Source organism: Aedes albopictus, chromosome 2 (assembly GCF_035046485.1).
Source record: "Aedes albopictus strain Foshan chromosome 2, AalbF5, whole genome shotgun sequence".
Classification (NCBI taxonomy): domain Eukaryota; kingdom Metazoa; phylum Arthropoda; class Insecta; order Diptera; family Culicidae; genus Aedes; species Aedes albopictus.
In genome coordinates this window covers 499,431,754-499,533,311 of record NC_085137.1, presented here as the reverse complement: position 1 = coordinate 499,533,311, position 101,558 = coordinate 499,431,754, and the positions used below count along the sequence as shown (strand labels likewise).

Here is a 101,558-nt window from a genome sequence, read left to right as displayed (position 1 = left end):
TTAAATATTCTTATGCACAATATTGGTTCTGAGTAGCATTCCCTCTTTTTATGCAGGGCATAAAAAAGGTGCATAAATTAAGGACAAACGTCTGTAAAACACGCTTTAACAATGCATTGCGACTTTAGACGCACAAATCTCACGAAGCAAGCTTCAAATAACAGTGCATTTTATTATTCTGTTCTTGCTCACTTGTAATAAGCTTAAAATAAGCTGCTTTTGTTTACGAGGAGATTTGTGCTTTCGAAATCGTGAGTAAGTGCCATAGTCGGCCATTATGGCGGCCATTTTTGGATTCAAACGAGTCTGTCCTTAAAAGAGCATAAAAAATAACATGCATAAAAAGAGGTTTTAGTGTACCATGTTGTCGAAGCGTTAAACAAGCCAGAAAGTTTAAACCAAGGGCAAAACCTGTCTAAAACTCCCAAATCATAGGATCAAAATTTGCAATTAGGATGTTCTTTAAGGAAATAACTAACTTTGTACTTAGGGGAAGGTGGGGTAATATGCACCCCTCTAAGCAAACGTGGCCCTATAACTAAGATTAAGATGATTTTATGGGTGACTTGCGGTCTGAAAATGAGTACACTTATTCGACCAAGAGACGCCAACTTTTGGTTCACGTGATATCAATTTTACCGAATCAAATAAACAATTTAAAAAAGTGTTACGTTTAGGGTGCTGAAAAACTGTTGGGGGCAAAACGCACCTTGAGGTGGGGTAATACGACCTAATGGAATACCAGGCGGCTCCATCTTACTATTTACGGCAGCAAATGGAAAGTGCAGGAGGCGGATGGTAGTTAATAGATTGATCCCATATAATCAGCACGCAATTGCTTAAATTGCGTGCGCTTCAAATTAGACAATCTTTCCAAATGTGGCAAATCATCGTTTTCCACGCTTTTCATGCGAATATTCTTTGCATTCTTGGGCTTATGCGGCTCAATTTTACGCCTAGTTTGCATGCATTGGATAGAACTTCACTTATATAATGAAATAGCGTGAGGGCGTTTTGCTCCGGGGGGTGATCACCCCAGGTTACCCTACTTTTTTGTCATTGAGAACAATGCAGTTGTTATGCTATTGAAAATGTCCTTGATTTGTTCTTATAACGATTAAATCAGTTGTTATCGAGCTATTTTTAGGTAAAGTTAATTATGATTTGTGTTCTTTTAGCTCTTATTCCCAACAACCCAATAACATTTTTTTTCAACTCAACTATTCAATTTTAATGACAACATATGATTTTCCTTTGTTATTTTCTTCTGCCCGGGATTCCAAGCGAAAGGCGTCAAAAAAAAAATCAACAATATTAATCACATTCCTACATCAGCAGACCACATTCTAGGAATTCGTAGTGGCTGCCCTATAGACTTGTGGGCAACATACACCTTGCCCCGGTACAAGTGAACTTTTACAAAGCGATCACAAATTGGACATGATCAGTTCTATCTTTAACTCAATTCAATTTCTTTTTTATGGAAGCCCTTGTCAGCAGTATAATCCATAAGCTTGCCTTATGGCGAACAACTGCCAGCGTGTTGCAACGCACCCGTCACGGCGGTCATAAGGTAAGTGTACGTTATTGGGCAATATAACAATTTTAATAAGAATAAGAACGGCCAGAACATCTCAATGTTGGATCGGCTCTTCTGAAAAGCTAAGCGAGAAACATTTTTTTTTATGTAAACATTCACTGCACAATTAATTAGAGGGAAAATCTTTGGTAATGCGAGGTATACACTTCAAACGGAATCGCTCAAATAATTTTCGTTCAGTGCATTATTTATCCGTGACCGGAATGATCAAGAAATTTAACACAGCAAGCCCCATTTGATTTGACGTTTCGTTTCAGCTCCGTACTAGGATCCGGAATAAAGCGACACTTTATTATTTCTTGAGCGATTCCTTGCCTGAATTTCCCTCGCATCGAGATAGGCCAAGAAATTTCTTGCGATCTGCGTATCACCCGTAAGAAATAAATAATAGTTCGTGAATCTGTCTGCAAAAGTCCCATAGAAACTGGTGCATTCACCCTATCTTTAATGCTTCCGCTTGGTATATGCGCTCTCAAACTGTCCTCGTGCGCGTTCAATAGCAAAGCATCATATCTTATGCGTGATAACGGAGAAGGTAGTCACCTATCAGAACAAAAAAAAAGTGTATCTCCATATACTTAGCTTTAATATTCTGAGCAAAGTATAACACATTATATTTTTAAGGCTTGTTCTTGTTTTGAAAATAACGACAATATGAATACTATTCCTTTTTAGTTGCGTATAAGTGGGAGAGGTTAAAGGGGTACAAGAAAAATAAAAAAAAAACAGAGTAACTATTAGAAATACAAATAAAATGTGTAAAGCTTGAATCTATAATTATCTGGACAAAGAAAAAAAACGATTTAAACTTAGTAATGGATCAGTAAAAATGATGACATTTTGAAAATCTTACCGTTTATTATTCTATCCACAATCCATAAAAATAAATATTATAATTTTAATTGTAGCTCAAAAGTAATAAAGATGCGTTAAAGTCATGAAGTCAAATTTTATTATTCCGTGCTGTACTGATTTTGATGAAATTTTGATAAACAAATGAACAGTTTCTTCCAAAATTTCATCAGTCGATCAACTCGTTTTAAAATTGTCAGTGTTAAAGATAACTGTGTCCTACCAATTAGTTGATTTTTTTATACGAAATAGTTGTACATAATAGCTGCAAATTTCCATCTACTAACTTTGCATTAGGAATATTGGGCAATTTGCATTATCGATTCACCATTTTGTATCTATGCTTACTTTTAAAAAGGATCTTAGCATTATTTTTTGAAAATTTTTATTATATGTTGAACAAATGAACATATGAAAAAATGATCACAGCTTTCTTTTACTTGTCTTACCATTCATAAATTATTAAATGCTTTCAAATTTTTGTATTGCGATATTTTATTCATATTTTTTAGAGTTTTTGACCCACCAGTATGATTGCATTACCGCTCGCGCCAAAGGAAAAAGAACTTTTTCCTCTCATATAACAGACAAGCAATCGAATATGCGCTTCATACATCGCATCGAAGCCGATCGCCGTTCATTATCAATCGAAATGAGTATAATTGCCAAGAAAGTTCATTCAATACACAAACAAAGGACAATATGTGTTATCAATTACACTCACATTAATTTTCCGGAATTAGTAAATTCTGTACCCAATCGGCAGCGAGATGGAAACGGCACGGTGTTGTCTATATAAAGACGATTAAAAGACGGGCTGCCGTTGCAATTTCTCCTCCACAGCCAGGCACCGTACGATCAACAGACCACCGAGAGATCAACGAGAGCGTGCCAACAGTGTGGCAGGAAACTTTAAACCAGGCGGACCTGAATTAGTGTTCTAGCTAGGAGTGCGAGAAGTGATTCGACGGTTATTAGTAAGATGTGAGTGATTCTTTGTCTGATTATTCGAATGATTCGATGAATTCGAAGAAAAAGAAAGTGTGATAGTGAGTGAACTGTGCATCTCTTACTGATTTGAATTAGGTCACAGGTAGTGTCCTAATAATTTCGAATGTGAAACCATATCATATTATATAACGTACAGGAGGTGGTCAAAATGTTTGGGATAGGCAACATTTTTTTTCTCTCACAAAAAGTTCAAAATCTCCGAAACTAGAGAATCGAATTTAATGAAATTTCGAGCATTTATTACCAATATTTTGATACTTGATACGACTTTCAAACAGTATTTACTCACAATAAATAAAGTTATACCGGTTTGACGTTTTCACCCATATAGAGGAAAATGAGTCAAATTCACAACACCAAACAAAAAATATTAAATGTGTTCTTCCTTTTATCTAAATAGGCTCTGTGGGAATCTCAAAGGTACCCCAAAATAGCGGTTCCGGAACTACCTATCCGGACAGTAAACTTTCTATCCGAACCGACCTAAAACCACAAATTTCTCCCTCTTCCGTTTCTCACTGACTGACTCACCGTCTCAATAACACTCTAATATTCGAACACTCAAAATACATAACTGCTAACCCAGTATCAAGATGTATACACCTTGCCTACCAGGTATGTCTACCTGCAAGGTACCACATCTCCCTTTTTCTATAAAATGTTTTTTTTTAGAATCTGCAATTTTAAGCTCCTTTGAACTTGTTTGTAATTTGTTAGTTAATAATCCTAGCGCAATGTAGCGTTGTATACTGGGAGTCTTCTTTTATAACTTGTCAGTTTGCAATCCATATCATGTGGCAGGCACGATAATTCTGTTTCGAATTCTGTATGCCCAAAGAAGTCATGAATATTGTCATTAGGAATAGATCTTGGATCGACCGGGGATCGAACCCGTCTTCTTCAGCATGGTCTCGCTGAATACCCGCGTTTTCACCGCATTGGCAATATTGACAGCCTCTAATTTTCTCGATTTTTTTTCGTATTAGAATTTTTATTCTCTTATCTGACAGGCTTTATTTACCATAATCTTCTCCATATCTGCCTCCAGATTATTTTCTCTATTTACACATTCGGACACTCGGTCTCAACTTCCGGAACTGTGTTACATTCCCCTCAATATATTTCTTCTGTGAATCATATTGAATCTTCTACTATCGATTACAACTGCACCACTACTGGTTTTTTTTCTGGTACTTTTCTGATGATTAGCTAGACCAGTTACGATTCATCTTTTCATCTTTATTATTTTTCTTATTTACATTTGAACATATGTTACAATCAGTTTTCGTCCATATAACGCAAATCATCGGTTCATTGTCCAAATTCTCAGCAAGTCTTCTAAACTTTAACAATGTTTCTGTTAATGAGAATATATCTTTCATTCACATAGCTTTTATTCACATCATTTCCAAGTATTCCGGGAAGAGTACCTTCTAATCCTTCCAAAAATTATTTTGATGTTTCTAAATAAATTCTATCAGATCTTGTCAAAAAGATATCCGTCACCTTAACCTTTTTTTTCTTGACTTCCTTTTACTTTCACAAACAATCTTTCGCAGTGCAAATTTCATATTGCAAATAGATTCGTTGTTGCTTTATGTTTTTTCTTTCTGTATTTATTAACGAGAATTTCAACTCGGGGCTAGTTCATATTGGAACCCACGCTTTATTCCCTTCCGAAGGAAGAACTCACATTTTGAGAGTTGGTTAAGAGTGAGAATCGATCCCAGGTCCTCAGAGTGATAATCACGTGCTCTAACCATCACACCAGGTTCGCTCCAGCTGATTCACATTTATAATCAATCATATCAAGTGATTCGTTAATCAATTCCACACCTCCAATTCTACCTCCTCCAAGGAATATTTTATTCCTATAAACTTTGCTATGAATTTTCTAGCCACCTATTAATTCGCCGTAACAAGTATGTTTTCTCAGAAAATCATTCTCTGGTAAAAACCATTTTGTACCCATTTGCATGTCCAGCAAATTAATTCCTCGCAGCGCGGTGGCACAAACACCAATCTACTGGTTCAAAAACAAAATATCCGTTTCATTTGCCGGGAACAGTTGCATTACATGAAACTTGTGCATACGCGCAACACCACTAAAACAGAAACCAATATATGTTGATCTTATTTTCCATGCACACCAGCTTTGTTTATGATGACAGGTTACCTCTTTCAAAACTTCCCGACTAGTGGTGCTCTTCCAGAGCAGTTTTGTGCCGTACTTCTTTGCACCATATACTTTTTATCTGTTTTTTTTTTTTTTTTTGAAACCATCATTCTTTTCTTGAAACGCTCTCCGAGAGCAACCCTGGGTTTCACACCAGCCCTTTCCGGTCTCCAGGACCAAGATCTTGTTTTTCATCCGCTCTCCGGGAGCATTTCTGTGCTTTGCACCGGCCTTTCCCATACGGTCTCCAGGACAAACATTTCGCTCTCCGGGAGCAGTGATATGCATTGCATCATCATCATTTCGGTCTCCGGGACCACTGCACATTTCTCTAAAATGCACAAGCCGCATCAGCTATCAAAACTCTTCATTGTTTACCGCCGCAACTGCCGTTTCCCATCGTCTTCGTATTAAAACTCTCAAACAAAAAATACGGAAATCAGCACTGTGCTTTTACCCATCAAAATATTCGAACTTTCACTATTGAGACATCTTTCGCTTTTCCTTCACGACCATTTCAAGGTTCAAAAGCAAGCCACTGGCTTATTCGACCTGACCTAACCTGTCCAGTTAATTTCCCAGCCGCCAAACGATGTTGATTCCGACGCCGATAAAGGTGCTCATCGCAATCTCTTTCTCTTCATCAATTCAATCGCCAATCCTCGTCGCCACTGTGGGAATCTCAAAGGTACCCCAAAATAGCGGTTCCGGAACTACCTATCCGGACAGTAAACTTTCTATCCGAACCGACCTAAAACCACAAATTTCTCCCTCTTCCGTTTCTCACTGACTGACTCACCGTCTCAATAACACTCTAATATTCGAACACTCAAAATATATAACTGCTTACCCAGTATCAAGATGTATACACCTTGCCTACCAGGTATGTCTACCTGCAAGGTACCACAGGCTCTAATTTATCTGTTGGCACATCGGCCAGGGATATTTCCTACGTTGTGGTTGAATAAATGAAACGACAGTTATCTATCCGCGCATAACTTGCGAACGGAACGTCCGATTTTGGTCGTCTTAGTTTTGTTCTTTTAGTTGTCACCCAAGGAAAGTTTATGAGGCCTAAAACATGGACAAATTGAGAGTTTTCGAAAATCGATTTTCTATATCTCACCTCTTTCACCGGGGACTTGGGCTTGGCTAGAAACTTGAAACGTCAAAAAACGCAGTAGGCAAGACAAAGTTTGCCGGGTACAGCTAGTTTCCCATAAAATCGTGGCGGAAGCATACTTGCAACTGTTTATTTGATTACCAATTGTGTGTGATATGTATTACAATCAATGTGTGGTTCTCGGTGAGCTTGATTTTTTTTATGCACTCTATGAAAAGTTACAGTTTGTTGAACTTTTTTGTGAGATAAAAAATGTTGCCTATCCGAAACATTTTGGACACCTCCTGTATACCAAAACTTTTATTCGTTCTGCAAGTTTTATGACACATTTACGAACATGATGAATCACATGTAACTTTTATTTGCATTTTCATTAAGTTTTAGTTAATGTCTGATATCTGTTAAATCTGTTAGTTACATTAATTAAACCAGTGGTGTTCATCCTGCGACCCTCCAAGCCTTAAGATGCGGTCCGCGGAGTACTTTCAGACGAATCGAAATTTTTGAAAGATTATTTGAAATAACTCGTTGAATTTATTAAAAAATCAAACAAAAAAATGCTGATCAATTTTCACAGTGTTGAACACAAATTAAATGATAAATAAACAAAAAGAAGCGCAGTCAATGCAACGCTGAGCAAATTGTTCACATTTCGCCTTTCCCAAGAACATAAAAACACAAAGCACGAAGTTTTTGACAAAATTCTCAACAAATTTCAACTTGGTTGCCAATATTGTTTAATTCTCACTGTTTGTTTAAATTTCTATTATAAAACTCACACATTTTTCGAAACAAAACTCAGGCGAGATCCATAAAGCGTCTCCTGTGCCCTTTAGGAAAAATTTTTGGATACATTTTTGGAGAAACTCCAGGAAACATTATTGGAGAAAATTTTTTAGCAACTTTAAGCGAAATATATGGAGAAACTCAAATCATCCTGGAGAAAATAAACCTGAAGAAACTCAATGGGGAAGTTGTGGCGATACTGCATGGAGCATCTCCTAGAAAAATGTTCTGGTGCCGCTCTAACAGAAATTTCTTAAACAACTTTAAAATAAATTCATCGAGCAACAAAAACAGAATTTTCAGGAGTAACTACAAACAAGATTCCAGGACCTGCATCAAGACACAAAAGATGCCTAGAACGCCTGAGGAAAATTTGAACAATAAATTTGAAGCAACTTTAGAAGATAATGTTGAAGAAACTTCCGGAAACAATTGTTAAAAATCTAATTTTTGAAGAAATTTAATGATGAAGTATTTCATCAACTTTGGAAGAGACTTATGGAAAGAATTTACTAAAATCTTCAAGAAACTCCTGAAAAATTTTCGGAAAAATCCGTAAGCTATTCTAAGAGAAATTCTTGGAAACGATTAATGAGGAATTCCTTAAGTAACATCAGGGCAGTTCCAAAGGCAAATCTAAGAGGAGTTCTTGGAGGTGTTCCAAAAGAATTCTAGAAAAACTAAAAGAAACTTCAAGAAATTTCTCGAAAACCTTCTGGAGCAACTCCACAAGAAATTTCTAGGGGCAACTTCTAAATTGTTTGTTTGAATTTCAATTTGAAACTCAAACGTTTTTCTCAACCAAACTTATGAATCCAAATTGAACAGTTCAGATTTTTAATAAATATGCTTTAGAATTGTCCTTTTTGTTGTTTTTGTGCATCGATGTTTTATGCGACCCGCAGGTCGATCCCGAATTGCAGATTTGGCCCGCGGTATCCTCCAGCCTGAGCACCACTGAATTAAACACTTAATACAGGGGATAGCCAAAATGTTTGGGATAGGCACCTTTTTTTCTCCCACAAAAAAATTCAACGTGCTGTAACTTTTCATATAGTGCATCAAAAAATCTCAAATTTTGACTGTTTGTCAACCTATTATATGTGCATCATTGGTACAAATTTGGGCTCGATTGGTTAATCTTTCGCAAAGTTAGAATCGTTCGGGTAAAACACTATTTTTTAGACAACTCATTTTTGAGCTGTCATATCTCGGAAACCAGTGAACCGAATTGAATGAAATTTTGAACGTACACTAACAATATGTATATGCTTCACAAACTATTAAAACATAGGTACTATTTAAACGTTGAAAAAAGTTATCAAGGATTGACACTTTTGGCTTTTTCTCGAAAAAATGTTTTTTTTTTAAATCAATGTCAATAAATTTGAAAGTTGATATCCAAAGATTTTCCGCTTCTGTTCTCAAGTTATCTCTAATCAGATATATTAGAGCCTATTTAGATTGAAGAGAGAACACATTTAGTAATTTTTGTGTGGTATTGTAAATTTGACTTATTTTCCTCTATATGGGAAAAAATTTCAACCCGGTATAACTTAATTTGCGGTGAGAAAATATTACATTTTATAACGTCGTATTAAGTATCAGTATATTATTGATAAACGTTAAAAAATTCATTCAATTCGGTTCACTGGTTTCCGAGATATGACAGTTCAAAAATTAGTTGTCTGTATAATAGTGTTTTACCCGAACGTTTCTTACTTCGCGAAAAATTAATCAATCGAGCCCAAATTTGTACCAATGATGCACATATAATAGGTTGATAAACAGTCAAAATTTGAGATTTTTTTATGCACTCTATGAAAAGTTACAGCATGTTGAATTTTTTTGTGGGAGAAAAAAAGTTGCCTATCCCAAACATTTTGGCCATCCCCTGTATGTTAGGTTCAGATAAAAATTGAGACATTTCCAAGTGGGTAAAAGAATGGGCACAAATGGATTCTATACTGGGATCCGTTAAGCTTGAAATCTACAGTGTCATTTATAGACACTATAGGGATATGGCTGAATTCCGGTACACAATTTCTTCGAAGAGAAACTGAAAATATTATTGATACTTTTTACTATATGAAACAATTGTACAAACCTCTAGGCAACGTTTAACGCACAGGTTCTTTTAAGTATGAACTTAGCATGATTGATACAGTGATGATTCAAAGGACCACCAATGTGTGCGGGTCACATACACGGTATTAGGAACAATGCTATGTTTTACCATTTTGATTTTAACAATAGCTTAAACATTTGGAATTCAAAATTATATTTATTATACATAATACACACAATAAGCAATACTATAGCGTTTGAAAAATCAAGAAACACGGATAATTTATTTTTACAGGGCTCTTTGAATTGAAGAGCATCCTTAATGTCACGGTATTAGGGCATGGCACGGTAATAGCATTTGCATAATCTGCTGGGATTTGTGAAGCTTTTGAAATCTGAAATGACATTTAGAGACACTATAGGGATATTTCAGGTCAGCTAAACTACCTTCGAATCCAGAAATTGAAGTCTACACTAGTGACAGTGGCCATATCTGTTATACTGTTATCCCATAAGAATCATGTTATGTGTTTTCGCTTAAAATAATAGCATTGCATAATCTGCTGGGACTATAGCTATATTCCAGGTCAGCCAAACTACCTAGGAGTTTAGAACTTCAGATCACATAACTTCAGGTCTACATTCGTAACAGCAGCCATATCGGCTATACTGAGTAACGTTGCATATTTAACCATAGGTATTGGACCAATCTGAAGTCTACTTGATATTATTATAAACTTTTGGGACATTCAGGGTTGTCCAAACTGTCCTATAAGTCCTTCAAGTCTACAAGAATAACTTTATGCGATTTCACCATAAATAATAGCATTGCATAATGCTGGGCTCCGTGAGGCTCTTGAAATCTCAAATGTCGTTTAGAGAAGGTGGTAATTCTCCTCAAAATCAAAAGAGTTTTGCAACATGCTCTAGAGCGGTGTTTTGCTTCTGCCTCGCGAACCCCAAACAGAGGCAATAACAATTGAGCGAGGAAGAGGGGAACGAAAATAGAGCCCATGATGATTTCGGATAAAAGAGTGCGATTTTTGCCTCGAGAGTCTTTCTTCGTATGGGAGTGGAACTCGCGAGAGCTTTTTTTTTAGTGTGAGTTGACGTGAGAAACACAACAAGCAATTATGAGTGTTGGACGAACTCCTCGCTGCGCGACAAGCTCGCACTCGGTGCTGTTGAGGATTTGAGTTGTGATTTCTGAGTCCTCACAAAATCGCCGAAATCGGTTCCTCATTTTCTCGCGAGAGAGTTTCTGTCAAGCCTGGTTTAGAGACACTATAAGAATATTCCAGGTCACCCAAACTACCTAATATACTGAGTAATGTTGCATAATCAACAGCGGTTACTGGATACCAACTCGAAATCTATTGTATAATATTATGAACCTTGGAACGTGAAGGGTTGTCTAAACTGTCCTGAAGTTTAGCTCTTGACAATAACAGTAGTTATTCTCACAATGAATTGTAACATTATCCATCCAAATGCTGTAAACCCACTGACTGGTATTTCATGATGGATAGTTTTGAAATATTCCAGATCAACCAAACTACTTCGGAGATCACAGAGACAAGTCTAAACTTGTGATAATTGGCTTCTTTAACGGTGTTGAGATAATTTAATATTCTAAATCTGCATGTCAAAATGAGCTGAAATCCAAATTTTCATGAATTTTGGAGCCCGGGAACCTATTCAAAAATCAATTTGAAGTTTGTATGGGAGCGATTTCTCGCATCACCCCTCGTCGCAGTTTGTACTGGGCGGAGCTGTCAAGCAGTTGCCCAGCTGTCAAAAGGTGATTTCAAAAAATATCTTTGAAATTGATTTAAGGTACCAAAATAAAGTTCTAAAAATCTGGAAAAAATCATAGTGGCTCAGAAAAAGGTGCTCTTTCGTATGAAATCCAAAAATCAATACATTTTTCAAAATTTAAAAACCCAATTGCCAGTATGTTAAGTAGTGTTACATCCACTGTATTTATCAAAGTAGTTCGAGAAACTATAATCGTTGTTATATATTTTTGGGATATTATGGGACATCCTTACTTATAGAGCTTCGTTGATAAAAACAACCCCTGTAATATGCGAAAATTTCGTTTTAGATATTAACGTTACACAATCAAATAGGATCCATGAACCTCTAAACTCTCAAGGGTCACTTCATGATCCCGAGCAGAGGAGAATATCAAATAAATAATTTCGAAATCACATAACCTGTTATTATATCTTGCTTTGTTATTATTTAATTATCAAGGCATAGCTTTTCCATAACATATTTTGTTGGACAATCTCATTTTGTTATAATCAAGCTTTTGATATACATTCACTCAATTACAAGTACAAGTTTTGTTGTTGTTGTACTATTGATCAACTTATCAACAATAGCACAACAGTAACAAGTTTTGAAATCAAAGCAACAATTCGATAATAATTACCTGTCCTTTTGTTTTGTTCCATTTTTGTATACAGTTAGGACGGAAATTTCTGAATGAATCTTCTGAAAATTCCTTAAATAATATTCGGAAAACACTTGGAAGTTCTGGAAGAGCCCATCGATACCCTGGAGAAGTCTTCAAAAGAACTCATGGCTCAATCTTCTTAGAAATTCCAAAAGTAATTTTTCTGAGCAACTATTAGAATTCTTGGCAAAATCTTTTGAAAAACTCCTGCCACCTTTATTATTAACTGGAGAATTCTTCGGAAAAAAACTTATGGAGAAATTCTCAAAGAAATTTTCAAAGAAACCTTAAGATGAAATTCGGGACAAATAAACACGGGAAATTCTGAAGAAATCCTTGAAGGGATTCATAATTCTGTAGGAATTTCTAGAGTCTTCGAAAATCTGTGAATGATTTCGTGGAAGAACTTTCGGAGAAATTTTCGGAATATTTTTTTACATTCTCTTAGAATGAATTAAAAACTGAATATAGTATTTTCCGATTATTTAAAGTAGGGTCCGGGACCATTAGGGCAGGAGCACCAATTTTGGGCACTTGCTGCTATAACTCAGTCAATTTCAATCCAATTGACTTGAATTTTTGAACACGGCTACATACTGTGCCTATCTGATCGTGTCTCAAAAATCAAGTCAATCGGTTCAAAATTGACTGAGTTACAGCCCAAAATAGGTGCTCCTGCATAAATGGTCCTATTGTTACTCATGTTATTGGTGGGTTTGTAAGACAAAGTTAATAATTTTATATAATAAGTATCATAATTTACTTAGTTATGATTTTGATATCATAACAAATTTTGCTTTCCGATTATCATCAATAACAAATTAATATCAAAATTTGTTATTAAAATATTTTCCAAATTCACTGTTATTAAGTTGTTATTGAAACTAACAAAACAAGTTATTAAAATGGTTTTCCAAGAACATTTTTTTGTTATGATATTTGTTATTTTGCCGCTTATGACAGACAAGTTTATAACATAATATGTTATGTTAATAACTTAAAAATAATCGATTCTATTATTCAGTTATTTCACCTAAATAACACAGCTCCTTATGCTGTTGTTATTCCCTTCTGCTCGGGATAGATTTGATATAATTTATTTTTAACTTTATATCTATACACTTGCAGCAATGCTTACACTAAAAAATGATACATAATGACCCATATTTACTTATATTCGTCAAAGACTAGAAAGCATTGTATTATATCTTGAAACATTTAAGGTTGTTCAAAATTTTATGAAACTCATTTTTTTTTTTCATCTGCATTCGTTGTAGCCATTATTTGTGCTATAAAAAATTACGTTGCCTAGTCTAACTCATCCAGACCGTGAACTTCTGTGAAATTCAGAGCCATTTCAAAATAACGTTGAGCTATTTCAGGATTAGTAAACTTCACTACAACTAAGAACTTCCAACTAAGGTGAAGATATAACGAAGCCACATCTCGAGCCCAAATCTGAAGGCAAATGTGGGACGTGGCCGAGGATTAGGACTGCAGCCATGAACCGAGTGTTGTGGTGAACAATTGTTGATTCAGTTTTATTATAAAGACTGGACTAGAAAAAAAATGAGACACAATGAATAATGTATAACTTTTGATTGCGTGCACAATAACTGGTTTTTTGACCAGGAATAGTTCATTATGTGTAGCTAATACCATAAAAATTTCATCAAAATCGCTTGAGTGTTGGCGGAGATATCGTCGAAACAAGAGACTTACCATTTGAGAACCTTGGGCGAACAAACACTTTAAAAAATACCACTTTTACCTAAAACTGTAGAGTCAAATAAAACTGAACCGATTTGAATGGAAATTTTGCTGTACAAAAAGTATGTATGTAGGAGTATTGTGTCATAATTTCATTCAATTTGATCTAACCGTTTAAAAGTTTTAGCCATATATGTAGCACTATGTTGCAATCAGCAGATGCGGTTTTTGGTACAGTGGCATTCAAACTGCTCTAACTTTTAGAATGTTCAACCAAAATGGCTGAAATTTCACTGAAAACATTTTAACACAACATTTTTGCACTGTCAAAGTATCATAAAAATCGGGACAATGTTGCCAGTTATACAGTCAAAATAGTGCACACTGATTTTAAAATGTAAAAAAGTGCCCAAAATTTGAAAAACCCCGTTTTTTGTTTGAATTGTTATACAAAAGTACTCAACCGACTATGATGAAATTTTCACCACTTATTATGTCTTACTTGGAGAACTTACTGTCAAATTTTTAGACGTTTTGATGGGCTAATAGCAAAGTTATAGTCTCAAAAATTTTCAAAATGGGTGCCCAAAATTTCTAAAATCACATTTTGTTGTATCGACAATATTTGCGCCAATGCTGAACCGATTTTGATGAAATTTTTGGGGTATCAACTACATATTATGTGCTATTCCTGATTAAAAATCAGCTATTTTTGTGAACGTAATCAAAAGTTATACATTATTTTGTGTGTCTCATTTTTTCGAGTCCAGTCTTTAATTGAAGCAAAGCTGTTTAAGTGATAAAAACCCAGTAAATGAGGTATATGATGTTTTTCATCAATTTTTCATCCCATACAAACGAAGTCATCCAATTTTTTTCTGATATATTGTTATTTTTCTAATCATCGTAGAAATAATCTTAACCCTTATGTGGCCGACAGGGTACCTGGGTACCCAGCACCCATTTAAAATACACGGTGTAGAAAAAAGCAAAAAGTTTGTCGGACACATAACGGTTAAACAAGTTTCTGAAGGCTTGAAGTCTGAAGAATTTTTTGATATGCTCAGCTCAAAATTGTCACTTACACATCTGGGCCCCTCAATTGTTATTAACGCTAAATAAATGAAGGTACAATCATTACGGTTGGTAATGGTGTGTACCTCAAAACAACAAAAACACATATTATTACGGCTGCAGGCTCCATTGCATGTTGCAGGACAGCGTATACGATTCTAAATATCCCGAATCTATGTCATAGTCTGATTGTATTCTGTGAGCTCCAATACGTATAATAGATAGAACATAACTTTTTATAACCAAAACAGAAACTTCAATTGCTGTAGATGCTAGATTTTAAACATCATAATATTTTAGATGACTCCAGCCGATCTGATGATGTCCATTGAACATTCAGAAGACTTATTGGACATAATAGATTACATATCGTAGCTTTGTATGATGAAAAAAGTTACTGTTACACCCGTAGGATTTAAACTCAAGAACAAACTGGATGACATATGATATCCCGACTGATCTGATACTGTCTCTTGAGCTTTCAGAAGAATTACTTTTGGGGGGACAAAATTAACCCTTATGTGGCCGACAGGGTACCCGGGTACCCAGCGCCCATTTAAAAAGCACGGAGTAGAAAAAAGCAAAAAATTTGTCGGACACATAACGGTTAAAGGTTGTTTGTAAATATTTTGGTTTTGCCCTGAAGATGAGTGTATAAACACTCGAAACGTTGGATATAATTGAGAAAGTTAGAAGCAAAACCGTTTAAGTGACAAAAACTCACTTTCGAGAAAATGAGGTTTAAATTGTATCACCAATTTGGCATACCATACAGAATGTATGGAGTTTCAAAATTGACCCAATTTTCTCCGATTTATTGAAATTTTTCTAATCATCGTAAAAATAATCTTAAAAACTTTCCTTAAAGCTTGAAATCTGAAGAAGCTCCTGATATCCTTAAGCTCAAAATCGATAAAATGCCCCCCCTCAAAATCGATAAAATACCCCCCTTTGCATCTGGGATTCTAGGACCTTCACTTCATACACGATGGTAAAATATTTTTTCGAAGTCGTAGAAGATTGTTTCGATTTCCTGTGATATTCCTTGCATATTGAGCATACTAATGTTCCATGACCTGAACCAACCTTCTTGGATTTTATGTTATTCCGTTTCCTTTTTGTTAAATAAGCTATTTTCTTTTTTGAGTTATACTGATGTGGACATATTTATAGTCAATCTGCTAAAATTCAATCTGAGATTACATTCCTCCAATTCCAATTTTATAAAAAAAACTCGAGGATTTTTAGATGATAGAAAAGTTTTAAAAGTGAATTTCGCCGAAATATCTAAATGGATTCCAAGATATTCGGTTCATGTCTGGAAAAAATCCCCGCTAATATAAAAAAAAATCATGAAAAGAATTTTTTTGGAGTATTGTACTGATTTTTTATTGAAAAACCATGCTTATAGTCCGTGTGGGATATACACTATTTATCTAACCTATACCTATTTTATTTTCTCATCAGTTAAGCCTCAGGTCATAAAAACCGTTCAAACAGTTTCAAAATTGTTACACTTTAGCTGATAAAGCGATTTTAGTAGAAAAGGCCTGAAAATAGGGACTTAATATTGAAAGTGTAGAATTAGCGTTTAAGTTAAAATACACATAAATACAAACAAAAAAAGGGACTTAATAGTTCCGATTCGAAAATAATGACCGATGCGAAGTTTTTTTTTTTTTAATTTGCATTTTCTTAAATTTAACAGCATTCAGCCAAACATGGCCATCAAGAGAGTAGCAGTATTACTCTTTGCTTATTTAGGTAAGAGAACCTGGTGTATTTTAACCGTTGATTATGATATAAAAACTCATCGGATACAACACTTCTCTAGCAATCGCTGTGGCCGACGACACCAACAAGATCGACGTGGACAGCCTGCGGCAGCATCTCCCGGCAAATTTGCAGAATCTCTCGGTTCCCACCCTGGACGAAATCGAGAATGCCGTCAAGGACAAGTGCATCAAAGCGGGCGGCTCGGACGAATCCTACGAGCAGGCCAAACAGGGCGCCCAGGATCTGTTCAACTGCGTGCAAGGTCTGGTCGACATCGACCAGTTCAAGAAGGAGGTCGAGGAGGCTAAGCCGACCGGTGATTTGGACACGGTTTTCAACAAGTACTGCCGCAAGCGTAACACTCTGCTGGAGTGTATGAACACTTTTTCGAATGCCATCGATCCGTGTCTGGAGGAAGACGAGAAGCGCCACAAGGGACACGGAATGGATGTGTTCAAGAACTTGCTGAACTTCGTGTGCCATAAGGATGGAGACCAGATTGCTCGTGAGTGACTGGCTGAATGCTTATGTTTCTAAATTTGTTTGAATCAAAGGTGTAACCTATTTGTAGTGTTCATTGCCGAAAAGGGACCCGAATGTTTCCTGGAGCAGAAGGACGATTTGATCAAGTGCGTGAACAGCACTTTCTCCGGATATCTGAAGGACGTCGATACCTCTAGCCACGTTATCCCGAAGCTGGTCATCGGACCAAAGCAGTGCGAGTAATTATGACTGACACGGACCAAATTTGTCAACATAGATTGTAATGCTGTTTTTTTTCTTCTTTTTATAAAATTGCAGAGATTTCAGCCGTCTGCAAGACTGTTTGGTGCAAGAATTGGAGCAGTGCGAAGAGTCTACTCCAGCCAATTTGGTGGAATCGCTGTTCAGATTCGTTCGAAAGGGTTCGCCATGTGATCCAAAGGTAAAATTCTGGAGCATTTTTATATATAAGAAACAATTAGCATATCACTATTTATGGTTTTGCAGAATAAACAAGGATAGACTGAAATTACTGACTCAGATTGTCAACAATCACACGCACAGCTACTAAGCAGGTTTGTTTCGAAAACTAAATTTTTAAAATTTGGTAATCATTGTACAATAAATGTCAACTTCCACAATAGTTTATATCTTTATTGGTCAAATATCACATTTCAGGAAACTCCTTCTGCAATTGAAATGTGCAATTGGAGATCGTATTTAGCTGCTCCTTACAAAAGATCTAGTGAAAGCTTGATGTTAAGCTAAGAAATAACATTTCTTCATATAAGTTCCCCTTCGATACGATACTTTCCAGAATATAGGATCATGCATACCTAGCACTTCCTATGGTGTTCTGTTCGTTCAAGTCATTCGATTATATTTAGAACGAACACTTTTGCCCGGCATTCTTCAAACATACCCTGCCCACAGTATCCTTCCAGTTTTGATCACCTTCAGGAGTTTGGTTCGCCGTAAAATGCAGGGAGCTCGTGGTTCCTCCTTCACCGCCACACATTGTTCTCTCAACGAATAGCGTCCTTAGAACGCGTCATTCGAACACATCGAATGCTTGCAGATCCTCCTCGAGCATTGTCTATGTCTCGTGTTCATATAAAACATTATCGACATGGTACATTTGGTGCGGGAGTGGATCTTTTTTGGTCGCAGCTCGTAGCTTCTTCTGCAGTAGGCATCACCAAAAAAGCCATGATTTTCTATAGCTCTGTGCGGCTTATATTGTCGTATGCCGCTTTAAAATCGATGAACAAGAGATACGGCATTTCTGGCGGATTTACAATACGGCGAAGATCTGATCCGTTGTCGACCGGCTAGATAACTTCCCACGAACCCATTCGTTTTAGGTGACAGACAGCGGAAGACGATCTGGGATAGCACTGTGTAACCGGTATTTAAAATGGTGATAGCTCTGAAGATCTCACATTTCAAAAGGTCGCCTTTCTTGTGGATGGGGCAGATCACCACTCCGGTAGTTGTTCCGTTTCCCAGATCCTGATCAGTGTTAGCAGATGACCAACTTTTCTGAACTCATCTTAATAAGTTCAGTTGCTTAACCCTTTAGCGATGAAAATGATCATAACAAACGTGTTCCACACCAGCGCGGTTGCGGCAACACAGGTAAAAAATCCGGCTCCAATGGGTTAATATACTATCCTTACTAGCTGCTTTGTTAGTTTAGAGCTGATGAATTGCATTCCCTAACTTCCCTGAGCGTAGAAGTTGGATCCTTTTCGTCCTCTGTTGCACTAACGTTGTCGTTTTCTCCGTTGCATTCGTCCACCATGCCTGCATTCTCCACGCCATTCAGGTGCTCATCGAAGTGCTGCTTTCACCTTTCGATCACCTCACGTCCATTCTCCATTCGTCCTGTCCGGGGTATTAACATTTGTTTAACTGACAGCATTTTAACGAAACAATAATGCTGTAAGAAGACTGTGAAGAATAGGGCACTGCATACGACGGTTGCCAGATAAGTTGTTTTAATTCTTTGGCGTTTCGTGGCTTTGTTGTCAGATTCCATCGGAGTTGTTAAGCGTTCCAAGGGAAATGCTGATGAGAGACATTGCGCTGGGATTCTGGAGGAACTATTAGTTGTATTACAGCGCGAACTATGGTTGGATACTTATGATAAATTCTGCAATATTGGAGTTCGGACTACGGTGGGAGCAATTCTGCTGGGACTCTATCGGTTACCTTATGGAGTTTTAGAAGAAATAGTAGGACAAAGCTTTACGAGGAATTTGATGGAAATTTAATAAAGATCCACGAAGGATTCTTTGTGATGAATCTTTTGGCATTCCGTACGAAGGTTTTTCTTTGGGGTTTCGCAGAAAGTCCTCTTGAAATTCTTCCAGATGTTTCACCAAAAAATCCACCAGGAGGAGTTTGCCAGGGATTCTCATAAAATGTCACAGAAATTTTCATTAGAAGTTCTACAAAAAATCCCTCCATGAGTTCCTTCTAATGTTTTTTTTCCAGGATTTATTTGTTTGGAATCTTCTAGAAGTTCAGGGTTTTCTCTGGAGGTGTTCATTTATTCGGAAATTCCCGCAGGAACTCCTTCCGGAATCATTCCAAGAGTTCCTTCTAGAATTTCTACAGGAATTCATTCTTAGATTCGTCCTGGAGTTCTTCCAGTGACTCCTCCAGGAGTTCTTTCTAAAATAAAAGTTTTTGAGATTCCTCTCGGTTTTCTCTAGGCGTTTATTATGATAATCCTCAAAGAATTCCTTTTGGGATTTCTCCAGGAATGGTTTATTGGGAAATCCTTCCTCCAGCAACTTCTTCCGGGATTCCTCCTTCTAAGTCTCCTCTAGGATTAATTTTATGGGTTCCTCTCATAGTTCCTTCTGGCATTTCTCCAGGATTACACCAGGAGTGGCATCAGGGACCTCTCCAGAAATTTCACCCGGGGTATCTTTCGGGAATTTTCCAAAACGACCTTTCCAGAATTTCTTCAAGACTTTCAGACTCCTGGAAAATAAGTTAAGGTTTTTCCAGGAGTACCTTCTAAGATTTGTCTAATAATGTATCCAGGATATCTTTCAGGGGTTCCTCCAAGAACTTCTTCTGGGATTCCTGCAGGATTTTCTGTTGGAATTCTTGCAGATTACATATTCTGGAATTCATTTTGGAAGTTTCATAAATTTTGCTCATGGATATACTCCAGAAGTTTTTTTTTTATTATTCTTTATGGAAGTAAAGACTTGCTCTTGAGCTCCTTATGAAAGTCCTCCAACAACTCCAGCAGTTTTGTAGGGAATTTTTACGCGAGCGATTTCTGAGATTCTTTCAATAATTTCTTCCCAGAAAAAAAAAACATCTGGAGAAATTCCAAAAGGTACTGCAGAAGTCTTAAAAGAAACACGTGAAGGAATCCCTGAAAGAACTTCTAGAATAATTTCATATGAATCTTCTGGGGGAATCTCGGAAGGAATTTCTGTAGAATTCCAGGAACGAATCTCTGAAGGAATCCCGTATGAAGTTACTCCTGGAAGAATCCCAGATGGAAATTCTGAACAAATCCTAAATAAATTCCTGGTAGATTCTCTGAGGGAACTTCCTTAGGTGTCCCAGAAACTCATGGAGCAATCCTGAATTAATTACTAGAGAGATCATGGAAAGAATTTCGGGAGGAATCCCAAGCAGAAATTCTGAGGGAATCTCAGAGCAATTCTCGTAGAGATCTCGGAACAAATTCCTGGAATTTAGAAACATTTTCTAATAAAATGGTAAATGGCTGTTTTTTTTAACTAGAAATAGTGTATTATGTATAGCTAATACCATACAAATTTAATCACAATCGGTTGAATATTGGTGGAGATATCATTGAAACAAGAATCTTGCCATTTGAGAAGCTTGAGCAAACGAACGTTTTAAAAAATAACATTTTTTCACCGTTTTAGCATCCCTACATCCGTCTTACGATAGATAAGTTTATTTCAGCTTGGCTGTACTCATCAATGCCTGGATAATATCGATCGTCTTCACCGTCAATAGCTACTTTTTCCAAGATCTCTTCGGTTATCGTAAGAACGATGTCGTCAGCGATATATCTAACGCGATGGCTCTAACCTATCTCTGACCCTGATTTTTTTTTATTTATTTGATTCTTTCTTTGTAACCATAAGACTTAATGTCTTTTTTAATTGTTACATGTTGTTACATATTGTAGAAAGGTGTATCGTTTGATTAGAAGTCCAAATTAAAAATTCAAAATTTTTAACTGATTACTATATCCAAAATCTTACAATTAAACTAATCGTTGAAGTGCTCCATACATTTCCTCTTAAAAGCTAAATAGGTATTCAAAAGGGTTATTTCATTGGGTAGTGAATTCCAATAGGAAATGCCTCTCACGAAAAAGGAATTACCGTATAACGAAGTGTTATGACGTGGGATTGCATATTTTTTGGCCCGTGAACTTCGTAGTTTAAACAAAAACAAGCAACATCTTGGCAACATCTTAACGGTGCGAATTTGTCGAAAGGACATCCTAGCAACCGATGTTGAAGATGAGAAACACTGGCATATCTATCTAAGCTAAAAACAAACCGAATAGGGTAGCGCACCCAGAAATCGCCTAGTTTATACGGGAGTTTGTCTTCCGCAGCTTAAAAACCATACTTCTAGGACAAGTCAACTACATTTTTTTCGGTAAATATGTAAAAACGCATGTGTTCTTGCTATTACGGGACAAAAATTTAAAAATAATGTCGTGAAATCTTTAAAAAATGGTTTAACTAAAAACGACTTCAAGGTCCCCAATTTCGACCTCCCTGATCCTATTTTCGCCCACCATTGGAACCAGTTTTCGCCCACTTTAAAAACTTATTGTTTTAACATTCTTTATCTGTTTTGGTGCTTAAGATAATGTAATTTATCTGCAGATGAACTAAAACATTAATGTATGACGTCAAAATTATGTATCTATTGTGTTGCCAGTTAAAAAAATACACCACAAATAGCCGGCCATGGGTTCCCACATGATAGAATTACTTATATTTCCGTTAATTTCCCATCTTTTGTTTATATCAGTTTTGGTCTTATTTGATCCAAAAATGAATCGGTGCAGCATTTTTTTTTTTCAAAAATAAGACACAATCGAGTACTACATCAGAAGTAGTCTGAATTTTGAGTTGTAGCATTCTCCATTTATTGCCTCTTACACAACACAGTGACCTGGTTTAATATTATTTGGCCGAATGTCATTTAACCAAACGCCATTTGGCCAAAAGGGTAATTTGGCCGAATACCTTTTGGCCGAAAGGGGAATGATGAAATTGATTGATAATGTCACTGTTTTCACTATCAATAACTCTAAAGAACAGAAAAGAAGGAAAAATCTGACAAAAATATTTACAATTTCAGCGCCTACTAATCCCTTAAATTGCAAAACTAAAGCCTTCAGTACACGCTTTACCAAGTGTGCTTTTCCGCACGCATGAACCAACATCGAAGTAAACGCTTGACACTTCCAATGTTTTGTCAATGTTGCGACCGTTTTTGGCCTGCTGGGTTATGCGTGCGGAAAATTTTGCACACTTGGCAAAGCGTGTACTGAAGGCTTAAGAAGAATGATCCAAAGGAGGAAATATTTCTGATCATCATATTGGACACATTTTACGCGTTACGATTTGAGCGAGAATCAAACTTTTGTTTCAGAAATTGTTAAGTTGTTAAATACATGATAACCAGCGCATCAAGCGATCAGATTTGAATACAAGCTTCAATTTATGCTTTCTTATTAGTATTTGGGTCTTTTTACTTCAGACAAAACAAAGAAACACATGGTAGCGGGACTCTATCGCAAAAAATAACAAATTTTGGATGAACGCCAAGAATTTTGCTACCTTCTCGAAACAGTTTACATTACAAACGAGTTTGCATCTACATATAGCTCAACAATACTTGGGTACTATAACATATTGCCACTACCTCATATGGTTTGCCTAAATTGTAATTTATGGTCGTCAGCATATGATTTTACATTGTTCAACAATAAACATCATGAGAAAAACTAACCTTATCAGTAAGAATAAACTTAATGTTTGGACTTTATGTCAATTGGTATTTTTCTATGCGGGATTGCTGAACAATATATTCCTTCCCCTCTTAGATGTTTATCCATTCCACCTTCTTATCAAAATCCCTACCAGATATACAAACGATTTTATACTAGAAATAAAGCAAGTTTAGGCCTTCTCACCGCTTGTATAAAAATAACAGCTTTTCGGTAAAATTCGCCCAAGAGGGTCGAAAACTGGCTCAGCGGGTATGAGAAGTACAGTATATGAAGATTCGCCCAGGGCGAATTATGGATCAGCGTCTTAATTCGAGTACCGGTTTTCGCCATCTGATTTAAATGGAATTTCGCGAAGTTAATCACAACATTTCCGTTTAAAAGAGCTTTTGAAATATAATTAAATCGATATTCAACATTATAAACGAAAATATATCGATAAACACTTTCAATATATACATTTATGCCTATTTTCATGTATGGCATTTCTAGTGATATAACATATGCTGAGGGCTTGGTCAAGCATGGTTTGTCTAAGCAAACGATTTACGAATCAATTTCAGGTGCGGTAGTTCGGCAGCAGCAAAGCTTCGCGCGCTCGCTTTGCTAGATTTTTGCGATTTGTTTTTCTTCTCTGCGGGGCTCCGACGACGGGACGCCAAGCAGTCAGTAGTGTGCGGTAGTTCGGCAGCAGCAAAGTTTCGCGCGCTCGCTTTGCTAGATTTTTGCGATTTTTTTTCCTCTTCCCTCTGCGGGGCTCCGACGACGGGACGCCAAGCAGTCAGTAGTGTGCGGTAGTTCGGCAGCAGCAAAGCTTCGCGCGCTCGCTTTGCTAGATTTTTGCGATTTGTTTTTCTTCTCTGCGGGGCACCGACGACGGGACGCCAAGCAGTCAGTAGTGTCAGTGTGCGGTAGTTCGGCAGCAGCAAAGTTTCGCGCGCTCGCTTTGCTAGATTTTTGCGATTTGTTTTTCTTCTCTGCGGGGCACCGACGACGGGAAGCCAAGCAGTCAGTAGTGTCAGTGTGCGGTAGTTCGGCAGCAGCAAAGCTTCGCGCGCTAGCTTTGCTAGATTTTTGCGATTTGTTTTTTTTTTTTCTCTTCTCTCTGCGGGGCTCCGACGACGGGACGAGTGTGCGCGCGCCGTGGTTGAGTCGGTTCCGAATTTTTCGCTTCCCTTCGGCGCTAGTTTCCAATACACTTTTAGTTGATAATAAATATTTTCTTTCATTTTTGCATTGACACAAAAGAGTGAAAAATGTTAGTTCGGGTTCGCCGGTCGAGAAAAAATCCGGGCGCCGACAAGTGAGTCGCGTTCAGTGTATTTCTGTGTGGAATAGACAGGTTTCTGCTCCCTAGTGGAGTGGAGACGCGCGATAGAATTTTCTTTTTGGCTAGTTCTTGCGTCGAAAAGTGGTCGGTTGTTAACGGCGGTTTGTGTATATTGATCCATTGTCAAATCATATCACCAACCATAGGTGACTCCCGGACTGACAATGTACCTTACCCTACTAACAAAAAATTCCTTCCTGAGACAAACGTGGAGATGCAGCAATTCGCGGTCTTTTTAACAACGTTTGTCTTACTAACATTCCCTTCCATCCTCGATGACCGTAAGGACGTGGCCGGCGCCGTTATTGACCTTATTAAAGTTGAGAGCTCTCGACCTGTGTACATTGAGAATAGTAAGCTAGTCCCAAGCCCTATTCATTGGTTCCTTGTGCAATTTCGATTGCTCTGGTCAATCACGGAGTAGCAACTACGAATTGTGCGGTCATCTATGCTCATGCTCATGCTCATGCAAACGATTTACGAATCAATTTCAGAATGTACTGCTACAATTTTAGGTTTTTGATTAAGAATAATGTAAAACTATTTATCGTCATTCGAATTAATCATTCAAAAACAGATTTAATGTATTTAAAATAAAAAAGATCCAGTATGTGGGCGAAAACTGGGGTGTGGGCGATTTCTGGGTGCGCTACCCTACAAGCATTGAGAGCTATTCGCAATCTGGATTCGGCAAACGCTGAAGATTCACATAAAAGAAAATCACAGGCTATGAAATGGGGAAGAATCAGACTTTTAAAGAGCTTGAGCTTAATTTCAACACTTAAGAAAGAAGAAAACGCATAGTGTTCGCAAAGACGCATAAACTTTATCGCACTGCCTAAAAATATATTTATCGAATTTAAAACTGGAGTGAATCGTAATTCCCAAGCAATTTGCTTCTTCCACAAATTCGATTTCAGTGTTATTCAATTTAAGTACTGGTTTAAGTATATTGTTAGAATGTGAATGGCTCAAAAACACTGCACAGGTTTTACTAGCATTTAACAAATTTGTCTCGTAGACCAGGACTGTGGCAAGGGGCCTCACGTTGTGCAATCCGGTAGCAATGGTCTCCAAGCTGGTGCTGTTTAATGCGTCCATGTAGGAAATTGATAATGTTGTTCTGAAATAATGAGTAGATGATTTGCTTCGGTGTCCCGAAACATGTGCTCGTTGTTAGGGGCAACGAGAAGAAACGGTCATAGTAGTCGGGGACCTACTTGGAAAGCAGAATTGACTGAGACGTGGTGATATAAAGACGCTGTTTCAGAGCGCACGTAATTGAAGAATTAGATTTTCCGTTCATCATCTGATCGTGGTTTATTGAATCCAGGATTGAATCTTACTTTGGATTCGTGCTAGACCCTACAACCTGGCGACGAGGATAAACTTAGGTAAGCTTAAAAAAAAAGCAAAGTTGAAGCTGAAAAGCGAAAAAAATGCCTGGGCTGGGAGAGTCCACTGAAAGAAGTTGCTTAAATGCGTTGTAATAACTGAAAATGTTCAGTAAACCCCGGACTGGGAGGGTCCACTTTGAGGAAATGCTGGACCGGGAGGGTCCACTATGAGAAGTTGCTTAAATGCGTTGTAAAAGTTCCGGGCTGGGAGAGGAGAGTCCACTGTGGTAATTCGCTTAAATGCGGTGTAATTACTGAAGGAATTCAGTAAAACCCGGACCGGGAGGGTCCACTATGTGAGAAAATGCTTAAATGCGATGCCATACCCAAAAGAGGCAGTACAACCCGGACCGGGAGGGTCCACTAAAGTTGAAAAAAATGCATGCTGGCAGCGCCTGGGCTGGGAGAGTCCACTTACTTGGAGGCTAGAAGAAAACGGACCGGGAGGATCCACTGATTTGCTGCATGTTGGCGGAGCCTAAACTGGGAGAGTTTACCTAACATAATTGTTGCATTGAATTATGTTGCATTTGAAGCATAATTGCAAGCATAATTGTCCAGAACTGGAAGAGTTAAAAAAAAATGGAAGTAGAAGAAAACGTTTGTTTGCAAGTGTCTTGTTTTGAAAATTGAAGTGGTAAAGCATGTTGCCTAGGATACCATTGTACTACATGCCTACTGTGATGGAATTTAAAGCTCATATTCAAATGGGATCTAATGCGCTGTAGGTATTTATGAGTGATTCCGGATTATGCAGACTGTAATTGGTTGGCAATGTTAAGTTAGTCAGCACTCGTGGATTGTTGTTCGCGATTCGCGCAAATGGGAAACATTTGAATTTTAATTATTATAGCATCCAAGGGCTATATGCTGGCGATATAGCATAAGCAGCTGCCATCCCCACTCGATCTCTGTCAGTAACAGGACTAACAGAACGAAGAAGAAAAAGAAGAAGAAGAAGGGCTATATGCGATCTTCACAACATATGAGTTCTAGAATGAGCTGAAACAATCATCCATATCAGCCAGCTTACAGAAAAGTGGTTAGATGACAGAGCTGAACGTTATACCGCAGAGTTCTACTTACAGCTTTAACATCGGACGCTGGACTGAAGTATGACAATTTCATTCGAAAAAAAAAACTGCTACATACATGAAAGAAGGCAATTCGAGGAACACAGTGATTAGAACGAAAGTGGAAATGGAATGAATAAAGAAAACAATAAAAGGTTACATATAAAATATAAATACAGATTTTCTCAACGAGGAGTGCATTGTAACGCGAATAGAAAGGAGTATCGGATGAATTAGGGCAGCAGTGTAGAAACAATGTTAGTTACCTCAAACTAGCAACATGGGCGAACCAGAGCAACAGTATAAAGAAGTTTGTTGAATAGGGTAGACTCGCGGAGAAAATGACCAATGCTACAAAACTGTAGATAGGTCGCACTTGAAATAAAGAACAAACAATCAGAAAGAGATTTTGTAACGAAGCGTTTTACAATAAATACTTTATTTTACACTTATGGAATAAAAAAGCAAAAGGAGGATTGTAGGAAATTGATAATGTTGTTCTGAAATAATGAGTAGATGATTTGCTTCGGTGTCCCGAAACATGTGCTCGTTGTTAGGGGCAACGAGAAGAAACGGTCATAGTAGTCGGGGACCTACTTGGAAAGCAGAATTGACTGAGACGTGGTGATATAAAGACGCTGTTTCAGAGCGCACGTAATTGAAGAATTAGATTTTCCGTTCATCATCTGATCGTGGTTTATTGAATCCAGGATTGAATCTTACTTTGGATTCGTGCTAGACCCTACAGTCCATCACATCTATGGCTACTACGGCGCAATACCGATTATCCCTTCTCTTCTGCATCGATGCTTTATCCAATGTCGACTTCTTTTTCTGGAACCCGAACTGTCTATTAGATAGTCCGCTCTCGCTTCCCATACACTTCATCAAGCTATTCAGGATGATCTTCTCCAAGAGTTTGCCAAGTGTGTCCAGTCGATGTCGACAGTATATTGGATCACCTGGGGCTTTGCCTGCTTTGGCAGCTTCTGAATCTTCCAGCAAGGATCAATCTTCCCTCCGTGACAATTTTGCAACACTTTCCTGAACATGTCCGGAAACGCCAAGAGTAAGCAGTTTTCGATGTATTTGTGTGTCAGAGTTTGCCTAAAATGTATATTCTCACGTTTAGGCCCTTTAAATTTATCGTTTAATGCTGGAGTCTGAACTGAACCCTGGGACCATCGAAAAGCTTTAGGGATCATTACGGCAAGATCGAGGTCAGTCACGGAAATGGTCATCATAGAGACGAAAACAATTTTAATTTTTCAAATACTTTGTATTACGGTTCATACATTACGCTAGTATCGTGTTAGTATTATCATAGTCGATATCATTCTAATTTATACCGCATTGATTAAAATTATCGTACAATATCCTGCACAATTTTCACATGACATACAATCATTCCATAAAAGGGGACACGCCCCTCATACCATACTTCCCAACTCGAAAACCACAATTCATGTCTACATGGTTACTCAACATTGAATACATACCTACTTCTAGTACTGACTTAAGAATTAGCGCGGGGTTGAAACGATTAAAAACTATACAGTAAAACAAGAGTGGAAGAAAAATTCGACTCATTTTTTATACAAACAAAAAGCTACACAGTATGTAGGTACCCGGAACAAATTTCCCACAAACGAAACGATCGCGAGTAATTAATGTACAAATCTAACTGATTTTATTTCCGATCTCAGCAGGAATGGAACCGATACGATAGCATACCGCACAAAAACCCAATTGTCAACCGTAATCGTTGTTAAGTTTGTCTACTACTAAATTTCAAATCAGTCATAACATTTCAAAGGATCGTAAGGGCTGCACCGCCCTCGCGATAGAAAAGATACGTGCGTAAACTGGCATATGAATGTGTATGGTGGTAGTGTTTGTGTACCGTATTATAACTGTTCATGCAAATCTGTTTTGGTAGTCATTCAATAAACCTACTGATAGGAGAAAAGGATGAAAAACGACGACCCGGCGGTTCACCTATTTGCACCGGTTTTCGCGAACATTCAGCAAATCCTACTTATGAATAACTACTAGGTGTGTAATTGGGATTCCTAAAACGACTTGCGGATAGCTGGTGGTAAATGCGTTGCTTACAATGCTGTTCGGGGGCAGCGTGCGGTTGTTGTATAGGGAGAGATTGATAATAAATAATAGTGCGTACGGCAAAATTCTTAACACTGCTGATTCATGTCAATACGTTCATGTATGATCGTAGATAAAATGCTTTTAGGATAAAACACTCATTGCTAGTTTGGCTATATCGGTAGTTTATGTCTGCTGTTGATCATTTAGGAATAGTGTTTGACTTGTTTGTTGCAACTACTTTGAAGCAAAGCCGATATTATTATTATTCCTGTTCCTGAATGTTTTAGTTAATTTTTAACAGTCGACAATTAGCGTATTATCCATCATTCTATTTTTTTTTTATTAAATGTTATTCATTTATTTATTGTGCTTAGTTACAGCACAAGTCCTATGTTGGCTTTTTGCGTATAAATATCTATGCAAAAAAATAAACAGCATTAAATAAATTTTACATATATTGAATATCAACAAAAATAGATTGCACTGTTTTAGATAGGGAAGAGTTTCATTTTATGTTCAATGTATCAACGAAATTCATAGAAGTCATCACAAGACAGCACAAATTAATAGATTAGAAAAAGAATGTAGCCAAAATTATAATGAAGATTACAGTTTTGTTGACTTGAAATACTTGCCGATGAGTGTTCCTCGTGTTACTCCAACAAAGATGTTTTTGCTGTGTAAATCTTAACAAAATTGGCGATAGATTGCAAAAGTAAACAAAAAGGATCGCCGTAATTTCACATTTACAGTAGTGACGTATCGACCTCGAAAAATTGAAAGTAGGTCGATACAAATTAAATAGGGCAACTCACGTATTTTCTGCAGTTTTGTTCTCTTCGCCATGGAGTTTTTTTTAACCTGTTGATCTCAAAGTTGGCCTCAAATCCTTCCCAACCAAGCTGAGTTATATGCCCAAATTTCAGGCGATTCGGCCCACAAAAATCCCCCATGACGAAGAGAACAAACCTGCCGATAATACCCTTTGTCACCCTAGATTAAACACAAGCACGGTTGAATTGGCTGAATACTTGATTTGTACAAATAAGTTTTGTTTTAACCACGCAATCCACAATCATGACCAGGCAGAGAAAACTATCTTTTTTCTGATAGTGGTGGTGGGTTGAGTGGAAAGTAAGAAATACGATCCACAGCATTTGAAGAAGGTATTGTTTAAAAAAAACAGTTACACCATTTTGAAATGTTGGTGACCAATTGTAGGAAGTTTATCAGGGTCATCATGTAGTGGAGGAACTTACACTGCCATGAACCGCAAGTTAGTCCCATCTGCACTTTAACAGAAATTTTGTTGAAAACTTTCGCACAAAATCATGCTTACCACCCGTATCAAGTATTTCAAGTCAAAAACATAAAACCTGTACGACTCACTATCGAAAAAGAACTAATAATTCCACATACCTCGAATCCTTCAAAAGCGATACATCAAAGTCTTTCTACAGTTTGTTGCAACTATCGCAAGTTTTTTTTTTCTAACCGGATTTGTTCAGTGTTTGTGAGTTACACTGAAATGATTTATGTATTTAGTAGGTTGCCTAAATGTGGTTGTCACTGGAGCGCAAATTCTATTACCAATCGCAGCTGCTGCTTATCAAACCTTCTTTGTCACTACTGTTTAGCGTTGGAAAACTTTCTTTTCATAATGATGTAGTTTCTTTTTTCAAATGCATTTTTTTTATTTTCTGTTATCTTTTCTAAGTATAGGAACATGTGGTTTATTCACGATAGAATATATTAAAAAATCTAGGAAAATAAAAATATTTTGCTTGAAAAATGTTTTACAAAAAAAAATAGAGAGCATTCTACACATTTAGCTGTATATCCACATGCATTTCATGTTTTACTTAGTAAACATTTGCCTTTTGGCTCTTCATCATAACTTAAAGGAACAGGAAGCATCCAAAGCAGTTTGCTTTTCGCGGAAAAACAAAAAAAAAATATAGGAGCCATGCAAAAAGCAATATCAACAGACGTGACCTCCTAATTTTTTAATATCATCGCAAGAAATAAGCCGGAAGGCCTTCAAAGCCTACAAAGTTCGGCCGTGCGATGATACCTAACACCTAACAGTAGATTCTATGTACTTTACAACGGTCGCCATATCGTATATGCCAGCACGCGCAGCTTACTGCCACTGTCCGACGCCAGGTTGACTAGGATACGGGGGATAGTTGTAGTTGGAAGGTGGCGGCGGCGGTGGATACGAATGATACTGGGAATCACCGGACGAGTACGGAGCACCCGGGGCCGCCGCCGGATAGTAAGGATACGCCGGGGGAGGGTAGTAGCCCTGGGATTGATAGCCGGGCGTCTGATAGGGATACTGATAGGGATTGGCGCCGTTATCCGGGATGTAAGTGGGAGGGCTTTCAAAACTACCGGTAGCGGTTCCAGCGGCATTGCCTATTGGAGCAGCACTTTCCGGACGATGGAAGGCGGATCCATTGGAGCTTACCGCTTGGGTGGTAGCCGGAGCACTGCTCGGAGCAGTGCTGTTATAAGAGGAGTATGGAGCGAAAGTGGAAGGACTGGCCGAAGATTGTTGGTAGCTTGCGTCAGTTGGGCTGACCGTTGCCGCCGGGGAGGCCTGATAGTTTTGATGGTGGTGCTGGTTCGGCTGATGTGCCGTAGCTACTGCTGGTGGCTGCTGCGGAGGCGCGTAACCGTGGGATGAAGATCCACGGGAATGACTTCTTACCTGGTTGGGCTGAGCCGTTGTCGATTGCTGCTGTTGCTGCTGGTGATAGTAACTAGATGAATCGGTTGACACCGTTGATGAGGACATTACAGTGTTGGCGGTCGACACCGAAGCTGGTGGCGATTGGTAATAGTTTGAACGATTCACAGATGTATTTGTGCTGTTACTTGATGTGTACGATGAGCCTGGACAAACACACATAGAAAAAGGACGCATTTGAGTTTTCTTCCACAGAATAGAATAACATTAGAAGCGTTTAATGTTAAATGGCAGGCATGTTTCTTCAAAACACTAAGGTATTTAAAAATCAGGGATGGTAGAGATTCTGATGAATTTAATCGTATTCGGCTATTTCTGTTAGGTACATTTCATCTAATTGAAGCTGAACTGAAATCTAGAACTTTCAAACTTTGCCACAAAACAATTTTTAACAGATTTGATGAATTTATTGGGGAATTTCATACAGTATTCCAGATACTGTACACATACATACATTCATACAGTATTCCAGAAGTGGATCTATGAAAGAGATTCTATACATAGGACAGTACTTTAGAAGTGTATATCTTGACAAGTTTTGGGCTGCATAATGATAAGTCGAAAACCTGGAAGGAGCGTCCAACATAGATCTAGTCCTCACCACGAGTCCCTACCTCATGCTTCCAGGGGCTAGTCGATGACAAAGACCGATAGCTAAGAGTTGTGTGCTTAACTGGTAATGCAGCTTGGACACTATTGTCCTTCTCACTTCTAGATTGAGAAGGTTAGCGTCGCGAGTGACGACTAAGGAGGTTCGGCTCCTGTTCTGGCAGCCAGCGGCTGAATATCAAATACTGTTTCACGCCACCCCTTATAGTTGGCACCACCCCGGGTGGGGCTGTTCATAAGCCACGTAGACCAAATTTTGGCCATCTCAGACACCCCCCTCCTGCCTCGTAGACCTTTGTCCATACAAAAATTTCGAAATTTGTATGAAGCGTAGACGTTGGCCAGACACCCCCCCCCCCCCTCCCTCCAAAAAGTCTACGTGGTTTATGAATGGCCCCGGTAAAGTCCAACAACAAAATTATAGCAAACCGAAAACATGATTTGTAATTGTAAATTGTAATAATTATAGCAAATCGAAAACATGATTTGTAATAATTTGTAATTTGTAAACAACAAATAGATACCAAATTTTGATATTCACCCTCATTCTTGTTTTCGATCGAATCCACTTTCGAACGAAAATCGTTCGCATTCCCGTTTACGCCAGCAAAATCAAATGGCCTACTAATTCGGTCGAATCAAAAACGTTCGAAAGTGGATATTATTATTATTTATTTATTTTTAACTAAAAATTTGGAAGAGGGAAAAACCCCTTTGAGCGATTTCCAATTCGAAAGTGGATACGTCCGTAAACAAGAATGAGGGTGATTAGTTTATTTTAATTTAATTTGATTCCAAATTTTGTTTTCGGTTTGCTGTAATTTTAAACTATTACAAACATTAAATGTTAGATAAGTTTTAAAATTTTAAGTAAACTATGTATAGCAATTCTATGAATATATGATTAGTGCAATTACATTATTGCATTTCTGTTTTATAATAACCTATTTTTCATAATTCATTTTCCTGCATTGACAACAAAAAACAGTTATCAATTTGCTATCATCGATAGCAGGAATTGTTTTCAACTTGCTGTCACAGGAACATTTTTCTGCTCTCACTTTTGATGTTTATCCGTTAAAACGACCATAACGACAACAACCTGAGTAGGTAATCAAAACTTGCATCAGAGCATCAATAGTTATTTATGTAACGAGTTGCAAAAAGTTGATTTTTTCAGCACGAGTCGTACATTTATACAACGATCGTGCAAGCCTCGAGGCTTGCCGAGTTGGATAAATACGAAGAGTGCTGAAAAAATCTAGTTTAGCAACGAGTTCCATACAAAATTTTATGCAATGATTTTTTCATAATGCAACCCATTTGAGTTGCATAATGTTCATAATGCAACTCAAATGAGTTGCATTATGAACATTATACAACTTTTTTTTCATTATACAACTCATTTCAGTTGCATAATGAGCCAGTTCGGAAAAAATGGCCATTATGATACCAAAATGAGTTATATAAAATGTAAATTATAATACTGAATTGCATAAAATTAGTTTTCAATTTGCTGTCAGACTTTGCTCGGGTCCCCCGCGGCAATAGGTAGCGCGAACCCGCTAATAAGTAGCATGCTGAACTTTTCAATCACCACAAGAAAATGAAGAAAAAAGAAAAAGGAACAATTCTTCCGGCAACCGAGGCGACAACCAAATAAGAATTATGATTGGAAACTCGGGCCATGGCATACCAGGACTTTTAATGACACCGAAAGAGTCTTTTGGCTCGTGAACTGCAGGCGGTTGAAGTGAGCTTGACTGCTATTCAGGAGATGCGGTTTGGGGCCGTCCATAAACCACGTGGTCGTGTTGGCGGGGGGGGCAAAGACTGGCAAAGACCACGGTCCATACAAATTTAATTTTTTTTTGTATGAACGAAAGACCACGCGGGGGCGGGGTGTTCGGAATCCATGAATTCAGGCTAGTGAATCCATGAATTCAGGCTAGTGAATCCCGTAACCAACACTTGCATCAAGTAGAACGCCTACCATATCGGGATGGTGGCGATCGGGAAGCATATGAAGCGGGTTGTAAGGTGGAATTTCGTTTGTCGTTTGTTACCGCGGCATTGCATCTTGTCAATCATACCGTGGGTACACAGTCATGGATCACTTTGTGGTATTTTTGACCTTCAAATTTCAATGAAAAACAAAAGAAAACAAAAACTACGACTTGGCAAGCACCGTTGGCTATGTTTTGATTCGAACTTTTGATTACCGGGTCATTTGAAGTATAATGGCAAGTCATTTTCATATAAAAAAGGAATATTTTTCTCTTTACCGAAAACTCTATTATGGATCAGCTCCAAAGAGTTCCTCATATTATGGATCAATTTATGCCATATTATGGATCAGTGCGACATTACACAAAATTACAGCTCTAATGTTCAATTAGAGTTTGTTAGGCTAAACTACGTAGTGTATTGATTATTTTATTGATGGAATACCCGGAAACATTAAAAAGTTTCGAATCCATATACCGTGAATGCTCCATTCACCGGTCGTTTCATACGATTTATATTCAAATCGTATGAAACGAGCGGTGAATGGCGACCTCACGGTACTTCGCAAGAGATGCGCCACTACACTCAAAATAATCCAAACGTCATTGCCACGTGAAGAATCACGTAAATCGCTAGAAATGAACTTTTTCTTAAATTCACCTGATAAAGGTAACAGTTACCGGCCGCTAAATAAGAATAAACTGCAGCTCCGATCATTTTTACTGTGGTTGACCTATCTCACCTACGTGAAAATCGCGTGCATGCTTCAATTCATTCTGATCGACTTCATTCCATGATTCATTCTGTGTTGTGATAAAGTTTAAAGATGGCTGCCATTCAAAACAAACTTTAGTGGAGCGAAGTTTTACAAAACTTATTTGATAATTTGGAAGGTAGGTTGGATATTTTTTCTGTTTAAGGTTGAAGGATTCGTCATTGATATAATCGTCATCTTGAAAATTTGAAAGCAGTTTTCTCGTCCAAAACTGAACATTTAGAAGTAAAAATGTATTCACTGTATTGTGGGTGGAGAATGGAGTATAGTGAATATATTTTCAAAGGAAAATTTCCAGTTTTAAACGAGAAAACGGCTTTTCAATTTTTAATGATGACGATTATATCAATGACGAATCCTTCAACCATAATCTATTCTTTATAATCCTTTTCCTTCACAGAGCATGACTTTTTACAAATACTTAATCGCAAAATGGGTATGTGAGTTCAAAATGTCACGGAGAAAAATCTAACATGAACACTTTTTTGTTCGTTTAGAACTAAAGGTAAATACCGGACTGGACACAGAAAATTTAATGGTTTTCTTTGGTACATCGAGGTCTTGAAATTAGTCTATGGTAGAATGCTGTGCATCGAAAATGTTCTAACTGTGTCCAATATTCCGTTAATACAGAGACTATCGCTGACGACTACCTCGATGAAGGCTTTTGTCTCCTCCTGTTGCCATTTGCGATCCTGCTTCCTCCTGCAGCGATGGAACTACGCCGTAAATCAAGAGCGTTCATGAGCGCATAACTATTCGACTATATATTTCGACCATATTAATAGCTTTCCTTTAGTTCAGCAATAAAAGTTTACACCCGTCTTGTTAATTTTATAGTAATTTATTTTATTATGTTGATAAAATACAATAGCTCTAGGGAAGGGATTCGTAAAGGGTATTCCACTAGAATACCAGTTAGATCTCATAAAATCACTTGGTGAATGTCATTGAAAAATCACGTAGCTCTGACGTTGTTATCCGGTGGACTGAGTGAATTGAAAGGAGTTCATTAATTCATTTTGTTACCTAGGTTCACGTAGGTGCTACGTGAAAAGTACGATGGAAAAAATTCACGTATGTTTTCACGTAGCAATGACGTTTGGATTGTTTTCAGTGTAGGTTTCAGTGATGCTCTCCATCTTAAGTGTTAAATACTATTACCATTATTTGTTTCCAGACACCTGGTTTCCAAGGTTACATATTTTGCCTTTCTCGTACACCAAGGTGTACTGCCCATAACCGCATAATTGTAACATTTGCATATTTTGCTGTTATTGACTTAATATCGGGGATCATCATCAAATTACAAATACTTTCGACTACCTCAATAAAATTTTGAAGTTTGTTCTAGGATTTGTGAAATAAACACCAAGTCGTTTTGTCTCATTGACCATCATTAACCGATGTGACCGCATAACAGTCACACTGGGAAAATAGACTGGTTTTAATGCGTGTCATCAATCATACTTAAGTTCGATTTATTTTCTGACAATAGGTCCAGTATACAAGAAGTGCTGTAGAAGATCTTACTGCTAAACAATTGATTACGAATTAATAAAAAATGTTTACAGTTTCGGTTCATTCCCATACTATTAAAATTTGCAACTTTGGGTCCCATTTTCTCCAATGCCTACTTCTGTCGAATGTTACTGTTATGCGGTTATGGGCAGTGTACCGAAAGGCTATATGTTCACTCCAAAAATGAAATCTTGATAGAACCCCCGGAGGGCCAAGCCTTATATACCAATCGACTCAGCTCGACGAGTTGAGATGATGTCTGTGTGTGTGTGTATGTACAGGGGATAGACAAAATGATCGGGACAGGCAAAATTTTCACCTTTCAAAAATTTTTCGAAAAGTGCATCGAATATTCTCAAATTTATACTGTAAGTTCATCAACTAGTTGTGTATCAGTGGTCCAAATTTGAAAAAGATCGGGCTATTCTCCACGAAGTTATAAAGATTCTTGAAAAAGGTAAAATTATCCAATAGCCAACTTTAAGCTGTTATATCTCCGAATTCAATTAACTGATTTCAATTAATTTTTGACCATTCATGACTTATATAATGAACTCTTAAAAACGTTTGACTTAACTTGAAATTTCTAACAAGAGAAAAAGTTATAGCGATTTCATTTATTTCACGATTTTTTAGTAAATTGATCTATTTTTAATATGCATCCCATTACTTTCTCAATTTATTGTCGGCTATGTTGTTACTTTCCTTCAAAACACATTTGTATATAAGTCATTTAGAGGGAATTTGAATGAACTATAATTTGCATCTTGAATTTTGAACCGATGTTGAAGTTTTGGATAATTTGGTGTTTTATTTGAAAAATAATCTAACCGTTATAATTTTCTTTCGTGTTAAGAATTTTAATTTAAGTCAAAAGTTTTTCATAGCTCATTATGTAAGTCATAATTGGACAAAATTTCATTTCATTCGGTTCATTGAATTCGGAGATATAACAGCTCAAAGTTGGCTATCGGATAAATACACCTTTTTCTTAGAATCTTTATAATATCGTGCACAATAGCCCGATCTGTTCCAAAATTGGACCACTACTACACAACAAAATGATCAACTTGAGAACATTTGATGCACTTTCGAAAAGTTACAGCTACTTGAAAATTTTTTGAGAGGTGAAAATTTTGCCTGTCCCGATCATTTTGTCTATCCCCTGTATGTATGTGTGTGTGCGTGGTATTACACTCTAAATAATTTTCACGTCCGATTTACGTGAAATATCACGTAGCTCATCCTTATTCTGAAAACCTCAAAAGTTACGTGACATTGGTAACCTTCACTCGATAACCATGTCATATCCACCTCATTTTCACGTAAATCGTTCTAATGCGTTTGTGTTAGTGTACTTCCGACTTGGAAGTCTCCGCGAAACGAAAGTTACGTGAATTTCCGGTGTGAAAAAAAAATCAATATGGCGCGGAGAAGTAAGTTGGTGCAAAAACTCCTTACGAATTACGAAAAAGTTGCTGGAAGTATTAAAAGGTAATTTGGTTACTAAAGGCAATAGGCAGTTATGAGTAGTGACTTTACAATTTTCAACAATTTCAGAAGCTGAACGGTGACGGAGGACAAGTTTGGCGAGTATTTAGAAGCTGGAATACGAAGATTTTGAGTCACAATCCTTGGGTTTGGTTGAAATCATCTAATCTTGGAGAATCATAAATAAAATAAACTGTTGTAATACAGTTGTGAATGCAGATTTATTAATTTAAGGTGAATATATAACGAAGCCACACTTCAAATTTTCAAAAGCACAAATCTGAAGAACCGAGGGTTGGTTTGCGTTGAAAAGTTGATCGATTGGTCACCACCAGCGGTTCACCAATCGATCAACTTTTCAACTCAATCCGTATTTTGGTTCCTCAGATTTGTGCTCTTAAAAATTTGAGGTGTGGCTTTGTTATATATTCACCTTAAATTTAAAAAAATTGATGAAGGTATTTTTTTATTTAATTGTTACATATGTGTACCGGGTTGTAGCGTATTTGAGGAGACAAGAGTTTTTAAATCCTTATGCAATGCAATAATATTTTTACGGTAGGGTGAAATCTGCGCCTTTTTCATTGCATTTTGTGATGATTTTAAAACTTTTGCCTCTTCAAATACATTGCAAGCTGGTGCGGCTGCTCTATTTCCATTAAAAAATCATGTATAAATTACGTGAAATTCATTTAGAACTAATCATAGTTTCACGTAAATTTATCTAAGATTCCAGTAGCTCTCACCCACATTTAACGTAAACGATGCGTAAAATTCATGTCAAATTTACATAAATCATCACGTCGATTACCGAATCTCAAATGTGCCCAGCTACCTGAAATTCCGGCGAAGGCTACGTGAAAAATATGGTGGACGAAAACTACCTATCTTTTCACGCAAATCGGACGTGAAAATTCGTCAGAGTGTAGACCTCTTCATGAAAAATAAAATTTCTGGAATTCAACCAGTCACCCCCACATCTGAATTCTAATGCTGAAACAAACTTCTGGTCAAATTTTCAGCAAAATTGGTGAAGATTTCGAGGTGCCTCAAGTCAAAAATGTGTTTTGGTCATTTTTTACCTTTAAAAAATGCCCATGAAGGCTAGAAGCCATATAAAATATCGCGGCCGCCAGTAAATGAAAGATTTTCCTGTTCCTTACCACTTTTGTGAACATTATGTGCTGATCGGAGAATGTTTTGATTATATTCTTTCGATTTTCAGTCATGCAAGTACCCTAAAACGTTTCATTTTTCAACAGTTTTTGTTCTACGAAATTCAAACACACAACTTTTATGAAAAGTTCCAAATCATTAAATGATTACCCACATTTTTCTGAACAATATTGCCATACATCATTTCATTTTCTTATCCGATCTACGAAAAAAATCATAAAAATCGAAAAGTAGCTTTCCTGAGTTTTTTGATATCTGGGGTTGACGCAACTGTTGGCAGACAAAATAATCAAACATAGTAGCTTTGCTTTTTCTTGATGATTGCGATGATTGATCATTGATTCAAGTGACAGGTAGGCACAAGCAAACATTGCTTTAACAAAAGTGACGTATAATGTGTCACAGTAGAATGTGAGGATTGGCGCAGATGGTAAGGCTATGGACTGGCAAACCAATGGTTCAGAGTTTGAGTATCGTCATTTTTATCGTATTTTTATCATCATGCTGAAAATATCAACCTGCACTTAAAATGCAAAATAAACTAATCAATTTATTATTTCAATCTACCTTGCCTTGTAATCTTTTTCAATCGATGGTTGGTGTAGGAAAAACGCATGCATGTACGCAACACTCCAACAGAACTTTTATGTTTGCGTAGTTGAAAATCGAACACGCTAACTAATTTATTTCTCAATCCGTAATTCGGCCCTTACTGGGTAGCTGGGTAGCGGATCACATCCTCACATCTACTGCCAATCCTCACACTCTACTGTGACACATTATACGTCACTTTTGTTAAAGCAATGTTTGCTTGTGCCTACCTGTCACTTGAATCAATGATCAATCATCACAATCATCAAGAAAAAGCAAAGCTACTATGTTTGAATATTCTGTCTGCCAACAGTTGCGTCAACCCCAGATATCAAAAAACTCAGGAAAGCTACTTTTCGATTTTTATGATTTTTTTCGTAGATCGGATAAGAAAATGAAATGATGTATGGCAATATTGTTCAGAAAAATGTGGGTAATCATTTAATGATTTGGAACTTTTCATAAAAGTTGTGTGTTTGAATTTCGTAGAACAAAAACTGTTGAAAAATGAAACGTTTTAGGGTACTTGCATGACTGAAAATCGAAAGAATATAATCAAAACATTCTCCGATCAGCACATAATGTTCACAAAAGTTGTAAGGAATAGAAAAATCTTTCATTTACTGGCGGCCGCGATATTTTATATGGCTCCTAGCCTTCATGGGCATTTTTTAAAGGTAAAAAATGACCAAAAAACACATTTTTGACTTGAGGCACCTCGAAATCTTCACCAATTTAGCTGAAAATTTGACCAGAAGATTGTTTCAGCATTAAAATTAAGATGTGGGGTGACTGGCTGAATTCGAGAAATTTCATCTATATATATATAAAAATGCAGTGGCATACGTGGGACCGCGCATAACTTGCGAACGGAAGGTCCGATTTTTGTCGTCTTAGTTTTGTTCTGTTAGTTTTCACCCAAGGAAGGTTTATGAAACAAAAAAAACATGGGAAAAATGAGAGTTTTTTGAAAATCGATCTTCCATACATTTTGACCGGGGACTTGGTCTTGGCTAGAAACTTCAAACGTCAAAAAACGCAGTAGGCAAGACAAAGTTTGCCGGGTACAGCTAGTTTTTTATGAAGAGGTCTAGTGCCCAGGACTGAAAGTGACTATATAAATTCTCAAAAAATAGATAATTAGCCGACCTATAAAACTTCAAAGCTTCAAACGATGAATTGTTTATAAACTGAAGAATATGACATGCCTGCCAAAAAAGGAACATGAGACTATGACAAAAAGCGACAATGATAAAAATGTCAAACAGAGAACAATGATCCCACTCACCACCGTAGGACGATGACACGGGCGGGCCTGCGTACGGTGCTTGCTGGGGGTTCATCGCCGAACCGTGCCCATCATACAGGCCCGAAGCTAGAGGAGCCCCAGCTGGCATCGCTGATTGTTGCTGCTGGTGCTGCGAATACTGATCGTAGTAGCCTGTGCTTCCTCCACCGGTGCTGTTCGAAACGGGAGGATAACCGGCCGCAAAGGACCCGGCTGCGGAAGCCGCATTTGGCTGTTGTTGTTGCTGGGGTACCGGAGTGGGGGTACCACTGAGCGAGCTGCTGTTGCTGTTCTGGCTGTGATTCATCACAGCAGGCGACGGCGACGGGGATGACGATGCCGAGGAACATGACACCGGAAGATAGGGTGACGGATTGTTGCGCTTGTTGAGGGCTTTCTTGGCGGCGTTGTAGTCATTCTTGGGCTGCTTGGGGGGCTTCTTGGGGGCGGCGGATTTCTTTCCGGTGGGAGTTGCCTTCGGCTGATAGTCCATGAAATTGTCAGTGGGTGTGGGCGAACGGGTAATGTTGCTGAGAGACGTTTGGAACTCGCTCTGGTTTTGGTTATTGATGATGGCCGAGGTTGTTTTCTCCAGGAAGTTGAGGCTCGATTCGTATTGAGAAGGAGGTGGAGGAGGAGGAGCAGCATGAGATTGCTGGCTATAGTAGGCGGAAGGGTTGCCACTGGTGTATGGATTCCAAGTAGGCGGCTGCGCTGATTGTTGTTGATGTTGCTTGGGAGATCCACCGTAGGATGATGAATGCATATGCTGAGGCTGATGCAAAATAGGACTTTTGTTGGTGGCAGTGGAGGGGGAGTTTGGCACACCGTAGGAGTTCTGCTGGTGAGGCTGTGAGGGGTAGCTGGATGAGTGTGGATAGTGTTGCTGCTGCTGTTGAGGACTAGTTGTTGCTGTTTGTTGGGCAGGTTGGGGCTGATTAGGTGGCCCTTGACGACCCATTGCTGGGTATGCTTGGGAAGGATCGGAAACTGCTGCTGGCGATGCCGGAATCTGTGGCGATGGAACATCACTGCCACTACTTGTTTGAGAATCCATTGATACATGGGCCTGACCAGCAGGAGCAGTATTGGTGGCTTGTTTTGCAGTGCTTGATTTGCCTGCAGCAGTTTCTGGAGCTTTTCCTGCCTTATGCCTATAATTTTTTAATGAAGATTGTGGAACTTTCGATTTTCTCTCGACGAGATTCGGCTTATACACGACCTTTTCTCGCAACGGAGGAATCTCGTCTTCGATTGTTACTGTCGCTGGTGGTGTTTGCTGGCGTTTTTGCTTAGGAACATCACCTGGTTGGAATTTTTTGCCATGGCCTTCTTGTGCTTGTGGAGCCAACGAGTAAGCCGACTGTATCATAGGGAATTTTGAGCCTTTATCTTTAGAAGGTCCTGACGAAGCGTTTGTATAAGCCGCAACATTCAAAAGAGATACTGTGCCACCTTTACCACCCACCAAACCGTCTCGAATTTCACCTTCTTCCAGTTCATCACTCTTCAGTTCACAATCCAAAATATCCTCCTTCTCTGGATAATCATCCATGTTCAATCCATCCTTATCGTCTGGATCGAGTGGAACTATGCTGGAATCGGATTTATCCTCATCATCCGAGTTGGAGGGAATACTATGCGAGTTGCCCCCGTCCTTCGAAGCAGGGGAAGTCTTCGTGGCAGTCGATGCGGCACCGGGCTTTCGTCCACCACCCGCCGCAGCGTTAGCACCACCCTTTCCAGCATCCTTACCTTGCCCGACTTTGAAGGCAGTTCTTATAGCAATGATCTTTCCCGTTTCCAACTGCATATAAATCCCTTTGGGTGACTTCAAAACCATCACTTTCTGTCCAGCCTTCAACACGATATTGGATTTGTCCGCTGAACTGGTTGGTATTACCACATCTGAAAATTTAAACGAAACATTGTAATATAAAAATCTTTTATCCTACTGTACTGAACACCGCCAACTCACCAATAGGAAGAGTCATTTCCTGGGCTGTCATGCCCTGCCGTTGCCAAACTTCGGCCGGTATCCATCTAGTCTGTCTACCGCCACCAACCGAGTTCTTCCCGGCACCATCTGCCTGCATTGGTCGAACCTGAGGTGAATTGAAGTTTCATATGTAGAAAAACGTACTTCATATAAATCAGAATGAATAATATACATACCGAAGCAACAGGACGATGAATGATCGAGCCATCCGGAGTTCGGATAGCTCTGTAAGTCGTTCCCATTGATGTGTACGAATAACTGGGCTTGGTGGCCGCTTGTTTTTCTAATTCGTACCCTCGCTGAGCTTGCCTTTTCTCCGCCGAAGACAACTTCTTCTCCTTGCGATCAATCAGCAAACTTTCGTGAGCAAACGGTGACTTTGTAAGCTTCTTGGAATAAAGTTCCAACAGATTCTGCATTACCACGTCGATAAATTTATCCTTATCTTCGCTAAAGTCCTTCACTTCGCCATCTTCGCCGTCGTCGTAGCACAAACTGGTCACCTCTTTCATCGACAGATGCGCATCCGGATTGCACTCGTCCACGATGCGATCACTCATGCCCTGTTTGTTGATCTGCCGATCGTAGATCTTCTTCTCCAAACAATTGTCCACCACCAGACGATACACGAAGCACGGTTTCTTCTGACCGTAGCGGTACACGCGGCACACGGCTTGCGTGTCGTGACAGGGATTCCAACTGGCGTCGAAAACGACCACCCGATTCGCACCGACCAGGTTGATACCCAGCGAACCAGCGCGGGTCGACACCAGGAACAAGTGGATGTTCGGGTTCGAGTTGAACTCATTGATCAACTTTTCACGTTCTTGTGCAGTTGTTGAACCATCCAATCCTGGCGGAAGGAAGACATACAATGAGAAGAAATAATCATTATTATTGGAGACAAGAACTATCCAGATTACTATATTCATGGAAATGAAAATCGCTCAAGGGGGCTTTTCCCTCTTTCTAAATGTTGAATTAAAAATGAATAATAATAATAATAATAATAATAATAATAATAATAATAATAATAATAATAATAATAATAATACTATATTTATGGGTTGATACCACTGTAGCTAACCAGAGAATTGTATACTGAGAAAACATACGGGTATGTTTCCCGTATGTATTTTCAGTATACAATTCTCTGGTAAATACGGCTGCAAGGCTTCATAAAGTCCTTTCGAAAGACCATTCAAATGGTCTTGGAAGTCTTAAAAAGGAAGATGGCAGTTTTACTGTTGATTCTTCTGAAACATTGGAAGTAATGATGAGAACTCACTTCCCAGGATCGATTCCTTATTCGGATGAAGAACAGGACTTGGATAAGGCAAGACATGCGTGGTCGACCAATGCCTATCAAAAAGCTTGTGAAATCTTCACACCGTCGAGGGTCGAATGGGGATTGAGTTCTTTTCAACCTTTCAAATCTGCCGGGAAAGATGGAATTTTCCCAGCTTTACTTCAACATGGAAAAGAGGCGATTTGTCCGCTATTAGAGTACGGTGGGGCAAAAGTTCGACCTTAGTTGAAAATTCAACCTATTTCAAAAAATCGAAGCAGATAAAAATATATAAATAGCGTGTGGTGATTCTACCATCCATGAGCTAAAATTTTGCTGAACAAAGTTACGCCGAATGTCTTTTCAATTTTGAGTTACAACACTTTTTGTATGTGTAGAGTAAAGTGGGGCAAAAGTTCGAGTGGGGCAAGAGTTTCTTTTGAAGTTTTCGAGCTCAATTCAAATTATTTCTTTCGGGTGTCAAGATTGTTCGAACCCTTTTTGAAAAACAGTCTTTCACCCCAAAAATTATGAAAATTGATCAATATTTCGAAAAGTTATGACAAAATGTTGGTTTTTGATCAAAAAATTGTAACATGCGATGGTCCTTCCAACGCATGGAATGGAATTGTAATGATATCGAATGCGATATTTTATTTTGGGGCGTAACTAGGTATATTTTGGAGATGCTTTAGCATGTATAACTTTTTGCAAAATAGGTTTGGAAATCATATTTTACACATAGTGGGGCAAAAGTTCGAATTGTGGGGCAAAAGTTCGAGTCATGTGGCAACTTTAGGTATAAACCTAAAATTCTGCAAAATGTACATATTATCTCTAAGAGTGATGGAATTAGTGAGAAAATTCGATTAAAGTTGAAAAAAATGTTGTTTTGTCTGAATTTGGCGGAAAACTACTAATTTTTGGTGCTGTAAATTTAACCCTGATTTGGGTAAAATCCAGGTCGAATTTTAAAGTGTATTCCAGTTCTAACATCAAATATTAAGTGGTTTCAGGTATTCCTATTACCAAAGTGTCAAAATAGTGTGCTACGGTTAGCGCAATTCCACAAACACTAGATTCGAACTTTTGCCCCAGTGGTGGGGCAAGAGTTCGAATAAAACCCAAACATACAAAAAGTGTTGTAGCTCAAAATTGAAAAGACATTTGGCGTAACTTTGTTCAGCAAAATTTTAGCTCATGGATGGTAGAATCAAGACACGGTATTTATTTATTTTTATCTGCTTCGATTTTTTGAAATAGGTTGAGTTTTCAACTAAGGTCGAACTTTTGCCCCACCTTACTCTATGTTTTATTCGAACTCTTGCCCCACCACTGGGGCAAAAGTTCGAATCTAGTGTTTGTGGAATTTCGCTAACCGTAGCACACTATTTTGACACTTTGGTAATAGGAATACCTGAAACTACTTAATATTTGATGTTAGAACTGGAAAACACTTCAAAATTCGATTTGGATTTTACCCAAATCAGGGTTAAATTTACTACACCAAAAATTAGTAATTTTCCGCCAAATTCAGATAGGGTGGGGCGGGGCAAGATGGGTCGCGGGGCAAGATGGGTCAGTGTCGTTTTCGGGCGCATTACTCATTTTTTGATTATGGTAATAATTTTGTTAGATGACCAGCATGAATATACAAAAGATTGGGGCATTGATTGAAAAATTATTCACTCTCATTGGAAATAAAAAATAAAATGGTTTTTAGCCATTTTTCTTATGCGATACATTCCATATAATCTCCATATAAACAGCCGCGGGGCAAGATGGGTCACCTTCAATTTTGAACGTATTTTTGGAGCATTGAAAAGTTATTTATTTTTTATTACAAGACTATCTCATAAATGACTTCAATCAAGCGGAATGAACGCTCAAAATTATAACATAAAATTAGGATAATTTTTTAGTGAAAACATCGATTTTCAAGTCGTTTTAGGACCACTCTAATCGTAAAGTTTTTTATATTTCAAATAAATTTATAAAATGTTTACTAGTAGCTCTTGTTTGCTCAGTATGGATATGGAGCATATATGAATGCGGAACAAATCTTATATTTTGACGTTTTTCGTTGAGAAAATGTGAATTACTTAAAAGGTGACCCATCTTGCCCCGCACTTTTTTCACGACGCAAAATCGATCACTTTTTAAAACTGCTTGTTTAACATCATATTTTGTATTTATTGAACTTTTTTTCGATTCTTAGCATAGCTAACTAGTGTATTAAAGAGAAGCAGGCGAATACAAACCAATACGATTCGTATTACAAAGTTATGGTGATCCATCCTTAGGTGACCCATCTTGCCCCGCCACACCCTAAAACAACTTTTTTTTTTCAACTTTTATCGAATTTTCTCACTAATTCCATCACTCTTAGAGATAATATGTACATTTTGCAGAATTTTAGGTTTATACCTAAAGTTTCCATATGACTCGAACTTTTGCCCCACTATGTGTAAAATACGATTTCCAAATCTTTTTTGCAAAAAGTTATACATGCTAGAGCATCTTCAATATATACCTAGTTACGCCCCAAAATAAAATATCGAATTCGATTTCATTAAAATTTCATTCCATGCGTTGGAAGGGCCATCGCATGTTACAATTTTTTGATCAAAAACCAACATTTTGTCATAACTTCTCGAAATATTGATCAATTTTCATAATTTTTGGAGTGAAAGACTCTTTTTCAAAAAGGGTTCGAACAACCTTGACACCCGAAAGAAATAATTTGAATTGAGCTCAATAACTTCAAAAGAAACTCTTGCCCCACTTGAACTTTTGCCCCACTTTACTCTAACCGAAATATTCAGAGCCAGTATTACGTTAACTCACATACCTAAGGCGTGGCGGAAGGTTCGTGTTGTTTTTATCCCAAAAGCTGGCAAACGGAAAAAAACAACTCCAAAAGCCGTCAGACCCATAAGCCTTTCTTGTGTTCTGTTAAAGACCATGGAGAAAATAGTGGATGACTTTGTCAAGTCTAGCAGCTTAATAGAAATGCCTCTAAGCAAATTTCAATTTGCTTATCAAACAGGCAAATCTACTATAACAGCGCTACAGTCGCTAGTCAGCAAAACTGAGAAATCGTTTCAAGCCAAGGAAATAGCCGTGGTTGCTTTTCTTGACATTGAAGGAGCATTCGATAACGCATCCTACAGCTCAATGCGTTCTGCAATGGAAGCAAGGGGCTTGGATAAATGCATTATTGAATGGATAATATCGATGCTTAGAGATCGAGAGATCTCTTCCGTTCTTGGAGGTGCGCAACTATCAGTAAGATCTGTGAAGGGCTGTCCTCAAGGAGGAGTACTATCGCCCTTATTGTGGTCTTTGGTAGTGGACGAACTCCTTAAAAAACTCATCAATCAAGGCTTTGAGGTTATTGGATACGCAGATGATGTAGCTATTCTGATACGTGGAAAATATGACGACACGATATCTAGCCGGCTACAATCTGCGTTGAATGTTACCATCAAATGGTGCCGAGAGGAGGGATTAAACGTAAACCCTTCAAAAACTCTAATTGTACCTTTTACTAGAAGGTTATAAAATCTTACTGAACATTCTTTATATGGAGTTTAAATTCAGTTCTCAGAAGAAGTTAAACATCTTGGGGTAACTTTGGACAAAAGACTGAATTGGAATTCTCATTTAAACAATGTTTTAACCAAGGGTACCAATGTCCTTTGGGTCTGCAGCAAAGCCTTAGGAAAAACCTGGGGTCTTAGACCTAACATGATTCACTGGATATATGCCGCAACAGTCCGGCCTAAGATTACTTATGCTTCACTTGTTTGGTGGCCCCAAAACAAATGAGGTAACCTGTCAAAAGAAGCTAAGTAAGCTACAAAGACTTGCTTGTATATCTATGACAGGAGCAATGAAAAGCACTCCATCAGTTGCTATGGATGCCCTTCTTAATTTACTGCCATTGCATCAATTTGTTAAACTACAAGCGGCAAAAAGTGCCCTGCAGTTTATACATTACAATAAAGCTCTAGACGGGGATCTTGCTGGACATTTGAGGATCATCAAAGACATCAAATTACCCAGGTAACCAATAAGCAGTTAAAATTGCATTTATTTAGCACTATATGCGCCTTTACTGCAGGTAATTAAATGCTAATATGCCGTTTATGCGCCATAAGTGCTAATTAAATGCAGGTTTTGGCCCAATATACGGCTGATTAAATGCTTATCTTCCTATCCCCAAAAAATCGAACATAAACAAAAATATTTTGCCCTGCGCATTTCAGTCGCTTCATATTCTTCCCTTTCTATTTTTAGTCACACTCTCCTGTGCGACTTTGAGGCTTTTGATTATTTTTGCAGTTGTTTTTTGCTGTTCCCGCTGAAATTGGGATTCGATCCCACAATCCTCTGGCTGATGATGATCCTGAACCGCGCTACAGGATGAGCTATAAACGATCAGATAATGTGCGTTGATTTTTTGATCTATTGAAAGGATTCGGTGTGGTACGGTGTGGAAGTTATTTTTCTGTGCCCGGACAGCTTCTCGGACAAGTGCTGATAATCAAACCATCCACAGAATACACGATGGCATAATTGGTTTCTTATTCCATGGGATTTATTTGGAAAACATTTGTTCTCTCATTGGTTTGCTTCGTTGCTACCAGTAAATGATAGGACATCTGAATGGGATCCTACAGTCGTGGTACATGAATTAAAAAGTTGAAATGTGTAACAGTTTTAACATCGCCCATCTTTCTTAGCAGTTTTATGGCAATAAAGTAGCAGTTAGGATGCTTATTAACCAAAAAATATCGCGCATTTGAAATGCTACACAACAGCTGTTAGATTTTAAGCAACATTTGAAATGCTAATACAGAGCAATTCAGCAGTAGAACTGCTATGAAACAGCAGCCAGCAGATATAATGCAGTTTTATAGCTGAAATACAGCTTATTTAAATGCTTATTGGACATAAAAACAGTCGAAGATTGGATGATAACGAAGACCAACTATGATGTTCCCTTCAAAGTGGTAAAACCATGTCGCTATGTTTGGGATGCTGGTGGGCCAAGTTTACGTCCAGGTTCTATTGTATTTTATACTGATGGATCCAAGATGGGAGAAAATACTGGAGCTGGTGTTTTTGGCCCCGGTATCAGTAAGGCTATACCAATGTGATGCAGTCCCACTGTATTTCAAGCGGAAGTTCAAGCCATTCTAGAGTGTGCCAACATTTGTCTGAAAAGAAATTATAGGTTTGCCAAGATATGTATTTTTTCGGACAGTCAGGCGGCTCTAAATGCGCCAAAAGCTTTCACGTGTCAATCAAAGCTAGTGTGGGAATGCATTATTTCTCTGAAGCAATTGGCCAGTAGGAACGAGGTAACTTTATACTGGGTGCCCGGTCATTGTGGAATTCTGGGAAATGAAAACGCCGACAATTTAGCTAGACAGGGTGCGGCATCTAGCTTTGTAGGCCCTGAACCTTTCTGTGGAGTTCCTGAGCGTGCTCTTCGGATGAAACTAAAAACTTGGGAAATGTCCACGGTAGAATCTAATTGGAATGCCACGGATACATCCCAGCAAGCAAAAAGGTAATTACTGGTCTGATGACTGGCCACTAGGTTGTCCCAAAATTTGCACATAGTCGAAAAGCTTGGGGGCTCACCCTGCAAATGATAGCTAAGGGTGTTAGAAACAAACTTTTGTATGGCGGCAACTTTCAGAAATGACGTTTAGAGGTCGCCCCGGCGAAATTTTTGAAAAATGGCCATTTTTCGTAATAAATTTCATACAAATATTTTTTACCGTACAAAAATTGTCAATACTCACTATGTTTATAATTTTTACAGCTTGATATGGATCCAAACTACTTAGGAAAAATAATTAACGACATGTTTTGCAGGTAACTTTTTGATACTGAATTTTTGAATTTACTGAAATTTGTCATTTTTTGATATACTGTGTATTTTACCCATCATAAAAAGTATCTGAACATTATGCCAATTTAAAACAATTTCCATAAAAAGATAGGAAATTTTATGAGGAAAAACTTTGCCGAAGACAGCATAGCGTTTTTTCTATCCGTTTCAGAGTTATTCACGATTTACTATTTGGTGAAATTTTGATTTTTAGGTATTTTTAAGAAAAATCACATAAGAACTTCCCAAAAACACATACAAAGTAAAAAATCACGTATACTCAACAAGTTTTTCTCTTCATTGTGTTTAGGAATTATGGTGGCATCATTTATTGAATTTCTGTTTCCGTTGACAAATCCATTTTCTTTGATAAAGAAAGGCACCTACTAGCGAGAAACTTTATCATTAGGTACCATTTTGAGATGCCTCAGTAGGCCATGGCATTTTCAACGGTTATGTACTGACAATAGTCCATTTAACGAGCCAATTTTATGAATGAATTTTGACAGGAGGTAGCGTCCAATAACCCGTGAAAATCATAACAAAATCAACATTGTTGTCACATCGTAAAATGGCTCATGGTTTATACGAGCATAATACACAATCAAACGCACGGCATATTTTCTATATCATTCCGAAGGTGATACATTCCTCAAAATATGCCGTTTTGGTTTTCAATGATGTTGTTTGAATCGTTCAAAGACATGAATAAAACGTTCTAGTAGTCCCTATCATTTTGATCAACACATAGGACGATAAAAATGACGCCACTTGTTTACGTCCAAAACTGTTGTTTGCCAATAATAGCCTACCTTATCTTATTGTATGCCGTGTATGTGTTATGGTAAACAAATTGTTCTAAAGTGCCCCACACAATGCATACGTTTGCGTGTGCGAGACAGTAGTTTGACACATTTCCCATGGGAAAACTGTAAAAAAACGCATACCTCGACGGAACGGACGCTATATGTTCCAGGCATAACCTTGGATAACATTACGTTAACTCACTGGTTCATTTTATCCCACCCGTTTCAATTTGCCTCGGTATATCTTATTTTCGGTGTTGATAAGATAGTTCAAGTCAGTAAATGTAAAAAAAAACATGCTCTGCGTTTTAGAATGTCTTGAATTGGAACTTAGTATCTAAAAATTGGTATTCTTACGTAAGATGTTCGTAATCGCGATTTGAATTTGGTATGGATCAACGTATTCGCCTTTATTCACTTTGCCACTGTTTCCTGGGCTGTTTCACTGGTCCAGGACTCATACGTCTTCGTGTAGAAAAATAATTGAGAATATCGACAGGAAAGTAAGGTAAACGCGAAAATATGACTCAACATTTTGTGGAGAATATCTTTAAAAATCAATAGGCAGTACGTAACTTGTCAAGAGAACTAGCTTTTTAAGAAATCTTTGCTAGTTAATTTCTATATGAAGGGATTGAATAACAAAAAAAAACAATTAATTATGTCACCATAATTCCATAACACAATCAAGGCAAAAACTTGTTACGTGATTTTTTACTTTGTATGTGTTTCTGGGAAGTTCTTATGTGACATTTTTAGAAAAATTCCCAAAAATTCAATTTTCACTAAATAGTAAATTGTGAATAACTCTAAAACGGATAGAAAAAACGCCATGCTGTCTTCGGCAAAGTTTTTCCTCATAAAATTTCCTATCTTTTTATGGAAATTGTTTTAAATTAGCATAATGTTCAGATACTTTTTATGATGGGTAAAATGCACAGTATATCAAAAAATGACAAATTTTAGTAAATTCAAAAATTCAGTATCAAAAAGTTACCTGCAAAACATGTCGTTAATTATTTTTCCCAAGTAGTTTGGATCCATATCAAGCTGTAAAAAATATAAAAATAGTGAGTACTGCCAATTTTTGTACGGTAAAAAATATTTGTATGAAATTTATTACGAAAAATGGCCATTTTTCAAAAATCTCGCCGGGGCGACCTCTAAACGCCATTTCTGAAAGTTGCCGTCATACAAAAGTTTGTTTCTAACACCCTTAGCTATCATTTGCAGGGTGAGCCCCCAAGCTTTTTGACCATGTGCAATTTTGGGACAACCTACTGGCCACTGCCCGAGTAAATATCATCTAAGTAAGATTGAAAAATCCAATCCTCCGAATGTTGTTTCTGTCAAACGGAAAACGAAATTGCCGAGCATTTACTCTGCAACGGCGGAGTGCTGTACCATCACAGATTGGCGATATTTGGTAAAGGGTTTCTAGAGCCCTTGGAAATTTGGAGAAGTAATCCCAACAGGGTAATAAACTTTATAAAACGAGTTGTGCCTAGTTGGGATCAGGTGTTACATCAACCATTGTCCATCGCAGCTCAATTGTGACAGGATACTTGACTAGCACCAAATTAAATAAGGGTCATACCACAATATTCCTAAATAATGGACGCAGTGGTTGAAAGGCTCTACAGATGAGGAAAAAAAACATACGGATTCAGCAACACGAACGGTATTCGATTGTTGTTCTACAACTAAATCCTAAGAAATAAATGTCTTGGAAAAGTAATTTCAAGGAAAAGAAGACTCTCAAACTGAAGTGAATACTTAACAATTGCTATTGCAAATAAACGCAGGGCTAGATTCATTTAGCAATGCGGTGCACCTAACAAAGTTGGTTTGATAAATAATTTATTATTTTCAACATAGCAGCTGTTTACATCACAATGTAGGCACAGCATTTCTTTCGTTGGGAAGATCCAGAACGCAATTCCAGATAATCAAATCCACCCAATTCTGCTATTCTGCTATTCTGCTATTTTTGCTATTATCAACGCATCCCCTGGCTTTCGCCCATCTGCGTTGTCTTTTCACTAGGCAATACGTCTACCAATTGATGTTTATGGGCTTGCCGGACCAAGTCATGTAGCTAAGCCAAACACCCCACCTACAACTGTTGGGTAGGCACCATTGTCCCGCCCACTGGTCTTTTACAGCTAGTTGTAGGTGCATGTGTGCGTGTAAGTATTGGTGTATGTGTGTTAGTGTTGGTGTATTGTAGGCGCCAACTCGTTCTAATCCACTCTGATTACTAACAGCCTATTGAACCATCACCCTCAAATCTGGCAATCTATGAAATAGAATGAGTTGAGCGCCTGGAATAATAGTCAGTTAATCAAACAAGGAATATTAGTATTAAAGTGAAGATACAATGAAGCAACGCCCCGAACCTCGAGAGCACAAACCCCAAGAACCAAATGACAGGCTGCGTGAACAGTCGATCGTCTGGCCACCACCAGTGAATAACCAATTGAGCAAACCCTTCAGCTCAAACCGCCACCAGCTCTCTCGACCTGCGCCCAACAAATCCGAGGCACAGCCCAGCCATAGCTTCACCTTAAAACCAAAATCTAGATTGCAGAGCACAATACTTCCCAAGTAACCACGCAGCTCGGGCCGCAGATCACGCACAACACGTCACAAATGAGACTAACACTACCCCGCCCGTACAACCGAAACCGATCTAGGGTAGAGAAGGGTCTCTTTCCACTCCAACCCGGACTCAACTGCACCAACAGGGTAGCGCACCTCACACACACTGCACTCATGCATCCATCACGACCCGAGCCGCACGGTCACCTGGGTTGCTTCTATCTGCATGACCTCACCCAACCCGTAACGCAGAGTTTAAATCCCTCTCTTGCATTACAAAGCAGTCCCTCTTCTCAAAGTTTGTGCGTGGTATAAATGAGATTATAAAGCTGAAGAAATCGTCACCAACACAACCGCCAACAATGAGCACTCAATGGTGTCGGCAGAATCAATGACGACCCCCTCAGTCCCAAACCCAATTATCCTACACTACCCAAGTAACCACAATGTTGAAGCCGTATGCACTGCACGTACGAAGTACATACAGACCTACCCGCACCGCCTAAACAAACCACCTAGGCCGAACACAAGCGAAAAGCGGTGCCACCACTGTTGAACCACGACTATACCAGTAGGTATAATCGCAATTAAGCAATCGTAGATCCATTCCCCGCTCGTACTCAGCCCTAACGATCGATAGCCATGCTTGTCGATATATGCACCCCACACACGCAACCCCCACAACCCAACAGTATGGTCACTTGAGTATCCCTGGGATTTTGATTACATGATGGTCAGGGATCACAGCCATCAAAACGTTCCACACTTTGCCAGGGCTTGCGACCTGTAACCATGATGATTTCCACTATGGGAAACCATGATGGCTAGCGGTGTTCAGATAATCAAATCCACCCAATATGTTGAAAAATCTACCCATCACCTTATCAACATATTTATACTCACGGTAATAGCTCGCATTCTTGGCCCAGTTGTTCTCCGTTCCGGGAATCTTATTCCGCTGCAGGAACCGCTCGATCAAATTCAGCGTCAGCAAACTCTGGCTGAACACCAACATCCGGTCGCCCAGTTTGATGCTCTCCTCCAGAATATAAAAGAAGATCTCCATTTTCGGAGAGCTCTCCAACAGATCCGGAACGTATCCCTTCATAAGCTCGAAAGCCCACTCGTAGGGAATCTCGTCCTTGTCCTTGTCTTTATCCTTATCTTTGTCCTTGTCTTTATCCTTTGTCCCCTTGCCATCTTTACCGCTATCCTTCGCTTCCTTTGCCTTAAACTCATCCTCTATCTTGAGCAACTCATCCGTCAACTTTTCTTCGTCAATCTCCCCCTTTGTTTCACCAGTACTCTTCTCTTCATCACTGCTTTCCTTCTTCTCTTGTTTTACAGTTTCTTCAGTTTCCTTTTTCACTTCTCCCTCCACTGGTTCCGTTTTCACCCCATCTTCAGTCTTAATTTCTTGCTTCACATCAACAACAGGTTTTTCATCCCCCTTGTCTGCAATTCCATTCCCCTCCGGAGATTCTTGTTTGATTTCGGTTTTTATTTCTTCTTTTATTTCCGCCACTAGAGCTGCTGGCGGTGGTTTGACGTCCTCTTCCACCTTGGTGATGATCTTCGTGTCCATGTCGACTATTTCGGTGGGTTTTTCGATCTTCACCTCGACCGGTTTGACCGGATCCTTGAGGTCTTCCAACGACGGCTGATCGGCGTACTGGGCATTGGCTTGTTGCTGGGTTAGAAGGGGATCCATCGGTGGTGGTGGTGGTGGGACCACTTCTTGAGGATTGGGTGGATAGGTTGTTTGGTTGGGATCTGGCATCGGTGGAGCTGCAGGTTGATTGGGATCCCATTTCTGCTCGTACTGGTTGTATTGCTGTTGGTTTTGATCCATATAGCCATATTGATTGGTATTGCCGTAGTAACCATTGTTGTAGGAATTGTTCTGAGGAGCTTGCTGCGGTTGCTGTTGCTGGTAGTAATTATTGTTGCCCCAATAGTTGTTCTGGTAATTGTTGCCATTGTTGTAGTTGTTCTGATAGTTTTGATCATAATTGTAATTGTAGCCCTGGTTGTAGTTATAATCGTTACGGCCATAATAGTTGTTGCCATAATTACTGTTATTGTAGGGATCATTGGATCCGTATTGGTTATTATAGTTATTGTACGCGTTTGGATCTTGATTGTAGTTGCCCTGATTGTAGTTGTACGGGGCAGCTGGTGGAGGAGCTTGTTGATTATAATTTTGGTTTTGATAGCCCGGATACATTCCTTGCTGTTGAGGACCTGGTGGTTGCTGATGAGGATAATTGTTTTGAGGTGGATATTCCTGTTTGACAGCTGTTGCATCCATTGGAATCGTAGCCGGTGGTTGTTGAGGAAGTTCTGCTGGAGCGTTAGGATCCTTATTTAGCGTACTGGGACTGACGGTGGCAGCGGGAACCAGTTTACCGTCTTTACCAACGGCTTGTTGATTTTTAAGAGCTTGCTGTTGCTTCTTAGTTGTCCTAGGTTTACGGGGTGTTCCGTCTTTTTTCAAAGCAAGCGGTTTTGGAGGCTTCGGAGCCGCTGGTTTCTTTCCGGGTTTCTTTTTCTCCTTCTTTTCTTCTGGCTTCTTTTCCACCACAGGTGCTGGTTTCGGCGGCGGCGGCGGACGTTCTGGCTTAGGAGATACTAACGGATTTGCCCCTTTGCTAGGTGGAGGCGGTTCAGCTTCCTCGATTTCCAAATCCAGATCTCTCTCACTTTGCTTTAAAAAGTTGTACAGCACGTCAGGATGGTTCCAAATCTTACAGCAAACGGCAAATGCTTTCAGTGGGTTTGGAACGGCCTTGGTTCGTACAACCTCGTTCATGAAGATCGTGTACAGCTTTCGCTGGAATTCAGTCATTCGAATCAACAACACGAATTCCTCCTTCTGTGGAAGCGAAGTTTGAAGAACTGCATGGGATCGTCTCTGGACAAAACCCAAAAGCAGTGAATGCAATACATGAGCTCTGTATCGCATCAGTTTAATATCCTGGGGAGTGGAATCAATACACTGCCCGTTTTGAATGGGTCGTTCAAACATATTGCTGAATTCCGTTTTCGTTCCGAGATAGTTGGGACGAACGAAATCCACCATGCACCAGTACTCCAGTAGATTGTTTTGCAAGGGATACCCGGTCAGAACAATCCTTCGTTTGGATTTTATCTGTTTCAGCGCTACCGAAATGCCAGCGTGAGAATTTTTGATCCGGTGACCTTCGTCGCACACCACCAAATCCGGGCCTGGCTTGACCAGCGCTTCGTGGATTTCGTCGAACATATTCTTCTGATCTTCCGTTGATTCCTTCTCTTCCTCCACCGGTGCCGAATCGTTCTTCTTTTTCTTCTTCTTTTTGGTCATTTTCTTCTGACTCAACAATCGGTACATTTCGTAACCAATCAGCAAAACTCCTCCACATTTGGCCCACTCCAGGACGACCTTGGCCCTTGATTTGAGCGTTTTATGAGAATCGTTCAGAATGAAGATCTTGAAGTTCCGCGGTCGCACCTCTCCATGGTTATTCAAAGGACTTTTCTCCGCATCTTCCGGCAGCCAAGTATTGAACTCGTTTAACCAGTTCTGCAACGTATTGATCGGCATTATAATGAGCACCGTTTTTGAGTTGGTGTGCCTTAAAAATATATCACAGAAGCAAACCAGCTGAAGGGTCTTCCCAAGTCCCATCGAATGGGCCAGGATACAACCGAACCCAGTGCTGGTATCATACCGTTCGATCGATTCGATAATATTATCGAACAGGAACCGAACTCCACCAATCTGATGCGGTTTAATGATCCGGGCAATCTGCGGTGCAAGGAAAATGTCCTCTTCGCTTTCGGTATGGCCTACATTAATCACCACTCGCCCCTTGTCATCCGGAACGTTGTACGAATCGTTGACATGCATCCCACTGTTCTGAGGATCGTCATCCGAATCGTCTTCCGGTTCTTCATCGTCATCCGATAGCACAATGCAATCGTCATCCGAAGAGCTATCGATTGTGACCACTTCCTTCTTCTCCGGAGCTGGTATATATTCCGCTTCACTGTCTTCCTCCTCGTCATCTTCATCGTCCATATCTTCATCGCTGTCCATCATATCGTCGAAAGTCCTCACCGGAAACGATGGAATCTGCGCCGATAGAGAACTGGATGACGATCCAGTAGCAGCTCCCGATGATTTAGCTACCGGAGCAATACTCACCGATGGAGTCAAATTACCCTGAACCGGACGAGCTTTTGGCGGCCTTCCTCTGGTTTCGAAAGGATTTTTCACGTATCCCATCTTAACCGACGTGGACGTTCCCGGTTGTTCTCGGGTCTTCAGGATGGAAGCATGCCCCTGCAGGAACTGCATCACTTTCTGTTCGGTCTTGTTGGTTTGCCGTTCGAGCGCAAGCTGACGCTGAACTTCCCGGATGATCCGCTGCTGTTCCTGCACTCGGGCCAAACGTTCCAATTCCTGGCGCTGGGCGGCCAACGTCGAAGCATCCAGCTGATTGTCGTCCATCACCTCCTTGATGTTCTTCCGCATGTTGGTCACTTTTCGCATGGCGGCATCCTTCTTGGTGATCTCCAGCGAAATCTCCTCCGTGCATTCCAGCTCCTTGACCTTGCTGGCATTGGATGCGTCCGATTTGGACACCGGTTTAACGCTGATTTCGCCCATCTCCTTCAGTTTCTCGGAGATGTCAAAATCCATTTGCTGCTGCTCCTGCTTTTCGGATGGCGAGGATGATGTCGAAGCGGCTGGTTCCTCGGGCTCTTCCGGCTTCGATGGAATCGCCAGTGGATCGGTTTCCTCTTCCGGTTCTGGTTCCTCACTTTTGGGGTCATCCTTCGGAGGTTCGTCCGGCGTTGGTTGCTTATCCTCGGTTGGAGGAGGATCAGGCGGCTGTTCCGTTGGAGCAGGTTCCGATGGAGTGCTAGGAGTCTCTGCTAATGGCGATGGTTCTGTTTTGCTGGGTTTTTCTTCCAATAGATTTGATATTTGGAAGGATGATTTACTGGTTTCGGTAGGGGGTGGTGGTACGGGAGATGGTTCCGGTATGCTGCTGGCAGTCTCGGTCACGGAAAGCGGTCGATTTTCCTTCGTTTCTGCTTCCAACTCCTGCTTGGATTTTTTGATCAACACATTGTCCAGTATTTCAATCTTGCGCTTGGGAGGAATACCGGAAGAACCGCAGTCTGTGACGTCGTGTCCAATGGAGGAACTGGAAGGACCGATAAGCATGTTCTTGTCGTCCCGGATCGGTGTGACGGATTCCATTTTCGCGGAGCCTGGTTTTTCAGGAGACTTCTGAGCTGTTATGACCGCCGATGATCCGCCCAACAGAGATGGGGCGGTCGGATGTGGAATAGTGCCTTGCGAGGTGTGCCCGGAATATCCGGGATAAGTGGAGGATGGAGGTCCTCCTGGTGGAATCATTCCTGTTGGCTGTGGATAAGCTGAAGAGCCTTGATGATGATAGGAGTGACCCCCGTAGGGACTTTGATGATGATACGGATGTTGATACGAATGGTAGGGAGCGTGCATGGAATACGGATCGTAGTGTCGAGCTGCCGCTGCGTGATGATAATACGGATCTTTGGCGTGATGGTCCATCATTCCCGGCGGTGGCGGGGGACCACCATAACCATAGTGTTGATAGCCGGATGGGTGCATCGGTGGCATCCCGGGAGGAGGCCCAACTCCAGCACTGCCGTCCGGTTTCATGTCCCCACCGGGGACGGGCGGTGGATGATTGCCGTTGGCACTATCCATTGTTGGAATACTGCAGCAGATTAATGTACTAATGGAGAATCCATTGCCGCTGTTACAGTGGTTGGCAGGAAAATCTGAAAACAGAACGAATGAAAATAGAATTAACGTTTGTTTCAATTTCGATTGAGGAACGCGCTAGTTGCACGCGGTTCAAGCAGATCTGCGATCCCTACATGTTCGAGGAAACTGAAGGAACATCACCAAAGTCCGAGGAAGATTGTGCTCTACTGCTCGGCGTTCAAGTTAACAGCAAGGTATTAAAATAGGTACTTAAACGATGTGTACTTTGCGCTCGAAGGACCAAATGCAATATCTAACCTCTAACGCAGCTCAATTATGATAGGATTCTTTTTAGCACCGATAATGGGGGCAAAGATCATTCTTAATTAAACTTTATTTGAGGCTTTTTGTTTCCATTGTTTGCCATGTTTGATCGGAAAATACTTGACATATCAATATTACATATTATAAAGAAATTTTCTATAGTTTTTAGTAACTTGATGTTTCTACTACAGATTACTAATTGCAAGTCCGGAAATGCTCTTTCACTGACGATCTCCGTCCAAAAGATCCGTCTCCAATTCCCGGTAGATATTGCAGTCGAAGAAAGATGTTCATGTGAAGCTCGGGCCTCTTCACAAGGACAAGTATCATCCTCAACGATGTTATTCCGCTTGAGATGTGATAGTAATCTGGAGTGATTGCTTATCAGTTTTGATAGTAATACGATTTCCCTCCGCGAGAAACCCTGGTCCTTGAACCAAGCTTGTGTGAAAACAGTGGGAATTGTGCTGTGACAAAAGCTGTCTTTAGTGCCCACATTCCACGCTGATTGCCACAAGTTGATAGATCTTATGCACGTTGGGTATGCAATGCCCAAACAAGTGAATCGGTAGTAATCTAGCCCACCCGATTGACATGCTTCTTTCGCTGCAACGTCCACAGCTACGTTTAATTCGATATTTTGATGAGAAGGTACCCGAATAAACATAATATTTGACCCTTTTTCCTCAATGGCCATTACTAGCTTTTTGAGTTCAAACCACACCGCAGAATGGTAGGAAGTGATTTCAATTCAAAGATATCGGTGCACTCTAAAGAATTTTCACGTTCCATTTACGTGAAATATCACGTAGCTCATCCTTAATCACAAAATCTCAAAAGCTACCTGACGTTAGTAACTATCACCCGATAAACACGGAGTATTCACCGCCCTGTTTGGTCAAATCCACCTAGTTTTCACGTAAATCGTTTGAATGCGTTTGTGTTAGTAAACTTCTGACTTGGAAGTTTCCGCGAAACGAAAGTTACGCGAATCTCAGGTGTGCAAAATAAAAACAATATGGCGTTGAAAATAAGTTGGTGTAGGAACCACGCCGTTTCAGAGCAAGTTGCTGCGAATATTGAACGGTAATTTAATTGTTTAAGGTAATAGATGATTAATTATAAACAGTGTTGACTTTTTTATTTTCCTTAGTTTCAGAAGCAGGTGTTAGGGGCTGTTAGCCTCCTGATGGTGACGGAAAACTATAGTTCAGCGAGCATTTGGAACACCTGGATTACAAAGATTTTGAGTCAAAACTTCTGCATTTGTTTGGAATTATCCAATCTTGGAGAGTACGAAACGTATGTACGTGTAGATGGTTTTAATTATTATGTTTGTGAATGCAGATTGAATAACTCTGAATAAAAGACTGATAAGGAATTTTCTTAAATTGTTACATATATGTAGCAGCTTGTAGCGTATTTGAGGAGTCAAGAGCTTTTACATCCCTAAAAAATGCAATGATGTATTTTTTCATTGCATTTTGTAAGTATTAAAAATCTCTTGCCTCTTCAAATGCGTTGCAAGCTGGTACTGCTGCTTTATTTTTATACAAAAATCATGAATAAATTACGTGAAATTTACCTAGAACTAATCTTGTTTTCACGTAAAAGTAACCTGAAATTCCAGTAGCACTCACACACATTTCACGTAATCGGTACGTAAAATAAATGTCAAGTTTACCTGTCTTATCACGTCGATTAGCAAAGCTCAAATTTATCCAGCTACCTGCCATTCCGGTGAAGATTACGTGAAAAATATGGTGGACGAAAACTACCTATCTTTTCACGTAAATCGGACGTGAAAATTCTTCAGAGTGTGGGTACGACATAATCGGCCCTGGATCTAGCTGCAACAATTAGTACGGCTTTCCGAAGCGCCAGTAGGGGTAGGCGGGGCAATATGGACACCCGGGGCAGAATGGACACCCTCAATATTTTGAAATATGCGAACTTTTTTGAACTTTTGATGAATGGAGAATAAAGTCCATTTGTCTAAAACGTAGTTTCAGGAAAGAAACATTCGAAATTAAAATTATACTTGATTTTAAACGAAAAAATTGCGTCCTCCATTTTTTGTGCATGGAAATTATAATTTTCACACCATCTTAAATAAGATTTAGTGATTAATTTATTGCAGGTCGATTAAAACCTGATATTTCTAGAACACATGCAAGTAGTTTTGCTGTATCTACATGCTTAACATATTTCTATTTTCTTCTTTATTATATCAAAAATCAAGTTTGGAAATATCTTCTGCTGCCGGGGCAAAATGAACACTCACCTTTTTGAAAGAAGCGGCAAGGGAAAAATATAACTTAAATCACAAACCAACCAAACTCTTCGATTTCAGTATATTTTCGGTTAAATGTTCACTATAGTAGACATAGGGTGAAACAATTTGGTCAAAAAACGACAGCAGTGAAAAATAGTTGTTCTAGGCACAGCTGTACATGCCGACAATAACGAAGCTTTATCCAAACCGCCTGAATTTAAATTAACTGAACAAAAATGAACTACTTCGGCGTATTATTCATCCATAATAGTTGTTTTGTAATGAAATGACTTTATAGGTGTAAATAATGTACGAAATTCGTAAAAGTCTCATGGTGTCCATATTGCCCCATGGGGGTGTCCATTCTGCCCCGTATGCTTGAAGACGGTCATGAAAAACTACCATTTTTCATAACATTTTTTGAAGTGGATAAATCATTTTTCTTCGTGAGCATTCTTATGCAATAGATGCTAAATAGACTTTAAAAGGATACATGTATTAAAAAACTAAACTTTTTTGACATCTTGCCAGGTAAGGTTGGCAAAAACCTTAGGGTGTCCATATTGCCCCGCCTACCCCTATCTCTGCGTGAAATACTGAAATCTGATTCTGAAGCTAAATTTGACTCACTGGATGGCCAACTTCGTTTACTACCGCAAATCATCTGTAGCAAGCTTTGCATTCCATTCAGGATGATGACATCTTTTTCGGGTGCTCCGTAGAAAAAAATGACCTCGTACTTAAAGACAGGTCACGCATGATTTATAGATGGTCAGAAGTGCTCCAGGATCTATGCATGAATTGACCCGCACAGTGTTTGAGCTTGAGGTAGTAGTCTACTAGTAGAAGTGTTTTCTGCCAGTGTAATGTTGGTGTTAAGCGTAGACCCAACAGTTTAATTGATGTGCTGTATTCCAAAACTTGATCTTCGTAATTGAACGTACCATCAGGGTACCAGATTCCGCTCATCTAAGGCCTGTTTCGCAGAAAAACATCATCTGTTGAATCACTGTTAAGCCAATTTGTAATGTTTTTCCAATTTATGTTAGTTCAATCTAAGTACAATCAGATACAAATCAAGACTTATGTAGAACTTTTCATAAAAGTATGATTTTATTACATTTGGTGTGAGACCAAAGTGGTCCTAATTCCGCTCATGAACAAATTTATACCATATTTTGAATAGACTTTTGCGGTAAAGTGCATTATTTTTGCAACTCTATGTTTTAACAATTATTTTTTCTGTTCCGTTGGAGTGTATAATAGGGGTTAAACACACTGTGTACTAATATCGGCACATTTTACGATTTTGACGTATTTTTTTGCGTGAGCGGTTATTGGAACACATGAAATTACCTACAGCTTTTTTGGGCCCAATAGCCGCTCAAAAAATTTCATTGTTTTGTTTTTAAACTTTATGTTATCCGGTAAATATTGCATAAAATGGCTTTGCTCTCGTCTAATTTATATTGTCCAAGAATATCAGCACCGAAAATAGTGTATTTATGCGTGTAAATTTGATTTTTGCAACAGTGAGCGGCTATTGGGTCATGAGCGGCTACTGGTACACTGACGGTAATTGAAGCACATTTTTCATCGTCCTTTTTGCAAAAACAATCGCTGCACACTTGGTTAGGGATACTTGTAGACCTAGCTTGTGAATTTTATGAACCATCTCGTCGATTGCCTCTTGGGATTTGATCACACCATTTATTACATTTGAACCACGTACAGCAATTGTAATATCATCTGCAGAACACATTCGGAAAACGGCAGCGTAAGGTGCTTTGAAAAGTTCGTGGATTAGGAGAATAAAGCACAATGGGCTTAAGAGAGATCCCTGTGGCAACCCTTTTCATGTCGTACGAACGATTTTAGTCGTGCCGCCCCTCGTTCTTTAACCTTTTTGAGACGGATGGGTCACATTAGTCCAACCGGGAAAACTGGCCTTTACAAACGTGGTCTAGAGAGCGTCCATAGTACCCTTCCCTTTCCGAAAACCGCAAATTTTACCAGGAAAAAGTTTGTGATGCTCAATCACCAGAGAACAGACATCCAAGTCCAGTTTCAAAACTGTGTAAGGAATTTAACAGTCTTTTGAAATTGCAACACAAGTGGCAACATCGTGGTGTTGCTGCTATCGCAATGTTTCCACGCTGTTGTCGGTGGTGAGTATCTAGATATACGCAGGGTAAATCGGTGTAATTTGGCCACCTTAAGCAAAAATCTATTGAAGATGCAGAAAACAACGATATATCTCTCGCACATCGTTTGGTCAGAATGTTTCTAATAATACTATATGGTATGTGGGGGCAAGATGGGTCAGGGGGCAAGATGGGTCAGTACCGTTTTCAACCGTACTATATATTTTTTGAATCTTTCAATAATTTTCCCAGATGAACGAAGTGGATACACAAAAAAGTGATATAGGGTATCGCGCCACTTGGGCGGTGGCTTCTATATTCGTCTGTTTTCCACTATAACTCAGTCAATTTTGAATCAATTGACTTGAAATGTTGTACACGGGTAGATACTAGATCTCACCACATTCCAAAGGTTGTGTCAATTGGTTCAAATTTGACTGAGTTATAGTGGAAAACAGACGAATATAGAAGCCACCGCCCAAGTGGCGCGATTCCATATTGTTTTGAAAATTTTTTACGTTCCTTGCACAGAAAAAAATAAAATATTTTTTCGTTATACTACTTATGCTATACATTCCATATAACTACGTGTATTGTGTAGACGGGGCAAGATGGGTCACCCTAATTTTTCGGTATGTTTGCATAGTTTTTGAAAATGTTTTATTCTTCATTGAAAGGCTATTCTGTGACCTACAGTGTATCAAACATTTGTCCGTACAGCAATTTTTTGGTCTAAATTATTTTTCATTTAAATGATTATAACTTTTTTATACGTCAATCAAAGACGCTGAAATTTTGACCAATTATAACCCATATATTAAAGATCCATTGATAAAATTTTGAGCGAGATCGAATAAGTTTTCTGAAAATTATAGAACTTTTAGTAAAACTTATAAAATTTTTGAATACATTTTTAAAATATTATATCTCAATATGTACTTGATGAAACTTTTTCAATATTTTTCGCGTTACAGCTTATACCTAAGGCTTTCATATGCAGCTTCGTTTAATGTTTTATATTCACTACAAAAAATATGAAAAATCTGTATATGTTCAGAGTGTCATTTGGAAATTTGTCATATTTTGATCAATAAAATTGCCAAGTGTTTTCAACTTTTTTAAACTCTCTTAATGATATATTTTTATACAGGACCTACTAAACTACATATGAAGAGTAGGTCCTATGGATTTTTCGTTCAGTTAATGCACTTTTATTGGTGGAAAACGTTTGGCAGATTATATGTGCAAAATATGGTAAATTTTAAAATATCGTCAACTACATACGCACATTTTTCATATTTTTTGTAGTGAATATAAAACCCCAAACATGGCTGCCTATTTAAGCCTTAGCTTTAAGATGTAATACAAAAAAAAATGAAAAAAATTCATCGAGTACATATTGAGATATAATGTTTTAAAAATGTGTTCAGAAATCTTATAAGTTTTACTAAAAGTTCTATAACTTTCAGAAAACTTATTCGATCTTGCTCAAAATTTTACTAATGGAGCTTTAATATATGATTCATAATTGGTCAAAATTTCAGCGTTTCTGATTGACGCATAAAAAAGTTATTAACATTTGAATGAAACATGATTTTGACAAAAAATTTGCTGTACGGACAATTGTTTGATACACTGTACATTATCGAAGCAATTAGAGCACTGAGAGTTTGTGAAACTATTTTTGAAATTTTCCTACAAAAAATATAGGTTTTCAAAGTCCGTTCATGGCTACCTGAACAAAAATCTTCTAGTCCTGAGAATAAACTACCGATATGTTTCAACACTTTTTTTATGTAATCTTTACGTCTGTGAAGCTTAGATGTATAGAGAAAAAATAGAAGATATAGTATTTTTTGTTGGAGAAAAATCGAGTTTTCTGATAGCTGACCCATCTTGCCCCCGTAAAAATGAGGTGGGGCAAGATGGGTCATGTTTTGAAAATTGCTTGTCAAGAAGCAGGTTTCAAACTTTATGACCTTTCTATACTTTTATATCATAGCTGACTAGTGTATCTGAGAGTCGTGGTGGAATACAGAGAAATGCGATTTATATTCAGACAGTTATAGGGGTCCATTTCTTAGGTGACCCATCCTGCCCCCACTTACCATACTAGTTGCATAAAAATATAATAGTCTAATCGCATTTAAATGCCAAAAAATGATTTTGAACCGTCGGGGTACTATGAGCACCCTATTTTCGATTAAGAATTTATATCGCCTAATGCAATACAAACTTAATATGCTTCGCTTGATATTGAATCATATAGTATCAACTTGAAGTATACAGAAAACAAGCTAATTTGAAAGTTATTTAAGGTATTTAAACAAGAGAAGTCTTATGAGGTGTTTTTGTTCAGCCCTCGTCGGGGTAATTTGACCAACAATTTTAAATTTTATTTTTCTAATTTACTATGAGACTAAATTACTTCGTTCTAATGTTTCAATCGCTCCAATATCAGGCGAGTATTGGAGCTCCTTGGTGGATTTTCAAAAATTATTAGATTTTAGGTTATTTTCCAGTGGTGCTCAAAATGCCCCATTGACCAAATTACCCCGACTACCCCTACTCACCACTGACTGTGGCAACTTGCCGAATAGGTGACGCTAGTGTCGTCAACGCTTAAAAAATGAATCTTTATACAACTTTCAAGAAACTTTTCTATAAGCTTAGATATCTGTTCTCTGTGGCTCAATATACCACTCAACTTTGTATTTTACCATATGTTCATAGCTTTTCCGTAGGCATGACGCCAGTGCTATTGGGCGGAACGAATTGGCCTCTGATGGGAGTTTTCCAGGTTTTAAAACCTAAACTTTTTTTAATGTTTTTTTCAAAGCATCAGGAATTACACCACAAGCAAAAATGGCGTTAAATATTTTGACTAATAATCGCTTGGCTATGGCTGGTAATCTTTGGATAATTGAGTAGGAAATACTATCGACGCCCGGCGCAGTATCTTTTCCCTTCTGAATCACCGCTTCTAGATCTAACGTTGTAAAGCATACTCTATGATTATACAAACGAAAATGATGATAAAAAATATGTATGTTGACAAAAGTGCCGAAAAGTGCTACTTTTAAGCACAAGTGTCAAAAAGTAGTACTTTTCGGCACTTTTGTTTTTGTGAAAAAAGTAGGCCGTTTTATCGTTCTTTTGCTAAACGAAAAGTTGACGTTTTCCTAACGTAATGGCAAAAAATATATTAAGCTGCTGTTCCTCGCGTAATTGCTGATTGTCACTCCTTGCGAGTCCTTTAACGCTCTAATGGATACCTGGGGTCCGTTGGACCCCAGAGCCACTTTGAAGTGGTTGCAAAAAAGTTTGAATTGACATATCGGCCCCATTTTTACAGTACCTTCAAACAACACCGAGATGAGTTATTTGTGCAGAAAAACCGATAGTTTCATGGCGTACTATGGATTTTTTTAAGTTGAACCAGGCGATTTTGTACCCCTGGGGTCTATTGGACCTCACAGCACGAATGATTGTATATTTTGATCGTGACTTCCTAGAATAATGCTGTCTTCGTCAAAATTGTTCAATAGACCATGGGTAATCTTATGATAAATAAACTGGATGGAAATTAGCTCAGTAGATAACGCTAGTGTGTATTAAAAAACTAATTAAAATATATATTTAGCTCGAATGTTTTTATATTCTGAATGTATAGCACAGCACATCTTCGGCAAAAGTGTTAATTGTTAATGAATACATATTTGAGGTTGATGTCTTCGACGAAATTATCCATATAAATGCTGTTATTCAACTTCAATAATCTCTGATTTGAAATTGATATAGAGATCCTTTCAATGATTTCTCACAAGGTGCCTCAAGGACTTCATCAAGGAAATGGACACTTGGAACTCATCCGCATTTTTTTTTCGGAAATTCGTCCCGGGCTTTATCCAGGAATTTTTCCAAATATTTCTCTTGGGATTTCTCCATGAGTTTGTCCCGGGATTCCCTCTGAATTTTCTCCCGAGACTCCTTAAGAAAGTCATCCCTGGATTTCTCCAGGCATGCTCCGAGATTCCTCCGGAAATTCCTTCCGGGATTCAATTAGGAATTTGTACCAGTATTGCTCCGGGATTTCTCCAAGAATTCTTTCCAGAGCTCTTCCAGGAACCTCCCACGATCCCTACAGGAATTCCTCTTGGGATGTCTTCAGGAATTCCCTCTAGGATTCCTCTAGAAATTCCTCCTGAGATTCCTTTGGAAATCCCTCCTGGGATTCCTTTGGTAATCCCCCCTAGGATTTCTGTTTTGGAATTCCTCCTAGAATTCCTTTTGGAATCCCTCCTAGGATTCCTCTCGGAATTCATCTAGTTATTTTTCCTGGGATTCTTCTTGGAATTTCTCTTGAGATGCCTCCTGGTATTCTTCTAGAAATTCATCCTGGGATTACTCAAGGATTTTCTCCTGACATTCCCCTAGGAATTCTTACAGGAATCCCTTGGGATTGCTCTAACACTTCATCCCTGAATTCCTCCAGGAGTTTATTCCGGATTCCCTCGGGAATTCCTCCCAGGATTCCTTCAAGAATTCCTCCCGGGACTCTTCCAGGAATTCCTCCCGGGGTTCCTCTAAACTGTACATGACAATTATTGCGCGCAAACCCCAAAATTTTATTCCCACCTTTGGGTTTCCGCGCCGAAGACCCAGCGCCAGATTCGGCGACAAAGAAAACTGACAGCAGTCGCCGGACAGTTGGCAATCCTGATATTTGACGGCGGCCGCCCGGTAGTCATGGGAGTGGATTGTTGTCACGCAAATAGATCTTTTCGCTGAAAATGCATGTGTATTGAGTTATTGTTGACAGATTTTCTGCAGTGTTAGTGTGAAATTCAGCGGTTTTCTGTATCGCGTAAGCCTTCGCTGGAAGAAAACGTCATGTTCTTCAGCGAAGCAAGGAAAATTTTTAGTGAAAAAAGCAATACATTACTCAAGTATGTATCCGCAAGTCTGTCAATTTTATAGTATCTATATTTTTTTATACCCATGTCCTGCCAAAAACATTGTCGTAGACTCTTTCTTAATAAATATAAGTATGAGATGTTAATTTCATCAATGCTATGTCTGTTTGTTTCTGGTGTCTCTTTGGGTTCATTAAGGTTGAAGGATTCGTCATTGACATAATCGTCAACTTTGAAAATTCGAGAGCAGTTTTCTCGTTCAGGGCTTAAATTTCCGCAATAAAAATGTATTCACTGCATTACGGACGCAGAAAGGATCACAGTGAATACATTTTCAGTACAAGCATTCAAGTTTTGAGCGAGAAAACTGCTTTAGAATTTTCGATGGTGACGGTTATGTTAATGATGAATCCTTCAACCTAAAAAAAAAATACGTAACGCAAAATTTGACAATTTTTTGAAACTTCTCTCTACTCCACGTGACAACTTTTTTATGATAAATTTTGATTTTATTTATAAAGCGTAACACAGCGCTTGACTTCCTCACTACCCCTAGCGTTACGTAATATTTGAACGAACCCTTTTGAGCTGCCGGACATATATGTCTATCCATTTACAAAAGTGCGATTTATTATTTTGTTATGTGCGTCTTGTTCGCTTGCTTTGGTACGATTCATCCTATTAATTTTGGGCATTGAGGAATGCTCTCTAGCGCAACTTAGCGGAAATTTTTCGAGCTAAGTTGTTCATCACTAGATAGGCCGCCCTTGACTTACCTAACATCTTTGCTGAAAACATCAACCTTTTAAAAAGTAAGGATCACAAGATACGCGAGAATATATGTTGGGGTCCAATGGGCCCCAGGTTCCCAAAACGGACCTTTTTTTAAGGTATCCTTTTGAGAGTTAAATTTGCTGACAAGCTTCCTCATAGAACTGACTGATGTTTGAGAATCGAGGCTGTCCCAAAACTGTTTCCAGGATTCCCTTTTCTTCGCCTTCACTAACCGTTTGAGTATGATTTCTGCTTCCGAATATTCGCAATATTTCTGATATTCCAGGATACGTCGCCAGACCTTGAATTTCGACCTGAGTCATGGAGGGTCTCGCTCAGCTCATCGTCCCAAAAGAGTTGGGGTATTTTACGAATCCCAGCAGCATCCACTAACGCCTTCCACATAACGTCGTTCGTTCGTATGTTGTATGTTCGTATGTTGTGTCAATCCCTATACGGCCTATACTGCGTTTCCGACACTCAAGCTGAACTTTTTCCAATCCATTCGCCTGTAGTTGATTGGAAGAACTACTCGACTTGTACGAGTCAAGTACAAAACACTGAACACTACCTTACAGTTGAGGTCGAAATACGTATCTGTCAAAGGATGCAAATTCTTAGTGGAATTAAAAGGAACAGTTCTTAGGCCGATTATCTTTTTACTGTCAAACTTTAGTATTTATTGGGATAGATTCCAAAATATGACTTTTTTTTTCAAGTCTGAAAGGCTAACCACCGAAGATCAATACCAAAGCCTTATTGGAGGTTTGCTGTATCTAGCTGTAAATACAAGACCGGATATTGCAATCGACGCTTCGATCCTCGGAAGAAGAGTAAGTCAACCAACTACCGCTGACTGGGTTGAAGCGAAACGAGTATTACGCTATTTGAAATCTACTAGTGACCATCGACTACAACTGGGAAACGCATCTCAAGATCTGGAAGTTTATGCTAATGCTAACTAGGAAGGTAACGTTAAGGACCGTAAGTCAAATTCCGGATACATGTTTCGATACGGCAATGGATTAATCATGTGGTGCGCCAGAAAGTAGTCTTGTGTTGCTCTATCATCAACAGAAGCGGAGTACATTTTCCTTGCTGAAAGCAGCCAAGACCTGATATGGATTCAACGACTGCTGAACGATTTTGGAGAAGCAGTGAAGCACCCTATTCAAGTTTTTGAAGACAATCAAAGCTGTATCAAGATGTTGACCAGCAATGGAGAAAAACGATCGAAGCACATAGACACCAAGTTTCACTTCGTCAAACATCTTGCTGAACGCAACGAAATCAACTATGATAGCAGATGTGCTTACAAAACCTTTGAAAAGAGTAAGATTCGAGATACTACGAAAGAATATTGGAATCCTACCTGCAACCGATGAGGAGGAGTGATGGAGTTACAATCGTAGCACCTCAATGTTGCTGTTACCATGCATCGTTTACAGTAGCAACGTAGCAACTATTGATATCAGCATAATAATGTAAAATTTGTTTAATAAGGGTCATTCTCAATTGTTCTCTCAACCCGAGCAGAGGTCTTTTCCTCAAGCTAAATATATCTATCAAAATTTGGCCTAATTGGGTTCTAGATTTAGTCCAGAAATGTCATGTTTGAAATTTTTTGAACGTTTGCTCTAGCAGAAATTTCTCTTAAACTCTTTGCGCCATCCCTAAACCAAACATCAACCGGAATAGCCCATTTTTGCACAGCTCACTTATTTCGACTAGTAGATCACTTTTCACTTGAAAAATCATATCCCGGAGATTTTTTTTTTTTCAATTAGCCCCACCCTACCCCAGAGTTTCGCTGGTAGTCCTTACGGAAGATTTGGGAGTCGGTAATGTCAAAGTTGATCGAAGTGCCGAGATGTGTCTATGATAAGCACACCACAGAAGAATAAAGAGTGAGTGTTAATGAGATGTATGTACAATACATGCTTTTTTACTGCTTGCTTTCCTAACCTGTAGAATTTGCAGGGACACGATCTGAGCAGGGGTGAGGGGCAAAGATTGAAAGACTAACAAAACAAATATCAATGTTAAGTAGATTTAGAAATGAAAGTAACCGATGTACATAATAAGGATTCATCTAAGGGGACATCAACCACAAACTTCACAAACTTGGGAAAAAGATTCGACTAATTGAAAATTACATTCAACCCAGTCGTATCCTCTGTCCCTTCTCAACCCTTCCACCCTCTTCCATAGAACCCCTTAAAACGCCAAAGAGCCACACTATGTACCAACCCGGAGTGACGTGCTTCCTGTGCTGCACAATCAACATCTGCAGCAGCCAGCCAGCCAGCAGTAGGTAGATACACATATATGTGAAATATTTCATCCATGCGCATTTCCATTCGCATTAGGATGTGGAGCTGACTGGATGAAATAAAATGTTATCAGCACACAGTTGTTGCCGTGTCTCCAGTAGAACAGGATGCTGGCTCATGCCCCCCCATATCTGGTTCCACCCTTTATGTATGGAAAAAAAACGGACAACACCGAAAAGAGTACAACGCTTGTGATGCAATTTTGGAACCCTTTGATGGGGTTGCAATAAATTTAAACCAACAACCCACGATGGGAGGAGGGAGACAAACCCAGGGACCTCAGGTGGTCACAGATGGGTGGTGGTGGTGGTTGTGGGGGTTGGTCGTGGTAATCGAATTCCGAGTGCAGAATGAAACAAAAGGACCACATCGAGCAATTCAATACTCCCACCCATCCCATGATGATGGGAGCCGATTGTCCTGCGGTGCTCCCAACTTCAATGACTTCAATGAGAGAATAAACTGATTTGCAGCAGTTGTTGTTGCTGCTGTTGTTATTATTATTGATGACGACACCGAACGATGATTATGCGAGGAGACTGAGGTTGGTCGTGGTGGTGATGACGCCGATGATGATAAGTGTTTGCATATTTAATACATAAAATCCCAGCAGAGTGGGGGGTTTCGAAATGCGACTCTCTAACGAGAGGATGATGCTGGAGTCGAAACATTACCGGGAGGAGATTATGATGAGCAGACTGAAAATATCATTTGTTTGAGGGAAATCGTATTAAAAATTGATTTGATGTTGCAAAATGTGGCAGTCATTTAGTAGTTCAATGAACTTGATTGTTTTTAAGGCAAAATGCAACTATTACAGGCACCTACGAGCATGCTGAAATTCTGCTTGGACCGATTTGCTAGATACCTACTTCGCCACCTCTGAAGATGGTACAGAACAATACAATAATTATTGTGTTTGGCGACATAACTCCCAACTATTCCAGTTTTTTTTGTTCTGAGTGGCTGCCCAGATGTCAATCTGAAGCCTTACCCAACACTTCGATACCGGAATAGCTGGCTCAGGACCAATGAAGTCATATGATGCTCCAGTGCCAGCTAACTCATCAGCCAATTCATATCCAGCTATGGGAGAATGACCAGGTACCCATATAAGTTAAAGTTGGGACTTGAAGAGAACGCTCCAGACATCACCATTAAGCACATCCTTTGGTGATTGAGACATTCAAAGGACAACATTGGCCACAAGACATTTATAGGGCAATATAGGTCGAACAACAGTTGTGTAGATCCATTTGATGTACTTGGGTTTTAGACCCAAAGGTACGCCGGCATTGCCCGAAGGCCATACAAGCTTTGTTCTTGATTCTGAACTCAATATGAGGTGTCCAGGAAAGCTTGGAATCAAGAATAACTCCAACGTGCTTTACCTGTTCAGTCACATCGATTTCAGAATCGAAGAGACGCAAAGGTCGAACGCTATTACGGGTTCGCCTTTCCGTGAAAAGAACTAGATGTTTTACTCGGATCAACCGAATGGCCATACTGGCGACACTACCCGAATAAAAAATACAGTAGAAAAACCGAACGTTGTATTGTAACAGTACTATTTAAAACCATATTTTTACAATAGACACCACTGTAAAAATAAAAATACAAAAACAATAAAATGTAATGTAGAACCCAATACAGTATATTGTAAATAAGATTTTTACAATATACTATACGGGTGGTTAAGTATCGTAACAATATAAAAAAATATTTTTCTCCATATATATTTTTTTGCAAAACCATACATTATATTGTAAATGAATTGTTATAAATACTGATACGTGGGTTTTAATAAACCGTACATTGTATGGTACACATATGGTTTCAAACAATAAAATGTACAGTAAATATATTGTTTTCAATTGTAGTTTCACTACTGGTTATACATTTAATTAAATGGTTTTGGAATGCTTCTCTTTTGTTATGTTGTATTGGTTTACATTACATAAACCATATAATGTTATATTATCTTGTCATTTTCCTCCTGTTAATGGCATCTTAGGCTTACTAGCATTATGAGAATGCGCTTTGGGAATTCTCCAGAGCGTTTTGGATAACCCTTCATATTGGATCGCCCACGTCTAAGTCTGAGTCGAGGTCTGAGTAGTCTCTGATTGCATTAAGGTGAAGATATGACAAAGCCACAGCCCGAATTTTCAAGAGCACAAATCTGAAGAACCACGTGTCGGTTTGCGCTGAAAAGTTGATCGATTGGTCACCCGCTGGTGATGACCAATCGATCAACTTTTCAGAGCAAACCGTCCAATGGTTCTTCAGATTTGTGCTTTTGAAAATTTTGCCTGTGGCTTCGTCATATATTCACCTTAACAGTTGAAGCTTTGGCTCCCATGCCCCACCAGCCAGATAACTGGGTTTCGCAAACTAAGCATTATTTGTGGCAACACTTTGAGCGGCATGATGGAACTATGCCGAGCGCGCTAAGTATTATTAGACCACTAAAATGTAGTTGCATGAAGTGGGTGACGAGGTACATAAGTATCATTACAGCGTGCTTAACCGTTTTTGCAATATTGAGGCTCCAGTTTGACCAAAGTTTGAAATACACGGGGAAATACATAACAACTCATGAGAAAACTGTCAAGTTCGATTCAAGTATAAGTTAGGTTAAAAAGCGAACCCACAGACGAACCTATATTAGAATTTCTTTCAGTATTCAGTCCAGTCCATATGTTAAAGATGGCTCTACGATAAAGTACGTCAATCGTATTCCTCTCATCGCACTCTACATACCTAGTCCACCATATCTCTTGAATCTACAGTTCTTAAGAGATCTGGTTTACTACTTATTTAAACATTTTATTGACTTTAAATTAATGATGATGATTAACCTGGGCTTGTTAGGGGAATATCCAAGTAAAAAAAAATCGCGTTAAGTACTGTTCCTTTGATTCTTAGTGGAATTCAAAGGAAAAATACTTAACGCGATTTTCTTTTTACTTTTAAATTGATGTTTCAACTTATTCACTTTTTTCTTTCCTTTCCTTTGCATAAAAAAGTCACAAACATCAACAAAACAAAGCACGGAAAAAATCTAAAACTGAATAAATAATTAATAATGCACGGAAAAATAATGTTGCGAAAAAGTGAATGGTTCAAACGTAAGAAAAACAGTATAATATATTGTTACATAAAAATCGAATGTAAATGTATAGTAGCTACAATGTGCGAAGCTTTTAGTGAACCATTTCATTACAATATACATTATTGTAGCTGGTACACTGTATGGTGCACGAATGGTTTTCACCAAACACCCTATGGTTAGTTTTTATCCGGGTAACCCTCAACTACCGGAAGAGCGCTTTGCATCTGGTCAAAATAGGTACAGATGCACATACCAACTAACAATGTTTGGTAGTCGTCGGTCAAACCATAAGTAGGAAAACCGCTATTATTGAGTTGCCTCAATAGCGTATCTATACTACGAGATTCCACAAAAGCGGTGTCAAGACTCCCTCTTGGGGTCATCCATAAACAATCAATGTCCTAAATTGCTGCTTGACGCAATGTCGAGAAGACGAATTTCGCCCCAAATCGTATTCGGAGTTTGGCACGGTAAACGCTGGGTATGCTGCGCAATTCAGATCCCATTGTGATCCACTAGCCTCTGCCCAGCAACTCCTATCCCTACCTCCACGCGGTACCGGCCGGAAACTATGAGCAACCTTAGGGAAGATCGGGTAACCAACCCCGGTGGGAACTTTGGTCGTAGGCTGACAGGGAAGGGGGGGTTTGCTTCAGCAAACCTGAGCGTCTGTTCTCCAGGAGGAGCGGCTCACAACAGCGTCTGATCCCCATATGTTAGGGGCGGCTGATCTACGTCCGAGTGCCAGGGAAGGACTCTAAGCTCAACTGTGCACTATGGTCCTCCGGAAAGTAGGGGGTTGGTGTCAGGCCCTACGAGCCAGCCGTAAAAAACCATTGTAACGGAAAATCAGCAACAGAATAATACGAACCGAGACCAACGGCAACGACCCCAGCGAACAAAAAGGACTTGCGATTGGAAACTCGGTACGTGGAACTGCCGATCTCTCAACTTCATTGGGAGCACCCGCATACTCGCCGATCTACTGAAGGACCGCGGGTTCGGCATCGTAGCGCTGCAGGAGGTGTGTTGGACAGGATCCATGGTGCGAACGTTTAGAGGTAATCATACCATCTACCAGAGTTGCGGCAACACACGCGAGCTGGGAACAGCTTTCATCGTGATGGGTGATATGCAGAGGCGCGTGATCGGTTGGTGGCCGATCGACGAAAGAATGTGCAGGTTGAGGATCAAGGGCCGATTCTTCAACTTCAGCATAATAAACGTGCACAGCCCACACTCCGGAAGTACTGATGATGACAAGGACGCATTTTACGCGCAGCTCGAACGCGAGTACGACCGCTGCCCAAGCCACGACGTCAAGATCATCATAGGTGATTTGAACGCTCAGGTAGGCTAGGAGGAGGAATTCAGACCGACGATTGGTAAGTTTAGCGCCCACCAGCAAACGAACGAAAACGGCCTACGACTCATTGATTTCGCCGCCTCCAAAAATATGGCCATACGTAGCACCTTTTTCCAACACAGCCTCCCTTATCGTTACACCTGGAGATCACCACAGCAGACGGAATCTCAAATGGATCACGTTCTGATTGACGGACGGCACTTCTCCGACATTATCGACGTCAGGACCTATCGTGGCGCCAACATCGACTCCGACCACTATCTGGTGATGGTCAAACTGCGCCCAAAACTCTCCGTCATCAACAATGTACGGTACCGGCGACCGCCACGGTACAACCTAGAGCGACTGAAGCAACCGGATGTCGCCTCAGCATACGCGCAGAATCTCGAAGCCGCGTTGCCAGACGAGGGCAGGCTCGATGAGGCCCCTCTAGAGGACTGCTGGAGTACAGTGAAAGCAGCCATCAACGACGCAGCCGAGAGCACCATCGGGTACGTGGAACGGAATCGACAGAACGAATGGTTCGACGAAGAATGCAGAACGGTTTTGGAGGAGAAGAACGCAGCGAGGGCGGTAATGCTGCAGCAAGGGACTCGACAGAACGTGGAACGTTACAAACAGAAGCGGAAACAGCAGACCCGCCTCTTTCGGGAGAAAAAGCGCCGCCTGGAAGAAGCGGAGTGTGAAGAAATGGAACTGCTGTGCCGTTCCCAAGAAACACGGAAGTTCTATCAGAAGCTCAACGCATCCCGCAACGGCTTCGTGCCGCGAGCCGAAATATGCAGGGATAAAGACGGAGGCCTCTTGACGGACGGACGTGAGGTGATCGAAAGGTGGAAGCAGCACTTCGATCAGCACCTGAACGGCGTGGAGAACGTAGGCACGGGAGCCCACGGCAACGGAAGGAACGACGACACCAGTGCAGCGGAGGACGGAAATGAACCAACTCCCACGCTGAGGGAAGTTAAGGATGCCATTCACCAGCTCAAAACCAACAAAGCAGCTGGTAAGGATGGTATCGCAGCTGAACTCATCAAGATGGGCCCAGAAAAGTTGGCCACCTGTCTGCATCGGCTGATAGTCAGGATCTGGGAAACCGAACAGCTACCGGAGGAGTGGAAGGAAGGGGTGATCTGCCCCATACACAAGAAAGGCGACCATTTGGAATGTGAGAACTTCAGGGCGATTACTATTTTGAATGCTGCCTACAAAGTGCTATCCCAGATCATCTTCCGTCGTCTGTCACCTAAAACAAATGAGTTCGTGGGAAGTTACCAAGCCGGTTTCATCAACGGCCGGTCGACAACAGACCAGATCTTTACCGTACGGCAAATCCTCCAGAAATGCCGTGAATACCAGATCCCAACGCATCACCTGTTCATCGACTTCAAAGCGGCATACGACAGTATCGACCGCGCAGAGCTATGGAGAATCATGGACGAAAACGGCTTTCCTGGGAAGCTGACTAGACTGATTAAAGCAACGATGGACGGTGTGCAAAACTGCGTAAGGGTTTCGGGTGAACTATCCAGTTCATTCGAATCTCGCCGGGGACTGCGACAAGGTGACGGACTCTCATGTCTACTCTTCAACATCGCGCTGGAAGGTGTGATGCGACGAGCCGGGCTCAACAGCCGGGGAACGATTTTCACAAAATCCGGTCAATTTGTGTGCTTTGCGGACGACATGGACATTATCGCTAGAACATTTGGAACGGTGGCAGAACTGTACACCCGCCTGAAACGCGAAGCAGCAAAGGTCGAACTGGTGGTGAATGCCTCAAAAACAAAGTACATGCTGGTAGGCGGAACCGAACACGACCGGATCCGTCTGGGTAGTAATGTTACGATAGACGGGGATACTTTCGAGGTGGTGGAGGAATTCGTCTACCTCGGATCCTCACTGACGGCTGACAACAACGTGAGCTGTGAAATTCGGAGGCGCATCATCAGCGGAAGTCGGGCCTACTACGGGCTCCAGAAGAAACTGCGGTCGAAAAAGATTCACCCACGCACCAAATGCACCATGTACAAAACGCTAATAAGACCGGTGATCCTCTACGGGCACGAGACATGGACCATGCTCGAGGAGGACCTACAAGCACTCGGAGTTTTCGAGCGACGCGTGCTAAGAACGATCTTTGGCGGCGTGCAGGAGAACGGTGTGTGACGGAGAAGGATGAACCACGAGCTCGCTGCACTTTACGGCGAACCCAACATCCAGAAGGTGGCCAAAGCTGGAAGGATACGGTGGGCAGGGCATGTTGCAAGAATGCCGGACAACAACCCTGCAAAGCTGGTGTTTGCAACGGATCCGGTTGGCACAAGAAGGCGTGGAGCGCAGAGAGCACGATGGGCGGACCAGGTGGAGCGTGACTTGGCGAGCATTGGGCGCGACCGAGGATGGAGAGCGGCAGCCACAAACCGAGTATTGTGGCGTACTATTGTTGATTATGTCTTGTCTTAATGATGTTGAACAAATAAATGTATGTATGTACGTATTCGGAGTTGGCAGCACCCTCTCAGATTACAACGAAACTTTCTGGGTATGTACACCAAGACTAGATAAGCCACTTTGCATACTTAGTTTCTTCAAAATTTATCTGGACTGACTTTTGAAAAGGGCTAAACTTTTTTTATGCATATTTTAAAAATGTTTTTAATCAAAAAATGACTACTCCTACAAAAAAGTGTTGTATGGGTGATTATCACAAAATAAGTCAAATTTTAAGAAAAAAATACTAAAAAAAATCCAAAATGAGCCCTACACTGAAAAAAATCATTTCTAAAAATTCAAAGTTGATTAAAAAAAAACACCATTTTTGATTTTGATGAAATTTTGTCTCAAGACAGGTAATTATGTTCCCTACCAACCGTCCATACATCACAAGATGGGCACTTTTAAGGAAAAACAGTTTTTCTAACAAAAACTTTTTCATGTCCAAATTATTATTTTTTCAGTGTCTTTTTTAAAAACAAACTAAACCAGTGAAGGTTATCTAGTAATCTCAAAATGCAATGAAACTAATTGTGTCATATGCGACAATGCAATGCACCCATATTCACGCAGCAGCACTCTAGAAGTACGAAACAATATACAATTAGAACACGCATTTCGTACGTGCTGCTGTAATTTCTACCCGAACGTTTCTACCCCATGTTCTTACCTATTATTAGGTAAGGCTATTTATTAGATTCGAACTACCTAATCGAAAAAAAAAAACAAATCAAGAGTTGTACCTAAAGCAAATATGAACAAAACAAGAAAATGAACCGGTATCATTCAACGTGTTACTTCTCTTTGGTTATTAAAGGCAGTTCTGAAAAGTAATGGATCAATCGTATAAATCAAAATTCAACAAATTCAAGTGCAGTGCAAAAATAAACAATCCAAAGTGCAACCGTCATAATCTACGGGGCATGTCATTAAGATTGATAGATAAAATTCATTCCATGGGATATACACATGAAATCGACGAATCGATGAGTATTTGTGAGTCATGTCGTGGATTGATAAGTCACAACAGAAGCCCGAATACGAAAAAACGCCGATCGGATGGAAACGACGAAACTATGCAACCATCATTTAGTGGGCAGCAACATCATGATGTTCCAGAACCAGAACCGTCAACGAGTGGTCAACAAATCGAACATGAGCTGGGTAAGTAAGCCTTCAACGTGTTAGCTTCTTTTATATAACTCATTTTGCAGCTCGTTGCAAAACTACATTTTTCAGTATTCTTCGTATTTATCCAACCCGGCAAGCCTCGTTGGATAAATGTACTACTTGTGCGAAAAAAAATCATTTTTGCAATTCGTTGCATAAATAACTATCATTAACTTTCCACTGCATTCATTATTATATTGTTAACCTTAACTTTTATTTTACAGATATGGTACCATCTATTCCATCATTGGAGTCAATTCCGTCAACAGATCAACTACAGGGTCCCCATAATATTGAGAAGTTTAATACCATTGCTGAAACATTGAGTTTATCGCCAATCTCATCTAGAAACATGAGAAGTATGGAATATCGCATAAACAAATCATTGCAGATTACGAAAGCAGTTCGAAAAAATATCTTCGGAAGAGATTCAACGGATGTTGGCAAAGTGGAGGCGTATGACGAGATAATAAACTTGTAAATGTTAGCTTCATTATCATATCGGAAGTAATGGCTCACGATACAGTTGCGGTCCAGTTGTTCATCTAAAAAATGATAGATTTTATGAAACAATTAACGAACTTTTCTAAAATTTATTTTATGTCTGATGGGGCAGCATCACAATACAAAAATAAGAAGAACTTTGCTAGTCTATGTAGATTCCAGTCAAAGCATGCATTAAGAGCAGAATGGCATTTTTTTGCAACGTCCCACGGTAAAGGTCCATGTGATGCTATTGGTGGCACTCTCAAGCGAATGGCAAAGAGAGCAAGTCTTGCTCGAGATTATGGAAATACCATAACAACTCCACGAGAGTTATATAACTGGTCAGTTGTACAGACAGATAAAAATATAACTAAATTAAATTTCTGTTACGTATCCACTGAACAGTACATTAAAATGTCAGAAGATCTCGAAGTGTTGGAACGTTTCGGACGTTTTCGGAGGGTTTTGTAGCACACCGTTTTTGTGGTTAAGTGAGCTCAAAAATTGGTCTCCTAGTTGGAATTCTCGATGTTGGCAATAGGATGACGGACTGAATTCATGAATTAAAGGATCTTACAAAATACTTTTTACTCTGCCTTTTTCGTGTAATGCAAAGAATGGTGTTGAGAATGATTAGCAGGAATTTTGGCAACTGACATCTATCAGCGTCTGACAGAACTTTGACGGAAGAAAGCACGAGGTTGTGCGCTATCGGATACCAGTGGCGTAGGGTTGCCCCCAACATCCCCCGACCCGTAATGCACGTCCATCCCTTCCGGTGGTCCTGCGTTACCCTCAGCTTCTTCGTTGTCCGCGGCCTTGACACGTAGAATGGCAACCTTAGTTACCGGTCGCCGTAGCACTCCTCCGCTGGTTTGCACTAGGACCTGTCTGCACCGTCCATCCCGTCCTTTGATTGTGGAAAGAATCCGCCCACGCAGCCATCCGTTTCGGATCGACGGGTCAACGATGATTGCCAGGTCTCCGATCTCCGGCTCCTTGGAGTCTTCATACCATTTGGTACGGCCAGCTATAGTGGGAAGGTATTCCCGCACCCATCGATTCCAAAACTGGTTCACCAGGTTCGTGGTCAGTCTCCAGTTAGTCCTGAGGGACTCCGGGCGATCTGGAATAACCTCCGGCGGGTGAGTCACTCCCTGCGAGCTCAGCAGCAAGAAATGGTTCGGCGTTAGAGCTGCTTCCGATTCTGCGTCCAATGGCACACAGGTCAGGGGTCTAGAGTTGACTATTCCTTCCGCCTCAATCATCAAAGTCAGAAGAGTCTCGTCGTCCGGGTTTCTGGTAGTCGTTAGGGCCGCAAAGGCAATCTTGATGGACCTGACAAGCCTCTCCCATGAACCCCCCATGTGAGGGGCCGATGGCGGGTTGAATACCCACTTGGTGGCAGCGTTGGTGAAGACGGCGGATAGTTGTTGATTCATCTCTTGTATCTGCTGTTTAAGGTCATGACTCGCACCCAGGAAGTTGGTGCCATTGTCGCTTCTGATCTCCAGGGGCGCGCCTCTTCGTACTACGAACCGTCGTATTGCCATCTTACACGCCTCCGTAGTCAAGGAATGCACTACCTCTAGGTGGACAGCCCGGATGGTGAGGCATGTAAAGAGCGCCACCCACCGCTTGACCAGAGAGCGCCCGACCTTGACCTGAATGGGACCGAAGTAATCCAACCCCACAAAACTGAAGGGCCGAATGTACGGACTAAGGCGCGCCTTCGGTAGGGGAGCCTCACGCGGACACACAGGCTTGGCTCTGGACACCTTACACTGCATGCAGTTTTTTGACAAGCTTTTCACCAGCGCACGTAGGCACGGGACGTGGAACCGCTGACGAACTTCGTTGATCACCGTCTCGTTATTTGCGTGAAGATAGTGTCGATGATACCTTTCCACGACTAGATTGGTTAGCCGATGTCTTTTTGGGAGGATTATCGGGAATCTGGTGTCGAACGGTACGAAGATCGCACCGGCAATTCTCGTGTCCATTCGAGCTACACCGCACTCATCAACGAACGGCGACAGCTTGTAGATCGGGCTGGCTCGGCTAAGCTTCATCTTCTGCCCTTCTTTCGCCTTCTGTAGTTGGAACATCTCTTCTGGGAACTCCGCATGTTGCACCAGCCTCCAGATGACATTCTCAGCTTTATTGAGTTCCTCTTGGGTGATATGCAGGCTCTGCAGTGGCAGCTTCATCACCTTCCGCCGACAGTTGTCTGCGAAGCGGATGATATAGGCAACAGTCCGATTAAGCCTTTCGAATTTGGAAAAGCGGCTCCAGTCGACGGTTTCGTTGTGTTCCGTTGAACGATGGACATGACATGATCTAATTTCGATGATGGTTGCTTCGGGTTCGGCCTGACGTGGCCAACATTCCTCAGGTTTCCACAAGAAATCTGGCCCTTTCAACCAACGACTGTCGGGTTTCAAGTTTGGTCCACTGCCCCACTTTGTGCCATCGTCTGCGACGTTGACCTTCGATGGCACGTACCGCCACTCCGCGGGATTAGATTTCGAGAGGATTTCCCCTATCCTACAGGCGACGAATTGTCGGTAGCGCCGGTGGTCGGAATGGATCCAGGACAGCACGGTTTTTGAATCGGTCCAGAACACTCGTTGCGATATCGGCAGACTGTGACTGTTGCAGAGGGTCTTCATTAGCCTACAGCCTATCAAGGCAGCCTGGAGCTCCAACCTTGGGATCGAAAGCGCTTTTATCGGTGCTACCTTCGCTTTCCCGCCGACGAGCGCACAATGGTATTCTCCCTGAATGGTCGCCCTGAAGTAGGCCACACATGCGTATGCAGTCTCGCTACCGTCGACGAAAATATGGAGCTGCAAGTCTTCAATGCTGGACGCTGCCACGCCCGGGAAGTAGGCGCGTGGGATTCGAATCTCCTCGAGCTCCTTGAACTTCGACGTCCATAGTCGCCAACGCTCCAAGATGGGCTCTTCTACCATATCGTCCCAACCGGCTTTGGTTCGCCAGATGTCCTGAATAATAACACGACCATGGATGAGGAAATGCGAAAGGAGTCCCAGCGGGTCGAACTGGCTCATCACGCAGCGCAAGATTCCTCGCTTGGTGGGAGTAACGGTCGCCAAGTCGACTTCGTTGGAGAATACGAAGACATCCTCAGTTGCCTTCCACTGCATGCCCAGCACACGCTCTATTTGTGAACCGCTTTCGCTGACTATCTTCATCGAACCGGCGTCGGTTTCCCCGATCCGTTGGAGAACTGTGGATGAATTCGAGAGCCAGTTGCGAATGATGAACCCGCCTTGCCGATGCACCAGCTTGACTTCATCTATGACCTGGCACGCTTCTTCCTCGCTGTCAAAACTCTGCAGGTAATCGTCGACGTAGTGCCGACGCACGATCGCCTCCGCCGCCCTTGGGTAGTTCTCTGAGTGCTCGATTGCGTTCAAGTTTTTCACATATTGCGCCGAGCATGGGGAGCTGGTGGAGCCAAATGTCGCCACGTCGATGACGAAGATCCGGGGAGAGTTTCCGATTTCACCGGGCCAGAGAAAAAGCTGGCTATATCGATCTTCTCGCCGTATTTTAAGTTGGTGGAACATCTCCATAATATCGCCCACCACGGCGATTCTCCGTTCTCGAAATCCGCAAAGAACGTCGGGAAGAGGTTGCACCAAATCCGGCCCTTTCAGCAACATGCTGTTTAGCGAGACACCGTCCACCACTGCTGCTGCATCCCACACAATTCTAATCTTGTTCGGCTTCTTCGGATTCCTTACTATTCCAACCGGGAGGTACCACAGCTTTCTCTGGTCGACAGCTGCCAACTCTTCCCTCGTGGCCTGGTGAATGTACCCCTTCTGTTGGTACTCCGTGATCTGGCGCTGAACACACTCGAACAATACAGGATCCGCGTTGAAGCGCCTTTCCAGGCACCGTAACCGTCTCGCCGCCATTGCGTAACTATCTGGAAACTCTACGTAGTCGTAACGCCAAAGTAGCCCGGTCTCGAATCCGCCTTCAACTCGCCTGGTTGTCTTTTCGAGCAGTGCCCTCGCCCGTTTGTCCTCGTCGGACTCAGGACTCTGATCCACCGAGACGCCCACGTTTTCCACCGTGAAATACTTCTTGACTAGCTCGTGCAAACTATCGTCAGCACCACACCCACAAATATGCAAATTGCAACTCGCAAAGCTTGATCCGTTTGGCATCGATCCGTAGATTGCCCATCCAAGGCGAGACTTCGCCGCTATTGGTTCTCCTACGCGACCTTCTCGTATTTGTTGGGTGGCGGTGATATGGGTATTCTTTGCTCCGATGAGTATTCCTGGGGTTGTGGATTCGAAGTCCGTAACTGGCAGATTTCGCAGGTGGTCGAACCGATCAGCCAGTTCTTTGTAGCGCAATGTTTGGGCCGGTAGCGCTAGGGATTCCACAGTCCGGACGTCCTTCAACGAATATCGTTTGCCTCCTCCGATACCAGAAATCTCCACCTCCACTTGACGCGAACCTTCCTCTTCGCGGCTGATATTACTCGTCCAAGTTAGGCAGAGACGCATCTCCGCTCCTTCGGCCTGAAGAGAATCGGCTAGGCTCTTTTCCAAGAGCGTGACGGACGAACCCTCGTCGATAAAGGCTAATGTTTCCACACTACGTCCCTTGCAGAAAAGCCGCACTGGCAGCATGCGGAATAGCGTGGAACTTTGGGTGTGATGAGTGTTTACACCTTCGGTAGGACTTTTCCGTGGCACCTCGCCTCCTTGTGGCGCCGGCTTTGCTGCGGCCGGAGAATTTCCCGACTCGGAGTGCAGGAGCGGATGATGACGCATTTGGCAGCCTTGCACGTCACAACGAGCCGCGGACCGACATGGCTTCCTGCCATGCTTTCCGAGGCAGATCCGGCAGAGAAAATGGCTCTGGACCACTTTCCAACGGTCATCGGGATCCATCTTCTTGAAGACCTTGCACTCCTTCACTCGATGATCTGGATCCCCACAGGCAAGACAGGTGATTGAGGAAACCACCTTCGTCGGCTCCACTTTTGGTTTCTCAGATGACGTAGCATGTGCGTTCACGAAACCTTTCGGCTTCTCTTCCTTCTTCAGCTTTGCACTCTTCGGATCCAACGTTAGGGTGACTTCAGCGGCTGCTGACACAAGATTGGCCATGTATCGGCTGAAAACCCGGAGGTCAACCATCGCAAATTGCCGCTTGAATGCTACCCACTCGAGCTTCAAGTTCGCTGGAAGCTTATCCACGAGCTCCTGAAGTAACACTGGATTTGAGAGGTGTAGAATTTGTCCAGCCGCCTCCAGATGTTCGCAGAAGTTCTGCACTGCCATCCCGAAGGCTACAACTGTGCACAAATTGTCCGCTTTCGGTGCCGGAACCTCTCGTACCTTCTGGAGCAACGCGTAGATTATTTGTTCCGGGCGCCCATACAGCATCTGCAACGTCTGAATCACTTGCGGCACCGATGAAGGCAGTAGTAAACGGCTGCGAACCGCCTCCAAGGCCCCACCTTTCAGGCATCGTTGAAGTCGGCCAAGATTTTCTACGTTGCTGTATCCGCACGCTTCCGTGGAGGTGTTAAAGGCACTAATGAACATTGGCCACTCTTCTGAATTACCACTGAACGACGGGAGATCTTTAGGCATAACGTGCCGCGCGGCGAGTTGTCGAGCGGTCGGAGTCGAGTTGTCGACATTCGCGGCGGGAATGGTTTGAGCACCGAAAGACGCTTGCGAGATGTATGGGTTGTTTTGAGGAAGATTCGTTGGGAGGGGGTGAGGAGTGTAGGAATTAGGTGCGTTTATTGAACCCAAATGGAGATTACCTAGCCCTACACTAGCATATTGCGGATAAGCTACCTGCCCTACTGGTACGTAATTACTTATGCTATTCGTTACCTGACACGGTTGGCTTACGTATCCCGATTGCATCGGGTGGCTTCCTAGCTGTTCCACCGAGCTGATGGATGGTGGCAAACACTGGGTGGAGCTGGTGAGACCCGCCATAGGGTTGACCCAATTCGCATTAGTGATCGGCGTCGACGATCCCGGACGGTTCGCTCCTCCTCCAGGTTGGAAATCACGCATAAAACTGGTAGCTTGTCCCGCCGCATACGCACTCGCAGGTAGGGGGGCTCGGTTAGCTTGTGAAGCCAGCGCGTTGGAAGGTGGTTGGGAAATTGACCCTGATTCGCTCCCGAAGACAGACGTGCTAGTCGGTAGGCATGTCCGCACAACCTGCGGTGTTGGTCTTGTTCCCCCAGCCGAGGGTTGCTGCAGCCTTGTCCCAGAAATCGTCGGGACCGTCACCGTACTCGCCGGAGCAGAGAATTGCTGATTCTGGCTGACAGCGACCTGGTCCAACCGACTCATCCAGTCTCCAAGACCACTGGATTCCGCTTCAACGCTGGTTTCTTCACACCTCCCGTTCACTATGTCGTACCTTGCCTTCCAAACCTCCTTCTCCAACTGTAGCTTCCGCTGCTCGAGCTGGGCCGCCTGCTGTAGTTCGATCTCCCTAAGCAAGACGGCCTTTCGCTCTTCTAGCAGTTTGAGGTTAAGCCGGGCAATCTCACTCATCGATCCTGCGCCCTGAGGTGAGCCGTTTGATTGCTGCTGCTCGCTACGGGTTAGTCCACTGGGTTCTCCGGCGGCGCCACATGATGTTGACTTGGCGACACAATCCGAGCACTTCCAGTGGTCCTCCTTCTTCCCGTCGTCGAATCCCACACATCCGAAATGCGACCACTTGAGGCAGCCTTCGCATTGCACCATATCGTCTATGTTGTTGGGCAATTCACACACCTGGCAATCGAAACAGTCGGTCTCCGGCATCCTAATTGGCCTGTTCCGATGTGATTCGCAACAATTTTTGAGTTTGTTGGAACGTTTCGGACGTTTTCGGAGGGTTTTGTAGCACACCGTTTTTGTGGTTAAGTGAGCTCAAAAATTGGTCTCCTAGTTGGAATTCTCGATGTTGGCAATAGGATGACGGACTGAATTCATGAATTAAAGGATCTTACAAAATACTTTTTACTCTGCCTTTTTCGTGTAATGCAAAGAATGGTGTTGAGAATGATTAGCAGGAATTTTGGCAACTGACATCTATCAGCGTCTGACAGAACTTTGACGGAAGAAAGCACGAGGTTGTGCGCTATCGGATACCAGTGGCGTAGGGTTGCCCCCAACACGAAGAAATATATAATAACGCCAAAACAATACCAGGCACTCAGAAATTCCATAGTTTTTTGCCTATTCCTGGCGACAAAGTAAAGGCAAACAGGTATTCTAATTCAGAAGATGAACCAAAAATATTTAGTATGATCGGAAAAAATAGAAAAGAACATGTTTGAAATTGGCTCTAAGACACACATATATATTTGAAAAAATCATAATTATAAATAATTGTATATTTAAAAGTGCACTTCAATACATATTGCGATCAAACATTACATTTCCTAAGAAAATACATTTGTAATATTGCGAAGTTTTTATGTATAGGAAAACCCTTCCAAATGATTGAATAAATAACACAAAATCTCCTAGAAAATTGAGTTTCATTGGATTCTGGGATTGTTATGGCCTTCACTGGTTTTATTGTTGATAACAAAATACACTGAAAAAAAATCATTCGAACAAGAAAAAGTTGTTGTTAGAAAAACTTTTTTTCCTTAAAAGTGCCCATCTTGTGATGTGTGGACGGTTGGTAAGGAACATAATTACCTGTCTTGAGACAAAATTTCATCAAAATCAAAAAAGGTGTTTTTTTTAAATCAACTTTGAATTTTTAGAAATGATTTTTTTCAGTGTAGGGCTCATTTTGGATTTTTTTCAGTATTTTTTTCTTAAAATTTGACTTATTTTGTGATAATCACCCATACAACACTTTTTTGTAGGAGTAGTCATTTTTTGATTAAAAACATTTTTAAAAAATCCATAAAAAAAGTTTAGCCCTTTTCAAAAGTCAGTCGAGAAAAAAAATAGAAAAATGAGTATGCAAAGTGGCTTATCTGGGCAAGGTCTACACACCAAGAAAGTTTCGTTGTAATCTGAGAGGGTGCTGCCTACATTTGTTCGAGTTGGCGCGAAATCCGTCATATGTTTCATGAAATTGTGAATGAAATAATCCAAGATTGCCTTGATGATCGCGACGTTTAATCAGGATAATTAATTAGCAGTTTACGCTGTTAAGTGAATCCCCTTATTATAAACTTTATTAATCTTATTTTTTTTTGTATTTCATAATTTGCTGTTCCCACTTCAACTAAACCCTTGTAATCAATCGAAATGCCGAACATCCAACCAAAGCAAAAATGCACATAGAAGTTGCTGCGGAACGCAAAAAAAGAACAAAAACGCCAGCGGAAAGCTAGCAATTTCTGCTGCTGCTGCTGCACCACTACTACCAATAATGGCAGAGCTGGGCCCCAGAGAGCACAGCCACAGCCAGAAGTAGATACGGGGAATAATACTAAACAAATAAAGGTGAAACATTGAATGCAATGCACATATAATAATGCAAACCAAGCAGGCGGAGGAATGATTTGCTCCGCTTGAAAGACTTTCTCTCCACACTGCACACAAGAACTATAAGTAGGCTTGGAAAAATCAATTTAGGTATATTTAATTCTGCGTTTACTACGATGAAGCATGATGACTGAGAAACGAGTGATTTTCACTAAAACTGGAAGAGGAAGATTGCAAAACAAATATTGCATAAAGAAAGAGATTCACTACGTCTATTCTGAATCAGAACAAACATTAATTAAATATTCAACAACTAGCAATGACAAAGTGAACTTATTGATTATTTTTTGCCACATTTGGAAAAGTTTCCCTGAATACTTTGAGTGCCTCATAAACCCTAATTCTGCTGCCGGGGGTGTCCTGCTGCCCCGGTGGAAGAGAGGCAGCCCCGGCAGAAAATTGAGCCAACTCCCCATTTTGGTGGCTGGCACTCGAGAGGACGAGCGCAAAAGTTGCCATCTTGCCATACAATGCTCGTGTGCCGCCGCCATCGTCGTCGGCAGGGTCCAAATTCCCGGGAAGTGCCGATATCAGCAAATTTCACCTCCATCAACTCACCCGCACAAATCCGGGCACAGCCTGCGGCCCCAGCAGCTACGCACCACCGATGAGCATTTTTCGCAGAACGCCAATAATAATCGCCAAGCAATCGACCGTGAACGGGGAGGGCCGATAGGAAAAAAATACAAGCAAGATCAAAAATCGATGCTTTTACCTCAAATCGGACCAGGTCCGGGTCGAAAAACGGCTCGATTCAATCAAACACTTCACTGTAACACTTTTCCGCACTTTATTCACCGTTTAAAACATGATTCTTCACCAATTCAGTCACTTTTCACTCGAATTTCAGTCCAAATTTTCAGGCAGCCATTAAAAAGAACGGCGTTTAGTCTTTTTACTTATTCTGCTTTTGCCTGCGACCGAGACCGAGAGCTCTGCTGCTGCTGCTGCTGGCTCGGCTGCCTGCTTCTTCACTCTTTCCTTCTCCTCTTCTGCTGGGGGAGGTGATTCTTCTCACCGCCGCCGCCGCACACACCGAGGACCGTACGGGACCGCCGCGGATCGGAGCACACCACAAAACAGTCAGTCAGCCGAACGCGAAGAACACACACTGAACTTGGTGTGTTGTAAGAAAACTTTACTGCTCTGCTCTGCTGCTGGTTGCAAGTTTGTTGTTGTTTTTGCTGTTTTTGCTGCTCGGCGGCTTGCGTGCGTTTCGATTTCGCGTGCACTCACACCAACACAGACGCTCCGAAAAGTCAAAACATTTTTTTTTGTTTGTTTGACAGAGTTGTCAACACAAAAATAGGTCTGTGCATTCTGGAGGGATAGGATAGCGGTATTCGGAGCAATTTGCGAATAGGGCGAATTTCAGTAATGCCTAGTTTACATTGTTCAACTGAAACGATCATTTCACTTGCTAACTTCTCAAAAATGTTCAATCCAATGAATGGTGTGTTTAGACTGAGCAAATGACTTGAGTGTTCACTTGAATGCATTTCAGTTGAAGCAAGTGTTTACATTGTTCAACTCGTGCGGAGCGTAAGCAAACTGAATTGAATTCATTTCACTGACTTGAATTCAGCTCAGATGAATCGCGGGTTTAGACGGGGCAAGTGAGACGATTTCGGTCGACTTGCATGAAAAAGTTCAACATGTTCAACTTTCGTTCAAGTCAAGTCAGTTGCTCAAGTGAGATGAATGGTGGTGTTTACACGTTCAATTCGCATTCAAGTGGGCTTTTTCCATTGACTTGAATCAAGTCACTTGTGTGGTGCCCATCCACCGAATTTTGTGTCACGTCCGCGTTTTGGTGCCCATCAGCAAAATTCACCGGAACGTCCACGTTGCGGTGTCCATCGGCCGAATTTTCTTGCGCGTCCACAGATCTGGCTGGCTTGGGGTACTCCCGTCGTTCCATCCCAAACACTAAAATTTGCACCCGTCCGTGGCAAGCGTCGTCAACTGAATGCCGAATCGTACCACAGATCTCCGTCATGCACCCGATCCCGATCGTTCAAAGAGGGATCGGAGAGTTTACTCACCTACACTCTCACATTCTCGACTGCCGACAAGAGCGAAAGAGACGGAGGAAACGCACATGATCGCACACACATGCGCGGCTGTACCCGTTCCTCTCATTAAAGACCGTTTGCTTCTCACTCAGCTCGCACACTCCGGTTGCATGATGCCGAACCCGACAATTATGAAGAAATTCTCCCACTCTCTCGCGTGATTCTTCGTAGGCTGTTCGGTTCGGTTTTTGTTCTGTTTTTTTCTAACTTCCGCCTTGATCGGTTGGCAGAAACCCCTGGAGCTGAAAATGCTCCAACTATCACGGAAAAGTAAATCGCGCTGAAACTGAACTGTGAGGATGGTATGCACTTTACCAATTTATTTCAATTTTTCATAATAAGGCAATCAATACAACGTTATTTATTTTGTTTTGTTTCATTCATTTTCTTTTTTTTTAATTCATTTTATTTGGGCTCACGGTATTTCCCACATTCCATCCCGTCTCTACTCTCAACAGTAAATATTATACACAAAACGGTCATCAAGCTTCGCCGGTTTCCGCAGAGTATCGCGTTGTCGTAAAACTCTTGTAGTTGTGTCATCGGTTCTTCCAGTGTTCGCTGGAGAGTGGCTTGCACCCTCCTCAAGGGCGGGCTGGGTTTCACCTGTAATCTCTTCGAGGCTTGTGTGATGATTCAATGGGGCTCTCCTCACATCCTGAACGTTTCTGGTATATTGAACGTTCCCACTGTTGACCAGAACAACTTTAGCTCCCTGCCTTGCTATTACAGTAAAACGTTCCGATGAGAATGTTGGATCTACCTTCGATTTCTTTTGTTGAGCCATCAATACCGTGTCACCGATGCGAATATCAGATTCTTTGGCCCCATGTGCTAAGTCTGCATACCCGGATAAAAAATGACCATTCATTACATGGTAAATATTATTAACATATGACTGGTTTTATTGTTCACAATAAAACTCATAGTAGATATATTGTTACTTTTTACAATAGAAATCAAGCCCATATAGTTCGTACAATAAGTGAACATTAGCTTTATTAGTGACTAATTGATTCGATTGTTTTTCAATAGTTCTATAATCATTTAAAGTTATTATCAGTAAACATTAATTTAATTGGTTTTTATATAGTTGCAAAGTTGCCTGCAAAGTTCTCATGGACCTTTTATTAAAAAAGAGTTTATTTCTCAATTACACTTAAAAACAATTAGTAACAAATAAATAACAATAAATATTATTGTTGCTTGGATCAGGTTTGTATAATCAAATACAAAATCACTTGACATATTTTTTTTAAGTTTTCGCGTTTTTGTTTTAAATTTGAGTACAGTAGATGTTTCGGTTATCGAATGTTATTCGCTGAAACTTCAACGACTGACAGACGTCAAGCCGTGTTGGCAGAGGAAGCTCTCAATGAATAACTGAAGAAGTACTTATAAAAAACTAGCTGAAAAGCAGGTTTTAGCCAAGTGAGGACGTTAAGACGAGAAAAAGATGAACAATGATTTTACTAATGTTTTCCAATAAATTAAAGGAAACTAGTAAACAGTAAACTACCATTGATAACAATACAAATACAATTTGTGTAATGGGGTCAATTGAACCGATGTTAAAATAAACATGCAATAATATTTGTTGTTATGTAAACAGATTTCGCCTTTGAAAAACCAAAGAATTCATATTTCTTGGTAAAATTTTTCTTCAGCATTTACAGATACTAATGGCCACATGAATTGTGAACGATTTATGGTATGGATCATACGACCTGAGGTCTGACTTGTGATATTTGGCAGTTATTTGAAAAGATTGATGATAGATCTCATCAACAGCTGCCAAGCAACACATACCAGACAGACATCAGAGTGTTTGACACTTATCATAAAATGTGCATATCATTCTGGCGGCCGTTAGTGCTCGTAAATGCTGGATATAAATGTTAGCGGGAAATTTAAATTCTATGGATTTTCAAAAGCGAAAACTGCTTACAAATAACAACAAATATTATTGTATTTTTATTGTAACAACGATTCATTTGACGCCATTCAATTAATTGTATTTGTATTGTAAAAACAATAAAAAATCATTAAGATATATTGTTTTCTTTTGAAAATTGCCCTAAAAATGTCTCATTAAAACACAATACATTCTATTGTTTTTCGCGAAAAAGTGTATGAAAATTTTCTCAAAATTTTATGGTTAAGATACATAACGACCACCATTTTTTATTGTAAAAGTGCCATTTACCATTCGCCGAATGGTATAGAACAATAGGGGTGATGGTGAGTGTACCGTGTAAATTACAATACGTTTGATGGTGAATATTTTTCGAAAAAATGGTGTTGTAACAATAAAATTTATCGTATTTTTATGATATTTTTTATCAGGGTACTGCTTGCTCAGAAACTTGGCTTCACAGTCTCGCTCCCTTACATCCAATCGATCCAATTGCTTTGTTTCCGACCCGCTCCACAGGCTAGGGAAGGTGCCTCGATACCTCCACCCGACCAACAGCTCAAAAGGCGTAACGCCTAGCCGAGAATGAGGAATCAATGTATTATGTTTGTGGACGTAAAGTTGTAATGCTTCTCGCCAGTTTACGCCGTCCAATTTTGCGGAAGCTACCGCCTTGATCAGACCCTGGTTCTGCCGTTCGACTATTCCATTTGTCTGCGGACAGAGAGGTATCGATTTTCGGATTTTCACTCCTCTCTCCTCCCAAAACTCAATGAAAACCGAGCTTTGGAACGGCGGCCCATTATCGCTTTGGATAATCGTTGGGAAACCCCAAGTCCGGAAAGTTTGGCAAAGTGCTCTGTTGGTGTTGTTCGCATCGGTGTGGCCCATCTCGATTACTGACAAATATCGAGAATAAGTGTCAACAACCACCAAAAATGTGCCCACTCCAGTCCCAGGAATGGAAAGAAAATCAATCTGGATGATCTCCCAGGGGCCTTCCGGAAGCTCTCTACTGGACAACGGTAGAGGTGGGTTTTTACGAGCCAGTACTGCACAAGTTTCGCAACTTTTCACAAACTGTACTACATCCTGTGACATGCCTGGCCACCAAAAGAATCTGCGCATGATTCTTTTCATTGCGACCTCGCCAACATGACCCCCGTGAGCCGAATTCATAGCCTTATTTCGCAAAGCTTTCGGAAGAACCGTACTTTCGCTCTTAAATATGAGATCTCCCAAGATGTGTAGCTCTTTCTTGTGGGCCTCAAATTTTTGCAAATGTTTCGGCCACCAGTTCTTTTTTACTGCTTCCTTCACATTCATCAGCTCATCGTCTTGTCCAGAGAATTGTTCGATTTCATCCCATGTGATTTCCATACACCCGGAATCTAACGTGTACAGAAAGTTGTTAGAGTCTTCCTCCTCAAAGGGAATGGGATTCTGAGTATCCTGGATCAATCTAAACGATAAACGGTATATTATATTACCCTAACCCCTGTTCTATGTGTCACTGAATGGTTACTAACCTTGAAAGGGCGTCCGCCACATTTTGCTCTCCAGGTACTCTCTTGATCTCGAAATCGTATGGCTGGAGTCTCAACGCCCATGATTCAGCCCGGGAGACCGCTCTTTTACCCAACCGATGTTGCGAACTGAATATAAATTCATTGGCCTCCGAATCTGTACGGATGACGAAGAAGCGACCTAAGAGATAGTACGAAAAACGCTCTACCGCCCACACAACGGCTAACGCTTCCTTTTGCGTTTGTGGGTAGCGTTTCTCGGGCGCAGTTAATGCTTTTGACGCGCATGCAATAATCCTTGGGGTGCCCTCAGAGTTGTGTTGCACTACTACTGCTCCCAGTCCCGTTGGAGAGGCATCTACAAATAGCTCAACATCGTCCGTGACACTGTAGTATCCAAGTTTCGTAATGTCGTTTAACGCATCATTCCGCAAAAAGTTAAACTCCCGTTCCTCTTCCGAAGTCCAATAAAAGTATACTGAGTTAGCCAGTTTTCGTAGGTTCTCTGTCTTATCCGCACGATTTCGAATGAACTTGTCTGTGAATGTTACGAGGCCCAAGAAGCTTTTAACCTCGGAACAGGTTGTTGGTTTCCTGAAATTCTTTATGGCGTCTATTTTATCGCCTTCTACCATCCATCCATCTGGGGTCAAGATGAAGCCCACAAACTTCACTGTTTGGCTCCCGTAAACGCACTTCGAATCGTTGAGTTGGACGTTGTGGCTCTGGAAACGGGCTAGTACTTCTGCGAGATTGGCATCGTGTTCCTCTTTCGTCTTCCCGTGAACTAAAACATCATCCAAATAGTTGACTACCCCCTTGCAACCACCCAGGATGTTCTTCTCCAAAACTTCCTGGAATATGTCAGGGGCATTACATAATCCGAAGGGAAGTCGAATGCACCGGTATACTCCAAATTCCGTGTAGAAATTTGTCAAATGGCGCGACTGTTGATCCAATTCGACATGATAAAACGCGTTCGACAAATCAATTGTCGAAAACCAACGAGCGCCATCCAATTCCGCAAGGATCTTTTCTAGGGTAGGCATTACAAATGGTGTTCGGTAAATGTACTGATTTGGACCTCTGAGGTCAATAACCAGTCTGAAGTCTTCGCCACCCTTTGGGACAACAAGCACCGATGAGCAAAAGGACTTGTCCATTTCGTCAGACACGGGCTCAATAATATCTGCTGCCATCAATTGGTTTAATCTCTGTTGCACCATCGGTTTTATCGCTAACGGAATGTTGGTGAATATATTGCGGCAAGGGGCCACGTCCTTGTTGTAGTTGATCCTTACTGGTGGTATATTGAACTTCGGGAACGGAGTGCTACCAGAAACGGACAATATGTCCGCTGAATGTAATCTTGCATCGACCCAAGAAACGCTTTTGTCTTCGTTGAACGTTACTGGGACTTTCATTCCAAGCATCAGCACGCAATATCGAGTAGCTGTCGGCCTACTCAACAACGAACGCCGTTCGTCTACCACATAAAACTTTTCCATCAGTATCGGTCGATCGTCCGAAATGAAAAGATGTGCTTCGAAAGTAGCAATAACCGCAATTTCACCTGCTGTGGCATATGCGCGGAGGGATCTATCTGCTTGATTTTTAAGGTTATATACGGAGCTGCTGTAATCTGTCTTGCTCATTAGCTTTTGAAATAACGTATTTGTGAATGTATTCACATGTGCGCCCGAATCAATTAAAAATTCACACTGCATTCCTGCAACCGTGGCTGCTATTATTCCTTCGTCCTTCAAAACAGTCATAGGAGACACCTCTTGAGCCAGTTTTGCGATCTCAACCTGTGATGGAATAAACACTAATTAACAGTGAACGCATAGATCTTTCTTCGAATACTGATGCTATTGATTTCCAATAATACCGTTGACGACTAACTTATTTCAGACCTTGTTTACATGGAATAACTTTTAATTAAATAAAAGATGCTATAAATTTATTGTTTGAATTCATTTTATTCAATAAATGAAAGCATATCAAATTATTTTGATAGATTAAACAATGAAACGAAATCAATCATGAAACAAATTAAACGACAACGCCTATGAATGCTGTCACAGGTATAAAAATCAAATATCGGTATACATTATCATTAATTTCCGGGTACATCACTTACATTCTCCGGTTTTGGTTCCACATCCATCTCTTCGACTGCTGCTACCTTCTTGATGCTCGCTTCTGGTATTTCCGATTTGAACTCGTTCATCACAGCCGGTCTGAATGGAGCCCTGCAAACTCTTTGAAAATGACCAACTTTGCTGCAGTTTCGACAGATCTTGTCAATGGCTGGACATTCCGAAGGCAAGTGGTACACGTTTCCACATCTCCAGCATCGTTCTCCGCGGTCATAGTTTGTTCCTCGATGCCCGGGCGTGTCACGACGGGTGTTGCGTTGACTAGCGAATTCTCCGAAACGTGATTTGCCCCGAGAATTGAAAGCAGGCGCCGACTGATACGGGTGGAAACGACCACGGGCTGCTTGGTTCCTGGGATAATCTGCTCTTATCGGTGCAATGACTGCCGGCTCTGACTGAATGTGTTTTTGCCTGTAGTACTCCTCGTTTAGTCGAATGGTTTCGATCTCGCGAACTTTATCGGCCAAGTCAGTGATTGAACCCCCTTTGTTCAGGATTCGTAGCGCTGCTGTCCGTACATCACGATTTCGTGCCTGTCCTGCGACTGTTCCGGTGATTTCTTCGAACTCTTTTCCTGTACTGAATTCACATAGCCGTGCGGTTGCTGCAACGCGATTGACGAACTGCAGATCAGACTCATCTGGTTTCTGGGACATTAGCGCAAGTTTTCTCCTCTGCAACATAATGTCTGACCCCGAACCGAAGTAGGCTTTCAAACGGTGCATTGCATTGGCAAACGGCTGTGTTTCTGCAGAGGGAGCATCCTCGGTGGAGCTTGTGTTCTTGAATACCCCAAGTAGTCGGGGCCCGGCCTTGATTTTGAACAGGGTGAATCTGGTTTCTTCATCTTGAATCCCTGCCAACTTCATCGAGTCGATCAACAGGTCCTTCCACATCTCAAAAGAGTGTCTGTTGATGTCATCGTCGTCCGCCAGTGGAACACACTCCGGGACGTTCAGCGAGGACACTGAAAGCTGGGTCACCGATGACATGAAACGAGTTTCTTCGGCGTTCGTCACCGTTGCTGCTCGACGAGTACTACATGGTCTTGGCGCTCCATCGAAGTCAACGCTGCTCTCCTCGACAACACATCGACTATTGTTCAAAATGTCCGCACGTGCTTTCAAAGCCTCCTTTTCCGCACGTTCTCGTGCCAGCGCCTCCTCCAAAGCTAACATACGAGCCTTAGATTCCTCCAGCTCCTTACTTAATGCTTTGAACTTGTCGGTTTTCGATGATTTGTCCGTCGTCTTAGACGCCTTAGCGACTTTAACTTTCTTCTTCTTTGACGTTGGCTCGCTGAAACAATCAAATAAAAAATTTCTCTTAGTATCTTATGTACAAAGCGTAAGAATTGTGCATCTATATGTCCAATTTTAAAACCACATCTAACCAATTTTTCTCTATGCAGTACAAATTATTCCATTCTATTCACTAAGACTGTGTCTTCTGGAACTTTCTTTCATTATCGATCACATCAATTTTCTCTTAGCGTTACTTTTAGTATCCAAGAATTATGCATTATACAGTGGAATGCAAGATGATTGCAATACAAACATAGAATAAAATTCATTTTTCAACAATATCCACGCGATCGTACATCACTTCCAAATCCATACTATGGATACCAATAAAAAGCCCCGTCTCGTTTTATCAAACATCACTTCTTGTTTCTGGCACACGCGTTCTCTAAAAGCTTTAATTTCTACGCTGATTTGAGACCCCATATAATCTTTCTCTTGGCGTCCAGTCTGAACAATAATTTACGTTGAGCCATTTTTATTTAACCCGAAACCATTTGTTTTCACATTTTTTCCACCTTTGAACACTGTAAATTCAGATATGTTAAAATCATTGTTCTTTTTCTCATGCCGCTCATTTATTTTTGAACTTTTTTTTTCAAATTTCGACAAAACTACTTTTTTACCCTTCCGTCAAAAAAAAGCAAATATATATATTTGAAACACAGCGCTTTTCCGTCCTTCCGTCGGAAAGCACTCAATAGTCTCGTTATTCCAGTTCCGCCCTTCCGTCGGAATGGTTGCTATGCTTTGCGTATTAAGTCTTGATAATTTTAAAATTTTACTACCACGTTTCCATCTGATCGACTTTCCACTGACATTTGCCCCACCATCTATTCCATATTTTTCATCCCGACGTATTTCCGCCCTTCCGTCGGAAAGCATTCAATAGTTCAGCCACCCTTATGTCACTCCTCCGTTGGAACACGTTCGCAATTTACATAATCCATTTCCAACTTCCATAGTGTGTCCCTTCCACGATTCCGCTTGACTCCAGCAAATTTCATCCATTCGACACCTTTTGTTTCCCCTCGCGGCCATTTTTAGCTACAAATGCCGGTTGCACCATCACTGCACTAACCGCTTACACCGTATTCTTCACATAATCACCCAACAGTTTTTCCCTGCTACTTACCGCATGGGAGCGTTTGCTGCGCCATTGTGGTGCCCATCCACCGAATTTTGTGTCACGTCCGCGTTTTGGTGCCCATTAGCAAAATTCACCGGAACGTCCACGTTGCGGTGTCCATCGGCCGAATTTTCTTGCGCGTCCACAGATCTGGCTGGCTTGGGGTACTCCCGTCGTTCCATCCCAAACACTAAAATTTGCACCCGTCCGTGGCAAGCGTCGTCAACTGAATGCCGAATCGTACCACAGATCTCCGTCATGCACCCGATCCCGATCGTTCAAAGAGGGATCGGAGAGTTTACTCACCTACACTCTCACATTCTCGACTGCCGACAAGAGCGAAAGAGACGGAGGAAACGCACATGATCGCACACACATGCGCGGCTGTACCCGTTCCTCTCATTAAAGACCGTTTGCTTCTCACTCAGCTCGCACACTCCGGTTGCATGATGCCGAACCCGACAATTATGAAGAAATTCTCCCACTCTCTCGCGTGATTCTTCGTAGGCTGTTCGGTTCGGTTTTTGTTCTGTTTTTTTCTAACTTCCGCCTTGATCGGTTGGCAGAAACCCCTGGAGCTGAAAATGCTCCAACTATCACGGAAAAGTAAATCGCGCTGAAACTGAACTGTGAGGATGGTATGCACTTTACCAATTTATTTCAATTTTTCATAATAAGGCAATCAATACAACGTTATTTATTTTGTTTTGTTTCATTCATTTTCTTTTTTTTTAATTCATTCTATTTGGGCTCACGGTATTTCCCACAACTTGCACTGTCTAAACCAGGCATAAGTCCATAGTCTTATAGGGCACTGCATTGTTTTGATATTGGATGGGATTTTGACGTTTCTTGGCCGTGTTGTTTACAAAATTTCTGTAAGAGTGAAAGAGAAGGAAGGAGAGAATTTCATGCAGTGATTTTATAGAGGTCTTGTAAGTCCATATTGTATCGAAGATGGCTACACTCAGCGAAAAAACTAACGAAATTCATCAAAATATCTTATGAATTTTTGCCACGATCGCAATAAGCAGTTGCGAAGATATTATGTTTCCAGCTCAAAACCGAATTAGCGACATTTTTTCTTTTACTTCCGCTGCTTTTGCCTTGCATTAAACACAATGTCGGAAGTGGGGCGCTGTATTGTACACCTGGTATCCTATACAGCGCCCCACTTCCGACATAGTGTATAACGCAAGGCAAAAGCAGCGGAAGTAAAAGAAAAAATGTCGCTAATTCGGTTTTGAACTGGAAACACAATATGACAGTTCAAACGGCAGTCACCGTACAAAGTTTCTGCCTATTTCTACCAGGAATCGGTCAAGAAATTTCTTGAATGATTCCTTTCGAACGCGAAACTGGGCTTAAAGGGCTGTTTGCAGATCTGAAGGAATTTATATTTTAAGATAGGCCGAGGCCTATCTTGATGCATAGGAAATTCCTTGCCTGAATCGCCCAAGAAATCCTTTTTCTTCGATAGCAGTACGCAGTCAATGAGGTACATATACAGGTGGCGCAGATAAACATTGCAAACCACTAGTTGTTGTGTGGGCGCGAACGAGCACCCAATGCTAAGTGTGACAAGAGCTGAATGAGAGCTCACCTCTCCGCCGTCGATATGCGTTCGTCGTCGGCGTCCCGCGGCTACGCCAGCGTCGGTCGGCAATCGCCATCTTTATGCCGCACAATTCAGTATCTTTCTATCAGCGAGGCGAGACGTGTGTCGGCTCATCGGCTGAGTGATTCCTTTCCGCATTGTTATTCGGAATTGCACAATGGCGATACTGCCAGGAGTTGCAGATATTTGTGCTGCAACACAAGCTTCGAACCAGGAAAAAGGAAAGGAATCACTTAGCTCAAAAAATATAGTGGAAGCAGCATCGAG

At 40.5% G+C, this 101,558-nt stretch overlaps 2 protein-coding genes across 5 annotated transcripts; one reads left to right on the top strand and one right to left on the bottom strand.

Annotated features, from left to right (window-relative positions):
- The first annotated feature begins 1,549 nt into the window (after positions 1-1,549).
- LOC109622523 (27 kDa hemolymph protein) lies at positions 1,550-17,765 on the top strand. Of its 2 annotated transcripts, none has more exons than XM_062854394.1 (6): positions 1,550-1,573; positions 16,572-16,627; positions 16,698-17,144; positions 17,211-17,361; positions 17,441-17,564; positions 17,630-17,765. In XM_062854394.1, the coding sequence occupies exons 2-6, from the start codon at positions 16,585-16,587 to the stop codon at positions 17,642-17,644; spliced, it is 780 nt and encodes a 259-aa protein (XP_062710378.1). In that variant the 5' UTR covers positions 1,550-1,573; positions 16,572-16,584; the 3' UTR covers positions 17,645-17,765. The 2 variants fall into 2 exon arrangements, with proteins under 2 accessions (XP_062710378.1, XP_019932450.2); XM_020076891.3 differs by lacking the exon at positions 1,550-1,573 and adding an exon at positions 3,272-3,436.
- Positions 17,766-28,223: 10,458 nt separating this feature from the next.
- On the bottom strand, positions 28,224-90,728 carry LOC115265418 (uncharacterized). 3 transcript variants are annotated; one of them, XM_062854404.1, is made up of 6 exons: positions 90,281-90,728; positions 54,790-59,709; positions 43,460-44,136; positions 43,263-43,389; positions 41,285-43,192; positions 28,224-31,823 (listed from the first exon to the last, which is right to left on the bottom strand). In XM_062854404.1, the coding sequence occupies exons 2-6, from the start codon at positions 59,633-59,635 to the stop codon at positions 31,645-31,647; spliced, it is 7,737 nt and encodes a 2,578-aa protein (XP_062710388.1). In that variant the 5' UTR covers positions 59,636-59,709; positions 90,281-90,728; the 3' UTR covers positions 28,224-31,644. The 3 variants fall into 3 exon arrangements, with proteins under 3 accessions (XP_062710388.1, XP_029726285.2, XP_029726286.2); XM_029870425.2 differs by having other exon boundaries at positions 28,224-31,972; positions 90,124-90,725; XM_029870426.2 differs by having other exon boundaries at positions 28,224-31,972; positions 90,281-90,724.
- Between the last annotated feature and the right edge of the window lie 10,830 nt (positions 90,729-101,558).

Coding starts and splice junctions, on each gene's coding strand:
- LOC109622523 (XM_062854394.1), top strand. CDS start 16,585: ATGGCCATCAAGAGAGTAGCAGTATTACTCTTTGCTTATTTAG. Junction 16,628..16,697: donor ATTACTCTTTGCTTATTTAG/GTAAGAGAACCT, acceptor ACACTTCTCTAG/CAATCGCTGTGGCCGACGAC. Junction 17,362..17,440: donor ATCGGACCAAAGCAGTGCGA/GTAATTATGACT, acceptor ATAAAATTGCAG/AGATTTCAGCCGTCTGCAAG.
- LOC115265418 (XM_029870425.2), bottom strand. CDS start 59,635: ATGGATAGTGCCAACGGCAATCATCCACCGCCCGTCCCCGGTGGGGAC. Junction 44,137..54,789: donor CAAGAATGCGAGCTATTACC/GTGAGTATAAAT, acceptor TCCTTCCGCCAG/GATTGGATGGTTCAACAACT. Junction 43,193..43,262: donor GGAAATGACTCTTCCTATTG/GTGAGTTGGCGG, acceptor TTAAATTTTCAG/ATGTGGTAATACCAACCAGT.